The 144,179-nt window shown below is 37.4% G+C and overlaps 1 protein-coding gene and 1 pseudogene across 3 annotated transcripts; one reads left to right on the top strand and one right to left on the bottom strand.

Annotated features, from left to right (window-relative positions):
• Positions 1-35,883: 35,883 nt before the first annotated feature.
• Positions 35,884-131,583, top strand: Cdc42se2 (CDC42 small effector 2). 3 transcript variants are annotated; one of them, XM_047556580.1, is made up of 7 exons: positions 35,884-36,030; positions 66,890-67,061; positions 70,493-70,568; positions 97,435-97,754; positions 124,843-124,944; positions 128,201-128,315; positions 128,949-131,583. In XM_047556580.1, exons 4-6 carry the CDS (start codon positions 97,701-97,703, stop codon positions 128,297-128,299), a joined length of 255 nt encoding a protein of 84 aa, XP_047412536.1. In that variant the 5' UTR covers positions 35,884-36,030; positions 66,890-67,061; positions 70,493-70,568; positions 97,435-97,700; the 3' UTR covers positions 128,300-128,315; positions 128,949-131,583. The 3 variants fall into 3 exon arrangements, with proteins under 3 accessions (XP_047412536.1, XP_047412535.1, XP_047412537.1); XM_047556579.1 differs by lacking the exon at positions 70,493-70,568; XM_047556581.1 differs by lacking the exons at positions 66,890-67,061; positions 70,493-70,568 and having other exon boundaries at positions 35,890-36,030.
• Positions 75,185-82,020, bottom strand: LOC124986435 (tRNA methyltransferase 10 homolog B-like; annotated as a pseudogene).
• Positions 131,584-144,179: the final 12,596 nt, after the last annotated feature.

Genomic DNA, 144,179 nt, shown 5'->3' with positions numbered 1-144,179 from the left:
AGTGAAGGCTTCACAGTTGTGTTTGCTCTGTGAAAGTTTATTGAGTTTATATGCTAGTTATTTGTCTGGATTTTTGTATGCATGTATGTATATATGTCTGTATTTTATGCTATAATAAAACGTTTTATTTAAAAGGAGTATGATTTATGTTGTTATTATACCTTGTGATCTCAGCAGAGCAGCTCACATAATACATATTAGAAAAAATTTTGCTATTGACAATGGTATAGATTACATCAATAAATGGTAAACTATAATCCCATTGCATTTCAAGGTTTAAAAATTAATTACCATTTAACTAAGACTGCCACAGGAAACTTCCTGATGGCAGTTTAATACATTGACCCACACTCATTGCTTACTCTGAAAATATCTCAATATCCTTTTCAGATGAATAATAAGATATAACCCTTTAAACTAAAAATAGTCTGCCTTTTTTTCCCTCAGGAACTGTAGGACTTTATTACTTCCCTCCAGGATAGTGAGTATGTAAGACTGAAAAACACAATTCAATGAGATGGGTCATTAACCATTGTACTTAGAACTTGGTCTCCTATAATGTCACTTATAAAAGCATCATGTTGTGCCTTTGATACACAACAATACAGGAAAAGAAAAGTTGTGGGTTGCCACAGCAACTATAATGTATTTGATTATATCTGCTTATGATCATTCTAATTCCTCTATAATTTATGTCAATGTGACTGAGTAATGGTTTATACAGGAATTACTTAGAAGTATTGAATTTCTATAAATATAAGTTGTCAGTTCATCATGTTCTGGTTATATGCTTGCATTTAATTATGTCATTTGTTTTAAGAATAACTCTGCTTTAAAAATACTTTTGACTTTTTTTCTCAGGAAAAATTTCTAAGCAAGCAGCAAATAGCACTTACTTGCATCTGCAAAAACAAATTTAGCTAGTGTGACTTTATGGCACCTTGATGTGATGGAATAGGTGTTATAGGTGTAGGAAGAGTGATAGAATGACAGAAGATAATACATTATTTAAGATGACAAAGCAAATCAGGGCAGAACTATTATTGGAATCTTGCTCAGGATGAGGCACTGGCCAGGTGGTGTTTTTGTGAAATGTATGCTATGACCTCATTTCTTGAGCACAGTTCTGCCATCCGGGACCTGTGCACATTTGACTACACTCTCAAAGTCATACACGCTCATTTCTTTTTCTTTTTTTTTTTTTCTTTTTTGGTCCCAGGGCAGGGGGAGGATTGAACCCAGAGGTACTTAACCACTGAGCCACATCACCAACCCTTTTTTATTTTTTATTTTAATTTTTAATTTTTTTTAGTCATAGATAGACACAATATCTTTATTTTTTATTTATTCTTACATAGTGCTGAGGATCAAACCCAGTGCCTCACACTTGCAAGGCAAGAACTCTACCATTGAGCTACAAACCAAGACCCTATATTTTATTTTGAGACAGGGTCTAAGTTGCTTAGGGCCTCACTAAGTTACTGAGGCTGGCTTTGAACTCACAATCCTCCTGCCTGAGCCTCCCAAGCTGCTTTGATTACAGGTGTGCACCACTGTGCCCAGCTATATACACTTGTCTCTGCTACAAGACTGGAAAGTCTCCAGGAGTAGCTCATGAAGACTCTAAATGTTCTGCTCATCCATTCTGTTCTTTAATTTTTCAATGCTGAGGATCAAACCCAGAGTCTTACACATGCTAAGTATGTCTACCACTGAGTTACACTCTCTGCCTCTTTTGTCTCCTCTATACACAATTTCTAGAAGAAAGAGGAACATGTTTCTACTTACTTGAAAACTGAATGTTTCATTCTTATTTTCCCTCCACTTGCTTCACTCTTTTCTCATCATGCTTCTCCATTGCCCATCAGCTCTTTTCCATAGGTGAATTGCGTAAATTTAATATTTTGTTAATTGTCAAATATTGGTATTGAAAAGAATGTGGATGTTGATTCATTTGTACATATGGAGTCAGAAATCATTTAAGTGAGTAATATAGGAAGAATATTCACTGTAGACATTGTGTAAAGTTAAATTGTTACCATCATTAGACAGTAATATAAGATCTCACTTCCCAAACCTTTCTGACAGCTGATTCATCATTGCATAATGCTCACATGGATGAGTGTTCCAGAAATTGCTTGAATTCATAAGAAAAAGTGGCTATGGTTTTCTCTGTGATGATTAAAAAAAAATTCCAATAATTTGGAATTTAATAAATAATTTGGAATTTAATATAATTTGGAATGAAACTTCATAATGCAAAGATAAAGTGGGATTTTCACAAACATACACAAAGCCAGTAAGGGGTTCTTGGAAATACAGAGGTCTCTAAATCCTGAGATGGGTATAAAATCATAGAGATAGGACTGGGGATATTGCTCAGTTGGTAGAGTGCTTGCCTCACATGCACAAGGCCCTGGGTTCAATTCCTAGCAAAATAAATAAATAAATAAATAAATAAATAAATAAATAAATAAATAAATAAATAAATAAAAATCATAGAGACTAAAAGCATAGGCATTTGCCATTAGGCTTCCTGGTTACCTCCAGCTTCCCCACTATCTAGGTATGCAGAGATAAGTAACCTAACCTCTGTGCCTGTTTCCTTATCCGTAAGAAGAATAATCTGCCTACCTGAAATTAATTAATATATTTGAACTACTTAGAACAGTACTGGCACATTGTAAGTACTTAATATGTTAGCTTTTTTTTGCATTATTTGATAATGACATTGAATCAAAGAAACTAGAACTATTGCTATAGGAAATTTAAAACAAACATAAAATGAAGCCAGGTGCAATGGTACATGCCTATAATTCCAGTGGCTCTGGAGGCTGAGGCAGAAGAATCACAAATTCAAAACCAGCCTCAGCAACTCAGTAAGGCCCTAAGCAGCTCAGCTAAAAAAAAACATATAAAAAAGGGCTGAGGATGTAGCTCAGTGGTTAAGTACCTCCAAGTTGAATCCCTGGTACAAAACAAAACAAAATGAGGCTGGGAGTGTAGCCCAGTGGTGGAGTGTCTGCCTAGCATGTTGAAAACGCTGGCTTCCATCCCCAGCATTGCAAAAAAAATAAACAACAACAAAAACCATAAAATAGGGTGACGAAGACTCACACATGGCTGCACTTGCTTTTGCATTTCTACTGCATGTGTATTGTCAGAAGAGTACCCCACAGTGCTGCAGGGGCTGCAGATGGAGATGGCACCCTATCTGCTCCTTCTCCAGTTGTTCTATCTCAAGAGGCTTTTGTAATAGTGATGTGTGAGCTGGTAAGGACACAGAGGAGGACACCCGTGGGGACGTGGCACCTGCAACTCTGCAGTATCATTCCCAGGGGTTCCTTCAGATGAAAATGTGATTTTGTCCCTTCATCCTGCCACTTACTCTAGGCTTTGCTTCTCTTTCTTGCTGCTCAATCCTCCAGCTTTGTCCTAGATTCAAGTCTTTAGCCCTCTCGCCCTGAAAGGTATAATAAACGCTAACTGCTTTCTTAGCTAATGTAATTAAATCATTGTCACACTATCCATTTTTCTTAAAATAGATTATTTTTCTCTCCTTCCCAGCACTGTTTCTTAGCTAATTTATTTGACTCATCCTTATCCTATCCATTTACTTAAAATAGAAAATTATTTTCTACCCGCTCTTTCCTCTTCCTTTCTAGTTCTAAATGGAACCGCATTGATTAGAAAACATAATTGTTTCTTTCTTTCCTTTATTCCCATCTTTAATGTAATCTGGAGCATCTTTAGATCAGAATTGACTAACAGTGACCATCAGAAAGACCGCCTTCACTGGCCTTGCCCTGAGTGTGGCTGGGGACATATTTCCAGTCCTGCACCCCCTGACCTCCCCTCAGGGGGTAGGGCAGGTTTCTGCAGGATGAGTTCTGGGGAGACTGTCCTCAGGGACCACTTCCACTTTTGAAGCTGGCTTTCTATTGATCTGATGAACACTCTTACTTTCTTACGATCAATAATATAAATCAGATCAAAAATGTAATTTTCTACATAAAACCAAAACTTCTCCCTAATGACTTGGTACTGGAGATGAACTGTTTCTGTTCTGTTTTAAAGTCAGCCCCTCCCCTCCATACCAGACGTCATTCCCTCTCAAGAAAGGTTATCACTCTAGTAGTTTTTGCTTGCTGGCATACTATCAATTTTTCACTCAATTTTTTACTCTTGATGAAATTAGTTCCATTAACCTACAAGGATGCTATTATTTATATCATCTTTAATAAAATGAACAAAAAGTTCCTCTTGACCTACTTTCCCCTCCATCTACTGCCCAATTTCTTTACAGCTAAATTTCTTAACAGGCATCTGTAAATTGTCTCTAATCCCCACCCCCTCTTTCTTTTTTCTTCCAAATACTGGGGATTGAATCCAGGGCCTCACACGTGCTAGGCAAGCATGCTACTACTGAGCTACATCCCTAGTCCTTTTTAAAATTTTATTTTCAGACAGGACTTGAATTTGAGATCATTCCTTTAGCCTCCTGAGTAACTACAAGCCTGCCCCACCACACCCATCTCCGCACTCTCTTTCTTTTATCTTTCTTTCTTTCTTTTTTTTTTTTTTTTTTTTTTTGGTACCAGGGATTAAATCCAGGGGTGTTTAGTTACTGAGTCACATCCCAGCCCTTTTTGTATTTTATTTATTTATGGACAGGGCCTTGCTGAGTTCCTTAGGGCCTCACTAAGTTGCTGAGGCTGACTTTGAACTTGTGATCCTCCTGCCTCAGCCTCCAAAGCTGCTGAGATTACAGGTGTACACCAACACCCAGGCTTCCACTCTCTCTCTCTTTTTCTTTTTAATTTTTTTTTAGCTGTTGATGGACCTTTATTTATTTTTATTCTACATGTGGTGCTGAGAATTGAACCCAGTGCCTCACACAGGATAGGCAAGTGGTTTACAACTGAGCCACAACCCCAGCCTCCACTCTCTCTTGAACCTATTCCAATAAGTGCCCGGACCACACCACCAAAACTGTTTTGTCAAGGCCACCAAGTGACTTCCACATTGATCATTCCATTGGTCCATTCTCAGCCCTCATCTTACCTGACCAAGCAGCATTTTATGACATTGGCTACTCCCTCCTTGATGAACCCTCTACTTTTGAATTGCAGGATAACATACTCTTCTGCTTTTTCTCCTACCTCCCTGACTGATTGATTGAAATATATATGAAAAAAAATAAGAGTCATTTTTCTGTTAGAATGCTAAATGTGATCTCTAAAATCCTGTGGTGGCGGGACCATCCTCTGCCTTCTAGTGTAAAGGGAGGCCAGCACCCACAGCAGGATCTGTGTATGTTCACTGAGCCATGAGGTACGCCATCTTCTAGGAAAAGTATTCGATCTCTGGTCATGACAGGAATTTAAGCTGGAAGGAAGATTGGGGGAAAGAAAAATGCATTATGCAGCTCCTGGGAGAAATCGGGCATGATTTCAAGGAAAGAAGTCTGACTGATGAATAAACTCAGTAACAGGGCCTGAGATTTCCAGAGGAGTTCTAGGCACAGAGCGATGCCTCCGACCCAACCTTCCCACACCCTCTGTCACCATATGAATCACCAGCGTGGATGAACACGTACGGGGGAGGGTGTGGATAATCCTGAAGGACATCAGGTAACACCGGTAACACCGCTGGCCACAAGCAGCCCAGTGGGAATTCCACAACAGGACAGAGCACAAGGAAGAGGAAATATTTAGTTTCCTACCCATTCTAGAAAAGAAAGGGGGGCTCCAGCAGCACCCGTCAGAGGGTGGTGACAGTGACGTAAGCTGACTGGCTACAGAGGACAGGGTGAACGCAGTAGAAGCCAGAGCCAAGATAGACAGCTGGCAGGGGAGGGGACAGAGCCGCAGGCAACCTGGTAGGGTGACAGCCTTGGGTCATGTGGGACCCCTAAGGGCAGCACCAGCATAGGGTGGGAAAGGGATCCAGGTGAACCAACCATGTGGGCACAGAAGGAAGAGCAAAATCATGGCCACTGTGTGAACAGTGGCTTAGGCTGAGCACTGAGGACAGTGTTCAGAGGACAACTTCAAGCAGCAGCCTGGCTGGAATCACAATGGTGGCCCAGGGCCAAGGGGAGCTCAGAGCAAAGAAAAGGAATGTCACACTGGCATGGTGGTGCACGCCTAACATCCCAGCAGTTTGAGAGGCTGAGGCAGGAGGATCACAAGTTCAAAGCCAGCTTCAGCAAATTATCAAGACCCTAAGCAACTCAAGGAGACTCTGTCTCTAATAAAATATAAAAAAGGGCTGGGGATGTGGCTCAGTGGTTAAGTGCCCCTGGGTTCAATACCAAAAAAAAAAAAAAAAAAAAAAGAAAGAAAAGGATGTCATACAGAGCAGCTTCACTGATGTGTGACACTGGACACATCTCCATAGAAGAGAACCTCAGAAAAGGTCCAGGGTTTTACAGTTATGTGCATGAGAGTTTTCAAAGCAAAAGAATTTGGGACCTAAATAATAAGGTGATTTTATTTTTATTCACAAGCCAGGATGTTCTAGGGACATTTAGAATTACACGCTTGTTTCTGACTGTCCTAAAAGAAACTATCTTGTGTGTTAGTAAAGTTAAGTTTTCTGAAAAACAGAAGCTAATCCTGTAGTTGACTGAATTATAAGATCATTTGAATTTACAACCCCATTGGGTCTCTTTTGTTCAAATAAGGCTTGAAAAAAGTGGGATGTTGAAAATTGGTATGGAGACTCTGTGGGCAGAGTTGAGTGCAGCTGGTCCTTGACCCCTAGATTCTGCCAGGCCTTCTCTGCTAGCAGAAGCAGCCCCTTCTTCCCTGTTTGAGAGGTCCGTCTCCCCTTGCCTGAAGAACCTGAGAGAGTGGCTTTGCAGGAGAGAGATCCTCCTCAGAACCTGTGCAGACCATCTCTCAGCATTTCTAGACCTTTACCCAGACTTAAATCCTGGCAGGCCTCAGGAGGCCAGTTGTGACGTATGTCCTTTGAGAAGAAACCAGACACCAAAAGAATGAGATTTTACCAGTTTACTGATAAACATGTGTGGAATATGTCTGGAATCCTGAGAGTGTGGGATCGGGGTGGAAGGAATGGAAAGTACATCAGGCCGAATTGATAGAGGTACTTGAAGCAGAGATACTGGATCTGATGTGTTAGCTAAAGAAACCAAGTGGCTTTAATGGTTTGCTTAATTGTTCACTGAATCTGGAATCAAAGGACCAAAGGGCTGAAATCAAAGGTTCCTAGGTTGGTAAGGACCAAATGACAGTGTTTAATTGCTCAAGACAGAGTGGTTATCGTTAATGTGATGGGTGGCAAAGTCGAAGCAGTAATCAGAAAAGACTGACCTGCAGAGATAGTTGGTGATGGCTAATTGCCCACAGGGTCCCTATGTCTGATTCAGATAGGGATTCCAATGGTCCCAGCACTTTGGGAGGCTGAGACAGGAGGATGTTCAGCCTTGGCATTTTAGCAAGGCCCTAAGTAACTTACAGAGACCCTGTCTCAAAATAAAAAATAAAAAAAGGACTGGGGATGTCGCTCAGTGGTAAAGTGCCCCTGGGTTAAGTCCCCAGTACCAGAAAGAGAAAGAAGAAAAAAAAAAAAAAAAAACAGGAAAGGACGAAAGAGAGAAACACAGTGACTTTCGAATGTAGGATAATTCAGCAATTTCCAGAATTTTAGAATTGAAGATGGGATAAAAAAAAGTTTCAAGAAGGAAATTTTAGTATTAACAAAAGCAATCACTATTTTACTAATATAGTAAGTGTGTAGATGAGTGGGATATTTGTTAGGGGATATTATAAGCTTTATGGTTAATAAGCATATTGGACATGTCTTTCATTATCTGCCCAACTTACAGCACTGTAAGAAGAACCTGCTCCCAGATTATATGCATAGAACAACCTTGTCCCTGATGGCTATCTAGTTCCCATGAAGTCCACTGGAATTATGACTTCAGTCTGATTCCTGTGAGACTTATATTGCTTATTTGATTTATTCAAAGGCTCTGTTCCCTGCAATAAAAGATGTTTGACTCTAAAAGTAATTTATAACACATCAATTTTTTTCTAGAGTGCAAGCACCAGCAGCCTTAGCTCCTGGCCACCTTTTAAGATTTATATCCTTATTACAGACCACATTTTGTATCATCCCCCCCAAAAAATTCACATTGAACTTTTAATCCCCAGTATGACTGTATTTTGGGAGGGCTTTCTCAAGAAGTAGTTGAAATTAAATGAGCCTAAGGGTAGCCTTATAAGCGCAGATACCAGAGAGCTTGTCATCTGACTGTCTCTGAGCCTTCACACTAAGTAAAGGCCTTCTGTAAGCCAGTTAGAAACCTGATCAGCCAGAAACTTAATCTTTGATTTCTAGCTTCCAAAACTCTGAGAATATAAATATCTGCTGATAATCATCTGGCTATGGTATTTTTTTTTTAACCTGAGCAGACCCAAGCAACCTCAAAGTTCTTTCAGAAGTATATCCTGAAGTCTTTGATGCACCAGAATGCTAAAGTCCATGTTGAATGAAAGCAACTCAATCTCATGGAGAGAACCACTCTTCCACTCCTAGAATTAACAAAGATTGTATAGAATGACAACAACTTTTTCTAAATCAGACTATGAAACAAGCTTATTGAATAGTGGTATAAAGGAACCAGGTACAGTGGCTCAAGGCCTGTAATCCCAGCTGCTCAGGAGGCTGAGGCAGAAGGATCGAGACTTCGAGACTTCAAAGTCAGCCTCAGGAACGATGAGGTGCTAAACAACTCCGTGAGATTGTGTCTCTAAATAAAATATAAAATAGGACTGAGGATGTGGCTCAGAGGTTGAGTGCTCCTGAGTTCAATCCCTAGTACACCACAAAATAAAATAAAATAAAATAAAATAAAATAAAATAAAATAAAATAAAATAATGGTACAAAGGAAATAAGGACATGTAATGCTATCAAAGTGTTATGATTGGTCTCAAAAATATTTTTTCTTTCATTTAATATTTGTTACACTATGTGATTTCTCCCTGTACCCTTTAATTTAATACCTCTATTCTCCCCATCCCTGCCCCTCTTATTGTGAATTACCATCCGCATATCAGAGAAAACATTTGACCTTTGGTTCTTTGGGATTGGCTTATTTTGCTACATATAATATTCTCTAGTTCCATTCATTTATTGGAAAATACCATAATTTCATTCTTCTTTAAGGCTGAATAATATTCCATTGTGTATATACAACACAGTTTCTTTATCCATTCATCTGTTGCTAATTTTCTTTTTAGAAAAGAAAGAAAATTAGGTGCAGTGGTGTGTGTCTGTCATCCAGCTACTTGGGAGGCTGAGGTAGGGGGATCACAAATGTTAGGCCAGCCTGGGCAACTTAGCAAGACCCTGTCTCAAAACAAAATAAAAAGGGAGGAGGACGTAGCTCAGTGGTGGAATGGTTACCTAGTATGTTAATATTTGTAGGCCCTGGGTCCAATCCCCCAGTGGTAAAATTGTAACAGACATCTATGTTCACAGCACCAAGATCGAACACTATAATTTTACCACATTTCATTTTAATATTTTTTCTTCTTTTAAGAAAATCTTTCTAAGCATTCTATTTAAAAATATGCTGTTGATTTTTGTTTAATCATGTAATACCCAGAAGTACTAGAAATTGGCAACTAGACATTGCCAAATATCCTATTTGTTCTAATGACAATTCTGTTGCCTTTAAAAATTGGTTTTCCATATAATCTCTTATTTGTGTTAAAGATTTGGGTGCTGGGATAGAATTCAGGGACTCACACATGCTAGGCAAGTACTCTATCACTAAGTTACACTTCCAGCCCCTATCATGTCTCTTTAATCATAATGTGTTTATAAACCACACACATACACATTTAAATGCTAGATTTTGTTAGCATTTTAATTAGCAAAAATCACACCTTGGATAAACTTCATTGGCTATGATAACTGCCACTGTGAAAAGCTATTTGCTGGCATTTTATTTAGGCTATTTTAATATATTTATCAGCAGTACTGACTTTCAGTTTTCCTTTCTCCATTCTGTCCTTGTGTAATTTTGTATAGTTACACCAGGTTGTGCCTTATCCCTACTTTCTAATTCTCTGGAAGATTATTATTTGAAATTCAGTTTTTTTTTTAATCTCCTATAAATTTCTAAACCTAGTGTTTTAACTGAAGCATAGTTTAGTTAATAGTGTTATGTTCATTGATATTTTTATTTCTTTTTGAATTTGACTCTCCTTGTGTAATTAATGTTTTTCAAGAAAACTATCTTTAAATAATAAAATTATGGCATTTGCAGGCAAATGGATGAAATTGGAGAATATCATGCTAAGTGAGATAAGCCAATCTCAAAAAACCAAAAGGCGAATGATCTCACTGATAAGCGAATGATGACACATAATGGGGAGTGGGAGGGGGGCAAGAATGGAGGAAGGAGAGACTGTATAGAGGGAAAAGAGGGGTGGGAGGGGTGGGGGGGAAGGAAAAAATAACAGAATGAATCAAACACCACTACCCTATGTAAATGTACGATTACACAAATGATATGCTGTTACTCCATGTACAAACAGAAACATGTATCCCATTTGTTTACAATAAAAATAAATGAAAATTTAAAAAATAAATAAATATTAATTTTCATGATAAAAAAAGAAAACTGTCTTTAAAGGTTTTCAAATTTAATAGCATAAAACTGTTAAAATAATTTTATTATAATTTTTAAAATCCCAACTCTATCAATTAGCTTTTGTGATAAAGCAAACCATGCCAAAACATAGTGGCTTAAAACAGCAAGCATTTATTATTTATTATGATTCTGTGTTTTGGCCAAGGGTTTTTCCGGTCTGGGCCAGTTTGGCTGGGACCACGGGGTCTGATCTAAGGTGACCTTTCTCCTGTCTCTGGTGCTTGGCAGACTGTTGATCTAGAGAAGACTGTTTGAAATGATCTTGCTTTTTCACAATTCACGCTTGTTGTGATTTCTGACTTGTTGGCATCTATTACTGCCAATCCTGTCTTATGCTTTTTGTTCCTTCCCTTTTGCGATTCACTCCTCTTTACACTGCCTGTTTTAGGATCAGATATTCTACCTCTGTTCTTTCAGTGGTTTCCTCAAAGCTTCATCCTGTCTTAAAAATATCTCAAGTTTAAAATGTGTGTACCATTTCTGACAAATTTTCGTCACTACCTTTCTGCCTAACTTTCATGATCTTTCACAGTATTGTTCTCTGGTACTTGGTTTATTTTTAAGTATTTTATGTTATGACTAGGCCGTACCTATTTTGTGTGTGTGTGTGTGTGTGTGTGTGTCTAAATTACAAAAAGATATACAGTGAAAAGACTCCTTACCATCTCAGTCCCTTGCCTGTGAGGTCCTATGCCCAGATGTAACCATTAGTACCAGTGTTATGGTTTGGATGTGAGGTGTCCCCCAAAAGCTCACATGTGAGACAATGCAGGAAGGTTCAGAGGAGAAATGACTGGGTTGTAAGAGTCTTAATCCAATCAGTGAATTGATCCCTGATGGGATTAGTTGAAGTGGTAGGGTGTGGCTGAGGAGATTGGAATTGGGGTGTGGCTTTGAGGTATATATTTTGTGTCGGGAGAGTGGAGTCTCTTGCTCACTTTTTACTTCCTGATGATGTGAGCTGCTTCCCTCTGCCATGCTCTTCCGCCTTGATGTTCTGTCTCACCTCAAGCCCCAAGGAATGGAGCCGACCTTCTATGGACTAAGACCTCTGAAACCGCAGCCTTCAAATAAACCTTTTTCCTCCTCTATAATTGTGCTGATCAGATCATTTAGTCACAGCAGTGCAAAAGCTGACTAACACAACCAGTTTCTCAAATATCCAACCAGAGGTAGGTAGCCTATGCACATACAAACATTTAAGCATGTGCGCTTTTTTTTTTTATGTCAATGACAGCATATGACCCACACAATATTCTATGGTTGTTTTTACATCTAAAAATATTTCTTGGAGATTATTTCATATCCACATGTAGAACTTCAATTCCTTACAATTTATATAATTATTTATGATAATATAAATATGCATTTTATATTACAGATTTACATATATGCTAATTTATAATAATAACGATTTTATAATTCTTATAATGGCTATGTATGCGTGAATCACAATATATTTAACCAATCACCTACTAGGGAAAGTGAGATTGTTTAAAAACAATACTGTAGTGAATATATTTGTATAGACTTCATTCTGCACATATGTATGTATATCTGTAGTATAAATTCTTCAAAGAGCATGCATCAAAAATGTGTATGCTGTGGGGCTGGGGAGATAGCTCAGTTGGTAGAGTGTTTGCCTTGCAAGCACAAGGCCCTGGGTTCGATCCCCAGCCAAAAAAAAAAAAATGTGTATGCTTTAATTCAATAAGTTATTCTTCAAATTTATTGTATTGTTCTCCGGAATCCTACCCCATTATGAATTCCTGTGTCCTTCTCCCTGTTTTTTCTTCTTTTGTTGATGAATGTTGATATTCAGGGCAACCTTGAAAGCCCTATGTTGAAGAAGACAGAGTCACCATCAACCAATATCCCTGAATGACTTCATGGATCAGACCTCCATCCCTATACCTTCCTCCCGCTCACCCATTCCTGCTACTTGGAAATCCTGCACTGGAGTATTATATGTATATGTATACATATATACTTGCACATTTGATATATATGCAAAATATACATATATATACATACATATGTAATAGAGAGATAGGGTTAAGTAAATGAAATTTTAGAGTTTACTTGAAGCAGCCAGCACTTCCCTATATAAACCTTATAAACTCACCGAAAACATTTTTTCTAGTGATGTAAAAAAAAAGAAAGAAAAAAAATGATATCTCCATACCCTTGTGAGACACTCTTGTAGTTTTCCAGCTCTCTACCCCTGAGCTATATCCCCAACCCAAGAATCCATCCTATTGGACTTTTGATTTGTTTTTGTTTTTACAGTGCTGGAGATTGAACCCAGGGTCTTGCACATGTTAGGAAAGTGGTCTACCACTGAGCACAACCCCCAAAACCCATCTAATTGGATTTTAGTTGCATTTATCATATTGTATTAGTCAGGATTCTCCAGAAAAACAGAAGCAATCGAGGTATCAGAAGAGATTTATTACGGGAACTGGCCTAGACAATTATGGAAGCTGATAATCAAGTAAGTTGGTGGCCCAATATTCAATGGCTGCAGAAGATGGATGTCCCCTCCCAAGAAGACAATCTTTTGCCCTTTCTCTACATTTTGTTCCATGGGGGCCCTCAAGGGTTGGATGATCTGCCTGCATTGGTGAGGGCAGATCTTCTTTACTCAGTTAACTGTCAAATGTAACCTCTTCCTGAAATGCCCTACAGATATATTCAGAAATGTTCTACCAGCTATTTGGGCATCCTTTAAATTGCTCACATCAACATATAAAATCAGCCTTCACACTTACTGTAATTTAAGTCAAAAGCATTTTTATATATGTTCACATATTAAGAACCATTAGAACCCCAGCAGCTTGGAAGGTTGAGGCAGGAAGGGTTCCAAAGCCAGCCTCAGCAACTTAGTGAGACCCTAAGCAACTCAATAAGACCTCGTTTCTAAATAAAATACAAGAAAATGTTGGGGATGTTGCTCAGTGGTTAAGCACCCCTGGGCTTAATCCCTAATACCAAAAAAAAAAAAAAAAAAAAAAGAGCCACATTCTATGCCCATTTTCGTATAGACTAGTTGTTGACTCTTTTCTTATGTTTATTATATAAATTACAAGTATTTTTCTCAGATGGGCATTTGTCTTTTAATTTTTTTTAGATGTTGATAGACCTTTATTCATTTATTTATATGTGGTGCTGAGAATCGAACCCAGTGCTTCACACATGTGAAGCTCTACCACTGAGCCACAACTCCAGCCCCTTGTCTTTTAATTTTATTTATGTTTCTTTTTCTGTATATAGACTTTTAATTTTATATGTAGTAAGTTCATCAATATCTTCTTGGATAGTTTTTTGGAGTTTTTTTTTTTTTTTTTTTTTCTTTCTTTATTCATTTTGTTTTTCAATCAAACTTGGAAAGGTGTCCCCTTGTCAAGATTTTAAGTAAATATGCCTCCATATTTTTAGAGTGTGTTTGTAGTTGAATATTTTACATATAAGTCTTTGATTCATTTAGATTTTATTTGGGTGAGAGGTTTGAGGTTCGATAGAAATTGATTTTTTTTCTCCTGATAGCTACCAGTTGTCTTAACACAGTAATTGCTTAATCTGTTTTTTTTTCCCCCCACAAGATTTAAGGTTACCTTTTTCTAATACTAAATTTCAACATATTTTACAACAATTTCCGTGCTTTCTATTTTGGACCACTGATTGGTCACGTGCCAGCACCATAATTACTCTAATAAAATAATATCTTAGAGAGTTTCAATTCATTACTCCTCTATTTCATGACTTTCCTAAATATTCTGGCACTTTTTTTTTCCACATAAATTTTAAAATAAATGTATCTAGTTCTCAAAAAATAAAGCCTATTTACTTGGCGAGGGGAGAGCAGGAGTCACCTTATTTTAAAGCCACTTAGTCGTGTTTGTTGTTCCGTTCAGTTAATGTTTAACAACCCTTTGATCATCAGTGTTCCTGCATCTCACTCTTCTTTAGTTCATTTTTCTTTAAGCAAAGAAAGTTCTTTCTGTGAGAGTCGGTGAGAGGCACACTACCCCAAACAGTTGGTCTGAAATGTCTATTTCTTTTTCACTCTTGAACAATGGTTTCACTTGAAAACAGAATTCTATTCTGACAGTTCTTTCTTCAGCACTTTGGAAGAATTTTTCTTTTGTTTTCTGGATTCTGTAGTTGCTACTGATGTATCTGTTGTCAATGAAATTGTTCTTCCTGTTTGTCTTTTGGAATTTTCTCCTTATCTGAGGGATTTTGTAGTGTCCGATCTTTCCCAAGGTTAGGAGTGTCTTTTTATTTCAGGAATTTGTAGTATCAGTGTGATGTATTTAGCTCACACATTTAGATTTATTTGGTTTTCATTTATTATTCGATCTCAGTGTGCTTCTCTATTTGGAATTTATTTTATCATTTCTGGAAAACTCTTAGCCAGTATGTTTCCATAGGTAGTCTCTCTGGCCTGCTCTCTTCTGTCTGAAACCAGTTTTAGACATATATTTTGGGCTTTCAGTCTATCCTTTATGTCTTTAAACCTCTTTTCCATTCTTTTATCACTCCATGATGCATTCTGAATAATTTTCTCTGCACTATCTTCCACTTTGCTACTTTTTCTTCAGCTATATATGATTTTTACTTCAATAAAGCAACAAGTTTATTGAAGTGTTAGATTCAAATGACTGTTCTCCACTTCGGGAAATTTAACATTTTTAAACCTCAAAATTGCCTGTTCCCTTTCATATGTATTATCCTGTAATATTTGGTTCTTATTTTTTCTTTAATTTTAAATCTTTAAAAATTATTGTTATTACTATTTATCTTTAAATGAGTTTTTTCTTTAACCTTTTCAACAGTTGAAAGATTATTTTGCAGAAATATTTTTCTATCATTTGAGTTGCTCATCCTCCTGCTTATTGTGTATTTTTTGTTTTTGTTTTTGTTTGTACCAGAGATAGAACCCAGGGCTTAAACACTGAGTCACATCCCCAGCCCTTTTTATATTTTTATTTAGAGACGGTCTTGCTAAGTTATTTCACACCTCACTAAGTTGCTGAGGCTGTCTCTGAATTTTCAATCCTCCTGCCTCAGCCTTCCAAGCCGGTGGGGTTACAGGCATGTGCCACCACACGAGGCTGCTTTTTGTGGGCTAAATATAGTGTCATGTATTTTATCCTTTATTGTTGTGAATTTTGAGTGAGTTCATCCTTTTTTTTTTTTTTTTTTTTTTTTTTTATTGTGAACCCAGAGTGCAAAACCTCCATGGTCATTGTGGAAGGAAGATCCCAACAGGGCAGTTCTGCATTTGCTTGTGCCAGGTACGCTCAGTGTGTTCCACTGAGGTCCCGCACCAGTTTTAATATTAATGTCTCAGCTTGGACTTCCTCACCATAGGGGTAAAATAAATTCAGATGGCACATCCTGGAGAGGCTTAGCTTTAAGTTTTGATTTCTCATCTCAGGAGAAGGATAGCTATCCCCAAAAGAGTGCTGCTCAGAGCAAACTTCCTCAACTCTATTTTGATTTGACAGTTTTTCTGTTCCCTCACTCAGAGGAGAAATCATCTTTAGGTCATTGCTTTCTGAAAGACGTTATTAGTTCCATTTCCCTGCTACGTAAAGGCCAAGGCTGTATGTTAACTTCTCCTGTGGTTACTAAACCCCAGGCTCTGGTTACTGGGTCAACATTTGTGTCTAGTAGTCTACCTTCAATTAATGTACTTTCCACTCTAGTAATGAGTTACCTATCATTTCTGGCACCTGGGATTCTCTCTCTCTCTCTCTCTTTTTAATAAACTCTGTTACAGATTTTGAATACTTCTCTATGTTTTATGCAATACTTTTCTAAGTTTAAAAAAATCCACCTTATGAATTTTTATTATATTCTGTTTTAGTTCAGCATCTAAACTGCTTTTCCATTCCGTTCATTCATTCATAACTGTAACAGTATTGAGTTTCTCTACTCCTAATGTTCCTTGGTATGTTTATTTTTGCCTGGTTTTATGTCAAATTGTACATCTCATTTCTACTGCCCATTTATTTTAGGACCTTATAAAAGGTATCAGGAAAATGCATTTATAGATTAAGATACAACTACACATAACTCAGCCTTCTGCTATGAACTTTAGACAGATCTTATTCAGAACTTAAGTTTCTCAAAAGTAAACACCCAGTATTGTGAAATCATCATCAAACAGGTAACCTAGTCCCTTGTTTATTATGGTTTGATGATGTGTCCTTTGGTTTATAAAATTGTGAATAGCAATTCCTTACCTTTAATAACAAGGCAGTAAAAACATTATTTATTTATTACTCAATTCCCCTTAAACATAAAAGGGTTTATGGTAAATTTGTCTTAAACTTTAAGTCTGGAAAAACATTTGCCCATATCCATAATTTTGTAAACTCTTGTACCAGAAAATGAAATACTATGCTATAATTCATTTTTACTTTCCTTGCCAGAAATATGGGATCCGAATCAGTGTATATTTAAAATGGATCAATTTCTGGTGTATTGTGGATAATTTCTATTCCCTGAATTTTCTTTAGATATTTTGTTTTTCTCAAGATTATAAAATAATGGTCTTATTTTGTGTAGTGCTTCCTTTATAAGTTATCATATTAAGTCATTAGACCGTGAATCTACCTAAGTGTTAGTTTAAATAAACTTGTTTCCCTTGTGCTGTATCTCAGTTCTCAAGGTCATGCATTGTAACCTTTCTATCCCATGTACTTTTCTCTATTAATATTGCCAATGCTTCTCTAGATTTCATCTTATGCAGCATGAGATTTAAAGTTGTATAAAAGCCAACAATTTACAATGCCCTTTGACTCTGAACTCACTTTTAAGCAATTTTCTCTCGTCCTAAGTGAATTGTCTTTTACCTTCTTTCCCAACCCCTTTATCCTATGCCCCTGATCTCACCCCTTCTCATCTGCCAGTCCTTCTTCCATCATCTGTCTCTTCTTCCCCTTTGTCTTCCATCTGTTCATAACACCAACACGTACAAAAGACTCAGAATTCCTGCATTTTCCTTAAATGTCATGTTCTTAGTGAAGTTTATTTTGACCATCATCTTATTTAAAATTTCAACCCCTTTTCACTTCCTATTCTTTTTATCTACTTTTTTCTTTTTGCACTAATCTCTGATACATTTTATATATATATATGTATATATGTATGTATACATGATCACACATACATAAGGTTACATTATACAATCTTACTTTTTTAGTATCTCCTCTCTGGACATATAGTAGGTACTCTATAAACATTTGTTGAATGAGTGAATAATAGTATTACTTTTCATTTGTCTAAACTAATAAATGCTTGGTATCTTATTTGGTGTCTGAATTTTAATCAGGTTTGATACTCTTCCAGGCATACATTACACAATTTTTTGTTACTCATTAGTATACATTTGTTTCATTAAAGTAATTATTTCCACGGTGAAATCTAAAGGATGAATGGTAACTATGGAAAAATGCTCAGAAAATGGAAAGGAATTCTGGATTCTTCTTATCTTGTAAGATATCTTACAATCCGGTTAAGCTATCTTCTGAAATCAATAGCTGAGAATTTTAAGAATTCATATGTAGTCTCTCTATAAAAAGTTTATATATGTTTGCAAGACGATGGTTCACTTCTGTGAAGAGTTTTATGATTCATTTCTTGCAAACACTTTTCTTCTCCTCTGAATTGAATTGCAATCCTAATGGAAAAAACGGCTCCATTTGTGCAAGAAAGTACCAGGTCTGATCAACATGCAGCGTTTATCTCACACAGGCCACCTCCTAAGTGTGCGATCCCTGTAGTCAAACATGCTCACGAGGGCCCTGCCCTTGCTATCTCTGTCTTGATATTCTTAATAATCTCTTAACAAGAATTCCTTTATTTTCACTTTGCACAGGGTCCCACAAATTATGTAGCCAATTCTGATCTCAGAACTTGGTTGGTGCTAAAGCAATGATTCTTGGTGAGAAAGAAGTTCTGATGTCAATAAAAATTTAAAGTTCCTTATAATTTGAACTGTGTTTCTAGTGTTTTCCAGGAGGCTCATAATTTGTCCAGAAGAAAGTGGACTTTGATCTAGAAATAGGTGTTCTGAATTGTCTGAGCGGGAGTTTGTGATGCCCAGGTCATATCTGCAGTTTATACCTTTAAAGGAGCCATAGTTAGTTTGGGCTGGGGTTGTGCCTCAGTGGTAGAGTAGTTGCCTAGCATGTTCGATTCTCAGCACCACATAAAATAAACAAATAAAATAAAGATATTGTGTCTATCTACAGCTAAAAATATATTTTTTTTTAAAAAAAGGAGTCATAGTTAGCTCCCAACCAGCAACAACAATGGAGCCAATAGTCAACAGAATGACAGCTCCAATGTGCTCACAGAAAGTAGCTATCAATTATATTTCAATAAACTCCTATTGTTTTGAGTGAAGGTCCTGAAGTTGAAAGCAAAAGAATGGAAAAATTATACCACGCAAATATTAAACATAATAAATGCTGATACAGCTTTAATAATATCAAACTTTAACAGAAAGTATTACTAGAGATAAGCACTCCCTAATGATAAAATATCCAGGTCTAGTTCACAGGATGATATAACAACTCTAAATTTGTCCAGATTTACCATGGCCTCAACATTTAAAATGCAATAAATTATAAAACTAAGGTTTAAGGAGAAAAATATATAAAAAGCAAAAACTGGCATGACTACAAGTAGAATTAGACCAAATCATAAGTATAGCGGGTGATATTAATCTACCCCTTTCAATACTAATAGAATAAGCAGACTTAAAATCAGAAAAGATAGAGGAGATTTAAACATGTTTTGCTTTTTGTTTTGTTTTTGGGACAGGATCTGTCTGTGCTGCCTCACTGGTCTCAAACTCATGGGCTTATATGATCCTCCTGCCTCAGTCTCCTGAGTAGCTGGGACTGTAGACGTGCCATCCATCCCTGACTTTAAACAATACGATGACCAAACTTCACTTAATGGACACATGGAGACACTGTACCCACAACTGCAGGAAACACAATTATTTCAAGTCCCCAAAGAATATTTTCAAAAATAATTGATTCAAGTATATAAAGTCCCAGAAGGAGAAAAGGCAAAAGTGTACGCTAACTTAGGAGTGAGTGGGTTGACCAGAGATTTCCATGATCCCAGGAGCAAAAGAGGCTGCTGAGGAAATCTGTTCCAAATCTCAATGGGCTCAGTGGTAACAGCAAAGAGGTAGATTCAGTGCAAAAACAAACAAGGGTATGAATGCGTATTCTTCCTGGCTAAAGATGGTGACTCAGAATTACAAGGTAGATCAGTTAGAGCTGTTGCTAAGGTATGCAGAGAAAAATGTAAGGGCAAAACTAAGATAGGGGCCACCTGCGGCTGTTTAGAGTTACAGCCAGCCTGATGAATTGATTGATACAGGTTCTTGGAATGGATCACTGCTTCTGTAGGGGCAAAGTCACAGGCAAATAGGCTGATGGGAAAACCCAGAATGGAATTAGAAAATTATGAAAATGGAAAAGACAGGATAAAGATAAGGTCTGGATAAGGAGACCCTAAACATTTCTGAATTTGCTGGATACTACAGCTTACAGAACTGTTTTTTTGTTTGTTTGTTTGTTTTGCTTTTTGTTTTAGGTTTTTGATCTGTTTCCTACTTTACTTAATCATTTTAAAAAAGTTTTTTAGTTGTAGATGAACACAGTACTTTTATTTATTTATTTTTATGTGGTGCCTCACACGTGCTAGGCAAGCCCTGTACCAATGAGTTACAATCCTGGCCCCATAACTTATTTATTCCTGAGCTTTTACTTTCTTTTTCTTCTTGTCCCAACTTCTGTACTTAATGTTCTTTTGTCAGTTACCATAATGTAGATGTTCTGGGTACTAGGCATACTGATTGAATTTATTTAGTGTGACAATGGTGGGTGATTTCTGTAACAATTGTTCAGATTCATAGTCAAGGACAGCCTGTTCTTACCAAAATTGTACATTGAAACAATGTGTCACACCCAGAAGAAAGACAAAAAGTACCTTTCTCAGATAACATTTAATATATGCATTGTTACAAATTTCTATTTCCTCCTTTAACAGTCTGGTAGAAGTGAACAGTGTTTGGTGTGCTTACTGCTATCCATTGACGATTAAATAAGAAAGTAAATATTATTATTCCCATAGTCCAGGGAATCCTAAATTTTCCCACATATAAAAATCACCTGGAGAACTCCTTTAAAAATTCCAATGCCTTATGAATTTTCTTAAGTATCTAATTTGAGCCTTTACTTTCTTTTTCTTCTTGTCCCAACTTCTGTCAAAAGTAACATTCCTTTAACATCAGAATTTATTACACTTACATTTTTTCTTTAACCATAAAGCTGACCTTATTCTATTCGCACACCTAAAGAAATCCAATATAGCACATTTTGTTCTTTTACTATAGTTTCCCTATTCATCTCTTGGTTGGTTGACAGTAAATCCTCCAACAGTTTGTTCAGGAAGAACTTGTGAAAGGGCTGAGGGTGTAGCTCAGAGGCAGAGCATTTGCCCAATATGAGTAAGGACCTGGATTTAATCCCCAGCACTGTGAAATATTTATGGGAATTATTCCCTGAAATTTTTCACATTCAGAATTATACTTCTATTGTTTTTATGCCTAAAAAACAATTTAATTGAGCATAACTTTTTTTTTTTTTTTTTTTTTTTTTTTTTGTGCTGGGAATTGAACCCAGGGCCTTGTGTATGCTAGGCAAGCACTCTACCAACTGAGCCACATCCCCAGCCCTGAGTATAACATTCTTGGATCACATTTTCCTTCTCTGAAGATTGAATTCTTTTAGAATATTATTTTACAGATTTGTAATCAGGGCTATAGAGAAATCTCATACACAATTATTGTGAATTAAACTTGTGCCAGACCAACCAAAGTTTTCTTTAACTTTGACATTCAATAACTTTCTGCTAGGATATGGTCAGTTGGTTTATGGTAAAGTCAAGTTACCTTTTTCTTGGCTTATATCTTTAAATATTTAAGATAGTCCTTTTTGTGGATGTGAGAGGGTTCATATCTATCAGGATACCAATTGTGCATATGTTGGAACTGCTTTCTTATCTTCCATAGTTATATTTTCACTCCAATTATTTTTGAACTGTTGCTTTAGTTCCCTATCATTTTTCTGATTTTTCTCAATCTTTCAACCTATGTCTCTCACTAGGTTTTCAGTAGTATCTACTGTATTACATTTTTAGACTACTTTTAACTTCCTTTCCTTTTTTTTCTAAGCTCTGCAAATTCACTTTCATTTCCTTCTGTTGTCTGTCCATATATTTTATAATTTCTGCCTTGTCATCTTGTTTTATATACTTAATTTCTTCAGCAAGCTTTCTTTAAAATATTATTATTTTATGGTAGTATATATGCTTTTACTTTTACCTTGTTTGTCATGGCATTTTTCTGGTGTGTGTACTTAATTTACCATGTTTTTTTCCTGTTCTTTTACTGTCCCCACCCTCTTTTGGTAATATTTTTATATAGATGTTATGCTGGTTCCTTTTTCATTTTAATTCATCTTAGTATGAATTGATTTGTAGGAACCAATTGTTTTTGGAAGATTATTGTGAAGAATAAACCATTCTCATGTTCCAGGCTACTGGAAATTCTTAGGACACAGAAGTATATCCCTTCTGCAACTTTTATTAATGAAAAATGTCCCTTTTTACCATGCTAAGTGCTCTTCACCTTAAATTGTTTTTTCTAAAATTAATATGATTATAACTTTTTTATAGATTCAATGATTTTCTTGACTCTCTAGAATTTAATAAACACAAAAAGTATGCAAAACATAAATTTATAACTTAATGAACTATTTTAAAGTGAACATCCTCATAAGCAGCACTCAAGTCAAGAAATAGCACATTGTCAGACTCTGTATGCCGCTGTATGCCTCTTCTAAATAATTACACTCTCTACCCCTAGGACAGTTACCATTATCTTAATTTTCATGTTAGTAACTGACTTCTTCATACCTTTGCCCTCTGAACGTAGTATTATCACCCCAATTGAATATTCTATTCATTTAAAATATCACCCAACAGTTCCACTCCAAGGGATACATCAAGAGAATTCTTACACATGTACAATAGTTACCAAGTCCCAGACCAATCATATAGCCACTTTTCACAAAAGCAAAAACTTGGAAACAACCCATATGCTTATCTACAGAAGACTGGATGAATAATCTGTGCTATATTCCAACAAAAAAATATTGTACAATGGCCAAAATAGGTAAATGACAGTTCAGCAACAATCTGGATTTATCTTTTTTTAATATTTTTTATTTGGTAATGGACCTTTATTTTATTTATTTATATGCAGTGCTGAGAATCAAACCCAGTGCCTCACACATTGCAGGCAAGCACTCTGCCACTGAGCCACAATCCCCGGTCCTGGATTTGTCTTACCAACATAATTTTAGTTGAAAAGAATAAGTCCCATATTAGGGTATATAGCATGATAACATTTTTGAAAAGATGAAAACTTTAAAAATGAGCTACCTGGGCTAGGGATGTAGCTCAGTGGTAGAGTGCTTGCCTAGCATGTGTAAGGCCCTGGGTTCCATCCCTAGCACTACAAAAGATAAAAGAAAGAAGAATAAAAAAGAAAGAAAATGAAAAAGAGCTATTGAGGCATGAGAAGACTTACATCATACTAAGTCAGAAAAGCAAATCTGGAAATCATATATATGATTCCAACTATATGACATTCTGGAAAAGGCAAGACTGAGGAGACAGTAATAAGATCAGTGGCTGCCAAGTTGTTGGGGGAAGGGAAAAAAGAAAGGATGAACAGGTGGAGTACAGGAATTTTTAGGTCTGTGAAGCTGTTCTGGGTGATACTGTAATGGTATCATGATACTTACACATCTGTTAAGACCCAGAAATGTACAAAAAGAGAAGGAACCCTAAGGTAAACTATGAACTTTAGTCAATAATAACTCATCAATTACAACAAATAAGTCACACTAATGCAAGATATTTAAAAAGGGGGGGGGACCCTATTTTGATGGAGAAGGAAGTATGGCTATATGAGACCCCTCTATGCTTTACACTCTATAAACCTAGGACTACCTGAGAATGTTCCATTTATTTAAACATTTTAAAAATGCACTTTTAAAGAATATATAGATGCTGTAAAACAAAGCTAAAAAACGAGTTGCAATAATGTTATAGCCACTACTCAGAATCTTGTGTTTGTGTTGCGGGCAAGTACTAGGGATTGAACCCAGGTATGCTCTTACCTCTGAGCACTGAGCTATATCCCCAGTTCTTTTTCATTTTTCATTGAGACAGGGCCTCACCAAGTTGCTGAGGCTGACCTCAAACTTGTGATCTTCCTGCTTCAGCTTCCTGAGTCGCAGGGATTACAGATATGTGACATCATGTCTGGTCAGAATTCTTAAGAATTATCACTTCTTGTCTGTTTTGTTAATTTACATTTTATCAGTTAGTAGAATAGGAAAGTAGAACTGAAATTATTTCTTGGTGGGCAAAAGAATATGTTGGGCAGGTCTTGCCTAAAGTAGGAAGCTATATAATAAGCCCCTTTGAGCTTCTTCCTCTTTTCTAAACTAAGAAATCAATGTGGAGAGGATTCTTTTTTAGTAATGGTAACTAATTTTTCTTTTTCCATTTAAAAAATTCCAGAACCAGGCATGGTGGCATATGCTTGTAATCTCAGAGGCTCAGGAGGCTGAGATAGGAGAATCTCAAGATTGAAGCCAGCCTCAGGAAAAGCAAGGCACTTAGGTGAGACCCTGTTTCTAAATAAAATACAAAAAGGTTTGGGAATGTGGCTCAGTGGTTGAGTGCCCCTAAGTTCAATCTCTGGTACAAAAAAAAAAAAAAAAAATCCAAAGAACTTGTCAAACAGCAAATATGTTAACATAAAAGAAGTTAATTTCCTTTCTCTTTTAAGGCCTGAGACTCTTCTAAGAAGTTCTCATATTTTTACACTTGCATTTAACCTACTTTTTTAGTAGAGTGGAATATGCAATTCTATAGTCTGACAGAAAAGAAAAATGAAAAGAGAAAAAAAAAAGTTTGTCTAGGAGACAATACATGGATAGCAGAATGCCACATGGAAATGACATTGATTGCCCAGACTGAATCTCATGTGTGCAATTACTATTCATAAGGAGATAATCTTAGCTAGTGAAGTAATGTTGCGATTCATTCAAAATAATCCAGAGGCCTGAGGGTGTAGCTCAGTGGTAGAGTATCTACTCAGCATGCTCAGGGCCCGGGTATCATCCTCAGCACCACACAACCTCATAGACAAAAAACCAAAATGAACTTGGAAGAAATCAACCTCTCAAACACCCATCAAAAGCAAACATTTAAGTATAAAATAATCATGTGGATACTATTTTCTTGTTAAGGTTTCACATTCTGCCCTTTATGAATGAATGTCGCGTAGAGTTTATCAAGGAAGCAAGTGAAACAGAACATTTTAAAGTTCAAAGGTTATGTATAATAAATTAATCATTCTCCATAGAGATAAACTTTACTCTTAAAACAACATCATTAGCACATTTTGTCTCTCTGCCTGCCTCATTATCATCTTTTGAATAAAGTGAAACTCCTCAGCCTGGTCTAGTCTCTCTGCAGGTCCAGTATCATTTCCTGTCTGTGCCTGCACACACCCTTCCCACCCTGCATTCATTCTCTAGCTTCTAAGGCATCACACTCTCTCGCATTGATTTGATTTGTACACGTTGTTCTTCCATGCCTTGAAAGTTCCTCCCTTCCTTTCATTCCTGAAAGAATGAATCTGCTCTTCTAGGACTTCTTTGTGGACCCCCTCAGGCTTCACTAGAACTTTCTCTGTGATAACACTTAGCAAACCAACTTCCTCTCACACAGAGTGATGCTGGAGCCGGAAGCTGTGGTGGGAGCTTCTTGATTCAGCAGCTTCCTTGCTAGAGCTAGAACTACAGCAGGAGGAGGCAGCTCCTGCATGTGGGTAGGACAGGGGACAGAGAGTGACCCAACCACTCCTTCCACGCTAAGGCTGGCCTGAGCACAAGGTCCAGACTAAGAGCCATATCCTTAATAGAGGGTGGAGACACAAAGAGGCAAGGAGTTGTTTAATAGTACGAGAAGCAGGCATGGGATGACTTGAGAAGGATGTAAGGGGTGGTGTGGGGTGCAAAGAGCTGTTGGCAGCAGAAACTGCTACACCACTGCTTTTACTTGTGTTTCACCATTCTCCTCCCCAGCAGTCTTAGCACAGAGATTCCCATCACTAAAGCTCCACTGCCTAATGCCTAGCATTTTTTGGTGGTGCTGAGAATTGAACCCAGGGCCTTCTGCATGCTAGGCAAGCACTCTACCAAGTGAGCTATATCCCCAGCCCTTACAAAGGATACATTTCTAGGAAATATTTGTCCATCCCCACCAAAAAGGATTCTCTTTTCACACATATGGTATGTAAGCATCTCTCATAGTCTCTTTCAGTGTCATACCTTGTACTGTACATGTTTGAATATGGCCCATTTTTTTCTGAGTCCATTCCAGGAGAAAGATCACTGTCTGAGTCATCTTTGAAGATACCACAGGACTTTCTGCCCAGCAGAAATATCATGGATTTTTGTGTGCATGCGTGTAGATACAGTGAGTTTTGGATGGCTGCTGCGTGTGCATTGCTCCCATTTCCTACCATTTCTGATTTGTTTTAGTCTTTATTTTTGCATAATGGGATATTAGAAAAAAACAAGCTTATGGAGAATCCAAAAGTCTAGTCCATTAAAGGAAAGGCAAAGTTAATAAGTGTATAATCATCACTTAAGTTAGTATAAAAACCAATGTGTATTCTTCTGTGCAAGATAGGGTTTTGTTTTAACCTGGCAATCACGGTTGCCTTGTATTACTTTACTTTGGTTGCATAATTTGATTTGTCTTATGTTTTGCAACTTGAAATTAGAAATCATTGTACCACGTATACTCTGATTGAAGAATGACTTGATATAACTAAAACAAACAAAACAAACAAAAACTGTTTGATGTGTGCCAGAGTGTGACATAGGGGTATGTATGTTCTCATTTGTCTATAATTATCTATTTATCATCTATTTATATTAATTTTAGGATTATCAAAGAATAAAGGAAAACTTATTGAAATATGTATTTAAAGGTCTAGTATTGGACTGTCTAGGTCCATAGCCACTAGCTATGTGTTGCTATTAAATTCTTTAAAAATGGTTATTCCGAACTGAGATGTGTTTTAAATGTGAAAAATACACATTAAAACTGGGGGTTGAGTCACATGCCTGTAATCCCAGTGACTCAGGAAGTTGAGGAAGGAGGATTACAAATTTAAGGCCAGTCTGAGCAATGTAGCAAGACCCCATCTCAAAATAAAAAATAGAAAGGGATGAAAGTGTAACTCAGTAGTAAAACACCTCTGGGTTCAGTCCCCAGTACCACAAAAATGGTTAAAAAGAAAAAGAAAATACGTACTGAATTTTGGAGTCCTAGTTGAAGAATGTAAAATGTATCATTCATTATCTGGGTGTGGTGGCACATGCCTATAATCCCAGTAGCTCAGGAGGTTAAGGCAGGAGAATCGCAAGTTTGAGGCCAGTCTAGGCAATTTAGTAAGACTCTCAGCAACTCTGTGAATCCATCTCAAAAATAAAAGATTGGTGATGTAGCACAGTGGTAAAGCATCCCTGGATTCAATCCTCAGTACAAAAACATTTGTATGTTCACAATGTTTTTGATATGTTGGGTTAGATAAAAATATATTATTAAAAAATTTTTTGTGACTTGTGGAAAACTTTACATTATTATGCAATTTGCATTATATTTCTGTAGGCTAGCATTAGACTATCATAGACTATAATTTGGTTACTTTTAATATAAAAACATTGCAAGAAATCTACAATAATAATAGAAATGAATTATTGATGATCCACTGTGCCGCAGGCCTTGAGATTTTTTTTAAATATATATTTTTTAGTTGTTGATGGAGCTTTATTTAATTTATTTATTTATATATGGCACTGAGAATTGAACCCAGTGCTTCACACATGCTAGGCAAGCACTCTAATGCTGAGTCATAACTCCAACCCATGGCCTTAAGGTTTTGCATGAAGTATTTTTTTAATAGTCTCCAAAACTTATTAGGTATTATTCCTATTTTAAGATGAGTAGGCTAAAACTCAAAGAGGTTAAATAAAATAGCCCATAAATCCAAGATCTGATTATCTGCAGAACAAACTCACATCTACCTGGCCCTAGAGACCATTTTCTATTTACTTGGAAACTTGCCTTTCCACTGTCTTGTCTTTTCAGAAACTGGTATCATATGCTACCTGAATTTCTAATACCACCTACAATCGTGAGGACTCATGAACCTGTTACTTCAGAATAAAATCACATTTTCTTTTTTATTTTTAAGTTTTTACTGGTGCATTATAAGTATACATAATATTGGAATTTGTTGTTATGTATTTGTATATGCAAACAATATAACAATATAATTTGGTCAATTGCATTCCCCACTACCTCCTTTTTCCTCCCCTCCTACCTCTGCTTGGTCTCCTTCCTCTACTTATCTCCCTTCTATTTTCATGGGATCAGCCCCCCTCTTGCCTCCCCTACCACCTTTTTTTCCTCTCTAGCTTAAAAGGTGCTGGGCCAGAGCTAAGCAAGCACTCTACCACTAACCAACATCCTCACCCTACACATTTGATTTTTTACCCAAATGGAAATAAAACTCAAGTCCCTATATACCAGATTATCAGGAAAAAATTTCTTATAGTTCTCCTTCCTCATATAATCATAAACAGACAACTCAGGCTTGTTTATTAATGCCTGAGAATTGATGCATTTGTCTTTATAACTTGACAATAGTGTGGAAACTGAGATTCACTCTTAAAACTGGAGGGCTACCTCACAACTAGTCTAGAGAAAGGTCAATTCAATGACAGAGGCTGTGTTAGTTTTCTTTTGCCATGTAATAAATGAACAAAACTTAGTAGCCTGAAACAACACGCCCATTTATTAGCTTATATTCTCAGTAGGTCAGAAGTCCAGCACAGTGTGGCTAGGTTCTCTGCTCTTAGTATCACAGACTGAAATCAAGATGACTGCAGGTCTGACTTTCCATCTGGAGGCTCTGGGGGAAAGATCAGCTTCCAAGCTCTTTCTTATTGGCAGAATTGAGTTCCTTGTGGTTATAGGACTTAGGTCCCTATTTCCTTGTCAGCCAGGGGCCACTTTGTTAATAGAGACTGTCTGCATTCCTCGCCATGTGTCCCCCTCCTATCTTCAAGCAGCAAAGCTGAATCAAATACTTTGTTATGCTTCACACTTCTTTGATTTCACTTTTTGCCACTAACCTAAGAAACTCTCCACTTTGAAGGGTTCGTCATTAGATCAGACCCACCCACGCATGACATAATTGTGAGAATGATATCTGTCCCATTCACAGGCTCTGGGGATTGAGGTCTGGAATGTTGGTGGAAGTGGGAGGGGCTTTTTTAACAGTTGTGCCCAGCACAATCCAGGGTCTTATATATGGCATGTACACCATCAAAGTGGCAGTGGCAGAGGACAAATCCTCCCAGCTCCTTGGCTTAGCTAGTGGTGGGGGCAAAAGCAAGGACTGAGTCATTATGAGACAGTCAACCCTTGGCTGGGGAAGGAGCACCAGTGGGATATGAAGACTGGGTTTGCCATCTTCCTTATTTTCTAATTTTACCTGTGACTGTGGCTCATTAGGGAAGCAGCCAGTAGAGCTCTGTGCTGGGAGGAAATGACAACACTTCTGTCCCACCTGTGATAAGGGCACCGATCTCTAGGTACTTAAAGACTGTATGCCCTGTGTCTCTTGCTGGAGCCCTGGGGAAGGCTGGAGATGGAAGTCCTGTTGGTGCCTGCTGAATGATCTCCTAACAGGTCACTAGACATGAGTTCTGCTCTGGGTCAATCTGCCTCCTTAAGGTGCAGGCAGGAGCATCCTCTCCTTTGACTGTAGTCAGGTGCTGAGTGAACAGCCAGCTCAGATGCTACTGTTGGCCCTCTGACTTTTGGAGTTATCTTTCCCCATTCTTGTACCCCAGTCTGCTAATACCCAGCTCAAAATTCGTTATCCTTCTGGCTCTCCCTGGGAACATACCTTGAAGGTGCCAGTTTCTGAACCTTTGTGCACTAAACTTTGTGTTTCCTATAAGCCACCTTCTCTTTGTCTTTATTGCTGTTATTGCTTACTTGGTAGTTTTCTTTTAGGTGACTCATATTTTTAACTTAAATAAATATGTGAAGGAAATTTTCATTGCTATCATATGAAGAAAATCTGCATGACTTGTCATATATAGATGTTAAGTGTAAAAAAAAAAAAGATAAATTCATGGTCCTTGGTGGTCTCTAATTTGACATAGCAGAGAGATTCTCAGAAGATTCCCTTCTCACCAGCTGTGGTGGCACAGGCCTACAATCCCAGTTACTTGGAAGGTTGAAGCAGGAGAATTCCAAATTGGAGACAAGCCTGGGCTACTTAGTAAGACTGTTGCAAAAGTAAAAATACAAATAAAAAGGGTTGGGGATGTAGCTCAGTGGTAGATCACTTCCCTAGCATGTGTGAGCCCTGGGTTCAGTCTCCAGCACTGAGGGGATGGGGCAGGGGGAGACTCCCTTCCTCTTCTCTAATTCTCAGTCCCTGCAAGCCTCTCTTCCCTTCCCTTCCCTTCCCTTCCCTTTCCTTCCTTCCTTCCTTGTCTCTCCCTCCCTCCCTCCCTTCCTTCTTTCTTTCTTTGGCATTGGGAATTGAACCCAGGATCTATCTATTACTGAGCTATATTCTCAGCCCTATTTTTTAAAAATTTTTTATTTTGAGACAGGAAATCACTATATCACTGAGGCCGGCCTGGAACTTGTGATTCTCTTGCCTTAGGCCTCCCAAATTGCAGGATTACAGGTATGCTACACCTGGTCCCAGAGGCATATTTTATTTAACTTTTTTTTTTTTTCCAGAATTGTGGATGAAACCCAGGACCTCACACGTGTTAGGCAAACACTCCACCAGTGAGCAACACTCATAATCTTTCCAGAGGTATTATTATGATTCCAAACTTTTTTTTCCCTTTTTTTTTTTTTTTTTTTTTTTTTTTTAGGTGAGGGGCTACAATACAGTTAGACTACAGGCTATGTGTTAGAACTGGAGAAGCTGCATGTTCTCTAATCTCTCTCTCTCTCCCTCCTTGTCCCTACCTCCCTTCCAGCCCCTAATGAAGTGTGGTACCTGAAGTCCGCTCTCACACCACCAAATGTGTGTTATCCATAGTTTAGAAGACTTGACTTCTAAGTAGCTAACTACTGTGTTCCCAGAGACCTGCTTCAAAATTCCTCACCCTCTGAGGAGTCTTTTCTGACCAGTATAGACCTCAGTGATCCCTTGACTAAATTCATAAGGCTACTGTGTCTAGTTATTCAAATACTGTTGTGTGACATTTCATTAGGAAACAAAGACCTTGCTTTACAACTGAGCTTTCCCACAACTCTTAGTATGCTACCTGGCAAACAGTAGGCATTCAATGAATATTTGTGGTTTGATGAGCAGCAAGGGTCAGCTCTAGGTAGAAACATAAAGCCAAGTTAGACGTGGGTTCCTATCCCACCTTTGGTTGTTTCTGTCACAGAAAGGGCTGCTGACAATGGCTCTTTTCTGAGTTGAGCATTTTCTTTCTCAATAAGTTCTGTGTGTTTCCTGATATTTCTGTCTTCTTACATTATAATTCATGTGCTGTGTGTTTGTTTACTAATTAGCTAAAATATTTGGTGTTTGCCACTAGTTTTTTTTTTAATATTTTTAGTTGTAGATGGACACAATACCTCTAATTAATTAATTAATTTTGCTTCACATGTGTGAGGCAAGCGCTCGACCACTGAGCTACAACTTCAGCCCATGCCACTAGTTTCAGGCTACTTGGCTGTCCCGTAATTTTTTGTTACCTTCATTTACACCAGAGATTGACCATGTATACCTATTAGGTACTCAAAAGATATATGTTGTATAAATAAGAATATATGTGTCCTATCATTTATTTCTTGGAGTGTCCCTTTTATATCTTCATGAAAAAAACTAAATTGCAAAGTAATTCATCTAACATTGGTCAATATGATTTACCAAGGTTTTTATTAGTTAATATTCAAAGCATAAGTATAGAAGACCTATGACATCTTCCCTTTACCCTCTTCCCGCTTTTGTTTGGTTTACCTGGCCAATTCAGATGTACCTTTCAAGAAGGAATTTAAGGGCTTGGGAATATGGCTCAGTGGTAGAGGTTACCTAGCATGCATGAGGCCTTGAGTTTCATCCTCAATATCACACAAAAGGAAAAAAAGAGAAGCCATTTAAATCTGTATAGCTTTACACAGAACTGATGGCTTCCCTTCTCTGTCTCAAGCAATTTGCATATATTTTTCATTAAGAGTTATCACATATGGGGCTGGGGCCGTAGCTCAGTGGTAGGGCACTTGCCTGGGACATGTGAGGCACTAGGTTCAATCCTCAGCACCACATAAAAAAGAAAATTAAACACATAAAATAAAGCCATGCTGTCCATCTACAACTACGAATTTTTTTTTTTTTTAAAGTTACCATATAACTTAGTGTCAAAACTGGACACAACTGAGAATGACAGGGGGCACAAATAACTATTAAACCAGAAGAGATGGGACAAACATTCAACTGTAAAGCCTTCCTAGGTGTGGGCCTTATTTCTCTTAGCTTCTTATATTGCCTAGAACTGTGTCTGGCACATTGTGGTGATAAAAGAAATGTTAGTGCCCCTTAAAAATGAAGATTTAATTTATATTTTATTATCTTGATATATAACTCAAAGTTATCTTGATATACAACTGTCTCTTTTGGTACCTTTTATGAGCCATTTTCTCAGTATTATTATAAATATAGGGCAATGAACTTAATTACAAGTTTGTGCAATGATAATAGTTAGCATTTACTTACTAGCACTTAGCCTGTGCCAGGCCTAGGGCTAAGAACTTTTCTTGAATTCTCTCAGTGATTTCTTACAACAGTCCTCCAAGCAGGCCTACTAATAGTCCTATTAAATTAGGAGAATAAGCTAGATTGAAAAATAATTTTGCTTGGCATAACCTAGCTAATTAAGCAGCAGGTCTTGGATTTGAACTCCAGATTCTTACTCCATATACCATCTTCTCTAAACATGGAAAAAGTTCACATCAAGTTTTGGAAAGCAGTTAAAAAATATTAATAGCACACTTTCAGGAAAAATCTATTTGCTTTAAGATTTTTGAAGGAAAATTTATTTAAGTAAAAGATTGCAAAATCATGTCAGTGTGGCAGCTACTTGATTAGCAGTGGGTTGGACCAACATGTTGCTTCCTGTTGTCCTTGGTGATAACATTTCCACTTGTTAAGGATAAGTAATCGCCCCCGAACAGTTTCTTTTGTACTATAACAGTTGCACTTACTTATCAGTATTTTTTTATGTACAATATGTGAATAAATTACAAATAGTGTCTATTTTCTACTTTTGTTCTTTTGGAACAAGATTTTACTTGGCAACAATTTTAAGGACAGTGCAGATACATCATATTATTAATTCTAGAAAAAATATTATTTGGTATTTTGTAATTACAGACTACATTTTGACATTGATGAAATGTATTGTCAATGGTTTGGTAAATAAAAACAAAATTTAATTTTACTTAAAAATCTGAATCATAAAGCATAATCTGTAGCTTTACAGTGTTTCAAATCATAAAGGATCAATTAAATATGTCAAGAGACTATGCTATGAATATAGTACTGAGCAAATAATTATACACTGATATCCTCTTACAAATGGTATCATCTGAGTCAATCAACATTTTTCTACTGACAATAGAAATAGCAATTGAAATTGTCATACTGTTCAATCATGTTTTTCAATGAACAAAATATGAAAAATCTGAAAATATGTGCTCACATAATGAATTTTGCCTTTTATGAATAATGGTAGGAAACGTTACTTAAGGCATTCAAACTTCATTTGTAATTCAAAAGGAGGAAAACAAGAACATACATCAAGTTCAGGAATTTTCTGAATTTTTTTGCCCTAGGAAATTTTTAGAAACAATATGCTGTTAGGTATCACATCAGTAAGTTCCTCTACCTGATCTATCATGTTATTCCTCTTCAGTAAAATAGGATACCAGGATATCACGGGTTAAAAAATTGGATTAAATGTCAATAAATGGTATCACTGTACTCTGGGTAACTGAAAAATTAAAATGCTTATGGGATGATATAGATTAAGGTCTTATGGTTAACTGATAGAAATTGGAACCAAGAGAAAATTTAAAATGAAAAATTGGTCATTTTTGGTTGCTTTACCCTTTTTATTCTCAGGGAATTAAAAAAATTTTTTTTTTCCTAGGCACTTAGTTGAACAGAACAGACAAAAATCTCAGCTTTTACTTGATAAGACAGACACTAAAAGAAAAACGTGGAACAAATAAATTGTAAAGATAGTTGTGAGCTGGAGTTGTGACTCAGTAGTACTGTGCTAGCTTAGCATCCCTGAGGCCCCGTGTTCCATCCTCAGAACCACATAAAAATAAAATAAAGGTATTGTGTCCACCTACAACTAAAACAGAAAAAATTAAAAAAAAAAAAAAAAAAAGGTTCTTGTAAGGTGCAGAGTCATGGGAAGAAAGAAGACCAAGCAAGGTAGGATGGATTGAGAATTGGAGTGGGACTGTAGCTGTTTTAACAGCATCAGTAGGCTGACCTTTGTTAAGGTGAGATTTAAGCAAGAAGTTAAAAAGAGGCGAAAAATGGACATTAAGGGGAAAATGTTCCAGACCCTGAGATGTATTCTATCTGGAATACTCAAATAACAATGACTGGCTGGAGATGAAATCAGACCTAAAGGAAAAAGGCAAGTCCAAGAATTTTGCAGGCCTTTGTAAATATCTCCCCCTTTTCAATGAATGATTTTGATCCAATGGGACATGAGCCGACTTTACTTGTAAGAGAACATTCTGGCTATTTTGGCAATAAACTGAGTTGATGGTGGGCAGGGAGGTTATTTAGTAGGCTATGGAAGTATGAGGCCAGAGACAATGGAAGTAATGTAGGTGAGAAGTAGCCCGATTCTGATTTATTTTGAAGGCACATTCAACAAACTTTCTTGACAGATTGAAGGTGAAAATTGAGTTGCCAAAATGTACAAAGTTTTTGGACTTAGCAATCGAGCAATTAGGTCTTGCTATCATCCGAGACGTACATTACTAAATTATGGGCTGGGGATACAGCTTAATTGGTAGAGTGCTTGCCTCCCATGCGTAAGGCCCTGGGTTCCCCAGCACCACGCGCGCACACACACACACACACACACACACATAGGTCCACTACTAAATTATATTCAGAGTGGCTCAAGCTTAAAAATTAGGGTTACTTCAGTGGTGTTAGGTTCTTTTCCTTTCAACACGTGATAAAGTTTGGTAGGCGTTTTGGTGGAGTATGGGCTAGATCTCATGAGAGTGAAACGCATTCTCATGTGTTCTCAGTTTCTGAGATATATAAAATATACAGCCAAAGGAGTCACGGAGGTCCAGCAGACTAGTAATTTTCTCACATTTCAAGTGCCTTAAGCCAGTGGATGACTGATGCAACGATTCCCACGTCTATCTCGAAGAAAAAAATGACGGGAGGGCTTGGGGGCATCTATCTCTCAACTGCCACCGTCCGAGAGATGCCTTGTCCCACCGCCCACTCGACACAGACGCTCCCTCGCCCTCGCACGTCTGCTGCCCCAAATCGCGCGCAGGCACCGCCCCTCCGCGCTGCCTTCGAGGTGCGTGGGTCGCGGCCCAACTGGGTGGGCAGGGGTTCCCGTGAGCCCAGCTCTCGTCGCCATTTTCCGGGGCGTCCGTTCCCGTGCGGGTTCCAGCCGCGGCTCTCGGCCCACCGATATCCTCATAGGCAACTTCCAATCCCGCGCGGTTCAGATCCTCGGGGTCTCCAGGGCCACCAGCTAGTCCGTCCCCCAGGCGGGGTAAGGGGCGGGGCCGGGGGGGCGGCGCCTCGCGGCGGCGGCTGCAGCTGCGCGAAGGCGCCGGCCTCCTGCCTGCCGTTCCTGGGGCGCGCACCGCCTCTGGCTCCGCCCGCGCGCGATCCTGGGCGGGGAGGGCGGGGGCCAGGAAGCGGCGAGCGCGCCGGGGAGCGCAGCTGCGGGCGCGGGGACGGTAGGAGCCGCGGAACCGGCGCTGAGAGCGGCTGCAGCCGGAGCGGGCGGACGAAACAAAGGCGACGGTGAGTGGCGCGCCGGCCCCCACGCCGCACCTCGCCGCTCCTCGGGCGAGGACCCGAAGCCCTCAACCCCCGGCCCTAGGGCTCCGGGGCGAGCGCGGCCCGGCCCTGCCCGCCGCGCGTTGCGGGCTGTGGGCTGAGCCTGCGGCTCCATTTTCAGGTCTGGGCGAGGTCTTCACGCCCGAGGACCCTGCCTTTGATTTTCCTTCCATTTGCTCTAAGGAATGCTTACGTGCTCGGTTCAGAATTCGCGGCAGGCGGGCGGGCGGTTGAGGCAGCCAGCAGTCCGCCTGGATGTAAAATGGAAATGCGGGCCCCTCCCCCCAACTTTGCAGGTCTCGAAGTCTAGAAGGTGGCGAGAGCCGAGAGGGCCCGGGTCCTCCAGGTGCAGATTTGGAGGGCCGGGGACTCCGGGCATCCGAGCCCCGAGATTGGCCCGAGGCGCCGGGCGCATTCGGCCGGCGGTTCCTGCCCTGGGCCCCGGAGAGGAAGCCCTGGCCGCCTCGGAGGAGCCGGACTACTCTACAGGTTGTTTCACCCAGAGCTGGATGCTTTAGTTGTGGTTATTGGTAACGGGTGTGGTAGGTAGCGGCTAGCTGACGTCGCATTCATAGCTGAAAAGCAGCCCCGTCGGCTGACTTCATATGTATAGGCAGCAACGTTGGAATTCCTCTTTAGCTGCAGAAATGATAAGCTTTTGTAGAGGAATTTGGTGGTGATGTGCAGATTAAAAACTTTAAACGTTGTTAAGGGGCCTGGCATATAGTAGATGCTCAATAAAATATTGGTTGAATGAATGCATCTTTAAACGTCAAAGCTGATCTCACATCAGGTAAGATTTAGGCTCATGCCCTTTTAAGACCTAGAATCAGGAAGAAAAACATTGGAACCCGTAGTTTTATCTACTTGTTTTTGGTTTTTATCCAACATGTACCCAACATGATGAATAATCATTTTTACCCAACATGATGAATAATCAGTTATCATTTTCAGGATTACAAATAATTGAAATGGGGAGTTTTTCGTTTTGAGGGAAGTTGGCACACTTTTTCCTTTTCTTAAAAGCAGGACTTATTTCCTTTGAAGATACTGGAGAAGATAGAAGTGTTTGGGTTGTAGTTTGAGATGGAGCTTTCTGTTTCGTTACGAATAAAGTTTATGCCTTTTGAGGGACTGGCATGATCTTGAACTTTGTGATCATGGAAGAACACTAAAGGGGGTGGGGAAGGAGAAATAAGGTTGCCCTAATCTAATTAAACGGCACCATTTGCCCAACGGATGTACGTCATACATGTATTATGTGCTGAGACCTGTGCTGAATGTTGAATTTCTGGATGCCAGCAAAATCTATAATTATCCTATTTTAAAAGTTAAACATAAAGCTCTTCCATCATCATTGTTATTGTTATTTTATTTTTTAAATTTTGTTTCAGGGTCTCACTAAGTTGCTTAGGACCCTGTAAATCATTCAGGCTGGTCTTGAACTAGCAATCCTCTTGTCTCAGAGGAATCTCCAGAATCGCTGGAATTATAAGCATGTGCCACCACTTCTGACTCTTCCCTTATTATTGATGGAGCCATTGGGGGCTGTCTTAAACCCTTAGTGCTTACTAAGTTGGGAAAGGTGTCAGGTGAACTGTAGGAAGTGCCCATTCATAAGTCTATTTAAAGGTTAATAAGTAACTTTTTAGGGCTAAGATTATTGGGTTACACTTTCACATTGTCAGTTAATAAAATCTGTCAACATTTTAAAATGAAGGAAGGAATTGGACAAAGTAATATGTTTATTTTCTCCCTGATATTAAAGGTGATTTGGGAGCAGTATATTTGTTGAAGGGTTATTTACTCATGGGTATGTTTTCTTTAAAAAATCTTTGCAGTTACATCTTTCACTTTAAAAATTCCCAAAGATAAATGGTGGATTGCTTTTCTATAAGAAATGTTTTTATGGGACTGGGTGTGTGACTCAGTGGTAGAGTGCTTGCCTAGCATGGCTAGGCCATAGGTTGGTTCTCCAACACAGCAGGAAAAAAAAAAGTTTTTAAATAAAGTACCTTTTCATAAATTTTATTTTGACCTGTTTACCATTTACAAACAAATACAGTATTAACTTGATAGTGCTGAAAAGGAGAGGATTATGATAATTTGTGGCTCCATATTTGGATTTTCCCTGTACTATTACAGCTGTGATAAAACTTCTTACTAAAGAGAGGATGAGATTAGCATTACATTTATTCTGAACATAAAGTTGCCTTGCCTCTTTTTTCGTTCTGAGAATTGAACCCAGGAACTCTATCATGTACTTTTTTTTTTTTATTGTAAACAAATGGGATACATGTTGTTTCTCTATTTGTACATGGAGTAAAGTCATACCATTTGTGTAATCATAAATTTACATAGGGCAATGTTGTTTGATTCATTCTGTTATTTTTTTCCTTCCCCCCACCCCTCCCATCCCTCTTTTCTCTCTATACAGTCCTTCCTTCCTCCATTCTTGCCACCCTCCTGAACCCTAACCCTAAACCTAACCCTAACCCTAATGCTAACCCCTCCTACCCCCCTATCATGTACTCTTTTATCTCTGAGCTGTACCTCAAGCCTCAGCATTGCCTGTTTTTAAATCTTATTATATATGTTTGAAAAACACTACAGTCCTGTGTCACATAGTGACTTTCTAGTCAACCACAGACTGCATATATTACTAGGTACATAGTTGGCTATACCATCTAGGTTTGTGTAAGTGTACTCTGTGGTAGTCATACAAGAATGAAATTGCCTAATGACACATTTTGCTGATGGTCTCTCTATCATTAAATGATGCAGGATGATTTATTCATTATATTTGGCCACTTCAGAAATCCAAATTCATGTGCCACGAAGTCATTTTTGATCATTATAGGATAGTGTAGATTACTGATGTTTTTATAGTTAGCTTTCAAATTTAATGTACCCCTTTGATTTATCAATGCATATAATACTTTCAATACTTTCTTGAAGGGTCTGAATAATGAGTGAATAATGAGATGGTAAAGAACAATGTAAACAAATTGTGAGATGCTAAATGAAAAGTGCCAGGCATAAATATATATATTTTGGGATAAGCACTTCAGAATTCTTGACAATCAGCAGCATTGAGACATGATAAAATAATTTTTCCAAGAAATAAGAACTCATAACGATTATTTTTATATCTTTAAAAATACTCTTACGTGTTCCTTCCATGGAATAGTTCATGATATTTGAGATTAAAATCCAAGTTTTTTTTTTTTTTTAATAAAAGTAGGAATATTTGAAATGTTAGAAATATTGTTTTTTTAATTGAGATTTTTGTATCTGTTGAGGGAGGTAGTTAATTTTTTTTCTTATTAAATTTTTTTTTTTTACAGACTGCATTTTGATTCATTGTACACAAATGGGGTACAACTTTTCATTTCTATGGTTGTACACAATATAGATTCACACCATTCATATGATCATACACATATATATGGTAGTACTGTCTGTTTCATTCTATCTTTTCATCCCCTACCTCTCCCATGGTAGTTAATTTTTATAAAGATTTTTAGAAACAATTTGGAATGATTTTAGAGTTAGATAAATTTCTTTACTCACATATAAGTAATACAGTGATTAAGAATGATGCTGATATGGCATATTGCATCTGTACCCATAGTCACCTGTAAAATATTTAAAAAGTTTATCAGTGTTAATATAAAACATTTAAGTGCTTTATAACTAATTTCTCACATTTATATTCTAAGATAGTTGCTATTTAATTTTTAATTTTGTTGTCTATGAACCTATTTATTTATTTATATGTGGTGCTGAGAATTGAACCCAGTGCCTCACACATGCCAGGCAAGTGCTCTACCACTGAGCCACAACCCCAACCCACTATTATGTTTTTAGGTCTGAGTTGTCTTTTTAAGTTTGAAAGTGTTTAGTTTTCTTGCCTACTTGGGATGAGTCTAGAAGATTTTGTGTTTTGCACAACTGGAAATACATATTGATTTTGCTCTGTTGTAGTTTTTTTTTTTGTATTCTTTTTTTTTTTTTGACCTCTTTTTTTTTTTTTTTTTAAGAATTACAGCTTTTTTAAACTTCATTTATTTTTATTTATTTATTTATTTATTTTAATGTGGTGCTGAGGATTGAACCCAGTGCCTCATGTATGCTAGGCAAGTACTCTAACACTGAGCCATAATCCCAGCCCCTTTTATAGTGTTCTTAATCTCAGTTTTCATGAAGGGAATATTTTAAGATTTTATTCAATTTTAAATGTTAGTACTGGTTTAGACTATCTTGGAGACATTACAGGTTCCTTTTTTTTTTTTTTTTTGTGGTGGTGGTGGTGCTGGGTATTGAACTCAGGGCTTCATGTATGCTAAGGCAAGTGCTTTTCCACTGATGTACAAACTCAGCTCCTCATGCATTCTTAAGAATAACAGAGGGAAACATTGTTCTTAATATTAATGTTTAACTTGCTAATTAGGAGAGGGCCTTTTTTTTCATACAACCTAGAAAAACTTGGAATTTAACTTATTAACTTTATGCATCCTGATACCTCAGTTCAATACTTAAGTATACTTGAATCTTTTTGTAATGTCAACAAATAATGAATAGAGAGGATATAGCTGAAGCTGTTCTGGGACCTTGTCCAAAGGAAGTTTCTAAATTGAAATGCCAGAAAGATATGGTAAGAAGTCTTTATCCTGACAGTATAAAATACCTGTAAATGTATTTTAGTCACAATAGATCATAGTAAAACAAATTCCTTTTTCCTGGACAGCATACATGCATTCACATTAAATCTCAGTATGTTTGACAGTGACTAAATGATGAGCCCAGATAGTTGCCTTTTGTTGCTCACCTACTTAGAAATTCATGCTAAGATTTCTTATGGAATCTCCATGATAGAATTTTGTATGCAACTTGTACTAAACGATAAATTTATTTTTAATTTGGTTTAATAAGTAATCTACTTTGACGTTTTTGCTTAATAAAGCAAAAATGAATTTTTGCTACATCCAGCCTTGCATGTACTTTATACCTTATTTATAGTGGCAAATTATGATATCTGTGGATGGGTTGTTTAATGGTAGAACTTAATAAGGTTTAAGTAGAAAACAACTTATTCTCCACTATGCCTTCATACCCTGCCTATAGATTAGGCATCTTTCTCTACTTAGAAGATCAGATAGCTTTTCTAGTCACTTTTATTTATTTATTTTTATTTTTGTTTTGTGGTGCTGGGGATTGAACCCAGGGCCTTGTGCTTGCAAGGCAAGCACTCTACCAACTGAGCAATCTCCCCAGCCCTTCTAGTCCCTTTTGGATGATTAAATGTCTTCTGTCAATTATTTTTGTTTCTAGAAAGTACAGTTTCAGTAATCGGGGTTCAAGCTTGTACACAATTTAGAACTCTAGCTGCTACAGACCTAGAAGCCTGCTTTGGAAGAAGTATCCTAGTCAGTGTCCTGTTTTACTTTGCCAGCTCCTCTTCAATAAGGTATCCTTACCTGTTCAGAGTCCAGCTTGGTCGGGAAAGGTAAGGTTTTTAAGGTGGCTCATCTGATTGTGATCTGGTCTTTGTGCCAAGTTGAAGAAGTTGTTCAAAGATGACTGTGTCTCTTAAGTTGTGCTGGAAATGGTGTTCTTTGGGATTCTATGTCTGGAAACTGTCAGCTACAATTCCTATCATAAACTTCTTCCCTGGCTCCAGTTTAGTCTTCCATTTTCCCTCATCTGCAGGCTCACTTAACTCAGGGAAAATTTTGCTTTCGCCTTTAAGGTAGTTCAGTAACATATTAACCAGAACTACCCATACTTTTTTAAGATCATTTCATGCAGAGGAGTTTCAATTTCAAGCATTTCACTGGGGCCTTAGCATCCTAACCTTCCAACTTTTTCTGTCAGTTACCTCCTCTTCAGCAGTACTTCTTACTGCATGGGCCTTTGAATCCACTGCTGTTCCATCTTTTTACTGTCTAAAACCCCCCTTCCTCCATGTCTCTACTTAAATATTTACCTTGCTATGAAGCCATAGGCCACTATCATGATTTCTCTCTTTCATAACCCTCAGTTCCCTTGTACCTCTTTTTTCATTGTGCTCAACTGGCCACCCCTGTACCCCTAAACCCTTTATATATCCCGTTCTCCACCTAGTTCAAACTCCACCTGGGTAGTTGTGCATGTACACCTGTGCTGACCCAGCTCTCCCTTTAAATTCGTGACCACTGACTTCAAGAGGACTCGTCATGCTGCCCCAGTCCTATAATCCTAATACATTTCCCTGGTTGAACCACTGTCCCTCTCCCTTAAAAGAGCTATTTTACAACTCTGTCCTCAAATCACTAGTACTTTTATTCTGTCCTTCATTTTCAGCTGCAGCCTTGTTTCCTGTATGTTAAAATGAAAGCAGTCATGTTCCCTTGCATCTTCACCCATTCTCTCTGCATCTTCTACTGTTCTGTCACCTTTGCTTCTATTCTTGCCCTTGCTTTTATCCCCTTTCTTCTGTCAAGGACATTGCATTGCTTCAGTATTCATCTCATCCTCCTGCATGCCAATGAGCTGCATCATTTTCTCATTTCTACTGGATTTTTCCTGTCAGAAAATAGATGCAGATAATGCTGAAACATCTCCCATCTTTAAAAAAACAACAACAAATACTTCCTCAAAAGCATATCTTTCTTTAGTTATTGCTCTCCAAAAAAGTTATATATTTGCTTATCAGTTAGTTGCTCCCTGTTTTGGATCCATTACAGTCTTTAAAATTTTTTTTCCTCTAACCGCTTTTGTTGTTGTTTTGAAATTACTGGTGACCTCCTTGGTGTTAAATTCCCTAGTCAGTTGCCACAATAAGCTCAGTGGAGATAGCAGCATTGTTAATTACTCTCTCCTTTGAAACCTTTTTTCATTTGCTCTTGGGATATTATTACTTATTTTCAGTTTCTTTTGCTGATTCCTTTTCTTGCCTCAGCTTCTAAACAGGAGGCAGTGTTCCAGGACTCTATGTTTAGACCTTTTCTACATTTATATTTAGTTTCTTGTGATCTCATCCTATCTAGTTAGAATTATCATGTATTTCAAACTGAAAATTTTATCTTTAGTCTGGATCTTTTTCCTAACTTTCAGGCCTGTATATACATCTACCTACTCAACATTTCCAACTGGATGTCTAATAGGCATTTACTATTTAACATGTTGCAATTGAAGTCCTCATTAGTGCCCCCTGCTCCCAGTAATTATTCCCATTCTAGTCTTCCTCATCTTATTGAATATCAGCTCCGTCTTTCAATTTCTTTTACCAAAAACCTAGTAAATATTCTTTTTTTCTCATACTCCCACTTTGAATTCAAAGCTTGTGCTTTACCTACCTTAAAAGCTATGTTAAGTAAAAATGTAACCACAGTTTGCTGTCTTCAAGTGCTGGCACTTCTTAAGTAAGTGTCATCTCTTTCCTGTATAATTTTAGTAGTCTCTTTCTAGTTTTTCTGCAGCTTCTTCTCTTTTCTATTCTCAACACAGTAACTAGGGTGATCCTCTTAAAATGAAATTCCAATTCTTTTGCTCCTGTGTTAGGGCCCTTCAGTGGTTTTTCCATATCATTGAGAATAAAAACCAGAATCCCTACAATGCCTGCAAAACCCTTTTCATCCATGCCCCCTTGTCTCTGAATTCAGGTCCTATCTACTGGTTTCTCATTGGTGTACTTTACTCCAGCCACATGGGCCTCCTTGAAGTTTCTTAAACCTACCAAACACAGGTTTTTTTTTTTTTTTTTTTTAAAGTGTCCTTGTTGGGGCTTGAACTTTGTTTTATTCACTGCAGAATTCCTGGTATTGAGAACAGTAGATGGCACATGGTGGGCATTTATATTCTGCTGTGTTTGGTAACAGCTTGTGTTTGCAGTCTTATGACTGAAAGTATTTGAACTTATCCTAAAACAGAATAGTCCAGTAAGATCTAAGTACAAAGAGATTTAGTTACAAGAGGAAAAGGTAAGTTTTTGGTTAATTTTTGTGTATGGAATGGAAAAATACCCAGTAAAATGCTAAGAGATAGAGAAAAGAGGTAGGAATTAATAGAGGAGGCAAATGGAGTAAAGAAAAACCTGATTTGGAAGTTGGGTAACAACACTTAAAATTTTGGGGAACTTGCTCCATATTTCTCTTAAGCTATGTTTCTTGAATTCTGAGTGTTGTTGAACTTAAATACTTGAAGTTGCACTGTTAGACTTTTTGTTTTATCAGGGGTATAGGCTCAAATGAAATTAAAAGCCAAAACCTCATTATTTTTTTCTTTTTTTCATAAACTTTACTATTATAAAGAAGCCTCAGTGCTTTCTGTTTTTTTTATAGACAGCTCAAGTATATTTCTGAAAGTTTTAGGCAGTTGTGTTGAATAGAGTGAATAAATGAATGAATGAATGAATGAGTGGGCCAGCTGTGTAGCTCAGTGGTAGAGTGCATGCTTAGCATGAGCCAGGCCCTGGGTTAAATCCCCAGCACTGCAAATACAAACAGGAAGAAGAATGAATGTATGCTTAATGCACGGTTTTAATGACCCCCTGAGAGACAGAGTCAGATGTCACCTATTAATTGCATTGACTTTCTCAATATGACCATTTTAATTATTTCACAATCCATATGGAACATTACACAGTTGAAGTAGTCTAGTATGGCCGGCCTCAAACTATGAATATAGCCAAAATAAACTTACTTGGAGGGCACACCAGTTCAAAAACAAGAATCTTACTAATCCAAGCTAGGTATTTCATATGTGAAATGCTAACATATGAATTCAGGTTGGTCAGTGTTGAATTTTAATAAAGATGACTTAGTCTATGAAATAAAAAGATAATTTCAGAACTGCAAACATTTCTAGTTTGTCAAACAAAATTCTGTCATGTAAGTAGACTTTTTAAAAAATTATAATGTTCATTTTAATGTGAAAGAATATGACCAAAGCTGATTTTTAGGGATATTATTGCTTAGAAATTAAAAGATACCAAACTTATGTTAAATTTAAATTATAGCTACATATTACAGAAACTGTAAAGATATATACACACATATACACCTGTACCCCTCTGGCTATGAAAATCAAGTCTACATTATGGCCACATAAATGTCCCACAAGACAAATCAATAAGGATACACTTAGATATTACACAAAACTACAAACATATTTAGATGATTTATGAAGAATATACTTTCGCATGAAAGCTATTTGTTCAAGAGCTTCTCAGCCACTTTTGTCAACAGTTTACCTAAAATGTATTTTTTAATTGATCAATGGGAAATAAGAACAACAACTTTGAGAAAAAAAATCTGGTCTTAGCAGAATACTAGAAGTTTAATTTCCCTGACACTCCCAATTTCTTACCTATGTTAAACTGCAGTTTAAAAAAATTTTCATTTAAGAGCACAAATATGTATATCCACATAATAAATATTACTCAACAGAGTGATATACATTAGTGTAGCTAGATGCTAGTTTGCTGTGGAAACAATAAATAGATTTATGTACTTTTCCCTTTTGAGGGGAAAGTAATACACATACGTACAGTACTGACAGGACTAATACATTTTTGCACACTGAAAATTCCTCCTAAAACTTTAAGACCTATATTTGAGCTCTCTACAAAAAAGAAAACATGAAGTCCTGCCCGACTTTCTTGGTAATAGTTAACAGATTTTCTTTAACAAAAGGAGCTTACTGAAAATGCTATGGCAATTTCTTAGGATTTAACCTAGTAAAGTGACTTTAAAGATAATTTCTTCATTGGAGTGCTCAGGACTTTCTTCTTCTGAATTCATATTTGATGATTACTTCTAAATTCATTGAATATATGAAAACTGAAGGTCATTATGTTTGGGTACTAATTCCTTAACTATATACCTAATTGTTAATTCATCCCAAAGCAGGCACCAAAGATCTTGGTTTTGCTGTTGAACTTTAAATCAGCCTGTTGAAAGGTGTTTCTTTTCTGGTGAAGAAAGCAAATCTGATTCAGTTTGTTGTATATCATTATCAGCTTCTTTCTCCTTCCTTTTGTAAAGATTTACATAAAATATTCCTGAGTTCAGATTGTTTTTTGTCCCCCCCCATCCTGACTTTTTTCTTCTTTTGACCATTGTCACCCTCAACAATGTGCTTTCTTTTTTTCTTTGATCATTTACTTTTTGCTACTCCTATTTCTTTTACCAATCAGTGTCTTTAAATCAATGAAATGATTTTGTCTTGTTTCTCACATTTTAGTACTTTCTTTCCTGTGGTCACCTGGACATACCAACCCATTTCTCACCCTCATTTTCCTGGTGCTATAAAGATACAAAATTATAGGCTTTGTTTTTGAGTAAATATATTGTTTAACAGTTGAGCTTTGTTGGTTCAGGGGATTTTACTGGCATTGTTCAGCAATGTGTACTTTATTTCAACTCATTTCTTATCCTTTAACTCAAATTCTTCTCTCTCTTATTCTCAGGCTCCAGATAAAGTAACTATGTCATAAAGAGCATCAGCTTTTCTCTTTCAACCCTAGTGTCACTGGTAATGTTTTATGAATGTCCTTCCAGACAAATCAATGAAAATGTTTTTTCATAAAAGTAAGATTTTATTACACACAGTATCCTATAACATCTCACTTGAGCAAATTTTATGAAAGCATTGCTTTTTATTACTTCAGTGTAAAGGAGTCTTATTGGAAAGTGAAAATTTGTTTGACAAGGATAAATCTGTTAGTAAAGTTGTGATTAAAAACAATGGTGTTAGTGGAGAATGTGGCAAGTTACCTCAAGACAAGAATTACTTCAGCAGTAATTTTTTTCTTAAGGGCTCTCTTACCATTACACAATAGCCTGATTGTATTATACTAGCTAATGAAAACAGTGATTCTGTAAATAATAGAATTATTTTAATAATGGCTGTAGGGTAAAATATAGACCTGTAGATGAGTTTGTATATTTTGGTCTGCCCCAATCTTAGTAATGTCTTAATATTAAAATAATTTTTAAAAATGAATCTTATTTCTTTTTTTGGAGTGGGGAGTTACTGGGGATCCAACCCAGGGTTTTGCACTTGCTGTGCAAACTCTGTCTCACTGAGCTATACCCCAGCCTGAAAAGTGTGTTTTATTGAAGGCCTTCAGTCTGTAGTATGACAGTTTTGTTTGATATTACTATACTTTATGTGTCAGAATGAGGAGTTAGGAAGTTCTTAGAAAAAGAAAATTTTAGAAAATTCTTATATTAGTGATATTCATGATGTTTCATGAATATAAAAGTTTTGTAGGAGAATTGCTGGTACATAAATACACGTATTGGTGTCTTATACCTTCTGAAAATTTGGAAATGGCCAGCCTGTCTTGTCAAGTAGTTATTTGAGTCTTTTTTTGTTTTTGTTTTTTAGTGCTACTGGGGATTGTACCAAAGGGTTCTTTACCACTAAGTCCCTAGCCCTTTTTATTTTGAGACAGTCTTGCTATGTTGTTAAGGTGACCTTAAATTTGTGATCCTTCTTCCTTGGCCTCCCAAATTGCTGAGATTACAGGTGTTTGCCACCATGACCAGCTAGTTGTTTGAGTCTTGAGTTAGCAGTTGTTAAAATGAACCAAGAATTCTGTAAGAGTTGTGTAATTTAAGTGATTTTTCCTTTACCACAGTGATACCCATTACCTAGGGTAGAGGAGACAGCTAATATCTTGTTTTAATTCTTAATCTTGTCCTTTCTGCATTATATTACTGCTTGTTCACAAACTCTTATGGTCTTTCTCTTCCTCAGTAGCCATTTCTCTTACCCATCAGTACCACTTCCTGGATGGTGCATATGTTGCTCAAAACGTCTCTCATGTGGTAAAGAAGAATAAAAAGCAATGTAACTGATGTGGCCTTTTTGGCAGTCCCTTAAAAAAATGTTTTTCATCTACATTGTGTTTGTGAACAGAAGTACATTTGTGTCTCTGCTTGTTTGAAGATAAAGTGAATTTTGAGATAAATTCAAAAATAGTACTTAGAATTATTTCATATGTTTTGCTGTTTTAAAAAATGGTATGTTTTTAGTTTGACTTCATAGTGAATTTTTAGTCTCCCATTTTTACATTTATTTTGTGAATTCTGACCTTGTTTTTGTAAAATTGGCACATATATACTCTAAAGATGCTTAGTTCACACAGTAAGTAGCAGAACTCCTTTTCAAAGTTGTCTGATTTTCAGTCAGTGAGCTCGAGAAGCATTGTAAAGTGGTAGAAATGTGGATTTTGAGGGGCTGGGGAGATAGCTCGGTCGGTAGAGTGCAACCCTGGGTTCGATCCCCAGCACCCAAAAAAAAAAAAAAAGAGGTGGATTTTGAAATTAGATACACCTCAGTTTGATTCCTAGCTTTGCCATGTATTTTCTGCATGTCAAATTCTTATCCTCTGTGATTATTTTCATTTTCTTTTTCAGTAATAGGTTTGTTAGGATTAAATGAGGTGACACTCTTATAAAGTACTTGGCTTGTAGAAGATGTTAATAAATACTCCTTTCTCTTTTCTACTGTACCATATTTTTTAGAATGTCTTGGGAGCCACTTGGACATTTCACTTAAAACTTCACTGAAATTAGGAAACTGGAAATATAATCTAGGTGAACTCACATTGTAGTGACCTTTTAATTTACCCTAGGAAGAGAATGGTTCTTGCCAACTATTTTACAAAGTACTTGACTTCAAGAAAAATTTTATTGTAAAAGCTGAAATAAAACTGAGTTGAGATGAGATGAATTAATTATTGGTGACCACAGTGGCAAAAAAGTAAGTTGTTTCTGCATTTCCTTAGAAATTGAAGCAGTTAATCCCTATCACGGGATTAAATCACTGATTGGGTTAAGATTCTTAGAACCCAATCATTTTTCCTCCGAACCTTCTTGCAGTGTCTCACTTGAGCTTCAGTGTGTCACTTGGGCACCTCATATCCAAACCATAAGACATCTAATATAAATGGAATCATATGATATGATATGTGGCCTTTTGTGACTGGATTTTTAAAATTTAGTTTGTTTTCAGATTCTTCCATGTCATTGCATACATCAGAACCTCATTCTCTGCTATGGTATTTATTCCATGCTGTGGATCCATTCATCATTTAACGGGCATTTGGGTTGTTTCCACATTTCCGCTATTATAAATAATGCTGCTGTCATGATGAACATTCACGTACAGTTGTGCACTGCATTACTGTGGTGGTTCACATATATGATGGTGGCCCCATGAAATTATAATGGAGATGAAAAATTCCTATTGCCTAGTATCATTGTAGCTGTAGCTCTTGTGATTTCATAGTGTATGTCATTACCCACTTGTTTGTAGTGATGCTGGCATAGGCACACTGTGCTGCCAGTCATATAAAAGTACAGCACATAAAATTACAGTATGTAATCCTAGATAAAAAGCGATAGTACAGTTAGCAGTTTTCATCATTATTTTAAAGTGTACTCCTCCTTCGTTAACTCTAAAATAGCAGCAGGCAGGTCCTTCAGGGGTTATTCCAGAAGACATGTGAAGGCATTGTTATGAAAGGAGAAAATAGCTCCTTGTGTGTTGTTGCCACTGGAGACCTTCGAGGGACAATGCTTGGAGCTGGTAGACAGTGATTCGATCCTGAACCCTGTGTGGGCCTTGATGAATGTGTGTTTGTGTCTTTAAAAAGTCTAAAAGTTAAAAAAAATTGTTTAAGTTAATATTAAATACTAATATAAACATTTTAAAAATAGAGAAAGCTTATGTTGAATAAGGATATAAAAATATTTTTCTACATTTGTACAATTCATGTGTTTTAAGCTAAATGTTTCTACAAGAGTCAAAATTTTTAGAACTTCAGTTATATTTCATTGTATGGATTTATTTCATTTATCCTTAATTTTTTCTATGCAGAGACATTTAGTGAAACATTTATGATAAAAAGAAATTGAAAACTACCTTAATTTTCAGTAAAGAGGAATGATTAGGTTTATCTCCTTATGTACATTGCACTAATAATTATGGAGAATTTCAAGGGAAGGTGACTGTCAGAATACCAAAATCGTATACAAAATTGTGCATGTACGTCTGTTATTCAGTGTATGTAGTTTGGAAGGTGGTGATGATCAATTTTTAGAATATTTCTGTATTTAAAAAAATTTTTTTTTTGTAGTTATAGATGGACAGAATGCCTTTATTTTGTTTATTTTTAATGTGCTAAGGATTGAACCCAGTGCCTCACACATGCTAGGCAAGTGCTTTGCCACTGAGCTACAGCCCCAGCCCTATTTCTGTATTTCTTACACTTTTTGCAATAAGCATTTATTTTATAATCAGAGTATAGTAAACATTTTAAAAAGCAACCATAGGGGCTGGAGCTGTTGTTCAGTGGCAGAGTGCTTGCCTAGCGTGTGAGACACTGGGTTTGATCCTTAGCACCACATAAAAATAAAATAAAGGCATTCTGTCCTTCTACAGCTATATATATATATATTTTAAAAGGAACCTATTATTCAGCCATAAAGAAGAACAAAATTATGGCATTTTCTGGTAAATGGATGGAGTTGGAGAATATCATGCTAAGTGAAATAAACCAGTCCCCCAAAACCAAAGTCCAAATGATTTCTCTTAAGTGAATGATGATACATAATGGCAGGAGGTAAGGTAAGAATGAAGGAAAGATGGATTGTGTAGAGGAAAATGAGGTGTAGGTAGGGGGTAGGTGGAAGGAAAGATAATAGAATGAGACAAACATCATACCTTATGTGCATGTATGATTACACAAATGGTGTGACTCTACTTTGTGTACAACCAGAGAATGCAAGTTGTGTACAATGAATCAATAATAATAAAGCAACCATAGCTGTAGCTTTGTTATGTTGCTAACATAAATTTATACAACCAAAAAAAGCAAATTATTCACTATTAAGATTGTTAATGTTTTATGTTGATCTGAAATTAGCATATAATGCAAAATAATTTCAAACTACACCTAAGAGAACGTTTAATTTCTCATAATGACCTCAATTTCAGTTCATAATACTAGTATAGAATAAGACTGATTCTTGTGTATTTGACTTATAAAATTAGGATGGAAAAGATAAATATAGGCAGTGTATATTTTAAACTTAGTAATAACTAGGTCCTTCAGGGTTCATTGAAAGAAGTCCAGTTTCATTGTATTTGGATTTTCAGGCAGAAAAACATTTTTTGGTAGGATATTTGGCACTATGAAATCATTGGATTGTCTGGAGAGCTGAAATTAGAGGACCATTACTGAATTAATACATTTAAGAACATAAGACCACAGCCGTGGCCTAGAGGTCAGGAAGCTGAACCTAGTAAGTAGTTATAGGAATGCTGTGTTCAATCAAGGTCATGACTGCTGCTAGATAACCTTCACATCTGGTGACTAGAACTTGACTGCTGCAGCTGCTTCTAAATGTGCTTTATGTCATTGCTCACCACTTAAATCAGCAGCACTAAGATAGCTTGCACCTCACTTCTGATTTCCAGCTCTTCATAGAAGGACTAATTACTGTCAGAATTTGCATTCTGAATGCTAACAGTGGAAAAAAATCTGGAAAATGTAGTTTTCATCATTGTTTTGTTTTTAAGCTGTTCTGCCCCTAAGGTATAGGACGAGGTGTATAGGGGGATGGTAGGAAAGGATGAATGCTAAGCAGTACTAACATTCAACAGAAACTTTCCGTTTATTAGGTGATGAATAAGACTTTGAATGTACTATATTTTTTTTGGAGGTAGTAAGATTAGAAATATTTGACTTAAATATGATTTGTTAAAATTTTTTCCTTTACTGTGAATCATTGATTTTCTTTTATTTTCAGAAAGTATTGTATTTCCAGTTGGAAATAAACTAATGTCTTTAGATACTTCTTCAGTATATTTTTCTTCGAATTGAGTAGGTGAAATATTGCCAGTGGATGTTACTGTAAAATCTTCTTTTTCCCTTAATTGGTGGATTTTCATGGGATTGATTTAATACATACTTTAAATGTCTTTGTTTTTTATTCAATTTTGTTACCTCTGTTTATTATTTTGTCAAAATGGAAGAGGTCATGGAAATCTTTTAAGAAGAATGTGTGAACTAGTAAACGTAATAAATTTTTTTCCTAGAATGCAAAGTTGTATGCTTTTTCGATATTGAACTTTCCACATTTTTTCCCTCAAATTTTTGACACAAAGTTAGTGTGCATTCCATCAGAAGATATTTATATCTCCTACTTTTCATAGAATATCAAATGGTTAGGTAGTTTCAATATGGTGAACATCTCATTAGAAGTAATACATAATGGCCAAATACTCTTACTTAGACTTTTCACTATTTAGTGTCTTTAAAAAAATATCTTTATTAGATTTGTTTATTTTTATGTGGTGCTGAGGATTGAACCCAGGTGCCTCACATGTGGGAGGCAGGCGCTCTACCACTGAGCTACATCCCCAGCCCTTTAGTATCTTCTTAAAAAATGTTTTATTGTAGAAGGACCCAGTGCCTTTATTTTATTTACTTATTTTTATGTGGTGCTGAGAATCGAACCCAGTGCCTTACCCATGGAGGCAAGTGCTCTACCAGTGAGCTACAACCCCATCTCCAACTATTTAGTATTTGAAAGCAAGTTGGAGATGTTAGTTTATATTGGCATCTGTTTGCAACAGAAACTATTAGGATTGTTGTTGTGTGTCCACTTGAAAGTCAACAGATACTTGGAAGGTGAGAGTAGGTGGGCAGAAAATCAGTTTTAGTTAAGGGCCAGCATCTGAGGAGGAGGAGAGGTTTTTGTCCTCCAACCTCCATCTTGGGGAACTCAGGTACACAAAAGGGCTTTTATAGGAGGGAAAGGAGGTACAGCGGTTGATGGACAGAAGGCTACTTGTTGAGTGGAACTTTTTTTTTTTTTTTTTTTGCGGTGCTGGGGATTGAACCCAGGGCCTTGATGCTTGCTAGGCAAGCACTCTACCCACTGTGCTATATCCCCAGCCCCCGAATGGAACTTTTATTGAGAGGTAGTTGTCTCTTTTTCTCTGTCTCTGGTTGGAACATTGCAGTGGACCTTGACTTTCTAGGGCTAGTTCCTGTGGTTCTTGAGATGACATATTACTTTCCTGCAAGTTAGATCTCCCAGCAGTTTACATGTTTTGTGTGATTTGAGGCACAGAACTACAGAATAAGGAGGGGTATTACATATTCTGATGTGATTTAGATCATCAGATTTTATGAGTTTTATAAATATAAAGAAAGATTATTTAGCAGTTAACACCTTAATCATGTGGTGATTCTCTGTAACTTTTGAAAAGACAGCTTGCAAAGGAGTGACCACTGTTACAGTGTGACCTAAAAACTTAATTCTGGTTTAGAGATACCTGTTGACTACTTTCAAGGAGCAAGAGATTAGGTTTTAGTATGAAGATTTCAGGCACTGAAATTGAAGAGTTTGTCCCACCCTGCCTAGTCCCTTTCCAAACATGACTTTTAAAGAGTTTGTTATATTCTGTTATTGTACTTTGGTTCTTTGGACACTGTTATTTAGTATTCTGTGTCAGCAAAGTAAGGTAATCTTTAAACTTTTTTGTTCATGTACCCTGTAACATTTTTTTCTTAAAAACAAACAAGCAAACAAAAAACCTCCCCAAACTATGTACTTCTGCTGGGTGTCAGTATAGCAAGCCTGTAATCCTAGTTACTCAGGGAAGCTGAGGCAGGAATGGATTTAGGTTATTTTTCAATTCTAATAAACATTCCAGTACCTGCTCCCAGGAACTTTCACTTCCAGATTCTCATTTTAAGATTGATTGATAAAGCAAGGAGTGTTTTCTTGAGTTTGCAATTTAAGGCACCACCTCTTTCAGTATTTCTTGCTTTGCTCTTGTGAGACTCTTCCTTTCCCATTTGTCTCTTTAGTATATAGTATACTGGGCATTTCTTGAGTCAATGAACATATGAAGCTTTGAGTTGAATAAGGGGTATAACTTATTTTTATAATTGGAAAAGAGTTATTGTGAAAGGAAAGGTGGAAAAAGAGAAGGAATGATGCTTGAACCTATCAGTTTTAGAAAAGCACCAGAAAACTGAGAATTTATGTAGGTATAGAGTAAGAGATATAGACCCAGTTTTCTTTTTTTTAAACTTCTCAGTTTGGTAACTGGATGTGTATAACATAGAGTTCAGCATGTTCCTTTTTCTCATCAGAGAAGAATATTTCCAAGTTATTGTTGTGTGACCATAACTTTAATTTTTTTTTTAATTGTAGAAGGAAACAGCACCTTTATTTATTTATTTATTTTTATGTGGTGCTGAGTGGAACCCAGTTCCTCACACATGCAAGGCAAGCACTCTGTCACTGAGCTACAACCACAGCCCCATGGCCATAACTTTTTTTTTTTAATTTATTTTTATTGTAAACAAATGGGATACATGTTGTTTCTGTTTGTACATGAAGTAACGGCATACCATTTGTGTAATCATACATTTACATAGAGTAATGATGTTTGATTCATTCTGTTATTTTTTCCTTCCCCCCCACCCCTCCCACCCCTCTTTTCCCTCTATACCGTCCCTCCTGCCTCCATTTGTGCCCCCCTCCCAATCCCCATTACGTGTCATCATCCGCTTATCAGTGAGATCATTCATCTTTTGGATTTTTGAGATTGGCTTATTTCACTTAGCTTGATATTCTCCAATTTCATCCATTTGCCTGCAAATGCCATAATTTTATTATTCTTTACAGCTGAGTAATATTCCATTGTGTATATATATATATATATATATATATATATATATATATACACACATACCACAGTTTCTTTATCCATTCATCAATTGAAGGACATCTAGGTTGGTTCCACAGTCTGGCTATTGTGAATTGGGCAGCTATGAACATTGATGTGGCTGTATCTCTGTAGTATGCTGATTTTAAGTCCTTTGGGTATAGGCCGAGGAGTGGGATAGCTGGGTCAAATGGTGGTTCCAATCCAAGTTTTCTAAGGAATCTCCACACTGCTTTCCAGAGTGGCTGCACTAATTTGCAGCCCCACCAGCAATGTATGAGTGTACCTTTTTCCCCACATCCTCTCCAACACCTATTGTTGCTTGTATTCTTGATAATCGCCAATTCTAATTGGGGTGAGATGGAATCTTAGTGTAGTTTTGATTTGCATTTCTCTTATTACTAAAGATGGTGAACATTTTTTCATATGTTTGTTGATTGCTTGTAGATCTTCTTCTGTGAAGTGTCTGTTCATATCCTTAGCCCATTTGTTGACTGGGTTATTTGTATTCTTGGTGTAGAGTTTTTTGAGTTCTTTATACATTCTGGAAATTAGTGCTCTATCTGAAGTATGAGTGGCAATGATATTCTCCCACTCTGTAGGCTCTCTCTTCACATTGCTGATAGTTTCCTTTGCTGAGAGAAAGCTATTTAGTTTGAATCTATCCCAGTTATTGATTCTTGCTTTTATTTCTTGTGCTATGGGAGTCCTGTTAAGGGAGTCTGATCCTAAGCCAACAAGTTGAAGATTTGGACCTACTTTTTCTTTTATAAGATGCAGGGTCTCTGGTCTGCTTTCAAGGTCTTTGATCCACCTTTTTTGTGCAGGGTGAGAGATAGGGGTTTAGTTTCATTCTGTTGCATATGGATTTCCAGTTTTCCCAGCACCATTTGTTGAACAGGCTCTCTTTTCTCCATTGCATATTTTTGGCACCTTTGTCTAGTATGAGAAAATTGTATTTATTTTGGTTTGTGTCCATGTCCTCCATTCTGTACCATTGATCTACCTGTCTGTTTTGGTGCCAATACCATGCTGTTTTTGTTACTATTGCTTTGTAGTATAGTTGAAGTTCTGGTATTGTGATACCCCCTGTTTCATTCTTCCTGCTAAGGATTGCTTTAGCTATTCTGGGTTTCTTATTCTTCCAGATTTTCCTTATTTTCCTTATTTCTGTAAGGTACGTCATTGGGATTTTAATTGGAATTGCATTGAATCTGTATAGCACTTTTGGTAGTATGGCCATTTTGACAATATTAATTCTGCCTATCCAAGAACATGGGAGATCTTTCCATCTTCTAAGGTCTTCCTCAATTTCTTTCTTCAATGTTTTGTAGTTTTCATTGTAGAGATCTTTTACTTCTTTGGTTAGATTGATTCCCAAGTATTTTTTTTTTTTTGAGACTATTGCAAATGGAGTTGTTTTCCTCATTTCCCTTTCAGCTGTTTCGTCGCTTGCTATAAAAATGCTTTAGATTTATGCGTGTTGATTTTATAGCCTGCTATTTTGCTGAATTCATTGATGAGGTCTAGAAGTTTTCTGGAGTAGGTTTTTGGATCCTCTAAATACAGAATCATGTCATCAGCAAATAGTGACAGCTTAAGTTTCTCTTTTCTTATTCGTATCCCTTTAATTTCTTTGGTCTGCCTAATTGCTCTGGCTAGAGTTTCGAGGACAATGTTGAATAGAAGTGGTGAAAGAGGACATCCCTGTCTTGTTCCCATTTTTAAAGGGAATGGTTTCATGTTGGCCATGGCCATAACTTTTTAAAAAAATAAGAATCTGTTTCTTTTTCAGAGATACAGTTTTCAAAATAAATGTAAGATCTAGACTATCATTTACATATAAGTAATAGTGTAAATTTCATTTTACTCTTCAAACACAAAGAACCTTCAAAGGTACTAACATTGTAACAAACAGGACCCAGCCATGAACCTTCCTAATGAATTCCTTTGTTAAGTTATGGGGTTACTTGGTGCTTGGTGACAGACAAGGTTGTATATATGTAGAAGTGGGGGTGGGGGCTAAAGTTGTTAGGGAACCAGTGTGTTGTGTTCTGTTGAAACAAACTGTAGATTATTAAGCTACTTTAAATGTAGATCTTCAGTGTCTGGCATGGTGGTGCACGCCTGTAATCTCAGCAACTTGGGAGGCTGAGATAGGAGGCTGAGGCAAGAGGAGTGCACGTTTGAGGCCAGCCTGGGCAATTTAGTCTCAAAATTAAAAAGAACTGCTGGTAGAGTTTAGTGATAGAGTGCCTCCTGGGTTCAAGTCCCAATACAGGGAAAACAATAAATAAAACGAAGATCTTCTTACTAATAAAATAGTGTTAATTAGAATGGTTGAATGGTTGAACATATAGAAATATTTTGATAATATAACTTGAATACTTACGAGGTTTTAATGATCTTAAAATGAATTATCGTCTGAATAATTTGTGCCTGGGCTGAATATTTGTGCCTTCTCCATGTTTGTCACTTGAAATTCTAATCCCAACTCTTTGTATTAGGCGGTGGTACCTTCAGGGATGATTAGGTCATGAGGGATCCCTCTTGAGTGTAGCATTAGTTCCCTTATGAAATAGGATCTGGAGATCTAGACTGATCTTTCCACCATGTGAGGATAATGACACAGTTGAGAAGGTGCCATTTGTGAGAAAGTGGACTCCTCACCAGACTTGATCTTGTGGTGTCTTAATCCTGGGTTTCCAGTCTCCACAATTGTGAGGAATAAATTTGTTTATTTGCTAACAGATTTATGCCATTTTGCTATATCAGCTTGAATGGACTAAGAGAAATAAGAAGTTATCTTTCTTCTCTGTATTTTTTTATTATAAAGTATTGCTCCTTTCCTCTTCTAATGAGCAGTTTGTCAACAGTTACTTTACTTTTAGGCTCTAGTATTCAGGACTTGACTGAAACAAATCGTCTCTATAAAAAGAAAATGATGCAGTTTACCATGTTACTTACATCCTTATGAAGGCAACTGAGATTTACAATTGGGATCTCGTCCTGATAAACCTGTTGTAATAATGTAACCTATAGAACATTATAGATCAGCCTTGCCTACCCATGTGCTGACAGCTTCCTTCCTTCCTTTTTTTTTTTTAAATTCCCTTTTTGGTGTTGGGGATTGAACCCAGAGCCTTGTACGTGCTAAGTAAGCTCCCCTGCAATCCTCCCTTTTGGTATTTTGAGTATCTAGGATTATAGGCGTGTGCCACCATGCCCTGTGACACCTTATTTTATAATAAAATGTTGAGTATTTCATGTACTGATCCAAAAAACACTGGCAGAATATCAGTTGTTTGTCCTTGTGATAGTGTGTCTAAGAGCTGTGGCTCTCTGTCATTGTTCAGCATTTCAAGAGTATTCACTTCATATTGCCAACCCAGGAATAGGTCAAAATTTGAAGTGTGATTTGTACTGAACATATGATTGCCTTTATACCATAATATTGAAACATCTTTGGTTTAATGATTTTGTAAGTATATCTACAACAACCCTGTTTTCAAATAAGATCACAGGGGTACTAGGGATTAGATTTTCAACGTATCTTTTTTGGGGAGGCATGAACAAATTCAACCCATACTAGAAGCGTTACAGTTAATTGCCTCCCTTTTATAGCCGTCCATATATGCAAATGTGCTTTGGAAGAGATAAATGTTTTATAAGTTTAATTCCCACCCCCAAACCCCACTCATACTAGAAATTGAACCCAGGGTTTTGTGTGTGCTAGGCAAGCACTCTTGCCACTAAGGTACATCCCCAGCCCTTATAAATTTAATTCTTTTTAAAAAAGATTTTGCATAAAAATAAAGGTTTTATTGTGAGGAGAAAAGATCAACCTTTCCTTCTTTAATAAAATCAAATTTAAAAGTGTAGAATATTTACAAAAGAAGGGAAAAAAGAAGGTAAGGTGTTTGTGTAGCATATTAAAACTTATGTTGGAAGATAGATTTTTTTTTCTTCCTAGGAGTAAAATAAAGGTGTGGAGATTGTAAGTAGTAGTTATTTAAATATGTCAGTGAATTACTAATGTATGCAGTTTTTTGTCCTTTTAGAAAGGGTTATGGGATTGGGCAGTGACTGGTGCTTATAATCCTAGGTACTCACAGGACTGAGGCAGGAGGATAAGAAGTTCAAGATCAGTCTGGGCAATTTAGCAAGACCTATCTCAAAATAAAATGAGAAAAGGGCTGAAGATATAGCTCAGTGGTGGAACACTTGTCTGCCATGCGTAAGACCTTGTGTTCAATTCCCAGTGCCACAAGGAAAAAAAAAGGTTCACTTGGATGACTTAAGGGTAAATAACCTTATATTTTTTTTTGTTGCTTTGTTTTCATTGTTCATTTTGGTCTCAACTCCTGAAAAAAATAGCTTCTTTCTAGATCATTTTAAAAAATAGACATATAAGTTGTTTTCATTTTTTCATTTATTTATATGCAGTGCTGAGAATTGAACCCAGTGCCTCACACACATGAGGCAAGTTCTCTACCACTGAACAGCAACCCTAGCCCTTTTCTAGATCATTTTGACCTCAAGATATAATACATGGAATATTAGGAAACGTTTAAAAAAACTTTCTTTCCTTTCACTATTTTTAAAATTTTTATTTTATAATTATTTTTGTTTCCTTTCACTATTCCTGTGTGTGAGAAGTCAAATATGTGTTAGTGTGCAGTCTTTCTAAAATTTTAAAGTAAGCCTTTTTTTGTCATTTTACCCTTTGACAGATACAAGTATTTTCTCTGCATAGCTTGGCACATTGGTGTCTAGATTTCTTTAGGTTTTTGCATACAGAGTAAAATATAAACTAGGAGATTTTTTTCTACTTCAATCATATTTAAATTTTCTTTAAAAAACTGAATAATATAGGAAAATATAACGTATTTAGTGATTTTTTTGAGTAATTCCTCTGAGTTCTTTGTTAAATCTCATGTCTTATTAAATTATGCTTCTTATTAGGGTAGGTTAAGGTAATGTACTTGTTTAATTCAGCTGCTGTCTAGTCATATTTAAAATATTCTATGAATTTAGGTGTCATAGAATCTTAGAATTAATTTGGACTGCAGATAGTATGTGGTGTTACATTCTCCCATATGTAGGAATCCTGATCTTGAAAAACTCACATGACCATTAATTCTCTGTTTTTGTAGGCATTCCAGTATCTTTTGGGGGAGCAGTTAAGACTTTTAGATGGTTCTTCCATGTTTTTTAAGCCCCAAATTGCCTTGTTGGAACTTTGATATTGTGTTAGATTATACCCTCATTGGCAACCCCTACGTCTGCTTCCTTTTCACATGCTATGCTAAGTCCTGCAGATACTTGACAACTCTTCCATCTTTCCCTTGAGCTTTTTTGCTAGGCTAAATCTAGTTTCCTTAACTCTTGCTTATGTGACATAATTTTTAGACCCTTCATTGTCTGCTTTGTCTTCTCTGGAGACATTCAAATGTATTAATGTCTTTTAAACTGTGATACTCAGGACTGGGTATGTAGTTCAGTAATAGTGTGTTTGCCTTGCATGCACAAGGCCCTGGGCTTGATCCTCAGCACTGCAAAAGCTAAAAACAACCACTAGAACTGGATGTCATATTTCATAGCACTTCTGAATCTGAAATTCTGGGACCATGTTTATCCCCACAATTTGGAGATGCAGCTAGAATTGATAACCTCAATAATATGAGCGCCCTGATATAATATATTATAAGTTACATTTAGAGAGTGCCTTATGTAGATTTTGAGGATTGGAGATGGCTTCCTGAAGGAAGTGATAGTCAGATTGAGTTCTGAAGAGTAGGCCAGGCAGAGATTTGAATAAGCAATTGAATAGTCAAGGAATAATCTTTAGTCAATGATGTCCTATAAACAAGAGAAAGATCTTTATGTTTTTGAAGAATAGAAAGAAATTGAGACTGGTCGAATGGCACAATTATAGGACCTCTAGTAGAAAAGGCAGTAAATGAGGTTGAAAAGTGAAGACCAAGTGTAAAGTACTTTGGAAGTCATATGAAGGAACTAAACTTGCCTGAAGATAACAGTAGATTATTGTAAGGGGTTTTAGATCAAGAGTAATATGAAGAAACTTTTACTTTAGAAGTATTCTAGCCAAAATGGGAACAAAAGGGGCCAATATTGGTGACCAGCAGTTATGGTATTTTTAGAGCTGATAGTGGTGCCTAGACTTCCACTAGTGACTGTAGGATTGGAAGGAAACAGATTGGAAAAACAGTTAAGAGAGAACTTAGTTATTGTTTGGCAGTGGGGGATAAGATGGAAAGGTGGGAGTCAGGGATAACACCCTTATTTCTGGTTTTGGAAAACAGGTAGATGAGAGAGAATTTAATGAAAACAAATTGAATGGGGTTGGGATGGGAAAGTGGTGGGGAAGAAGTAGAGTTGAGGCAAAAGTTGCATATCTTGGTGGAAAGACTGTACAGTGATTAGTTATATAACTTTTGGATAAATTGCTTCATCTTTCTAATTCTTTAAAATTAGAAGATTGGAATAGATTTCTTACAGATCTGTATTTGTCCCTGACAGATGTATATTTCTTTGGGAAGAAAAAAGGAATTGGTGTTTGTCTGAAAGAGCAAGAAAATGGGACATGTATTTAAATACATATTTTTCATTCAACATCAGTAGAATCAAATCCTGCTAATGTAAGCCACTGTCCATTGCGGAGAAGTGGAAACTAAACAAAAATGTTTCTGTGTAAGAGTTAGGACTTTTATCTTCCTGTGGTTTGATCAACTTAAAATCTAAGGCTTTTGAATTGAAGTGTAGTAAGTACCCTTAAAGATATGTTTTGTTTTTTTATTTTGTATTTTTTTAAAAAAATTTAGTTGTAGATGGACAATACCCTTTATTTTATTTATTTATTTAATTAATTAATTTATTTTTCTGTGGTGCTTAGGATCAAACCTAGTGCCTCACACATGCTAGGCAAGCGCTCCACCACTGAGCCTCAACCTCGTCCCTTATTTTTAATCATAAGAGAAATCTCAGGATTGGAAGGAATCATAAAGTTGGTCTAAATTGACTACCAATGGGACTTTCAAATCACTGCCTAATATCCCCATGACCTCTTATGACAGGTATCCCAAGGGAGGACATTCTACTTTTAGGCAGCCGCGATGTAGAAAGCTGTTCTAATATGTTAACACACAGCTCCCACTCATTCATTTGAATTCTGCCATGTGGGATGATGTAGAACGAGCAAAATTTTTCTATATGACTACCCTTAAAGTATTCAAAAGTAGCACTACTGTTAACTCATTTCTTCAAAGGTGCAGTCTTTTTTTCATAGCAATATGATGGAACCAAGACTGATTACTTAGAGAATGGGAATCTCTGCATGGAGGTGGAGCTGCACACTTTTGATATTGTCTAAAATAAAATTTAATGGTTAAATTCAGCCAAGGATATAACCTAGTTTGTTCTTTTTTTTTTTTTTTCTGTATAAATAACAGGCAAAGTGGTGGCATTTAATATGGTGCAGAAAGCACCAATGCATGCCATAATTTGATAGTTAAATTGGATCTGGTTTCATGACTTTTTCACTAATTCTGAGCAAAATTTGAAGTACATGTTAGCAATGATACCCAGATGAATGCTCATTGAATGATTATATTAAAATGTCTTTTTAGTTGGTAGTGAAATGACTTAGTTTTAAAACTTTTATTCTGACCAAGTATAATGAAGGAATGAGGACCCGTAAGAACTACAATTATATTAATAATTGAAATCTACCAGATTTCCTTTTTGCTTGTGCCCAATTAGAGTTCTGTTTTTGTATATTCTTTGTGATCCCACAGTGCTTAGCAATAAGATATACTTTGGAAATTGATAAATTTTGACATATGTATATTATATATACCTGTGATCACCACACTCAAGATATTGAAAATTGGGGTTGGTGGCCGAGGATTTGCATAGCTTTAATGAGGCCCTGGATTTGATCCCCAGCACTGTGAGGAATGAAACCAAACCAACAATGACAAAAAGATTCTGAAAATGTCTTATCCTACTGGGGCTTGAATGCAGGGCCTTGCTTTTGCTAGGCAAGTACTTTACCATTGTCTTTCATCCTGAGCCCTTTTTATTTTTTATTTTGAGACAGAGTCTCCCTAAGTTGCCCCAGGCTGGCCTTGAATTTGTGGTCCTTCTACCTTAGCCTGGAAAGTAGCTGGGATTAGAGGCATTCATTATCATGGGGAGCACACCCCAGAGGTTCCTTTTTACCCCTTTGTAATCCCTCTTCTCGCTCACCCACTTCTATTCCCAGGCAGTCAATCAACTGATCAGCTTTCTAGTGCCCTAAATTATTCATTTTCCAGAATTTTATATAAATGGATATAGAGTATCCATTTTCTTTTTTCCTTTCTCTTCATTCTTTCTACTGGGGATAGAACTTGGAACCTTCTATGTGCTAGGCAAGAGCTCTGTCACTGAGCCACTTCCATTGTCATTGGGTACTTGCCCAGCCCTTTTTGAGTACTTTTTGACTGAACATAATTATTTTGAGATTCATCCTTGTTGATGAATGTGTATTAATTCTTTTTTTAAATCCAAGTGGTAATCCATTGGACGGCTGTACTACATGTTTATCCTTTTGTCTGTTGATGGGCAGTTGGAGTTTCCAGTTTTGGGTTATGTTAAATGAAAAACTTCAGACAATTTAAATTTAGCTGAGTTTATTTTAATAAAGCATAATTTTCATGAATCAGGGAGCATTCAGAACCATAAAAGGTTCAGGGAGTTCTGTCTACAACTGGGTTGAATTTATAGATAGAAAAGTAAGGTATGGAAATAGTTTGATTGGTTATAACTCCTTTACCTTTTTTGGGCACGAGCTGATCATTTGGTAGCCTGTGATTAGCTGAAGCTTGGTAGTGGTGTTTTGTTTGTTTGTTTGTTTTTGGTACTGGGAATTGAACTGAGGGGCGCTTGTTCACTGAGACGCATCCCCAGCTCTATTTAGTATTTTATTTAGAGACAGGGTAGTTTTTGATTGGGTGAGATTTCACCATCTGTTGAACTCCTAAGTCAGTTAGATTTCACTTTTATTTACATACTGAGTTACTGAGTGGCACTTCATTATATAGGAACTGAAAGTATGGAGACAGCCTTATACCAGTGACCTTATTTAATTTACCATCTATTTTAAATAAGTTGCTATAAACATTTTCTTGTGGATGTACACTTTCATTTCTCTTAGGTAAATACCTTGAGGTTGTATGGCAGGTATGTGGTTTTTGTTTTTGTTTTAGCTGTATTACCTTTATTTTATTTATTTTTATTGTGCTATTTTATGGTGGTGAGGATCAAATCCAGTGCCTCACACATGCCAGCCACAACCCCAGCCCAGGTATGTGTTTTTTAAAGAAACTACCAAATTGTCCTTTTTCTTTTTTATTCTTTAATTAAAAAAAAAAAAAAAAATTTTTAGCTATAGATGAGCACATTATCTTTATTTATTTTTTTATGTGGTGCCGAGAATCGAACCCAGTGCCTCACTTGAGGCATGCTAGGCAAGTGCTCTACCACTGAGCCACAACCTCAGCCCAAATTGTTCTTTTTAAATGGTTGTACACCTCACATTTGCCCCAGCAGCAATTGTAAGACTTAGTTGCTCCTGTCTTTGCTTACATTTGATGTTGTCAGCTGTTTCATTTTAGACATTCTAATGAATATTTAGTATTTCAATGTGAGCATATTTTCATGTGCTTATTTGTTATATGTATGTATCTTTAGTGAAAATATATATACGTGTGTGTATGTATATATCTAATGTTCAGATCATTTGTCCTTTTTTTCCACATTTTAAAAAATTGGTGCATTATAGTTGTACATTGGTTTATTGCTTTTTAAATTAAATTTTCTTATTATTGAGTTTGGGGTTCTATTCTAATACAACTCCTTTGTCAGATGATGTGATTTGCAGATATTTTCTTTGCGTGTATGACTCATCTTTCATTCTGTTAACAGTGACTTGCAAATAGCAGAAATGGGTAATTTTGATGAAATCTAATTGATTACTTTTGTCTTTTATGGATCATGCTTTTGTCCTGTGTCTAAGAAATCTTTGCCTGAGCCAAGGTCCTCAAAGCTATTGCCTTGGAAAAATGATAGTCCCCATTTTCCTCATGAAATTTTATGGTTTTAGGTTTTATTTTTAGATATATGATCCATTTTTTAAAAGATTTCTTTTTAGATGTTGATAGACCTTTATTTTATTCATTTATTTATATGTGGTGCTAAGACTCAAACCCAGTGCCTCACACATGCTAGGCAAGTGCTATACCACTGAGCTACATCCCCAGTCCTACTCCATATTTTTATGACCCTGTAAATGTAATTAAACACAAAATTTTAGTTTCTGATTGTTCTTTGAACAAATTTTCTGTAGAAATAGCATTGATTTTTGAGTATTGATCTTGTATCCTACAACCTTTCTAAACTTACTAGTTCTAGTAATTTTTGTTTTCTTTGTTTCATCATCAGATCAAGCATAGCCTTTTAGGTCACTGTCATATTAGATAGAAGAAATGTTTTTTTTTTTTTTTTTTTTTAGTTGTAGGTAGACACAATACCTTTATTTTATTTTTATGTGGTGCTGAGGATTGAACCCAGGGCCTCACGCATGCTAGGCAAGCGCTCTACCACTGAGCCACAACCCCAGCCCCAGATAGAAGAAATGTTTAATTTCAGAAAATTAATATCAATACTTTGGAAGGAGCTGTACATAGTGGTGCATGTCTGTAATCCTCAGGAGCCTGAGTTTGAGGCTGACTCTGGAGATGTAGGATGTAGGTCTGGGAATGTCACACAGTGATAAAAGTGCTCCTGGGTTCAATCCCCAGTACCAAAAACAAAATAAAACAAACCCTGGAAGGAGTGATGTGCAGCAGCCCAATGTTTTGTCCTCATTTTAATTTTAATGAAATAATCAATATTCTTCCTAACATGGAGCCTTGAAATTTAAGCTACCATTATTAAAATAGTTGAATTAGTAGGCAGTTTGAGCAAAGTATTTGATTCTGAGTAAGTAATTGCTCTTTTTATTGTTGGAATTCCAAGAATCTGTTCAACTTATTTTGGAGGAGAATCACTTGCCTTGGTGATGGTTTTGGTGAAGGAGAAAGAATATTTGGTATGGACTTTTATGTTTGTGACTTGAGCAATAATTACATGGATCACAATGTGATTCACTGAGCCGAGGAAGATTTGAATGGGTTAAGGATTATCAATTTAACTTGCATATGTTAGATTTTAGGCCTGTCATTTGGTTATATGTGTTAAGTGTTATATGTTTGTTTGGATGCTTGTAAATGAAGAAATAAATCTTAGGTTAAATAAGGCCCAGAGTCATAGCTAGTCAGTTGCAAAGTTAGATCGCAAACCTAGGGTCTTCTTATTCCAAAACCCACATTGTTATCCCTTATGCTATATTATATCCCCAAGGCAGGAAAATAATGCTTGGCTTTTACAATGATAAAATGTTCCCTGTGAGCTATTATAAATATATAGCAAAGTTTGCAAGCTCAGATGCTTATAGGGTTCAGACAGGTAACTGTGAACCAGGTTGTAACGTAAAAGTGGTGATATTTGTGGAGGACTGCAAAAATCCATCTAAAGAGTTAGATGCTAATCAGCTCAAACCATGTGGGAATGTGGACCCCCTATTGCCAGATCTACTTATTTTTCAAGAGAGGTCATAAATCTGGAAACACTTAAGATTTGTAAATGTAGGCAGTTATCCTTTATCACACTGTGTAGACCAAGCTTGGGTGGTTCCACTAAAGACGTGTGCTGGATTCTGCCCACTGAGCAACCTTTGGTAAAAGTATGTGGTATACTCTGGAAGCAACAGTAAATTTATATAATGGGAAAAGGGTGGTAACTCTGTATAATGAGCACATTACAGACATTAAGATGTAGGTTGTTTAGTTTAAACATGGTGCTTAGTCTAGGTTTGAGTTCAGTTTTCATATGTATCAGTTAATTACATATGGGCTAGGGAGGAATTGCTCCTTGCAGCTCTTGCCTCCTAATTGCATGCTTACATTTGCAGGTAGAGCTAATTTTGAGTGTGGATTTTTGAATGAAACCTGGAACCCAAATGAGAAGAAATCTTCAGGGAACAACTTCTACTGATAATGAGTCTACAGAATCATCTGTGTGCATATATATGGAGTGTTCTCAACTTAGAGATAGCTGAATGAGTGACTCATTTACACGGAGTGGTAAGTTTCAGTATTTCCCCAATAATTAAATAACCTTAATCTTTTCATATGAAGACTACTTTCCCTATTTTTAGCATTTACTGATGAATAGTGAGTTAATTTTTGTATTATAGAGAAGGATGATATAACATAGTCTGAGAGAGTTCGTTATCCCTAACAGCGTGTGTGATTTCAGAGTTTGACTTTCTTCTTTTGGTTGGGCACATACTTTCCTTTGCCTGTGTGTTTTTCTGTTGTTTCTTCTGCAGTCCAAGACCTGAAATATCATCCTTGAAATATTCAACCAACACTGAGGTAATGGTCATATTTACCAGTACCCATTCTCCTTTTAGATGTGATAGCTTTTAGTCCCTTTTGAAGTGGTTATTTTAGGAATGGACCTGAGTGCCACTTTTGTCTAATGGGAGATAAAAGGGAAATCTGTAAGAGGATTCTGAGAAGATTTTCTTGCTTTTGAGAAAAAGAAGAAAAAAAGAGATGGTTTCTTTTCTCCCTAGAACTTGTTTTATCTGAGTGTGACTTCAGGAGCTGCTGCAGCCATCTTGTTAGCCTGAGGGTGATGCCTTCTGTGAAGAGGGGCAGAACCAAGGGAACTGCAGAGGAGTAGAGTAGAACTAGGGCCCTGTTTCCCATGTCTGGAGCCACTTTACCTGGATCTGTTTAAGCAGTTCTGCCTTGACATTTTCTGTTATTTGCTGCAGAAATCATACACATTCATTTGATTTCTCCTTTTTTGATTACACGGTACCTTTTAGTGTCTCACACATTTTTATTTGATTTTGTTCTGTGCAGTTTAGTAATTTTGATTTGGTGTACATTGCTTTTGTAGCACATTGTAAACTTTGTGAAGTCCAGAACTTTGTTTATATCCCTGTTGTGTCTAACATGGGTAATCTCATCTTTTTGCTGCCATCAATACATATTTACTGAATTGAATTATTTGAACAATAGAGTGTGTGGAAAACCAATCTACATGATTGAGTAAATCCTTAGGTTTTCTTTTAATTTATATCCTTTTCTTTAACCACATCGCTTCTCTCTAGGATTACTAGTTAAGTTTGACTTTTTATTTAAAATGACCAATGTGTAACACATGTTCAGGTAGTTCTACTCTAAAAAAATGTTGCTTGGATTTTACCTTTTGTTTTTGTCCAACTTTACCATCAGAATCAGCTTCTTTTTTGTATGGTAAAGTATTGACTTTCAGTTTAATAAACTGAATTTTACTTTCTTCTCTGATATAAAAACATAATAGTTTACCTTCTGTTTTTCTGTGTTAATTATAGAAATGAGGGACAGAGATGGTAAGAAATGTAAATCAGAAATAATTTTGATTTGACTTTACAATGTGTGTTTGTTCACATAAGGATTCCCTAAAGTAAACATCCTGTTCTTAGAACCTAGATGTGTTTTCAGAAGGGTAGAAGTGAGAGATTTGACAGTGAGTCAGTCTAGTGAGACAGTCCTTGAGGTTGGAAGATGGATTACCTGGTTGCTTGTATTTTAAAGCTTTATGAAACAGATCACCTTTCCTTCTAACTCAAAATAGTCACGTATTCTTCTAATCTTTTTTTTTTTTTTAAATCCTGCTATTATATTGAGTGTGAGATAAGAACAACTTACTCAATTTGAAAATCTCTTTTGTTTTCAGTTACATTAAGAAAAATCATAAACCTATTCTTATAATTTTTGCACAGATAATTTAATAGTACATTTTAAATCTTCTAAAGTAATATACATTTAGGAAGAATTTTACTTTTATTTTTTTTCTACTTTTTTGGTACTGGTCATTGAACCCGTGACCTTGCACATGAGCCATGTGCGCTCTGCCACTGAGCTATACTCCTAACTACTTTTTTTTCTTCATGGATTGTGATGAAAAGTAGGAGAATAACCTTTTAAGAAAATAGGGAGGGGCTTGTAGTTCAGTGGTGGAGCATGTGTGAGGCACTAGGTTTGATCCTCAGCACCACATGAAAATAAATAATAGGAGGACCGTGACTTCAAAGCCAACCTCAGCAAGAGTGAGGCACTAAGCAACTCAATGAGACCCTGTCTCTAAATAAAATACAAAATAGGGCTGGGGATGTGGCTCAGTGGTCAAGTGTCCCTGAGTTCAATCTCCAGTATCCCCAAACAAACAAATAAACAAATAAATAAAGGTATATGAAAAGGGAAATCCAGATACCATGGTGCAAAGCCTGTTTGAGAGGCAGAGACAAGAAAAGCGTGAGTTCAAAAACTGGCCTCAGCAACTTAGGCTGAGCAACTTAGTGAGACCCCATCTGAAAATAAAACAAAAAGGACTGGGAATGTGGCTTAGTGGTTAGGTGCCCTGGATTTAATCCCTGGTGCAGAAAAAAAAAAAAAAAAAGAAGAAGAAGAAGAAGAAGAAGAAGATGGGGAAAGTTGTATGATGTGTTTTATATATTGATTTAAACACAGTAATACCATTATTTTGTCATATAACAAATTAAAGTCAAGTGTGGTGGCACATGCCTATAATCCCATCAATACAGGAAGGAAGATCATGAGTTCAAACCCGGACTTTTCAACTTAGCGAGATCTTGTTTCTGAATGAATGACTGAATGAACGAGTGAATAATGAATTGGGGATGTAGGCCAGTGGTAGAGCATCACTGGGTTCAGTCCCCTGTATCACCAAAAAAAAAAAAAAATTAAAAAGAAATTTAAATCACTAAGATTAACTTTAATATGCTTTATTTCATTTATATTTTGAAAAAATTTGTATGAATGGAGCATACGTCTTACCTGAAGCAATCGTGGAAGATATATGACCTAAGCCAGATCAAGCAGATAAATCTTAGGACGTTTGCTAGGAATACTGGTATAAAGGTACTCCTACCCTGAAATTCAACCTGAAAACAAAGGACTCTTGGCTATCATCTGACTGTGAAAGAAGCCAAACTGAAGTAGTAGAACAGAGGGGGAGAAAACCCAGAACACTTTAGTCACCTCAGTTGAGGTGCTAGATCAGACCTTTCCTCAAGGTGGTACACCTCTAGACTCTTGGTTATGTGAGCCAAGAGTGTTATGTGAATTTCTTGTTTAATCCAGGAGGTTTTGGATTTTCTCTTATGTTTATGTGAAAATATTCTTATCACTCATTTTCTATTTAGTGATAACTCAAGGAATTTATGAAGAATTGTGAATTAGGCATAGCCTCTGGTATGGGTTATGTATGGTGGCAGATAATACAATCCATTGTTTTATTCAAATACTCAAGTATTAAGTACAGCTGCTCTTGTGGTAATATATTTGCAATGTTTTCAATGTCCTTGCAAATGGAGATTGTTGTTAAATGAAAAAACTGGTATGAATAATCCTACTAACAAATATGTTCTAACCAACTGAGGTTAGAGTTCTGGAAGAAGTGTGTCTATCTCCAGTGATTGTGGTCTCCTTGGCAGGGAAACTTACTGAATCCTTGGCATTGCTGGAACTGTCATACAATTATGGGGAACTTGACTGATTGACTTTAAAAATGTATGTATAAGTCATTGTTAATCTTATTTTTTTTTCCCCTCTAAGGTTTTATAAAGGTATTGGACACCACTCCCTTGTTCAGAATAGTGGGACCAGATATTTTGGAATTTCAAAATTTTTTATATTTTAGAAAGGTTAATTTTATACACACACACAAACACAGTGTATTTAATATAACATCTCTTTTTATGAAAGGGACAATGACTTTTTATTATTAATAACATGTATTATAATGCATTAGTTGTTCTACCAAGTGCTGTGCTCTCTGTAAAGTACTTTTCAACATTATATTAGCTTACTTGCTTAGTAAATTGTATTTATTTGTACATTTGAGAAAATTTAGAGTGGTTAGATGATTTTTCAAGGTGTTTGCGGCTGGGGAGTAGTGGAGTTGATTCAGACCCATATTTGTTGTTACCCATGCTGTCACCCCTTCACTATACCTTACTGCTTAGGGTGAGGTAGAGTATTGTATCACTTACACATTGGATTACTAAACTCTTCTCAGAAGGGGCTATCTTGATATTTTATTGTGCAAGGAAATAAACTTTAAAAAAAATTGGTTTTGGGTCTCCCAGCTTTGAATCAAATTCAGACATACTTTCAATACTACATTTTCTTTCTTTCTTTCTTTTTTCTTTTGTACAGTGGGGCACTTGACCTCTGAGCTACATCCTCAACCCTTTTTATTTTTTATTTTGAGAGAAGGTGTTACTAAATTACCTAGAGTCTTGCCAAGCTGCTGAGGCTGATTTTTTTTTTTTTTTTTTTTTTTTAGTTAGTTAAACATGACTGCAGAATACTTTTCGATTCATTGTACATGAATGGAGCACAACTATGTATTTCTCTGGTTGTACATGATGTAGAGACTATGCCATTCATGCGATCATACAAGTACTTAGGTTAATGATGTCAATCTCATTCCACCATCTTTCCCACCCCCTTCCCCCTTCCTTCCCCTTACTCTCCTCTGCCCAATCCAGAGTTCCTGAGGCTGGCTTTGAATTTTTGATCCTCCTGTGGCAGCCTCCTGAGTTACTGAGATCACCACTGCACCCAACTGATACTGCATATTCTAAAATAAAATTCTATCAGTGCTGTCAATTAGGGACATGTGAAAGGGTCATAGCAGCCCCTGTGCCCATTCCTAAGTATGGTCTCATTGCATATAATGAGTATTTTCCAAAACCTGGTTCCTGGAAGTGAAATTTTAGGGATAAAGTTAAAGGCACATTATCAAGGTTTTTATTTTTAATTTTTAAATTATTGTGCTAGGGATCAATGCAGGTCTTGAACATGTTCATCAAGTGCTATACCACTGAGCCACATACATCTCCAGACTCATTAAGGCTTTTAAACTTTAATTATCAAGTTGTTGATATATAATTCTAGGATTACTCCCTGAATCCATGAAGTCCTTGCTATTTACTAATTTATTTTTTTCAAGAGAGATGGGATCTGTGTTGCACAAGGCTGGCCTCTAATTCTGAAGCTCACGTGGTCCTTCTGCCTCAGCCTCCTGAGTAGCTAGGAGTACAGGTGTGTGCCACTACTCCTGGCTTGTAATATGTCTAAAATCTACCAGTCTGAACAGAAAATCTTGTTTTCTTCTTCATTTTTTATTTCTTTAATTAGTATTGAGACTTAACATTTTTCACATTTTACTTATTTGCTCTCACTTTTCTTATAGGATATTAAAAATTTTAAGAATAAATTTTAAGTGGTCTTTACAAGTCTATTCTTTTGGAAGAGATATGTAGAAAATCAAAAGGGTGGGCTTGAGCTAGATTGTTTAGCTGCTTTGGTAAGAATTTCTAGAATGTGATTATAATGAGCATCTTGTCTTGCTCATTAATGTTTGTAGTGTTTCATTAAATGCTTACATTATTGGAATGTGTATAATGTTTCACCACCAAGCATTAAGACAGTCTTTTAATGTGTTTTGTATAAAATGTGTATGAGGGCTAGGGAGATAGCTCAGTTGGTAGCGTGGTTGCCTTGCAAGCACAAGGGCCCTGGGTTTGATCCCCAGCACCCAAAAAAAAAAAAAAAAAAAAAAAAAAATGTGTATGAGATCGGTTTTTTTGTGGTTTATTAAGACTTTTAAAATTCAGTTGGTTGCAGTGGTGAGTGACTGTAGTCTTAGCACTCAGGAGGCTGAGGTAGGAAGATCACTTGAGTCTAGAAGTTCCAGACCAGTATGGACAATATGATGAGAACACGGTCTCTCCAATGGAAAAAAAGGAATTTTAAAAATCAGAAGTAGATGTTGAATATCATCAATTCCATTTTGATATCAGTAAGGCCAGATATTAAAATAAGTCTAAATTTGTTTAAACTGGACTTAAAATGACTTTAATAGTGTTTGTCACTGTGTCACAGTTGTTACTAACTCAAAATTATTTCTAGTGGGGCTGGGGTTGTGGCTCAGTGGTGGAGCGCTTGCCTCTCATGTGTGAGGCACTGGATTCCATCCTCAGCACCACATAAGATAAATAAATAAAGTTATTTGTCCACCTACAACTAAAAAAAAAATTAAAAATAAAAAAATTATTTCTAGTTTTCTGTGCTTTAGCCAACCTCTTGAAGTCTGTGAACCTATTTCTTTTTGTAAAGTCAAGTATATAGTGCTTGATTTATGCTTTTAAACATATTTATTATAGTTTTATAATTTGCTGATAATATTTAATTTATTTTATATATATCTTGGAAAATATGTGGGGCTAATGTAGGAACTCAATTAATATTTGTTGAATTAATTAATTTTTTAAATTATCTGATTAGTGAAGCATCTCATCCTATTTTTTGACTGGTGTCAGGAAGAGTATCAATTTTAGAAATGGAAAAAAATCATGAAACACGTAGTAATGGTTCTGGTTTCCTGGTTTTATAGTCATATGGCTCATTTTGATCCCACCATTTTCTCCTTCTGATTTTATAGCATCTTACCCAGGGTAACCAATCTACTGGGAACTGTCTGTTGGATTCAGGTATTCAGCATGTATGTGTGCACAGACCAAAGGAATGATTTGTTTGCCAGCTGAAGAAATGTGCATGTAGGAAATCATTAAATGCAGATATAAAATGGGATATTTTTTCAGACATTACCCCTGGGTGGATCTGAGTTTCTTCTTTTCTGACTGTAAATAAATATCAATGAGAAGAACTTGGGAGATTTTTAAGGAATAGAATGAATAGCATTAACTCTTCAATTTTGGGTATTTGATCCCATATATATGTCTTCATGTGTAACTAGAAAACAGTTTAAAATTCAGTAACATTCATATAGTTTAAGGTAGTGGAAACTGGTATTAAATTCTCAATTTTTTTATTAATGGTCTAAGTTAGGAGTATCTGGAGATAATTGCCATCAGAGGGGCTATGCTATGCTTATGTAAATATGGCCTTAATGTTGGACCTAATCAGCAGCTAATCCTAGCATAGTAGTTTTTATACCGCAGCTAAAATGTATTGTTGCTGTATATCCTCACAGTAAAGGCCGTGATTGCAGTGAAGAAATTATGAAAGCACCCTTTTTTGGTTTAGAAAGGTTTTTTTTTTTTCAGTTGTAGATGGGCATGATACCTTTATTTTATTTATGCTGCTTTCTGTGCAGCATAAGAAAGTGCTCTACTTATTTTGTGCTCTGTGGACAGAAGACATGCTTTTGTAAATGTTTATAAAAGAAGTCAATTATTCTTTGAAAGGTAGTAGTCACATGCAAGATAACCTATTTTCATTATTTAGTAATTATGAATGCCTTTAATATGTATGTTCACTGAAAAATGTTTACATTGTAGGGAATGATACCAATTAAATGAAATGTGTTGAGCTTAGGGTGGATCTAGAAATTTTCCACCTTGAACTGTTACCATAATTCCTATATTATCTATTTCTCTTTTAAAATGATTGGCTCATAAAACTCACTAAAAGTGCAGTGTTACCTATGTTGTCATAGAATTTTTAATGCCAGATAAGGAAGAGTAAATGTTATTCCTTTATTTTATTTTATTTTTATTTTTTGGTACCAGTATTGAACATAGGGGGGCTTAATCACTGAGCCACATCCTCAGCCCTTTTTATTTTTATTTTGAGACAGGGTTTTGCTAAGTTGCTTTTGACTTTGCTAAATTGCTGGGGCTGACTTTGAACTTGCGATCCTCCTGCCTCAACCTCCCAAGCTGCTGGGATTACAGGTGTGTGCCACCGTACCCAGCCATTCCTTGAATATTAACCAACACCTTTCGTGTCTGTTTATATTTTTAGACATTAAAAAAAAAATTTCAGTTAGATTCATTAATACTTTGCTTTCAATTTGATCTATTTATTAAAAATATCTATGAAGTCTAGTTTGTACAAGGTTCAGAAAGGACACCGAGTGGAAGATAGAAGCCTTTCCTAGTTAGAAAAAGAACGGGATAAGAGCCACTAAGCACGATGGGCATTCAAAACAGTCCTTTCACAAATACAGATACAAAAGAAATCCACATGTCCACAACTATGTAATTTTAGGGCTACTTTCTTATTGCATGAACTTTAAAAAAAACACTTATCAGGTGCTTCTTGTGGTCCAGGCACCATGGGCAGTGCAAAAGCATAAAACGTGGTCCCTGTCCTTAGTAGTTTATGCTGTGAAGATCCACAGTGTCAAGTGAAGGTAAGTGTTTGTCACTGCCACTCTGCCCTTTCCTTTGGTCAAGACATCTCAGGTACTTTACCTCCTGCAGCTGCAGTCTTAGACTGCCTGTCATTCCATGGAATTCCAAAGAATCTAGATAGCTTTTTCCTGAAGAAACTCTTTTTCTGAAGTACTTCAGGCCAGTTTTGAATCTCAAAGAGAGTAGAGGGGATATTAAATACTTGATTGATGGCCAGTATCTCTGAATGATAGTTTTTCCCATTCCGGTGCCTGTCCATGTATTCCTGGGTTGGCAAGTAGTTTGTCTTGGCCCTTCTGAATGTTTTCATCCATAAGTCCACCAAGGACAAAAACTTTTTTTAGGTTAATATCTTGAAGAGTGTGTTCTGAGTTAGGAATCAGGTACATAAGAATTTCCAGAGGAAAAAAACTAAAGCAATATTTTTCTGTTATGCCTAGGAGGTAATTAGAAAATCCATCTTTTATCCTCAATATTCTTCCTACAGTGGCCTGTCAGTCATGAATCCACTGAGGTTGATCCAAAAGGACCTGCCAACTTTTTTGTTTGAGCCATACCATCTCCAGATCTGTCCATCTGGGCTACTCAACTCATTCTTTGACATATGGTGAATCATGCTGAAATCAATACACAATTTGTTCCTGAATATTTGGCCCCTTTCAGTTAAAACTCTCTGAAAACATTTGTGCTAGGAGCAGTGTGTGGATTTTCTGCACGTTTGACTTTTCTTTTTCTTGCTCTTCGTTGTTGCATCTGTCTTTTCCCAGTGTCTTGTTTTCTTTGAATATTTTTCTTATGTTCTCCTGAAAGAAAATCATTTGAGATGAGCACTATGTTGTGCTACTTGTTGGGAGGGGGACTCTCCTTGGCATAAGCATTACACATCAGCCTGCAGAAATGGGAAATTCTGAGTCCATCTTCACCTGTGTCCTCTAGGATGACTTCTTGCCTCTGCAATACTGGTTATTTTATTCTCTGAGCATTCCCTTCCAGTTTCCAGTCTGCCTGCTTAGACTTTATGTTGTGCAGCGGCGGTGCACATCTCTCATTCTTGGACATTCTGAGCCATTAATTTACATATTGAATATATCAAGCAGTTAACAAAGCCGATTTACCAGTATAGCAAACAAATCTTCCTAAACATTTAAATTAATTCTTAAGTCTAGTAAACATAAATTTGTCAGATCAGATTTTTTAACTTTCTAATATCGTACTAAACAGCATGAATTACCATAATGTTATTACAAAATATTATTAAGAGTATTCATAGTATAGGTTTTGACTTCTTCATTTCTGTATTGATTTCTGTATTTTCCCAGCCTTAGGGATTTGTCCACCCAAAGGAAACAATTTCTATTTTAAGCCAGCTGAGATAATTTGGATAAAAATCGAGACTGTGATGCTGATATGAGCACTACATTTAAACTACTTGGGTCAAAGCTGTAGAATAAGTATGAATTTCTGGGCAAAGAAACTTGAGACCCACAGAGGCTAGGACTTAGGTAAGCCAGCTAATACTGAGCTGGCCATTGTTAGGGTGTATGCTTTTCTTAAGCTAAAGTTCTGCTTCAGAGGTGCTTTTTTTTTTTTTTTTTTTTTTTTTTTTTTTTTTTTTTTTTTTTTTTAAGCTCATTTCTTTCAGCTGAAACTTAGTCATATAAGTGTTAATTTTATGCAATTCAGGTGTATTTAACTGAAATGCTGGTCTTTTATGTAAGTTAGTAGTGGAGGGTAGGAGAAAGATCTTTCTGAGCCCCTATGTTAATCCACACCACTACCAACATTCTGTGAATGTAGCAAATCACCAGTTTTTAAGTTCTTGTTTAAAATGGAATTCTGAACCACTTCAGTTGCAGTGTTTCTTTTTGCCTAGGGCCATAGGCACTGGTTTGGAGGGCAGGTTTCTCTGTGAAGGAACACCGCCCGCCCCCCCTCCCCCCTTCTTTTTTTAAAATTTGGTATCAGGGATTGAACCCAGGGGCACTTTACCTCTGAGCTACACCCCCAACCCATTTATTTATTTTTTATTTTGAGACACGGCCTCATTAAATTACTTAGTGCATTGCTAAGTGGCAGAGGCTAGCTTTGAACTTGGGATCTTCTGCCTCAGTCTCCTGAGCCACTGGAGTTAGAGGTGTGCATCACCGTGCCCAGCTGGTATTTTTACTTTTTTATTTTTTTGAGGACCTGTGATACTGTTTTAACCTATGATACTGTTTTCTTTAGCAGTTGCTCCATTTTATAATCTACCCATAGTATACGAGGGTTCTAATTTCCTCATATTTTCACTAACGTGTGTGTTTTCAATAGTAGCATTCTTTAAAAAAATCTTTTTTAAATTGTAAATGGATACAATACCTTTATTTGATCGATCTGTTTTTTTTGTGGTGCTGAGGATTAAACCCAGTGTGCCTCACACGTTAGGCAGGTGGTCTACCACTGAGCTACAACCCCAGCCCCTCGATAGTAGTCCTGTATTTCTTGTACACTTAAAAAGTTTATGAAATTATGAAGTATGTTTAGGTTAATGATTTCAGTTTGATTACCTAAAAATACAACTAATAGTTACTTGTTAGAACTAGATCTCCTGTGCTTCATTTCTGTAATTTGAAGTACATGTTGCATTAACCCATCTTCAAGGGAGAGTACCCCTTACCTGTCTCTCTGATTTTATTTTTCTTCTATTTAACTATGAATGAATCACCCAGGGAACAGACTAAGGTATACTTAACCCCCCAAAATGTTGCTAATTCTTTTCTCTAAAATAAAGTTCTAAAGTTCTTCATGTTAGAACCAACATTAAAAATAGTTGTTTATGACCATCGTTTTTGCTTTGTAATAGAATATTTGATCTGTTTGTCAATTAAAAATAATTTTATCTTTATGGTTTTGACAGCTGTGTTAACATTTCTCACAAGATAAATTCAGTAATTGTCATTCAAGAGCAAAGCCAAGCAGTTAAGAATTTTATCCAGAGAATGAGAGTACATGACATGCCAGTCAAAAATAGAGAAAGGCATGTAAATTATTCTTAAATGTTTTTTTCTTTTCTTTTTAAGAAGAGTTTAGGGGCATGAGTGTTCTACAGCAAAATGAATAGCTTATTAAGTGTTTTACATTTTGAGTAAATACTCTTTTTTTTTTTTTAAACTTAGAGTTTCTGAAATTCTTACTTTGAAAGTGTTATCATAGAGTGCCTGTTTTATCATGGAAGTGTTTTTTCTTATTCTTTATAAGTATTATTTCTAATATCAGAATATCAACTTGTGAGTATCTGGCTAATCTGTGACTGCATCATAAGTATTGTAAGTATTTTTTAAATAACCTCTGCTAGACTTTAGGATTCATTACTGTGCAATTTATTCTCATGACTTTTTATATAGTATTTAAGACTGAGCTGGTGTGTGAGTTGGTTGAGAGGGATGCAAGTGTTTGTGTGACTTGGGAAGGGTGGGAGTTTAATCCTCTCTGTGAGTTTTGAGAAAAGATAATGAAATCCTTTATGTCCTTTTCCATAGACCAGAATTTCAAAGACTCACATTTTAATAAGAATTGGTTGTGCAGCTGCAGCCCTGGCAACAAGGCCTGGGAGAGAAGAATTGGGGCAACATTCCAGAAATCAAGAAGGCAGGCAATGGTCTCATGTGGAGCTGAGCTAATGAAATATAAAAATATAAAGCATTTAGTAGAAATAAGACCAACACTTTCTTTGGCATAGAGAATGTTGAAATTTTCTACACACATTTATTATTTAAAAAGTCCAGGGCTGGGCTTGTAGCTCCGTGACAGAGTACTTGCCTACCATGTGTGAGGCACTAGGTTTGATCCTTAGCACCACATAAAAAGAAATAAAATAAAGGCATTCTGTCCATCTTCAACTACAAAATTTTTTTTAAATGTCCAAAAGCTGTCAAAAGCTGCTGTAGTATAAAAATACATAGTCTTAGAAGTTATTATTTCTGCAAAATATATGTAAAATGTAATTATTGTTGGTCCATTCTTGATAAAGTCTAGAAGTTTTCAAAACATAAAATACCAATTTGTCAGGTTTTTTTTTTTTTTTTTTTTTTTTTTTTAGTACCAGAGATTGAACTCAGGGGCACTTCACCACTGAGCCACGTAACAAGCTACTTGGATTATAGGCATGTGCCACTGTACCTGACCTTGTCAGATTTTTTGATATCAAGCTTTTAGGTTTTTTTTTTTTTTTTTTTAATAGTAATTTTACATGCTCATAATAGTTTTAATATAGATTTCTCATGGTTGTTTGACTCTTAGGATGCCTTTAAATAATAAAATTTGTTAAATATATTCTCGGAACACTATGACATGGCTATATAGTCTGTCGTTAAACCATAACTTAGTATCTACTTTTTAGGCTTTTGGGGTTGCATCTGGGTTCTATCATAAAAAGAAATATTTCAATAAAACATTTTTGTGCATATGGGTATTTTGCTTTTTTCTGGATTGCTCAGGATTACTTCTGTTTTATCCACATATGATACTAATACATTAAATGTAAAAATTAGTATATATGTGATCATGTTACTTTCTTTTTAGCATTGAATATTACATTTTAAAATTGAATATGAAATGATAGTGGTTTTAGTTTTAACTCCATTTTTTTTCTTCCTTTTTTTTTTTTTTTGGTACCTGGAATTGAAGCCAGGAGCACTTAACCACTGAGCCACATCCCCAGGGCCTCACACATGCTAGGCAAGCATGCTACCACTGAGTCACTTCCACAGTCGCTTAATTTCCATTTCTTTAATTAGAAACTTTGCACATTGGGGAAAAAAAAGACTTATCAGTTTCCCTTTTTGGATTTTTAAATTCATATCCTTTCCTAATTATCTCCTAAAAATGCATTAAGCTAATAGACTCAAAAATCTTTCACACTGTGAGAAAACTTCATGTTTGTTCCATACCTACATACCACATGGTTCAGTATGTTCCCAATTTTGTTAATAGCCTAAAAAAAACAAATCTGATGTAATCACAAACTCACAAACTTCTAGAGCTGGAGTGACTCTTAGATATTGTGTTCATTTTTCCTTTTTTTTTTTTTTTGCGGTGCTGGGGATTTGAACCCAGGGCCTTGTGCTTGTGAGGCAAGCACTCTACCAACTAAGCTATATCCCCAGCCCATCCTTTTCCTTTTTTTAAAAAAATATTTTTAGTTGTATATGGCTTTGTATATTGAGGCATTATTGTTGGTATGGATTTGTTTATGATGATGTTTTTGTTCTATTCTTAATAGCATATAATATCTTACTTTGTCCTTTGTGATTTTTTGTCTAATAAGATTGCTGTGTTGGCCGGGCTCAGTGGTGCATACCTGTAATCCCAGTGGCTCAGGACACTGAGACAGGATTTCAAGTTCAAAGCCAGCCTTTGGGGCTGGGGAGATAGCTCAGTCAGTAGAGTGCTTGCCTTGCAAGCACAAGGCCCTGGGTTCGATCCCCAGCACCCCCCAAAAAAAAAAAAAAAAAAAAAAAGCCAGCCTTAGCAGTGGCTAGGTGCTTAGCAACTCATTGAGATCATGTCTTTAAATGAAATATAAAATAGGGCTGGGGATGTGGCTCAGTGGTCGAGTGCCCCTGAGTTCAATCCCTGGTACACGCCCCCACCAAAAAAAAAAAAAAAGATTGCTATGTTAGGGCTGGGGTTGTGGCTCAGTGGTAGAACACTTGCCTCGCATGTGTGAGGCACTAGGGTCAATCCTCAGCACAACATAAAAATAAATAAAATAAAGGTATTGTGTGCCCGTATACAACTAAAAATATTTTTAAAAAAGGATTGCTATGCTAGCTTTCATTTGGTTCATATCTGTCAGATTTTTCTTGTCTCTTGTATCAGTATATTGCTTTATTTGTTTTTCTTTATTTTTTAACTGAACATAAAACAATTTTTATCTCAATGTGTATTTAATTTGGTATGTTCTCATTTACATGAGTGTAATTATTGTTCTGATAGGGCTGACTTTAACCCTTTCCTCCCTTTTTCCTGCTTTTTATTAGATAGGTTGACTTTTAAAATTTTGTTCTTGTGATGGTTACACTTTAGACTCATTCCCCTATTTAGTTCTGACACTTTTTAATAGCTCTTTCTTCCCCCAAATTGAGAAAATACTCTTAACACTCTTAAGTTCTTAGGTGTCCCGACTCTCCATTCCCAGTGAATGTATTGCTTATATTTTGGATCAGAACCTTTAATGGGTACTAAGACATTTGACTATTTTACTCTCTCTTTCTTGTACCTTCTATATTTCTTCTTTTGAGTATTTCTCCAAAAGTATTTGCTTACTAGGCTTTATGTGATGTTCTAAGGCTTTGTGTATTTGAGAATATTTTTGTCATAACAGGATATTTGAAAGGCATTTGGGATATTAAGCTAATGATTCTTTGGGGGACATTTGTCACTTAAGGTGAATTTAAGGAGGATGACTTGAGTCTTGGGTATGACAGCTATTTGGCATCACTGAAGCTATTAAATTCTCCTATTGAGCATTTCAGATTTTTGCATATGAGTGCTCAGCCACCAAAATCCACGCAAATGTTCTAAAATCTGAAATCCTTCAAAAACGGAAATACTTCTAGTCCCAAGCATTTGGACTGGAGAAAGCCTACACTGGAGAAAGGTAGTCTCCTTAGATTGTAACTCCTTACTGACCCTGTAGGTGTGCCCTGTGGCCTGGAGTAGGGCTGCAAGAGGTGGCTGGTGGGTGCTGTTTTTATGAGCTTTCGTCCCAGGGCTTTTGTGCTACCCTGGCTTTGTCCTGCTGACAAAGACATCTAGGCTGTTGGTTGTTGATGTCTGTGGTGAGGGGGGGAAAGCAAGGGCAGAATCTAAAAAATCTTTTAGCTAATTGGTCTTTTAGCCACTACCTCTGTTGTCCTTTGCTTCTGGCTCTAGGTCACCAGTTTCCTCTCAGATGAGTAGGCAAGCTTTTGTCGTCCTAGCAGTTTTTGTTTCTGTTTGTTATTACGGCTATTATTGCTCTTGGAGTCCAGATTTACCTCCCCCCACTCCCCAGGGTTTATTTTATTTGAGTAATCAGGCAGAAAGCTGTAATAGTTTATTGTCATCTTGGGCATTAGATGACCTCACTTGAGCCAATAAAGGTAGTCACACAAAGATTTCCTGGAAAACACGTTAGATACAAAATATATACAGAATTTATGAAAGTAATCATATAAGGACTTCAAATATCTATTGCTATTTAACAAACTACCTCAGAACTCACTGACTTAAACTATTTTGTTATATCTCTCAATATTGAGAGTCAGAAATTTGGTAGGTATTTGACAATTCTTGACGTAACTTCAATAAAGATCATTTGGTGGTATCAGGTAGCAGGTGAACTGGACTGAAAGATTCTAGGCTGCTTCATTCCCATGCCTGGTGCCTTGGCTAGGAATGCTGAATATAATGAGTGCATAGTAGTCATAGGTTTAAATGATGGTTTGTCCAGCATGGCATCTGGGGTAGTTGGACTTCTGAGCTGAAGTTGCAAGGCTTTTTATGACCTCATGAGTTCTAAGACATGACTTAATCCTCACTCTGTAATTAAACAAGTCAATAAGGTTTGCAGAATTCAATAGAAGTTTTTGACTTTCTCTCTCATTTGAAAGAATAAGAATTTGTAATCGTTTTGGGGGTGTGTGTGTGATACTTGAGATTAAATGTAGGGCCACTTATCTATATTCCCAACCTTTTTTTATTTTGAGATAGGGTCTCACTAATTTTCTGAGTCTGGCCTCAAACTTGGAGATCCTCCTGCCTTACCCTCCTGAGTTGCTGGGATTATAGGCATGCACCACCATATCTGGCAAGAATTCATGACCTTCTTAGCATACCACATAAGATTATTGGAATTTTGTGTTTCTAATTGTTGCTTTTAGGAGAATGTCATTAGAGGCATGGCTCAGGGAATCTTTTCTATTTCCCTCCTATCTAAGGGAGAGTCTTTAGATTAGAAAGGTATATAACTCTTTTTTGGTGCATTTTTATAATAATTTTCCCTATATCAGTGATTTTATTCTAGGGGAACCACTCCCCAAGGACTTTCGGCAGTATCTGGAGACATTTTGGATTGTTGCAACTAGTGGGGAGGGTGCTACTGGTGTCTAGTGGATAAAGACCTAAGATGTTGCAAAATAGTACAAGGCACAGGCCAACCCCCTGCAACAAATAATTATATATGCCAAAATATCAATGTCACTGAGGTTGAGAAACCCTGCCCTGAAGCATCCTGCAAAGTTGGTACACTTATTGACACTTAGAAAAGTTAAGTGGTAGTTTTAAATACAGATCCCCCCCCCCCAAATTTTGTAGATATTATATAGTATGATATATATTTTATGTTGAGGTTGACTCATTAAGTATTTATGTTGGGACAAGTTACTGGATTAAATGAGATAAAACAATAATTCAGATTCTGCCTTGGTGGAGCTTATAAGAACCAGTGTCATAAATAATTATAATTTAAGGTAGCACTGAACTATCCCTAACAAAAGATTTAGAGACTGGTCTGTCTTCAAGATTACTTAATGCATCTGAGCTTTGATTTTTCATTTCCAAAGTAAGAATACTTGCCTCTTAGGATTGTAAAGAATAAAATGAGATATTTGTCAGTATATAGTATAATTTATAATTAGCATTCAAATGTCAGTGTTTTCAGCTGGGCATGGTGGCACATGCCTGTAATCCCAGTGGCTCTGGAGGCTAAAGACAGGAGGATTGCAAGTTTGAGGCCGACTTCAGCAGCTAAGCAAGGCCCTATGCAATTTAGTGAGACCCTATCTCAAAATAAAAAAGGCTGGGGAATGTGAGGCAGTGGTTAAGTGTCCCTGGGTTCAATCGCTAGTACCAAAAACAAACAAACAAACAAACAAACAAAAAAAACTAGCGAGAAAAAAGTTGTTTTCCATGTCAGAGACTTAAAATACAGTTGGAGTTTTATTTTAATCTAGAGAAGTTTTCTATCATCATTGATTTTTTTTTAAATACAATCATTCAAAAAGAGAACAGAGAATCTAAGAATATTGACCCAATATGAATCAAGTTTGTACACCAAAATAATCCATGTTCTTTAATGATGGATTAGTATTTTCTGTTTCTGAAATCGTCTTCATCATTATAATGTCATTATCAATGCTTTTCATTATTATACGCTTTCTTTTGAATACAAGGATGAAGATGTATTGCATTAGTTTTTTAAAATTGTCCATTGCTATTAAATCATCCTCCAATGTTTTAATATCCCCAGTGCCCAGTATATAGTAGTGCTTCATATCGTCCAGCAAATACAAACGTGATTGCTGTCAACAAAACAAATATTGACAAGGAAGAAACATTTATTGTACACTGCAAGTTTACTTCTATTTTCATACTTCCTTCTTGAACTTCTGTACAATACAGTTGGCATTAGGAAATAATGTTTCTCTGCCACTGTTCTGATTTGTTACTTATAAATTGCTACTGGTATCTACAACACGTTTATTGAAATCCTACATTCAAAATAGGTGCTGAAGTTCACTTCTGGTTAGGTGGTATGAGAGGAGGATATTGATTATTTGGTTTAATTCAAGAAAAGATATACAGAAAAAGAATTCTAAATATGTATGTTAGCTAGAGCTGTGGAGTATGGGGGATATATTAGAGGCAGTGCTGACCTTAAAGAGGGTTTGCAAATACCAGAAAAATCTTAAAAAGATGAAGATAACATGTTTTTCCCTTTGTCATCTTGAAGTTTTGTGTTATTTTAGCATGTATAGATGTTAAATAAAGTTTTAGGAAAATTTACGAGTTCCAAGTGCCTATAATATGATTTACATAAAGAGTTTAATGATTTTTCTTTTGGAAAAATACAAACTCATTCCGTCTAATTGCAACATACTGCTTCTGTGTACCCCAAAAGAACACAGGTCATTATAGCATCTACTTATTTGTAATTGATAGCATTGATATAATTTTGTTTCTTTTCATTTCCTCTTTAAAATTTCAAAAGTATTTCAGTTTATTTTCTAGAATTTTTTTTTTAAATCAGTGGAAGCAATTTTGGATGATTTACTTTTTAAAAAAATTATTTTTGATAAGGATGAGAAGAGCTCTATTTTTGTCCAAAACTTAAAATGTAAAATTCATCTTCTGGTACTCAGATATTCCAGTGACACATTATTATACGGGTCCCCATTGTTTTTATTTATAACACATTCGATTTATTTTGATTATTTTTATTTGTATAAAACTAATAAATACATTTGTTGAAATCTTTCAGAAAGCTCCTTCCCCCTTCTCATTTTTCCTTTTAACTTTATATAGGGTTTGACTACAGCTTTCTTTTTTTTGTACTCATCACTTCTGTCTGGAACTTAAAAGTTTTTCTCTGGATGTCAATCTTTAGCAAGAAAACTGAACAACTTTAAACTTGGGTGGTAGACACTGATACTTGGGAGAAATCTTGGTATCCTAATAACATCTCTCTTACATGATTATCAGTTATCTGTGCTAATAACAAGGTTAAACATTGATACTATAATTTGATATAAACTTTTGTATATGAAATGTACAAGATCTGCACTGTGATGAGCGACTATAGTTAAATCTGTTCAGGAGGATCATTTGAGCCCAGTAAAGTTTGAGGCCACCCTGAGCAACATAGCCAGAGCTTATCTCAAAAAGGGGGGGCGGGAAGCAGGGATGGGGGACAGTGTCAAGGTGAAGAAGTGTCAAACATCTAAGAGCACTCTTTAAAGAAAATGACATTTGAGATGTCATAGCAAATTAATATTGTATAAAGGTTTTTCCCAGCCCCAAAATAGTGGCAGCTGAAACTGCCTCATTTATTTGGGAGAAAATATCAAGTTAACAAGACTTAAGGCATTTGATTTGGCACAGAGCAAGTAGGAGTCAAATGTAAATTACAGTGATCTTTTTCCTCTCTGGGGATGAGTCTGAAACACAGTATTACAGCCTGGTCTCCACCTTGCCTTGTTCCACCTCCAGATAAGTGAATTCAGTTTGTACTTAGCTGGCTTTCGCATCTCCAGGGGAGTGATATGGAATTCCTTGCCTGTCCAAAAAATGTGAATTGCACATACTTCTCATTCACTAAGCCTTTTTAATTACCTCCTCTCATCCTTTCTTACACAAAACACTTGGCAGGTGTTTCAGGAGTAACTAGATAATGAATAGGCATTCCCTTCTAAAACTTGATCCTCTGATATTCAAGATCTTCCATACTAAAAGGAGAAAACCTGATTAAAATCAATTTATTATATGAATATATTTCATTTGTAATTAATAACTGATAGAGCAACCAAGTTAGAACTCTTCAACTATCTACTGAAAACTTTCTGTGCTGTTAATCTTAGTGTATGCTGTAGACATAAAAATTATATATACATTTAAATTGCTTTTGAGGAAACTATGCCCTTGCCATCAAAAGGAAAAATTTAATTGGCTTAAGTATTTTTTAACTGCACATTGGTACTAATCATGCTTCATTTTCCCTTTTAACTATAAATTTTAATAAACAGACTCCTGTGTTTTTTATGTGTGCTGCTCCATCTAAGAGAAACAAACTTAACCAGAAAATAATCTTCATACACCTGCTAAGGTGAACATCAGAGATGCTTATTTCTGTTCAGGTCTCTGGGTGAAGAAGAAAAAAAGAATATAATAATAGTGATTGTAAAAGTAGCAACAGTAATTACAAATTAGTGGTTATTATACATTTGTGTATGTGTGTGTGTGTGTATGTGTGTGTGTATGTGTGCGCGCGCGCGTACATATGCAGATTTGGTGCTATTCTAAGCAATTAAATTTATATTTATTCATTTAATCCTCACATAAACCTTTGAGGTATATATTATAAACCTTTGAGGTATATATTCCTTTAGGTGCTGGGGTTGAACCCAAGGTTATATTACCATAGAGGTACATTCCCAGACCTTTTTATTTTTTTTTTGCAACAGGGTCTCACTAAGTTACTGAAGGTTTCACTAAGTTTCTGAAGCTGGTCTTGAACTTGTGATCCTCCTTCCTCTGCCTCCCCAGTAACTGGGGTTACAAGTATGTACCACTGTGCCTTGCTTATAAATTCCATTTTATAGAATAGCAAAATGGGACCTACAAAAGTTAAGTAACTTGCCTAAGGTCATACAACTAGGGAGTGGAGGAATTCAGAATTGAGACTTAGGCCTTCTAATTTCTGCATCTTAAGTTAAGCTTTCACCTACACACTGGTGTTCAGTATGAATGAATGTATACTATCCATGTGGTTCAAGAATCCTAAGCCAGAGGATTAATTTAAAATTTATACTTGAATTCTAACCATGTATTTATCTAATAGTTACTTGTAAAAAAAAAAAAAAATTGAACTTGTGAACTGTGCTTGTGGATATCTAAGCAGTAGCAAAAGCAAATTGTCTTTAGGGATGCATCTTCAAAGAGCACTGGATTTACCCAGGAAAAACAAAACCTCAATCAGGGTGAATCCATAATAAAATAACTACAAGGAAACAGTCCAGCTCAGCAGTGGAATTATAGTAATACAAACTTTGAATATTGCATCAACCAAAAATTATAATCATCTAGCAGTGATGGTCAAAAGGTATTGAGGATAGGTGGTCATGTTATAAAAGAGACATTCTAATCTATTTTAACAGGAAGATAGGAGGTCTAAAGTCTAAAATGATACTTTGTAAAATAGCAACAGGTATCTTACAATCATAAAAATAAAGAACTTGGTAAGCTAAAAATGGTTCCCACTAACAAATGTGGGTAGATAGGTCAGAGATCTCCTTCCGTTTATTTAGCAGCATACTGGAGATTGAACCCAGAGGTACTCTACCACTGAACCATACTATGCCAGTTCGTTCATTTTCTTCTTTTCTTTTCTCTCCCTCCCTCCCTCCCTCCATTCATTCATTCATTCATTCCTATCCAGATAGGACTTTCCTAAGTTGCCCAGATTATCCTGAAACTTGAGATCCTCCTGCCTCACCCTCTCAAGTAGCTGATATTACAGGCATGTACTACCATTCTGTACCCAGCTGAGATTTGCCTTTTTAATAGACTTTTTAAAATTAATTGATTACAAAATTATGTGCTTTACTGTATTCTTTTGAATAATGTAAAGTTTTGTTAAAATGTAAGAAGGCATTTTAATGAGTGGTTTTATTCAGAGAATTGGAAGGAGTAGGATAGAATTTGAATATGGATTGCTTGGTACATAGTGTGTGATGGTGCTACTCATCAAGAAAGGTAACATAAAATTAGATGGAGGAAAAAGACAATGAATTCAGTTTTGCACATGTATTTTTGTGGTGACTGTGAGACTACAAGTGATGTTCAGTAGCAGGTGGCTATAAATGTATAGACCTGGGAGAGAAGTTTAGAAAAGTAATAGATTTCAATTCATCAATCAATAAACTGAGATCATCTGTATCACATAATCTGTATTTCTAACTCTAGGTAGCTAAGCAGGGGCATAGGGAGAGTATATAAACAGATGGAAAAGGGATAGAGAGAAAATGGAAAAGAGAAGAAAGAGTAAATGAAAAGGAAGAGGGAAATGTTGTTAAAGAGACGGGAGTAGCCAGTTGTGTGGCTATTCTGTGGTCCAGCTGCTTGGGATGCCGAGGCAGGGGGATTGCAAGTTCAAGACCAGCCTGGGCAACTTAGACCCTGTCTGAAAATAAAAAATAAAGAAGTCTGGGGATGTAGTTCCAGGTTCAGTCCCCAGAAACACACACACACACACACACACACACACATACACACACACGAGAAAGAAAGGGAAAAATGACTTATTCCACAAAGTATGAGTAGTAGAGAATGTGCAAGCAGTTTTCATGAATATTAACTTTCCTCTCTGTTAGTTGGCTTTCCAGTACTAAAGCAAACTACCTGAGATATTCAGCTTATAAAAAGAAAAGGTTTAGTGGACTGGGGTTGTAGCTCAGTGGTAGAGTGCTTGCCTCACATGTGTAAGGCACTGGGTTTGATCCTTGGTGCCACATGTAAATAAATAAAAAATAAAGGTATTGTGTCCATCTATAACTAAAAATATTTTTTAAAGAAAAAGAAAAGGTTTATTTTGGCTTACAGTTTTAGAGATCAGTTCATGATCATTTGACCCCACTGCTTTGAACCTGTGGTGAGGCAGCACAGGCTCACTCACCTCATGGTCAGAAGCAAAAGAGAGAAAGAGGAAGGGTCAGGGTTTCCTAAATATCCTTCGGGGAAGTGCCCCCAATGACCTAATGACCTCCCACTAAGCCCCACCTCCCATTATCACTCTCCTGGGGACCAAACCTTTAACACCTAGACTTTGTGGGGCATTAAATGTCCAAATTATAGCAGTTTTTTTTTTTTTTTCCCCAAATTACTCTTTCAGGTTAGAGCTATATTCTCTTATGTTCCCTACTGTAATGTTAGGTTTATGTTTGGTATTAAATACTTTAGTTCTGAGTGGGAAAAGGAAGATGTCAAAAAGTAAAAGCCTAAGTAGATTGTGAAATGTTACCTCATTACAACTTCTACAATATTATGTATTATGTATGTTTTGAGGTTGTAGGGGATTAATCCTAAGGCTTTGCTAGGTAGATAGGCAGGTAGGTGCTGTACCCCTGAGCTATTCCAAGCCCCGCCCTAAAATACTAATGTACTAATTGATGTAAACCAAACCAAGACTATAATGGGATAATAGGCATATAGGCTGGGATGAGCACAGCCTTCTTAGGATAAAGCCCTTTAAGCTGTGATAAAAATTGAGATTTTGACTACATAAGATATTAAGGCTCTTACATTAGAGCTAAAGACAAAGGTAAAAACAAATATTGATGCAGCGTAATAGTCTGCAAAACCTGTATGTTGAAAACTATAAAACTTTGCTTATGTTACCTTCTTGAATTAGAACATTCAATAGTTAAAAATATAATTCTTCTCAAAATAATGGAATAAATGCAGTTCCACTCAGTCCCAAAGAGGTTTTTTATAGAAATTGACTGGTATAGTAATATATATATATATATATAGATCTGCAAAAGAGCTAGAAAATACAAAGCAATCTTGATTAATAAGAATAAAATTGGGAGACTTATTAGTACCTAACTTTAAGTCTTGCTGTAATGGTACTGGTGTAGGATGAACAAAAAGACCCTATAATACAATAGCCTAGAAATAGATCCAAATTTGCAGTCATTTGATTTTCAATAAAGGTGCACAATCAATCCAATAGGAAAAGGATATTTTTCAGTAAGTAAGCCAGAACAGCTGGATATTCATATCAAAATAATAATCATTAGCCTTTACCAACAATAATTTTTTAAAATTAAAAATAGATCATAGGACTGGGATTGTGGCTCAGTGGTAGAGCACTTGCCTAGCATGTGTGAGGCACTAGATTCGATTCTCAGCACTGCATACAAATAAATAAAGGTTCATTAACAACTAATAGAAATATTTTTAAAAAATAGATTATATGACTGAGGTTGTGACTCAGTGGTAGAATGCTTGCCTAACTGTGAGGTACTGGTTTGATTCTCAGCATCACATTTAAAATATAAAAAATAAATAAAGGTCCATGAACAACTTAAAAAATAGATTATAGATGTAGGATTAAACCTAATAATTCTAGAAGAAGGTACAAGAAATCTTTGTGATTTGGGGACTATGCAGAAATTTCTGAGAATACAAAAAGCACAGATCAGAAAAGATAGAATTGATACATTAGATTGTGTTAAAATTAACTTAAACATGTCAAGAACTGTTATTAGGAAAGAGACCAGGAAAAAATAATAAATAATAAATAATAAATGCATTGGACAAAGAACTTGTTCTAGAATATATAGAGTGCAATATATAGAGTGCAACAGCTCAATTAGAAAATGGGTAAAATATCTGAACACACATAACTAAAGAAGTTACAACAGTGTCCAACAAACAAATGAAAAAATACCATTAGTTATTAGGAAAGTGCAAATTAAAACCACAACAAAATACTGCTTTATACCCACCAGAATGACTAATGTTAAAAAGTCTGACAATACAAAGTATTAGTAGAATATGAAGCATCTGGAGGTCTCATACTTTGCTGGCAGGAAAGCAAAGTATGAAAACTGATTTAGAAAATTGGTGGACTTAAAAAAGTAAAACTTATACTGTACCTACAATATGACCTATTATTTCCATTCCTAGGTATTTTTCCCAGAAGAAATAAAAACATATGTGTATACAAACAGTACACATAATGTTCATAGTAGCTATAATTTAAATAGCCAGAAAGCTGGAAAAATTTAATACCCACCAACAAATGAATGGATGTATAAAGTGTACACTATCTGTATAATGGAAGTTTACCCAGCAGTAAAAAAGAATGGAGCCCTAATGATGGTGGGGCGGGGGTACATTTTGTGTGATCGCACTTAAATGAATCTAACCTATGGAAAAGACAAATCAGTCATTTCAAATACAAGAAAAACAATTATCTTTCATTTTTCCATAATTACATGCATTCCTGTGCCTTTTATAACTGAGTTCAGGGAACAATGGTTTGTTGAACTTTGATTAACCACAGAAAAGTAGATCTGTGGTAAGTACATCATTTGGAAAGATGATCTAAAAACGAGTTTGTTTCAGAAGGATCTTGTAACACCAATTTCTTTTCTTTCTTTTTTTTTGTGGGGGGGTACTGAGGATTGAACACAGGGGCACTTTACTATTGGCCACATCCCCAGCTCTTTTTATATTTTATTTTGAGGCAGTGTCTCACTTAAGTCGCTTAAGGCCTCACAAAGTTGTTGAGGCTGGCCTTAAACTTGTGATCCTCTTGCCTTAGCCTCCAGGTCACTGGGATTATAGGCATGTACCATGATGCCAGGCCTACAAATCAGTTTCAAAGAACCATTTCAAAATTTGAAACAGTTGGTGCTAGTGCAGCCATGAATAACTTTGTTGGTAATTCATGGTTATTGATAAATGATTTTTGTTTTTCTTGCAGAAATGTCTTTCACATTTGATAGAACTTTACCCCCCATAATAATTTTACTCTGTCCTTCAAAATCTGTAGAATGTTATTTTTTACTTGATTCCCTGATCTTTACCAATTCATTATAATCAACTATGAATGGTTAGTATTTACTTCTTACATCTTATTTGAAATTTTGATCATTTAAAAATAAATATATAGAAGATTGTACAATACATAAATATACTGTTTAATTCATAAATTATAAAACAAATAAATACCCTTATGGCTGCCACCCAAATCAAGAGGTGGAAGAGTGAGGTGTGACTGAGTGGTAGACACTTGCTTGCCTGGCATACCCAGCACTGCAAGAAACAAAAAGGAAAACGAAAATAGGACATTGTCGCATTCCAGGAGCTCTTACATATATCTCTTCCTGTTTGGAATCCCTGCCTAAGCCCTCTTCTGACTTCTATTATAATAATTCTACTTTTTTTTTTGTTCATTTTGAGGATTGAACCCAGGGGTGCTTAACCACTGAGCCACATCCCCAACCCTTTTAAAAAATATTTTATTTAGAGACAGGGCCTCTGCTGAGGCTGGTTTTGAACTCGAAATTCTCCTGCCTCAGCCCTCCCCCGCCTCCAGCCACTGGGATCACAGGTGCGTGCCCCTGTGCCCATCTCTGCTTTACTTTTATACCTGTCTCCATCTCCAAACAAAATACTTCAGTTCAACCTGTTTTTGAAATTCATGGAGATGTGTTCATTACATGTATATTGTTTTGTGTCATCTTTCTCTTGAGAACATGTGAGCATCATCTATATTGCATAAAGCTGTCCTTCATTTTCATTTGTATGAATATACCATAATTCACTTTTTAAAATTTTATTTTTCTTCTTGTTAGATTTTTAGGCTATTTCTGAAAACTTTTCGTTAAGCCAGGCACAGTAGCATGTGCCTTTAGTCCCAGCTATTCAGGAGACTGGGGACAGAGGATCACTTGAACCCAGAAATTCAAGACCAGCCTTAAACAAACAAACAAAAGATTTTCCATCAAATTATAATTTTTTGTTACATTGTTCTTCTAATTGCTATTTTAATTCTAATAACAAATATGACATCTTATATCAATAGCTCTTTATAACATATACAGTACCTTTATATGTATCATGTAAATGAAGCCCTCATTTCAGACTTGTGAAATTGTCAGGGTAGCATTCTATTTTGTAACTGAGAAAACTGCTAGAGCTCGTCCCTTGCAAACATTCTTTCTAAAAATTACCAAAGTACCCTATACTTTTAAAATTTTTTGGATAGCAAAAGGAGTATCATTCTACAATAACATTATCATCTACACTTGACTTTAAACACAGCTGAACACATGCCACAGATCTTTTATTTCAAACTCTGAATACTGAACTTTTCAGTCAGGTTCATGCAAACTAAGCATGCTCACTTCCTGAACTGAGTTAAAATATTTCAGAATTTTAAAAAACCCATAATTTAAGAAATTACCTGGTTAAAGATACGTCCCATTGTCCAGTTTTTCGGATCAACACTTTATTATTTTTTTCTTTGAAAATGGACTTTAAAAGTGCTTACATTAAATTGTAGCTAAAATGTAATTTCTTTAAATTTTTAGCAGCAAGACTATTTCATACACTAGTAGACTAATATCTTGTAGTTTTTGACTTGTAGGTGGGGAAAATGAGGAGGAGGGGCAGCTGATGTTGGTTAATATTTTGACCAGAGAATACTCACTCTTGTTATATACATTATTCTCATGTTGATCGCATTTGTAATCAAAAGACTGAGCTTTTAAGAAGCTCTGCTTGTCACTAGCTGACTGGCATTGACTAATTTACTTCAAACTTTATAATTTACTTCTAACTTCGCTATGTTTAAAGTTCCTTCCTTTTGTAAAAACTTGTCTTGAGTCTCTGAGTCAGTGAAATATCTCAGTACTGTAGACAGTCTGACCCTTTATTTCCGTGTGGAATGTGCTGAGCTATGTTTAAAGCCAAGTTTAGATGTTTATGTTATTAAAGAGTGATACTCCTTTTGCTATCTAGAGTTTTTTTGTTTATGTTTTTTAAATAGACACATTTTAAACCACTCAGTTCAAGAAATGGAAGTAACTGCCACTATAATTATTATTAGTTGGAATGTTGATTTGTGTGTATGTGTGTGTGTGTGTGTGTGTGTGTAATTTCAGTAGTCCCTGTAGGTGCCTATAAATGTTTTAGATTGTGCTTCCTTTTTCTTTTTTTTATTTCTTTTTTGGCACTGATAATTAAACACAGGGGCACTCTACCACTGAGCTACATCCCCAGTCTTTTTTATTTTGAGACAGGGTTTTGCTAAGTTGCTGAGTTTGGCCTTGAACTTGGGAATCCTCCTACCTCAGCCTCCAGAGTCACTGGGAATACAGGTGTGTACTACCTTGCCTGTCTAGATTTATACACTCTTGAAAAATAAATTAGAAAAGGAAATTTGTTGAGGAATTTAAGATAGAATGTAAAAATAACACATTCCAAGTCATGTTTGAAACATGATCCATATATTAACAAATAACCAGTGGAGTTGCAAACATCTCCTGGGTTTGAAAATACTATCACCCAAAAGATGAATCTACATCATGCACAGCCATAGAAACGAAAAGTTATATCCCATTTGCGTACAGTGAATCAAAATGCAGTCTGTAAAAATAAAAAACAAGAAAATAAATAAAAGAAATACATAGACACACAGATTATTGTACTTAAAGTTTTTTTTTTTTTCTTTTTTTAGTTATAAGTGGCCACAGTACCTTTACTTTATTTTTATGTGGTGCTGAGGATCTCGTACCCAGGTCCTCATGCGTGCTAAGTGAGAGCACTCTACTTCTGAGCCACAGTCCCAACCCAGATTATTGTATTTTAAATAGTCATTCTTTAAACTATACATTAAGAGGAAGTATTGTAAATATCATTCTTACATGAGAATGGGGAAGTGCTCATTTTAAAATTCACAAAATAAATAGCTTTAATGAGAAGGAAATTTGAACTTGGGAAAATGTGGGAGTGATAAAATATTTTGGATTGTAAAGTAGAAATCCATTAAGTTTAAGTTTTAAACAGAAAAATCATTTAGTTACAACAAGGGAAGAAAGTTATAATGTGTCCCAATGTAAAATTAATATTTAAAGGTAGTTTTTTCAGGGTAATTTATATGTAAACGAGAAAGTGATATTGATGGAATAAAATAAACAGATTTGCAAACTTCAGATTAACTCCATATTTGTTTGTGTAGAATAATAATGAGCAAAAAGAATTTTCAGTTTCCAGCAAAGGTGTATTTGTTTTCACAGAATCCTTAAAAAGAGATTTCATTTCACACAATTACTTTTTAATGGGGGCTGGTACTGGGAATTGAACTCAGGGGCATTAGACCACTGAGCCACACCCCCAGCCCTATTTTGTATTTTATTTAGAGACAGAGTCTCACTGAGTTTAGCGCCTTGCTTTTGTTGAGGCCGACTTTGAACTCGATATCCTCCTGCACCGCTGGGATTACAGGCGTGCACCACAGTGTCCAACTTATAATATGGTTTTTAATGGTTTGTAGTGGGCACACCTTATAAATGTATGAGGTTTCTTTAAAAATGAATATATGATTTGTGCTTCTCCATTTTTGACAAAAATGTTAACATCTTTGTATGATCAAATGAAGACCTCTTTGATCTTTTCAAGGATGGCTGCTTTTCTTTACTCTGCCTACCTTTTTAAACTTTATATCCATTCTTCTTGTAAACATTGCCTCTACTTGTTGGCTCTATTAATTAGCTTTCACTTACATATCAAGCCAATTTAATCTGATTTTTGCCCATGTTTCTTTACTTTGGTGGCCAGGGCCACCAAATATCTTTTTGCTAGGTAATCCAGGGAACAGTTCTATCACAATGGCAGTTAATCCTGTTACCTACTTCTTCCTGAAAAAAAGACTCCAGTGATACCACATTTAACTGCTTTTCCTTTTTTCCTCTCATTCTGATAATACCCAAACCTCTTCATAGACTTCTTTTTCTCTGCTTGCCACAATAATGCAGTTATTTCTCAGTTTTCTGTTAAGACCTCTTTGCTTCTCATGCTGCTGTTTCCCCTAGATTGTCGTCATTGCTTCAGTCATTCTGCTGAAGCAGATCCGCTGCCGATTCTGAAACTTCTCTTGGCTTCAGATCTGTATATCTAGTTGTCTGCTGGACATCTCAAGTTTAACTTCAGGTTAAAGAGGGAGAGATGTTGCCTCACAAAACCAAACTTCAGGTGCATAGGTGAAACTGGTCTTAGGGATAACTGGAACCACTTTGGACTTTCTCTAGTCCTTTGTCTTTGCTTATCAGTATTAATATCCCAGAAGTTTCTCTTTCTCTTTTTTTTTTTTTTTTTTTTTGTGGTGCTGGGAATTGAACTCAGGGTCTTGTGTATACTAGGCAAGTGCTCAACCACTAGCTACATTCACCATGTCTTCTACATGAGAGTGAATTAGGACTTACTGAAGTCATCCTTAAATTCAACAGTGGACAGTTGTAAATCCAAGGTAGGTCCACTTTGTCCAGTTCCAGATAGAAAATTGCCTGACAAGGATTCTGTTTGTTGTGACAGGGCGTGCAATGTTTTGACTGACATTCATTCTGGTGGTGATATTAGTGGGGTTGGAGATATACTGACTCATTTCACAGAAGGAAACTAACTTAACCCCTGTCTACCTTCTGTGTGTAATTCTAATTTCAGTGGATAAAGTGATAGATAATTGTAAGTTTTTGATGGACTATACCTGCTTGATTATTCTCTTAAAGTTGATTGCTGTCACTTACTGTGGTGGTTGTCTTTGAGAACTGAAGAAACATGAAAATGATGATGATCAGTGTTTCTCCTTGGAATCAGACTTATGTACAGTAATCATAATGTTCTAATTAGTGATTTGAAATAATTAAGGTAATACTTTTACATTTAAAATAGAATTCGCCATGAAGGCAAGGTTTCTGTAACCATATAGCATTTGACACTCTAGAGTTAATTAAAAGATAATTTGTTGAATGACTATGCATTTGTTAAAAATCTTGATTTTCAATGTTTACTCTTTTGGGTAATATTTACTCTTAATTTTATCACAAATTTAAGAAATAAGAACTTCCAAGGGTAAATAAAGTTAACTTACTTTCACTTTTTCTTTTTTTTTTCCCTAGATTACCTGTTATAGACCCTGGGTCAGGAGAGCAGTTTTGTATCTTCCTGCTGATTCAGAAACAAGCCTCTGTAGGACCCCAAGCAAAGAAAAGGAAACAATCTGACCTTTTCTTATACTGACTGTATATAATATACTTGACTTCTAAGAACAAAGACACAGTGAAATACAATTTTTGTTTTGATTGAATATTCATCACATTTTGGAGCTTCCTGAACTGAGATTTGGAACCTCCGTTGGTGCTTATTTATACCTTGGACTGTAAGCATGAGTGAATTCTGGTTGTGTTTCAACTGCTGTATTGCAGAACAGCCTCAGCCTGTAAGTATGAAGTCCTGTTTATATAAATTGGGTGGGCTGCTTATTAAACATACCACACGTCCTCACATTGAGACTTGGGACCCTCAGAGTGATTGCAAGGCAATTCTAGGGGTGTTGCCAAGAGTAGTTCAGTGGAACTCTGAACATCTGTTTGAAAAAAGAGATGTGAATGTGATTTGAGTAAATGTATCAAGAACTGTGCTAGATCATTGTACACAACTGCCTCTGCACAACTGTTTTCTACACATAGACAGCTTCTGGAGGAGCAGTAAGAGGAAAAGGAGATAATAGCCTGAGGCCAAATAGCCAAGTCAGCCTTTGAAATCAGTGGGTGGAAGATGGTGGCGGCCAAATTCCCTTCACATTCTTCTCAACATACCATCTCATTTTTCTCACAGCAACTTTCTGAGGAAGATGCCATTATCCTTATTTTTCAGTTGATACTGTATTTTTTTTAGTTGAAAGAGGTTTAGCATTTTTTGCCTGTAGTCTTAGGGATGATTAAGTGATTAAGTGGTCTTGGTTGATTTTATCCCACATGCCCCACTTTTGTGCCTTCTTAGTTGTGCACATGTTCTGCAAAACCCTACCTGACGATCCCCAAATTGTTGTCAGAAATTACCTCTGTAAAGTCTTTCCCAACTTTCCCCTAATTTAGATAATACCTCATCTGTATTCCTACAGCCCAGAACCTTTTACATAGTGAATAACTGTTGTGCAGTCCCACCACATTCTGAATTCCTTAGGAACTTGACCATATCACTTTGTCTTCAGGATCAAATGTTCTGCCTTGGAGAATGTAGGTGCACATGTTAGCTGGTTGGCTGACTGGCTGGCTGAATCAGTGTATTTGTTGTTGGTTTGTTGTTGTTTGTTTTTGGGTGCTGCATATCAAACCCAAGGCCTTGCATGCACTAATCAAGCACTCCACCACTGAGCCATATTCCCAGCCTTTTTTATTTATTTTTTTGAGATAGGGTCCAAGTTGCCAGGCTGACCTCAAACTTGTCATCCCCTTGTCTCAGCCTCCTGAGTAGCTAGGATGACAGCGTGTGCTACCACACTCTACTCAGTTTTGTAACAATACAAAAGGAAGATGAAGGTTAAATTAAAAAACATAATTGCACATATAATACAATTCTTAATATAAAAATTCACACAGTATAGCTGGATGTGGTGGTGCATACCTGTAATCCCAGGGACTTGGGAGACTGAGACAGGAGGATTGCAAGTTCGAGGCCAGCCTCAGCAACTTAGCGAGGCCCTAAGCAACTTAGTGTGACTGTTTCAAAATAAAAAGGCTGGGGATATGGTACAGTGCCCCTGGGTTTCAACCTTGACAACCCCCCCCAAATGTATACTGTGTAGACAAAAGAGAAAAATGAAAAATGAGAACAATCTTTTTTTGTCTGCTTCCCCATTCTCAGTGACTCACCTTCTAGAGATTGGTATTTATTTCTCTGGACAACTCTTAGTTAATATATATGTACTTATTTATATAGGTTTTATTAATTTCCATCATTGTTGTATTTTGACATAACCATATGGTAACACATTTAATTTTTCTATTGATGCTCATTATTTGTAACTTGTTGTTTTAATTTGTACATACCTGATTAGTAGAGAGGTTAAAAATCTTTTCATATATTTAGTGTAAATTTGTGTGTTTCTTCTTTCATCAAGTTGCCTGTTGATAGTCTTTATAATTTTTAGATGAATTTTTTATTTTTATAGCTTCAAACATGTGCTGTGGTTAATAAACCTATGTTATAGGTGTTTCAGTATATCAACTTTTTTTTTTTTTAGTTGTTGTTGTTTTTTTGTTTTGTTTTTTTTTTTTTTGAGATGCTGGGGATTGAACCCAGGACCTTGTGTTTGCAAGGCAAGCACTCTACCGACTGAGCTATCTCCCCAGCCCCAATCAGCTTGTTTTTATAGCATTATGGAGTCTTTTAGGATAGACAAGTTTTCCTTAAGAATACCATTACTATAATATTTTAAAGACCTGCTACCCTGTTTTCTTACTCTACTTGAATAATTTAAAGTTTTTTACATTTAACTCTTTGATCTATATGGAATGGAAGATGGATTTTAATTAGGTGTGAGGAGGTCTGACTTATCAGCTATCTAAAAACAATTTATTAATGGCACTACGGTACCATTTTGCATACTAGGGTTTGAACGCAGGTTTTTGCACATGCTAGCTAAGCCCCCAGCCACCCATATTGCTTTCTTTTCCCCTCACCATAATGCCCAGGTTGGTCTCACCCTATGGGCTGAAGAAATCCTTTCCTGGGCGGGGGGTATAGCTCAGTGATAGAGCACTTGCCTTTTATGTGTCAGACACTGGGTTCGATCCTCAGCACCACATAAAATTAAATAAATAAAATAAAGATCTTGTGTCCATCTACAACTAAAAAAAGTAAAAAGGAACAAAGAAATCCTTCCTCAGTCTCCTGAGTAGTCGGGACTACAGGCATGCAGCACCATACCCAGCTTCGCATACTATGTTTTTCTAAAAAAAATTTTTTTTGCAGTTGTAGATTGATTGATTGATTGATTGATTGTTTGATTATGTGATACTAAGGATTGAACCCAGTGCCTCACTCGTTTTAGGCAAGCACTCTGCCACTAAGTTACAGCCCCAGCCCCTCCCATAACTGTTTTAATGGTTGTAATTTCCTAGTACATTTTGCTTTTATAGGGAATTCTTTTCTTTTTCAACTGTATCGGTAAAGTCTCTCTCTCTCTCTCTCTTTTTTTAGATGGATTGTGGTTACATGTTTTATTATTTTTCGTATTTTTCTTCATATGAGATACTGCATAATCCATATTTTAAAATCCTGTTGCTATTTTACAGTTGCATTGAGTTGAGAGGAATTAGGTAGAAATTGACATCTTTTGAATTTTTAGTAATTCTGTTGAGATGCATGGCTTAGATCTTTTCATATTCTTTTGGTGAAGTTTTAAGATTTCATCATGTAAGTTCACATATTTCTTGTTAGATTTGTTGTAACTATTTTATGGATTTTTATTCCAAATTTCTGTTTTTCTCTTACTTTTCCTATTTTTTCTATTAGTTTGTAGGAAGCTCCCAATTTTTAGGTGCTAGTTTTTATCCAGACACATTACAACACTTAAATGAGTTTAGTGGTGCTTTAATTGATACAGTGTGTCTTATAAATATTTCCAGATAGTGAATGTTTTAGTTGTTTTCTGATACTTAAGACTTTTCTCTGTTTGGAATCAACTTCATTATCTAAGACCGCTATGATGTCAGCTAGTGTTGGCAATAACTGAATATCCTTGCTTAACTTGACTTTAATGGGAAAAGTCCTAATTTATTTAATCATGAAATGAATGAATGTGTTTGAGCATTTATATATATATATATATATATATATATATATATATATATATATTTTTTTTTTTTTTTTTTTTTTTTTTTTGGTGGTGCTGGGGATTGAACCCAGGGCCTTATGCAAGGCAAGCACACTACCAACTGAGCTATATCCCCAACCCTGTTTGGGCATTTTGAAAGACTGCATATACCTATCAGTTACTGTGTATAGTTTATAATACATGGTATTATCATAGATTATATTTTTAACACTGTTTTTAAAAAGGTTTGTGAAACACAAGGTAAAAGGAACCAAGGTAAATAATCCTTTAGTGTGAGGTTTTATACCTATCTGGCTATGGGTTAGGCCCTTGTACTGTTTGGTATTAACTGTAGTTGTCAGGATAAAATTTCCCTAGTGTTCTTATTTTGGCCTATTTTGTCTTCAGGTTTCCCTTGAGACCTCTTCTTAAATAAGGTCTGGGGTGTGCAGTTGTTTAAGTTGTAATCCCCTGTTGTTTAGCAGTCCTGTAGATGTGGTGGTAAGGTAGGTGTAGGGAGAGAAGCATTACATAGTGCTATGATTAGGGCTCAGTCTGAGCGAGCCTATACCCCTGGACTGTGACCTGCATGGATGGAGTGCTTCTCAATTTTTTCCCCCATATCTTTTAGGTGACACAAAAGAGACTAGACGGGACTAGAGTTGGGCATTTCCCTTCCCCCAAGGTAGGTAGTTTCTGGTAAAAACTTACCAGAGGCTCTGGGGTAAGATAGTTGCTCTTGAAGGCAGGCTTTGTTAAGAACAGATTACTGTGCCTTATTTCAACATGGCTGCCTTTTGCCCCCTCTGCTGAAACCCAGGGGATTTTTCTCCTACTTTCATTGTGGGAATCCGGCGACGTTCTTGTTGGTGAATCCCACATATGTGTAGGGGTCCCTGCCAGACTGCCTACCCCACTGGAATTGTTAATTCTCAAACTTGTGCACATTGAGTTGCCAGCAGTACATCCACTGGAGTTTAGTCTTTCCTGCTCCAATTACTAGAACCTGTGTCAGTTTCTGTTATGGTGGTTTGTGACTGTACCCACCACTGTCTCTTCAAGACTTCCCTTTGGAACAGCATGAAAGCATGTCACTGATGCATCTGAGAAGAGTTGTTGGTTTTCAGTTTGTTCAGCATTTTTCTTGTATGGATAGAAGTGATGATTTCCACGTATCTTATATGCTAGACCAGAAACCAAAGGTCATATTGCTATGGTTTTAAAGATTGATTTGTTTATTGCCAGTTACCCCAGGTGTATAGTAAAGTGAATTCTATTCAAGAATGTGATATAGGTATATTATACTCACTCATAGCTAAAGCAAAGACACTAGGAAGTAAGTAGCTGGAGCATAAGGCCTTGGGGTTATGAGATATCAGAAATACATTTTCTTCACAGAAAGGCTTTGCACCTTGAGTTTTTTGTATACCACATTTAACATGTTAGTTATTATTTAATAAATATATGTGTGAAATATTTCTCCAGATTCCATGGACATCTGATTTCTTCACCTTTTTGACTTCTGAGAAAAAGTACACAGAACTTAATGGGCTGTGTGGTCACTATAGTGGAAGAATAGCATGCTCTTGGTGTCAGCAAACAAATTTAAAGAATGCACTCATAATTTTATGTCTGTTTAAGCTTTATAAAACCATATGTTTGCTCTTCTGGTAGACAGCATCAAGACTGCTGTTTCTGAGAGCTGATTGTCATCTCTGAAGTTTTCTGAAGTATTTACTGAAGTAAAGTGCTGCATGCCAGCTCTCCCACTCATTTTTTGTTACCCCCTGCTCTTGCACATTCCATGTGTGAAAAAGGAACTGCCCAATATTGGAAAGAAAATAGAAAGCATTTTTCTGGGTAGTAGCATAAGTATCCTTTTTCTCTTCCTACTCCTTCATTTTGACATAGTACAGTACAGTACACAGTATAATGGAGTCCAATGTTTTGAGCCCTGGTAATGTAAAACTTTTTAATTGACTATAAATGCTGTAATCAGAGTTGCTAGATACAACTAAGGTAGATTTTAAATTAGATGGTTGCTGCCTTGCACCACCACCACCACCACTTTCTCCTCCTCCTCCTCCTCCTCCTCCTCCTCCTCCTCCTCCTCCTCCTCCTCCTCCTCCCTCCTCCCTCCTCCCTCCTCCTCCTCCCTCCTCCTCCTCCCTCCTCCTCCTCCCTCCTCCTCCTTCCTCCTCCTCCTTCTTCCTCTTCCTCTTCCTCTTCCTCTTCCTCTTCCTCTTCTTATTGTACTGGGAATTGAACCTGGGTTCACTTTACCCAGGTGAGCTACATCCCCAGCCCTTTTTATTTTTTAATTGGAGAGGGTCCTACTTAGTTGCTGAGGGCCTTGCTAAGTTGCTGAGGCTGACCTCGAATTTTCTATCCTCCTGCCTTAACCTCCCAAGTTCCTGGGATTACAGGTATGCACCACCATGTCTGGTGCAATTTAATTTTTTAAAAGAGGAATTGTCAGCTGTTTTCAGGATTGCACTGGTAATTTTCAGGGCTAGGAAATGAACCCAGAACCTCAAATGCTAAGCAAGCGCTCTACCACTGAGCTACATCTCTAGCCCAAGGCTTTTTAAATTTTTACTTAATGAAAACTTTTAAACATTTAAAAATAGGCAATAGTATAATGAACCCCATGTACCCATCTCTTAGCTTTGATAATTTCAAGTCTTGTGTAATCTTTATCTTATACCATCTACTTTTCCCTTTCCTGTATTATTTCAAAGTCAAACTCAAATTGTTGTATCATTTTACCCATGAACATTTCAGTACTTATCTCTAGAAGATAGCATAATTGCAATACCATTAAGATACCAGAAGAATGAATTTGGCAGGGGTGGGGACTGGAGATTGAACCCCGGGGCTCTTAACCACTGAGCTGTATACCCAGCCCTTTTTATTTAAGACAGGGTCTCGCTAAGTTGCTTAATTTAAAAGGGTTCATTTTACATGTAAAGGTACAGTGTAATAAATCTTCAGGACACAAATATATTATGAAGCAGATATTACTCAAGAAATAGGACATTGCCATTGCTCCAGTAGCCTCTGCTGTCCTTTCCAGTTACATCCTTGCTCCAACACCTGGAGGAACTGCTATTTTGATTTTTATGGTAATCACTTCCTTTTTATAACATATTTTAATGTTTATATATCTTCCTGATAATATGGTTTAATTTGTCTCTCTTTAAGTGGCATCAACATTGGGTGTAGTTTTTTTGTGTGTGGTTTTTTAACTTGAATATTATAAGATTAACCTAGTTGATGCTGAAAATTGAACTTCATTTTTATTCTCCTTTAACAGTTCATTGTATGGCTATACCCTAAGAGATTTATTCATTATAGTTCTGAAAATTTGGGTTATCAATATAGAACTGTGAACAATGCTGTTTTGTTCATTTGTTTATTTAATTTTCTTTTTCTTTCTCTTTGTTATTAGAGATTGAACCCAGGGGTACTCTACCATAGAGCTGTACTACCTTTGTCCTTTTTATTTTTTATTTTGAAACAGGGCCTTACTAAGTTGTTAAGTTTGGCCTTAAACTTGAAATCTTCCTGCCTCAGCCTCCAGAGTCACTAGGATTACAGGTTCACCCCATCAGGACCAGTTTATTTTGTGCATTTGTGTGTGGGTATCCTGGTGATTATGTTATATCTCTAGGGTATATATACCTACAAGTGAAATTACTTGCTCTAAAGTCTAAGAATGTTCACCTTTATCTTGAAGAACAGAGTGTTTAAAATTGGGTATTTCCATTTACATTTCCAACAGCAATTTGAATGTTTCATTTTTATATATTCTCATCAACATATGGTACTTTATACCACACTTTAATTTTAAATACTTCAAAATTTTTATAATTAGGAAAAGACTAGTAGCATCTCTTTGAAGTTTAGTTTTGTATTGTCTTGCATTTTAATGTGAAAGTGAACAGTAATACTCACATTTATTAGATTTTAAGCCTCAGGTTATAAACAAAGTTAGAGATTTCTTGAAATAAAATTCCCTAGTTCAGCCCTTCTATACTTTTGTTCATAATATTCCATTTATATTATAGTAAAGATCAGTCTTTCACATATTTCTAAAGACCTACTTAGATAAGTTGAACCAGATTAAGTGAAGATATTGTTATAACATCTTTTATTTCTTGGTTTCAAGTATGGTTAAGCATTAATTCACTTTCTACTTTCTCTGTTTCTGGTAACTCTTGTAGAAATAGTTAATAGCCACAGGTCAGTCTGTATCCGTAGACCTTAATTTGTTAAAATGATGAAAAGTAAAAACAATAGTTCAAGTATTTTCCTCCCACATTCTAGCAGAAAATTTTTAGCACAGATAAGCACATTCCGTGTTGTAGACCATTATGAAACATATAATCTGTGATGCTTACAGAACATGTCAGTGTGTAGCTAAGGAGTCTAGAAACCTGTTATATTGTCTTTATTATGACAAAAACGGTTATCTTGAAAAGGAAAAAAAACTTAAGGCAGCCCACTGGCTTTCAGAGCTTACCCTACAGTCGCCACTGAACTGGTCTTGTGCCCTGTGGGCCACCGGGAGCAAGGCGGCAGAGCAAACAGATTGGATGTTGGAGTTGCCCACAGTGAATACCCATGTAAGGAACAGCTGAGGGGATGTGCGTATTTTTGCAGGCAGTGAAACTCCTGACCAAGGTAAAGCAAGACTCCTAACTCATTGGGAACAACTTGACTGGAGTACAGTTTACATCTTCATGGAAGTTTTTCACAATTTCTCCAATAATTCTGTATTTTCTGGCAAGTTTCTATACGTAGTATGATCCAACTCACTTCACCCGAAACACACTTTCTCTTCCAAGTGTGCTTATTCCCAAAATGCCACAATTCCACAGTGTTCAGATCTTTGGAATTATTAATAAGTATTGAAATGTTTTGAAATTGAACAAAATTTTTACAGCTACTGAGTTTCCTATAAGGAAGGAGTAGTTAGTAAACTGCACTGTTTCTGTGATAATGTGAAATGAGAGGTATCTACATCAGAGGACCAATTGCTGTTTCTTCATATGTTGTCTTAAAGTGCAGAATTCTACTAAATGATGCCTCTTTTTAATACATCTGGTTTATTTTTGAAGAAGGGCTCTATAGGCAGGCTGGGCAGGCCCAGCTTATAAGTTAGTGCAGTACAGAGAGGGTGTAGTAGATACATCCAAGAAAGTAAGATACTTGCAAGAAACTAGGATCAGCTTAAATATAATGATGGGGGTGACGTGAGGAAAAGAAAATTTCCAAACATTCAGTGACAGTTTAGGCAGACTTAACATGTAAACTGGAATCATCTCTATAAGTTTTTTATACATTATTCTTATAACCATATATATTTCTCTTATATAAGAGGATATATATGCCTTTTGTACAAGCCAGTTTCTATCTTACGAGTGTGTGTGTGTGTGTGTGTGTGCGTGTGTGTGTTTTGTTTTGTTTTGTTTTTTTGCTGGCTCACTATTATATATTGATAGATGAAATTATGTTTGTATATATTGCATTACATAGTTCATAAAGGCTCACCTTCATGATTGATGCTGAAAGATAGCCAAGTATCTAACAGACAGCTTCCGAGTCAACACTCTTAATGTTGAGACAAAATAGATTTTTCTTGGTTTTCCAGTCACAAGGTTGCTAATAAACCAGTTAAGAAAATAATTTATTTCAAGCAGTTAAAGTACAGGGTAGTTTATAGGTATCTGCTTTTTTGGTTAAGCAACTTAATTGGTAAAGTCTGTCATTCCTTAGAAAAGGAAATATAAAATAGAAAGCTACATAGCTACCTGTGGTCTAGCAGTAACTGCTTCTCTAGCCCTATCACCAAAGTAAGTAATGTATATTTTGTTTTAGCAGGTCTATAGTAAAAGATAAGATTGTCTTTCCTTAGTCCTGCTTTCAGTACCCATAGTTTGCTTGTTAACATTTTGCCTTTAAACATGTGAGTCTTAGTGTAGGTAACCCCAAATGGTAACTGTTTAGAGTAGTGATTATACAGAATTCTTGTGACTTAGGGAAGCTACCTATAGTTGCTAACATTAATTGCTAGAAAACACTATATACTACTTGAGAAGTAATCACATTAAAAAAAAAAACAAAGTTCTGATAAAGGATGAAACTGAAAAACTGAGTACCATATATAAACAAAATTGAGTGAGTTGTAGACCAACTTAAAAATCAATTTCTGTCAACAAACTGATTTTTCAGGGTAGCGATCATTGTTTTGTATTTCAAAAGTATTGAGTTTAGGGATGGGATTGTGGCTTAGTAGAAGAGCACTTGCCTAGCATGTGTGAGGCACTGGGTTTGATTCTCAGCACCACATGTAAATTTAAAAAATAAAAAAGGTACATTGACAACTAAAAAATATTTTTAAAAAAGTATTGAATTTAGAAAATCAGTTGTATGGTACTGATGTTTGTATGTTTGTCTTTCCCGTATATTTTTAAATAACTGGTAACCTATACTTTAATAAATTTTTTTTCTTGGTGTAAGATTAAAAAAGAAGAAAAAGAAACAAAACTCAATAAAAAACTTTTTAACCTGTGTGGAGGCTCAGGCCTGTAGTCCCTGTGGTTTGGGAGCCTGAGGCAGGAGGATGCAGGTTCTAAGCTTGCCTCAGCGTCTTAGCAGACCCTGTCTCGAAATAAAAAATTAAAAATGAGCTGGGAATGTTACTCAGTGGTGAAGCGACCATGGGTTCAATCCCTGGTACCAAACAAAACAAAACAAACTTTTTGATGAACAGAAAGAAAAAAGCTATTGTCAAGTAAATTTTTAAAATATACTTATTAAATAAACCCTGAATTTAATTTTTTCCTATATGTTCATCATGGTGTATTTTTAGGTTCATTGACTTCATCATCTAACAGTGTTTAGTGGAGTCTCTGTGAGCTCCTGTTAACTGTAGAGTTTTTAAATACCAAAACATTTATTAAAAGATCTATTGTTTGCAAATCATCTAACCACATTTGGGAGATAGTGCTTATTTAGAAAGCACAACATTCATTTACAAGTTCTGTCTTGTGTTAATGTTTAGAAGACCTGCATCTTTTCATAAGGTCACAGAATTTTTAAAATGGCTAAAATAAAGTTGCTTCTATAACACCAACAACATGGAATTTTTTTTTATTCTCTTGAATCTTATAAATTTAGACACACCCAAAAAAATGAAGGAGAATTAAGTCTTTGTCTAGAGTTAAGTGTGAGCGGATCTCACATGACCTTGGTGTATTCAAATAGGAAAGAAGGGAATATGCTTAAGGAACTACAATTTTTTTCATTTTACATTAGTAGAAAGCAGGAAAACTCTAGGTAATGCATTGGTATAGAGGATAAAATGTTTATGGCACATGTATGATCTGTCACTAAAGACAAGTTTGACTTCAGTAATTATATGGGACTTAGTAATGTAGTGTTCTTTAATAATTACCTGGGGCTGATATTTTATGATTTCTGTAGCATACCAAACATTTTTGTTTTATTTTTTGCAGCGCTGGGATTGAACCCAGGGCCTCCCAAATGCTAGGCAAGCAAAATCCCACTGCGCTACAGTCCCAGCCTCATGTATTGAATATTTAAAAAAAAATTTTTTTAGATGTTGATGGACATTTATTTTATTCATTTACTTATGTGTGGTGCTGAGGATTGAACCCAGTGCCTCACACATGCTAGGCAAGTGCTCTACCACTGAGCCACAACCCCAGCCCCTGCATTGAACATTTTTAAAGCACCTTTTAAGAATCTATTTATTTGTAATGTAAACATATGGTAAAAACTATTCTGCTTTTCATTCTTCTCTGCCTTAAGCTTAATTTTAACAAGTAGGAATTATTATAGATAACTTTATTAGCAACTCTGATATGTAAGACAAATTCTAGCGGAGATCATAGCTCTTTTCAAGTACTGAGTACCCTAAAGCTTGGTCTGGTCAATTACTGCCTTTGTACTTAGTAAAAATTCTTATATATTTCTAGTATTTATGATCCAGCTGCTTTTGCAGATTTGACTTTCTTTTAGTTCCTTAGAAAGCTGCTTCTGTTTTTTTGTTCTTGTTTGTTTCTATGGTACTGGGAATTGAACCTAGCACCTTGCTCATGTTAAATAAGCACTCTACCACTAAGCTGTACCCACAGCAGTAACTGTTTTGTATGTTTATATTCTTTTAGTGTTTAGTAGGTTTAGTGTTTAGTAGGTTTAGTGTTTAGTAGGTTTAGTGTTTAGTAGGTTTAGTAGGTGGGATATCATTTTCTTTTAATCTATTTCCTGTTTTCATTTCAGTATTTTTTAAAAGGTCCTCTTTGCCACTAAAATGTAAATTATCATGTTATTTGCCATTTCTCTTGACCCTAAGTTCAAATACTTTCACATATAATAATGGTATTTATGCATGTGGTTCCCATTTCCTTTTTTATATCTTCTCTTCCTTGTCACTCTTTGATTTCGGTTTTGATTTTGATCTGCCTGGGTGGTAATTGAGTGATGTCTTCACTGGGATCTTTTTTATTTTTTAAAAATTTTTTAGTTGTAGATGGACTTAATACTTTTATTTATTTATTTTTATGTGGTACTGAGGATCCAACCCACTGCCTTATACCTGCTAGGCAAGCACTCTACCACTGAGCTACAACTCCAGCCCCTTCACTGGGATCGTTATGTGCAGAAGTACTTCAGCATGTCTCTTGTTTGTATGCATATGCATATTTTCAAAAACTATTAAGAAATATAATATATTTCTTAATATTATATTATAAAATATAATTATTATATTATAAAATATAATAATGGAAATCGTGTTAGCTATCTGTCAGTCCTGCCTGTAGGATACATAAGCAGAATCTCTGCCTTAGCAAAAAATATTATGAGATGCCATTTTCTTACCTACCTTAAGAGCAGATAAAATTAGTAAGAAACCTAAGGCAGATAAATGTACTTTCAGTAATATTTAACTATGGGAAATGACTTCATTTTTAGGAGTTTCAAAGTATAGTTATGGAAAACCAAACAAGTTTTTTTTTTCCTCCATATGAGATCCAGTTCTAGTATTCAGATATTGATTGGTATGATTTCCAATGTTGGTACTTATTTACTGTTTGACTGCAAATGGGAACAGTCTTGCTTTTCTTAGAGAATTCAATATATTAAAGTGGGTAATGAATTAAAATACAATAATTTATGTAAATGCTTATCATAGTACCTGGCGTGTATACTCTTTATGGATGTTGAATTGGTAATTATAATTTCTTCTCATTTTAAATACCGTTTTGTTGTTTTTAAGCACATTATATTAGAAATGAGCAGGATCATCAGATTTTCAAGAGTTGGTCTCTTACCAGAGTGTTTTGTTTTGGGATTGGGGGAAACACACACACACACACACACAAATTCTACCCTCTTGAAACCCCACTTTATATAACATTAGAGTTTTTTAAAAAGTTATAAAAAGATAAAACCCACAAAAAAGAGAATGGCAAAAAGAGGTTACCATGGATAACCATGGTAACCAGTTAGTAGAGTGGAAATTGACTTGGCTTAGTACAGCCATAATCTCATTGAGCAGAGGGGCATATAGATCAGAAGCAGGCCAGCACTTTATCTGCCTTTCTCTTAGAATACCTATATGTTTTCAACCCCTCACACTGGCCTGTAGCAGGTCTTTCTTTGGAGAACTTCCTGGCTCTGCAGAAAAGACCTGCTGATGTCTGCAGTTGTGGGTTCCTTTTTTTGTTTGTTTGTTTGTTTTTTGGTACTGGGGATTGAACCCAGGGGTTCTTAACCACTGACCCATATCCCTAGCCCTTTTTAAATATATTATTTAGAGGGAGGGTCCCACTGAGTTACTTAAGGCCTTGCTAAATTGCTGAGGCTGGCTTTGAACTCTCGATCCTCCTGCCTCAGCCTCCCAAGCTGCTGGGATTGCAGGCAGGCACCCCCACCCCTGACTGTGGGTTCCTTAAGGAGAAATCAGCTCATCATCTAGCTTGTCATTGAGTTCACAGTTCAGTGCACACTAAACCTCTTGGATAGTCTTTGATGTCAGACATGAAGAAAACTAAAAGAAGTTAACTGAATAAAATATCCTGGAGGAACTAGGTAACCTAGGGAATAGAAAATAACCAAGAACATTATAACTCAGCACCATGTATAGCCAGAGGAATTGGAATTTGTGCTCCATTTGTGTACAATGTGTCAAAATGCATTCTGTCATGTATAACCAATTAGAACAAATAAAAAATATTTAAGAAAGAACAGTAGAAAGCATAAATAGATCTCAGATGAGTATGATATTAGATCTACTAAACAAGAACAACATGGCTACAAAGGAAAGGAGTGAAAGAACAAATTAATAACAAGAATCAGTGCTCGGAGGGCTGGGGTTGTGGCTCAGTGGTAGAGCACTGCCTAGCATGTGTGAGGCACTGCTTCAATCCTCAGCACCACATAAAAATAAATAAATAAAGTAAAGCTATTGTGTCTGTCTAAAACTAAAACATATATTTAAAAAAAAAAAAAGAATCAGTGCCTGGAGATAATATGAGAGCTGAAATTAAGAAGTCTGTGATAAAAACAGGAAAATAGTTTTTCTTCCAAAAAATAAAATAGATAACAGGTGGAAAGTAGAAGGGGAAAATTTAGAAAATTAGAATGATCAACCCAAGAAGTTCAAAATCTATCTGATTAGCTCCATAAAAGAGAAGTGAAGCATTGAACAAGGAGAATAAATCATCAAATAATAATATAGCAACGTGTCCAGGCACTTGACTGAAGGGCCTGCTGAACCTGCTGATTTTTTTTTTTTAAAGCCATACTACCTAGTGTTATTTTTAGCTACCTAACCAGTTATGCCACAAGATATTTATGGACAATGTTGGAACAGTTAAGGATGGTTCCATAGAAAGTTAAGCAAATAAGAACAAAGAAGCAATTCCAACCCAAAACATAGTTTAAGAAATGGTTGTGGCTCAGTGGTAGAGTGCTTGCCTAGCATGTGTGAGGCACTGGGTTTGATCCTCAGCATCATATATAAACAAAATAAAGGTGTGTGTGTATGTGTGTGTGTGTGTGTTTATTAAAGATGAAGCTTGTCTTTAAAAAAAAGAAACCAATTATAATACACTGCCTGGCTCAATTGTGAATGATATTTACATAGTATTACATAAATACTTCATTTTTCTTTATTTTATGTTGTAAATGTTTAAGTGAATTCCATGACTTTCCTTGAAACACCCTGAAGTTCATTACAGAGGCATGTTCATTACAGTACAGTGGCGTGAAGGAAAGACTCAGATTTGCTTTTCATTGGCTGAGAGTCCCTGGCAATTATGTATCCCCAGGCACTTTGTTTCATGTGCCTACGTAACAAATGATCACAAGCTTAGTGATGTAGATCATCACCTTACATCAGATTTTCTTTGTGCAGTACAAATGGTGTTTTACCAACCACTGAAATTAGTTGTCCTGTGCATAAGACACATACGCATTCATGTATATGCAGTATATAGAAACAATTTCAGATGGATCCATGGTGGCAGAAATTTCTAGTGTAAAGACTTCTGACATTGAAAAATGTATTCTTGGTATTTGAAAAGCTATTTCAAATAGTTGGTTTTTTGTTTGTTTGTTTTACCTACTTTGGACTTCAGTTTTCATAGTTGGAATATGTGACTTAAACCAGATACTAACTTTAAGTGGAAGAGAAAAAAGAACTCTTTGTTTGTTTCAGGTTTCTCACTGAGAAATGAGAACAGATGGTTTCTTCAGTTTTGTTTTTAGTAATTTTGTCCCTGAAAAGGTCACTATAGATTTGCCTAGAGATTCCTTTTAAAAACAAATTTTGGAATCTCCTGCAAACTTTTCATCTGTTACAAGCTGCAAAATTTATATGAAGTGGGAAAAGGTCGATTATCTGCTAAACTCCAAAGGCAAAATAGAGTACTACACTTAGGATTGGATTTTAAACCTTTTACCACAATTACTTATAAATATTTCCAGCATGAAATATCTTCTCTTTCTGTACTTTGACTTAGATAAATCCCTTCTTATAAGTAGCTGATTGTTTTAATTTCTTTGTGGTGACCTGTGATGTGACTCATCTCTTAGAGAGGTGACCTTTTATATAAACTATCACCTGAGGGCTGCTGGTATTCCAGAGTAAGAAAGCTCTGTAGGCCAGAGAGGTAGAATTATTTATTTTTCACACACACACACACACACACAAATAGTAGAGGTTGATATAAATTTTATTATTATTAGCAAGTTTATTATTTTCTGAGATTTTGATGTAAATGAAAATTTAGCATTTCAAGTAAGCTTCTCAAGTTTTTGCTGAGCAGATTTTTTTTCAGTCTCTGCAGTATCTAACACCTGTTTCTCTTGCATTTGTCTGTTAACATTAATCAGGAATTTTTGGTTACAGTCTTTGAAACCAGACTTCCACATGCAGTTTATCAGGTCTCATTATCACCCAGGGAAAGGCAGGGTCTGACTTCTTTCACATTTGTGTCCAGGACACTGTTGACTTTCACTCTTGCTTCTTTGCTCATTGGCTTCTTTCCTTCTACAAGGAGATTTTTTTTTTCTCTCTCTCTTCTTAGTTGGAAACATGGTTCTCCTCAGCTCTGGGTTAACCATTCTAGTTTATAACCACAAAAAGAGAAGACTTCTTCCCATTTGATTCCTTCCCAAGGAAGAATTCTGGCCCCAGTTGTGTCATGTGTGATAATGATTGTGAGTGCTGTGGTTGGAGCATATCTGAGTCATATGGTTGGGGTTGGAAGAGCTTGGTTTCCCCAAAGGCAAAGAGGGAGGCTGCTCTTTCCAGAAGAAGCACAATATGCAAAAATAGTAGGTGCCCACTATAAAGATTTATGCCTATTTATACAGAACAAAAATGCAATCTCAATTGGTCATTCTGGTAAAAATACTATAACTGCCTCCAGGCTTTTAAGAAGTATAAGAATTCATTATTCATTGCAGGTCTGGAATTACCCTAAACTGTTTAGGGGTTAAAATTTTCGGTGCAAAAAAAAAGTTAGCTGGGCATGGTGGTGCATGCATATAATCCCAGCGACTCAGGAGGCTGAGGCAGGAGAATTGCAAGATCGAGGCCAGCCTCAGCAATATAGCAAGACCCTGTCTCAAACTAAAAAAAAAAAAAAAAAAAAAAAGAACTGGGAATATAGCTCAGGGGTAAAGTGTCCCTGGGTTCAAATCCCTAGTACCCTCCCTATTATTTAAAAAAAAAAAAAAAAGCTAAAGAATATATTATCACAAATCAAATTTAAAATCAAGGATATATTTTATAAACAACTCTTAGCAAACAATAATTTTTGAATGTCAAAGACTTGAAACTCTTTGCCAAATACATTATTAACTTTGAAGCTATTTCACACCCTATTGGTAGAATGAAGTGAAAAAGAGAGCTGGAGACTTGGGCTAGTTACACACCTTCAGCAGGGTTCCAGGGAAGCCGGACTGTGTAAACTCTTGGCCGTTTCTTTTTACATATGTGCCATATTAAGTGAATTTGGAATTTGATATGAAAGATGATGAGCAAAGGGTAGAAGCTTCCTGTAAATCTTAAGTAGTTAATTTATACCCCATCCCCTTATAGGTACTTAAAGAAGAAGGGCTGTATTTTACTTTGAGCACTGTATGGGAACTTCCTTTTTGCTACTATTTATGAAGTATGACACAGTATAATCTATGTATTATCTCCAGAGCTGGTCTGACTCAGCAGTAAGAGCACAGATGGGAGATAGTAGATTTAGCCTAGGCTACCACTGATGCCTGTAAATAGTGATGTATGCAGGAATCTCTATGTAATCATCGACTTTCAAATTGCATAGGAGTAAAACCATGAACTCTGACTCTAGGGCTAAAGGAAGGGAATGAAAATGGTAAGAAACAGGCTATAGGCAGGAACAAGAGAGTTGAAGTCAGTTTCCCTGTCTGCAGTCTTTGAAATACAAATAGGCACCCTGTTTGTGTGTGTGTGTGTGTGTGTGTTTTCCCCTCTTTGGCAAAGGCAATTTGATTTTCTAAAATTGAGAACCATATTGTTTAGTTCCTTGGTCACTATGAGTATTTTTAATGAAAAGAATCACGTAACTGGATGACTTTTTGAATAATTAAAACAGACACAAACATTTGAAAACTTTACTCAAGGCCTACAGTGGATGAACAGATGAGGACTTCAGTAATGGCCAGGAGATGTCAAGGGAAAGTTTGCCAGAGATCTCAGATTTGAAGGGAATATTAAAATATCACATAATGCAATTTGAGGTGCTATTGAATGAGTTCATGTATTTAAAATTCTTAGAACTGTTCCTAACATCTAGTCAGCACTCTTCTAAGTGTTAAGCGTTATTGTTTTAAAAAGTACTTAACTCTTATTCTTGGGGCCAGTGTTTCTAAGCCATTAAGCTATCAGTATCTTTTGAAATCTCATTAGACATGCAATTCCAGCCCCTCCCCACACCTAGATCTGAAACCTGAAGTGTTTTAAAAACCTTCCAGGGATTTTGATGTACCCTAAGGTTTGCAAATCACTACTTTAGAGGGTTCCACCCCGTATAAGAGTTAAAACAGTGGTGACAGTTGAGGCTTCTCTGTAGGGACAGCGGCATTTCTGTGAATCAGAGAAAAACCAGCAGGTAAATCATTTTTAAGCAGAAATAAACTCCATTAGAATTGGCATTACTTTTTTTTGGTACTAGGAATTTAATCCAGGGGCACTTTATCACTGAGTCAGGTGTGTTCTAATCCTGAAACAATGAATTATCCTGAGCTTGTAGTTAATGGTTTCATATATACTTTGACCATCACTGTGTTTCCCTCAAACTGGAAATATTCTCTGGCAGCTCTGGATGTTCCCTGGACACCTCGACACAGTTTGGAAGTCGTGGGCTTAGTTTGATGTAATTCAGATGGGAGAATGAGTTATACATTTGACTCTAGGTCAGAGTGGAGTCAGTAGCATATATACTTTTTGTCCACATCAGCATCAACAATTGCCATTTTTTTACCCTGACAGTCCCAGCTTCTTTCCACTGCCCTGGTGGCAGTATTTTTATTCTATCCCTGTGTCTTCTATGCCATCTTAGGCTGTACCTACTTGACTTCTCACCACAGACCTCAAGCTGGGCCTTCGCTTGCTCTCCAGTGGTGTGCGTTTTGTACATTAAGCTGCCCAGAGAGTAGTCTTGGAGGACGTTTTACCTTTTGAGTGTTTCCTAGAAGCTACAAGTGATGCACATTCTTGAAACATAAGGGAAGCACAGGGTATTAATATTACTTACCAAAAACTTGCGAGAAAAATTGACTTAAAAATTATGAATATAAGGTTTATGTATTTATGATTTTTTTCATTCGAATGCTTGCTGATGAGTTGCCGTGTGTTGGGGATGGAAGCCAGAGCCTCATACATACTAAGCACACACCTGCTACACACACTACCAATGAGCTATGCCCTCAGCCCAAACGCACATTTTTATGCTGTTTCTACATAGGAGCATATTACTGTTCACATTTTACTTTGGTAGGCAAACACAAAGCCCTCTGGGAGCACAGCGGAGGACTACTTGACTTTTTGAAGTAGTAAGGCCTTGTAGGAGCAGTGAAGATTCCTCCAGGTTCGGTGAGAGTTCACAGCATAGAAAACTACAAGGAGCAGATGAAAACTGATAATGCAAGGAAGGAAGTAGGAGGAGTGGAGACTGGAGACAAATGGGACTTCGTGTGCTGTGGAGTTCTGAATTTATTCTGAAAGTTTTGGAAAGCCCAAAGTATTGAAGTATTTTAAACTACTAAGTGACATGGTCATATTTGTACATTAGAAAGGTACATCTAGATGAAGGTTGAAGAATATTGAAAGGGGAAAGAAGTGTGTGCAAGGGGAAAGAGGGAAATCAAGAGACTGCTGCAGTGATGGCGGGCGGTTGAAATAAGTCAGTGCTAGCTCATTGGGGACGGAGGGAGCAAAAGGGTAAAGTCCACAGGATAAGATGCTGATTAGATGTGATAGAACCGAAGAGGAGTGAGGAATGGCCTGCAGACCTGGCTTGAGAGACAGGTAGCAGTGTTTACCAAAGCAGGGAATGAAGAGAAGGACAGGATTGTAGAACTAAGATGAAGCATTCCATTGCTTTTTGGAGTGGGGAGGGTACCAGGGATTGAACTCACAGGCACTTGACCACTGAACCACATCCCCAGCCCTTTCTTGTATTTTATTTAGAGACAGGGTCTCACTGAGTTGCTTAGCGCCATGCTTTTTTGCTGAGGCTGACTTTGAACTTGCAATCCTCCTGCCTCAGCCTCCCAAGCTGCTGGGATTACAGGTGTACACCACTCCGCCAGGATGCATTCAGTTTTGAACAGAAGTTTTGAGGTATCCAGTAGGCAGTTGAATGTATAGTGTACTAAAGCCCAGAAAATAGAGCTACTAGTCATCAGCATGGGGGTCAGTGAGGTAAGCACAAAGGAGGTGGAAGAAGAGCAACCCAGGATACCTTGGAGAATGCCCCCTTACACAGATGTAGAAAAGCAGAGGGTTAGTCCTCTCTCTGATATTCGCATCCTGAGTTTTTGAAATAAATATTTGCCTAGTAATTTTCAAGACTCGTTGGTTGCTGTGGTGGGCTTTGCAGCACCAGCCCTGACCTTCCTCTGCCACGCAGTTCGAGCTCCAGACGGCAGTGCTCATGGAGATCTTTGATTAGGCTCTGCATCCACCATGGGGGCCTCACCCTCTTTGGCACAGAGTGCAAGGGCTTTGCCCAAGTAAGACAGTGCTGGTGAGAGGGACTGGTTTGAGTGAGGAAATAGAATTTAGGGAGATGGCAGAGGAAGTTTTGTGGAGACTTCAGCGGGGAGTCTGCCTTGTTGAGTTCCTGTGAGTGCGTGGCACATAGATGGAAGGCTAGATTTGATGCAGTTCTGTTGCTGCTAGCCCAGGACCAAAACTGACAAGAGGAGGGCAGAGCCGAGAGAACTGTGCAGTGAAGCAGGGGTCCTGAGCTGCCCCGACTGCACAGGCATCGCCGGACCTTACTGTTTCAGCCATTTCTGTTGTTGTTCTGGATTGTTTTATTTTCAGAGAAGCATTCGAAGTGTGCACATGAACGATCATATAAATAGCCTTGTTACATTGAACTGATGTGAGGCTAGCCGTGTGTGGTAGCTCTGCGGTGTATTTCTTTAAAATATAGAAGATGTGAGCAGGATATCTTCTAATAGTTTTTTGGAGGTAGGAAGCAAGTAGGGGTTTACTTTAGAAGTGTAAAGCCTGAATAATAATGAGAACAAAATAAAGTTCTGGAAAAAAAATTTAATTTTTAAAGATTTTTTTTTTAATTAAGTCCTGATGGACATTAGACATGGAATAGTAAGTTTATCCATTCCTGTGTCATACTGCTTTTATGAGTACACAGTAAATAAGCTTTTATGTAAAGTTGTAAGAGTATCAGGAAACCACATGAATTGAATCCTTAACTTTTCTATTCGGAAAGACTTCTCTCAAACTTTTCTGTTATGAAAGTTATCAGACATATAGAAATAGGGAGAGTGCAGAGAAATAGAGAGAGGTATAGCACTCATCTAAAATCTAGTCAGTGTCTGTCATGGTAGTTCATGTCTGTAATCCCAGTGTCTGGGGAGGCTGAGGCAGGATGATTTCAAGTCCAGCCTTAGCAAAAGCGAGGCACTAAGCAACTCAGTGAGACCCTGTCTCTAAATAAAATACAAAAAAGGGCTGGGAATGTGGCTCAGTGGTTGAGTGCCCCCGAGTTCAATCCCCAGTACCAAAAAAAAAAAAAAAAAAAAAAAAAAAAAAATTAGTTACTGAATTTTCCCCATTGGTCCATAAATGTATTTTTATAATTCATTCTTTCAGGGTGCAAATGAGGTTCACATAGTAGCAGATCCTTTGAAAATAACCTTTTGATTTCCTCTCCTCATGTCTAGTCTAAATTGTTCATTAATTATCTTCAATAATGATCTCTGTAGCACCTAACTGCAGTAGTTGTGTTGTCAACGACGAGGGGTCTTGATTTTACCTCTGACTGCCCCATTGGAGAATTTTAAAGTAAATTCTAGGCATCATATTTCATTTAAAAATATTTTCCTATGAAGCTCTAAGATAAAAGGATTCTTTTTTAAAAAACAGCTTTAGTGAGGTATAATTGACATAAAATGAATGGCACATAGAGTATACAGTTTGATCAGTTTTGACATATACCCAAGAAACCTCCACCCTGGTCAAGACAAGCGAACACATTTATCCCCCAAAGTCTCTCAGGTGTCTCCGCCATCTCTCTTTTCCTCAACCCCCACTTCTTCCACAGAGCCGCTGATATGCTGTCATCATACATTGGTTTACATTTTCTAAAATTTATTTAAGTGGAATTATACATTGTGAGCCTTTTTTACATGGTTTCTTGCAGCTTATTTTTTTGACTTTATTTTCATTTACTTTTTTTTTTTTAATGTGGTGCTGAGGATTGAACCTAGTGCTTCACACGTGCAAGGTGAGCACTCTACAAGTGAGCCACAACCCCAGCCCATCTTGCAGCTTGTTTTGACCTTTATTCATGTTATAGCATTTAGCAATAGTTATTTTTTTTTATTGTAGAGCAGAACTCTTGAGGTAGTCATAGGTTATTACCACACCCCAAAATAAATCTGAAATAATTCCTTATTATTTAATATCTAAATTAGATATTGCTAAATTTCCCCCCTTGGTCTTAAATGTGTTTTTATAATTGGTTCTTTCAGATCAGGATGCAAACAAGTAACAGATCCTTTGAAAATAACATTTTCATTTCCTTTCCTTTCCTCCTTGTGTCTACTCTAAATTATTTGATCATTATCTTCATTAATGATTTTTTTCCCCTCGTATTGAGGATTGAACCCAGGGGTACTTTACCACTGAACCACATCCCCAGCCCTTTTTATTTTTTATTTTGAAACAGGGCCTTGCTAAGTTGCTGAGGTTGGTCTCAAACTTGGAGATCTTGTCTCAGCCTCCCAAGTTGCTGTGATCACAGGTGTATGCCACTGGACCTGGCAGTAATGCTCTTGTTGGGATATAATTATGCAGAAATATTATGGAAAGAGACATTTTGATTAATCCCCTCTATACTAATTCATGTTTGTGTACTTCTAGTCCTCCACTTGTTGTGGAATAAAAAGTATCGCAATTATTCTGGTGGCTGGCAGTCTTAATAAAGCTCCCTATAATGAGAGAAGTGTGTTTCCAGGAAATTTGGTGACTCTTTGCTACTGACAAGTTGACACAGCAGTATACAGAGCAGAGGGCCCTGTTTGCACGTTTCCTGTTTTTGCAGAGCCTGCCTCTGGAATTCCCCTGTTTGCCCATGTTTTACATCTTGTATGTCAAATTGTCAAGACTGTCCTTTCATTAAATGTCCACATTTTAGAGTCTTTGTTTTTGATTCAAGAGCTGTGCTGGGAGTCTGAAGAACACCTTGACCTTGGCTTCCTTTCCCCCTACTTCTCTGGAGCCTTACAGTGCTGAAAAATCTTTTCTTTTCTTCACCTTCAGATTTTCCTGTTCCTTTTTCTGATTTGGTTAAACATGGTCCCCACGGCACCTAGGTTCAAAGGTGGGGCTTTTTTTTTTTTTAATATATATTTTTAGTTTTAGGTGGATCAATACTTTTATTTTATTTTTATGTGGTACTGAGGATCGAACACAGGGCCTCATGCATGCTAGGCGAGTGCTCTACCACAGAGCCACAACCCCAGCCCCTGTTCCTTCCTCTTTTTGGTCTCTTTTATTGAATCTTTGACCTGAGCTGTTGTGGAGTAGCCTCTTTTTTTTTTTTTTTTTTTTAAATATATGTTTTTTTAGCTGTAGATGTACATAATACCTTTATTTTATTTTATTTATTTTTATGTGGTGCTGAGGATCCAACCCAGTGCCTCACGCGTGCTAGGGAAGTGCTCCACCACTGAGCCACAACCCCAGCACTGGAGTAGCCTTTTAAACCATCTTCTGATCATGTTGTTCCTCAGCTTTTACTGTCTTTCAGTTACTTCCATTATTGCGAAGATAAGAACCTCAGTCCTGTGTGCTGCATGTAGACCCCAAATGATCTAGGTTCCTGCATATTTCACCGCTTTTATTCCAGGCCTCTCCACCCTTCCTGTGCTCTCGTGATGTAGCCCTACTCTAGGACAGCCATGCTCCTTCCAGCCCGAGGGAAGGAGGAACTGAAATCATCTGCTTTCTTATCTCAAATATGGGGGGTTGCTCCCAACTCAGTGAAGTCAAGTTGAAAAATATTCACTATTTTCAGATTTATAAATTGGCTACTGAGTAACTATCATTTTGATACTAAAAGCTGAAGCCTTCCCATCCTTTGCTTTTCAGTGTGAGGGTAAATTTTTTGAAACCTGTTTACTAAGCTGCTTTTGAACACCCTCCCTCAGGAATCAGAGTGTGCTGGAGTGTGTGCTGGCTGACTGGCTGCCCCAGCATCATCCGCAGTAACTCAGCCGTGGGGGCGTGGCCAGCACAGCCTTCTGCCAGGTGCCAGGCACACCCGGGCAGAGTGCAGAGGAAATGCTGCAGACTCAGACCTGTCAGAAGTCCCTTCTCTGCAGGTTTACAGGCAGGGGTGAGCTGGACTCCAGTGTGCCATGAAATACAACATGCAAGAAAGATAGCAAAGAAATAGAAAGCTAAAAACATAGACAAAGGGTCTGGGCCTTCTCTTGGCCTTCTGATGACATTGTAACCTGAAAGTTTTCCATGACCCTGAGGAGCAGGGTCCCATAGAACAGATTGAATTTCTTACTAGCCCTTCTAAAGGTTTGAAGTAACTAAATTTAGAGAAATACAGAAATGAGAATATCTCGTTTCCTAGTGTCACAGTTCATGTAGTCAAGCATTTTTAAAAAGTCGGGAAAATGAAAACGTATATACAAATCCTCAAAGATTTTTAAAATATTGTAATAACATAACAAAGAGCTCTTGAAAAATAACCATAAAAAATAAGTTGTGCCAGGCACAGTGGTGCATGCCTGTAATCCCAGCAGCCGGGGAGGGTGACACAGGAGGATCACACGTTTTGAGGCCAGCCCTGTTTCAAATAAAAAGGACTGGAGATGTCACTCAGTGGTAGACAGCCCCTGGGTTCAATCCCCAGTACTGCAAATAACAAATAAATAAATAATTTGTTGCTACTACTGAAAAAATTACTGATTTAGAGCTGAAGTCGGCAAACTCATATTTGCAGGCCAGTCTAAGCTGCTGCTTATTGTTGCAAATGAATTTTAACTGGATCACAGTTGCATTCTCGTTTGTGTGTTATCTTAGCTGCTTTCATCCTGCAGTGGAAGAGTTGAGTCAGAGCTATGATGGAGTCTGTATTGACCTACAAGCTTAAAATGTTTACCCTCTGGTCTTCAAGAAAAAAATTTGTGGATTCCTGAAGGGGATCAAGTTATTTTCCAAAACAAATTATAAAGAAAAATTTTAAATAACGGATGAATATATAAGAAACTAGGGTGATTACACACACACACACACGACAAGACAGAACACATGGAACAAAAAAGAAAAAACAGAAGAAAACTTAAGATACAGAAAACTTGTGTCCAAATTCTGTGCCATGCAGAATTACTGGCAGGAAACCCAACAAACTTTTGACAATGTCCCAATATCATTGCTGAACTCTGAGGAGAAGAATAAATATTTCAGAGTAAAAGCATCAAACTTCTTTCGGACTTTTAATCTACAACCATAGAACCCAGAAGACAGTAAATCAGCATATACCAACTTCTACAGTTTACATGTGAACTCTCTTCACTTCCGTGGGTTTATAGAAAATCATGTTCTGACCCAGAGGAGCAATCACATGGGACTGTCTTGATGAAATTTTAGAATTGTTAGGATCATGCCAACATTTCAGTAGATGTGGACATGAAAATACTGCGTTCAAAGGCATCCTAATCCACTAAGTCAATAACTTGCCTTGGTGGTGAGGCAAGCTGCAGTCTCGCGGAGAGTATACTATTGGAAGTCAACTGGGATAAGTAGGTACGAGAACAGTGACTAGCTGCGCCAGCAGCCCCTCCCGGTTAGAGTGCAGTATCTGAGGCATCAAGGAAAACTTGGAACTGATCTAAAAACCATCTCTGGGAAAATCTTAGCTGGTCAGTGAAACGCAGCAACAGGATAAGGAAATGTCTCTAATGAGGGAGTGGATGGCAGCCTTGGTGGGAGCAAGGACAGCAACCAGTGGCTGTTTCCAGAGAAACAAGGTCGAGAACCTGTAAGAAGTGGTTGTCAAAATTAGGAACAGTCTTTAAACTCCAGCCTGGTTGACCCGAGTTTCCTTCTGAACCAGAAAGACCAAAAACTGAAGGACTGCTCCCCAGCCCCAAGGACAGCTGAATGACAGAATCATTTAGTGGAGAAAGGCAGTTGGGCATGACCTAATAGTGATCAAAGTTCTGTTTGTGGTGAAAGCTAGGAAATAAAGTTTAAAATCAGACTGTTGTGCTCAAATCACCCTGTGCTCCCTGTTTGTTCTTTTTGTTGGTAGTGCTGGGACTTGAACCCCCAGGGCTTATGCATGCCAGGCCAGCATTCTACCACTGAGCCACATGCCCAGCCCACACTGTCTTCTTTGCTAACAGTAATGGTGATTGATGAAAATTTACTTTTGTCTCATTTTTTAAAATGCATTTTAAACTGATACTAAAAATGTAAAAATCGAACATGTTAATGGGGTAACAGTTAATGTTGGGTACATGTCTACATTGCATAATGTTTAATAGGGTTAAACATTTATCTCCTTAAACGTTTATCATTTCTTTATGTTGAAAATCCTTTGTTCTAGCTGTGCTAGGAATGGAACCCAGGACTTCAGGCATGCTAGGCAGGCGTGAGCTCACCCCCAGCCCCCTTCAGGCTTTCTCATGTCTCATTTTTTAAAAGAATCAAATTCAAAGCCAGGCACAGTGGTACATGCCTGTAATCTCAGCAGTTTGGGAGGCTGAGAAAGGAGCATCATGAGTTCAAAGCCAGCCTCAGCAGTTTAGCAAGGCCCTAAGCAACTCCACGAGATCTTGTCTCTAAATAAAATACAAAAAAAGGGCTGGAGACGTGACTCTGGTTAAGCACTCCTGGGTTTAGTTCCCCATACAAAAAAAAATTAAAAGTGTTAGGATTGGGTTTTCAGGCTGTTGTGTGAGATATACTTCCTCCAATTCTTTTTTTTTTTTTAATACCTTTATTTGTTTATTTTTATGTGGTGCTGAGGATCAAACCCCACATGCTAGGCAAGCCACTCAGCCACAACCCCAGCCTCCTCCAATCCTTTTTTACAGCACTTGCACATTACCCATCTGTCATGAAAACAAGAAAACACATAATGTGGTTATTGCATAAATGGAATGGCCAAAGCTCGACCAAATAATTTTTAAAGTTCTAAATAATAAACCATTATTTTACTTGTCATTGTGTGTGTGTGTGTGTTGGGGATTTCATAAGAGGTAATTGTGGTCATCTAGGTTAGGCATTTCTGTGTTGTAGAAAAATTTATTAGTTACAAGCAAAGTCATTTATCCATAGTCTAAGAATCCATCATAATAAGTTTTTTGTTAATAATATCATTTTCTCAATATACTGTTTCCCATGTTCTTTTAGAAAAGGCGACGACGGATTGACCGAAGCATGATAGGAGAGCCAACCAACTTTGTACACACGGCTCATGTAGGATCAGGAGACCTGTTCAGTGGGATGAATTCAGTAAGTATGTTGATAGAATGTGCACACACAGGACCTTGGGACATAGTCATGTGACAGGTTCATACCTCCTCACCCCCTTTTTGGGGGGTAGGTGGATACTGAAAATAAAACACAGGGACACTGACCTTCATTGCCAAGACCTTTTTATTATTATTTTTGTTGAGATAGGGTCTCACTAAATTGTCTAATCTGATCTTGAGCTTGCCATCCATCTGCCTCAGCCCCTTGAGTCTCAGATTATGGGCATGTATCACCACCATGCCTGACCATATTCTTCAGTTTTTATCCAAGAGGAAACCAGAATGCATTACCAAATGAGGGTTGTTACTGGACTCAGCCTCCCCCTAGTCTAAGGGCCTCTTTTCCCTGGGCCTAAAGTATACAGTATCTAGGTGATCCCTGAAGTGTTCAAACTGAAAGTCAAAAAGACTTGTAAAATCAGAATTATGATTCATCATATTCTGACTGACTGGACAACATTAGCAAGAGTCTTAACCAGAGAACAGGGACTTTTACAATAGGTGGATGGGTATCCTGGATACAGCAGACCCGTTTGTGACTTCAGTTACTAGGTAAGCAAAGGAATGACATTTGTAGCTTCCTGAAAAGGAAGTAGCTTGTTTGTTTTAAATCTGTAGGAAAAGTACTTTGTTTCACTTGACTGCTTTTAGGGAATTATAAATGTATCAATGTTGCTGTCAAAAGTGTCTGTGGCTTTGTTTCCTGAATTGACAAGGAGTGAAAAAACCAATCACGGAGTGAAAACCCTATTAAGATATAATTACATGTCATTGTATGCAGAATGAGTGGCTTTAGATTTATTATATGATGAATCTTAATTTCTTATCAACAGTTGTCTTCTTAGTCACTTCAGACTTTAAAAAAAAATCTAACTATAAACGGGGGATGGTGGTGCACACCTGCGATCCCAGTGGCTGGGGAGGATGGGGATCCCAAGTTCAAAGCCAGCCTCAGCAACTTGTCAAGGCCCAAAAGCAACATAGTGAGACCCTGTCTCAAAATAGAAAATACAAAGACTGGGGATGTGGTTTAGTGGTTAAGCCCCCCCTGGGTATCGCCCCCGCCCCAACCTAACTATAGGAGGAATTAAATTTTAGTTCATGAGATTTGTTAACTTTTAAAATCTTGCCTATGCACATTTCAGAATTTTCCTTTAAGATTGTTGTCTCTTCTGTTTGACATAAACTTCAGTGGAATTTTAGGATTATACTCCGGGGCTAGATGTCCATCTTCTTAGCTTAGATGCTAGATGCAGGATCAGGGTGGACATCAGCTATTGCACAGGTTCTGATCTGTAGGGTCAGATTCTCTGGGATTTCTTTCTCTCTCTCTCTCTCTCTTTTTTTTTTTTTCTTAACATATATTAACTGACAAATTAATAGGTTTCACTGTGATATTTCCATATATGCACATAATCTTATGTTGACATGTCCACCCTTCTTTCTATACTTTTTCTCTAGGACTTTTTATGAAGTATTTCATCTCTTTAGAACCAAATTTTTCTTCCAAAGGCTTATTTTTAGTCATTTCACCTGTGAGTTTGTCATCTGCAGAGTGATTCCACCTCCTTGGAACATTGAGTTCTTGTGGTCAGGAAGATAAGTCAGTCAATCAGTTTCTTGATAGTATCAGTGATAGTTCTTAAGATAAAACATTTTTTAAAAGGACTGGGGCTGTGGTTCAGTGGCAGAGAACCCCAGGTTCAATCTCTGGTACCAAAAAATAATTTAAAACATATAGTAAAATAAATAAAATTACACAACGCATAACACAGAAAACATACAACACAAAATATAAAAAATAGGACCATTGGTCGTTTTTTATACTCTTACCTAAAGTTGTCGTTTGATTAATGTGAAAACAGATACTGCAGTAATACCTTTCTGTGTGATGTCATTAGAATAAAATATTCCAAATAAGTAAAAATGTCCAGATTAGTAAAATGTATCCATTTAAGAGAGTTTATCATTTTAACCCTCTGGATCTAAACAAACTGTGCCTTTTATATATTACTATTCTGTTAACACATCTAAATCTCTTATTCCAAAAACAGTTTAGGCAAGTCTTACTACTTTTTTAAACATAATAAACTCAGGAACACTTTACACATCATGCTTCATGTTACAGCAAGTGCTCAAGAAGCACTTGGTAAGTAGGTTAATGAAGGACAGTGGCCCTGTTCCATCCCCTCCCCCAGATCTTGGCAGTGGGAACAGCCCTTTGAGCTGATTCCATGATGCTTGACCAGACTCCATGTTCTGACCCTTGTATGGCCGTCGCCTTCAAAACCTTACTGCTATGTTTCTTCTTTCAGAGCCTGGCCTGATTTTCTAATTCTCTGCTTCCAAAATATTCCTGAGTTATACGAATGAACATGTTGGTAAACTAGCCAGGTGTGGTAGTGCACATGCTTGTAATCTTGGTAGACTGAGACAGGAGGACGTTAAGTTCAAGGCCAGCCTGGGTAACAGAAAAAAATGGGGGCAGGGATGGAGGATGTAGCTTGTGGTAAAATGCCCCTGGGTTTCATTTATCCCTGGTACCACCAAAAAAATAAATAAAAGTGCCTCACAGTTTACAAAGGACTGTGTATGTGCGTATGTGTGTGTGAGAGAGAGAGAGATTCAACAAAGTAAGATATTCAAGCATTTGTATATTTTGCAATCTATCAGAAAATAGCCCTGTAATGTGGTTAGGAGAGATTGTGATCTTAACCACTATATAGATACGAAGCTTGATATTCTAAGAGGATAAATAGTTCGTACAGTTACAAGCTTAATAAACAAAACTTGTCTCTGAATTCTTAGATTCTCTATCAGTATTAAGACTATCCATTTTTACCACATATGCTTTTAAGATTTGTCTCTGGCTGGTGTAGTTTCATTCATGCCTCAGAGTCTGTTTTAAGAAGTGGTCATGTATATGAGGAGTCTGCAAGTTAAGATACTACTTTTTAAATGTTACCAAGTGCCTTGTGCATTACCAGACTGACTTCTTTAAATAACTGGGAAGCAGAGAAAGTAAAGGGGAAGAAGTTATCACAAAAAAGTCTCTCAATTTTAAACCTTACCATTTGTCCTTATAATCAGAAAAGAATTTTAAGTCCATAAGAAACTAGTTTTTTCTATAAAAGTGCCCTTCTGATAAAAGCAGCCCAGCTAAAATTTTGGGAAAATAATGGTTTCATAGTTGCACTGGACCTGGTTCCTTACTTCTATCTTATTTTGTCTTGTAGGTTAGCTCCATTCAGAACCAGATGCAGTCCAAGGGAGGGTACGGAGGTGGTATGTCTGCTAACGTGCAGATGCAGCTTGTGGACACCAAGGCTGGATAGCCCTGGGTCTTCCCCGGTGAGTATTCATAGCTGGGGGCAGTGTGGTGACAGCAGCCTTACTTTAAGCCTTAGGGTTAAAAATATGTGTCTTTTCCTCTTATTATTTTTCTTTAACTGCAAACTTAGAAAAGCAAAAATAATTTCTTCAGCTCAAAGTTTAAAGGGATGGGCATAGGCAGTTACTGTATTTTTTATAAAGTTTTGGGTGTTTTTCTTATGAAGAATTTAAATGCTTTAAAACATTGGGGAGGAAGCTTTTGCCTGAGATTCTGGTGGCTGCTGCTTGTGTCCTTTACACAAGAGTGAAACTATCATTTCAAATATTGATACTGTAGGTATCATGATAATCTCATGAGTAGTGCAGCAATCTTATATTTAACAATTTATTATTTGTAAATCTTTCATAAGCCTTTTTTTTTTTTTTTTAATCTTTTAGTTGTAGATGGACGTAATACCTTTATTTTTTGTATTGATCTCTATGTGGTGCTGAGGATCAAACTCAGTGCATCACACATGCTAGGCAGGAGGTCTACCGCTTAGCCACAACCCCAGCCCCTTTCATAAGCTTTTCCGATTAAAAAGACTATGGCTAGGAAGGGTGAACCTTGAAAGTATAAAAGTAATTTGAATTTTTCTTTTGGTTTTATAGGTCATTGTGAATTCCATATTTTCTGTCTACTATAATTTTTTTGTCTTGTGATTGCATTTATTTTAATTACAAAAAGAAGTATGATGGCATCTTATCACCCTCTGTGATTACTCCAGTGAGATGTTGCTGTTCTGCTCCGAAGAAGATACTGTCAAGCGGGTCCTGCCTTTTCTCCGCTGGCGTGCATGCCTTTGGACTCATGGACAGAGTTCTTTGGATTGTAGCTGAATTTCAATGTTTAATCAAATGGATCTGATCTTAGCATGATTTTTTTTTTTTAATTGTGAATGCTAGCACTGTTTTGTAATTTTTTTCCATTGTAGACATTTTCTTTCCATCTCCAGCCCCCTCTGCCTTATGATTTACTAGTAAACAAGATCTGCTACTGCTAACTTGTCACCATTTGTGTATATTTTGGAAGATGTGAGACACACGAGCACAATGATCATTTTTATTTCTTTGAAATTTCAGCAGAATAGGTATCTGCATGCTTTATGGAGTTGCTTTGATGGGAGCCCACGGGATGCCAGAAATAAGCATTTATTTGCTGCCATGGGCTGATTGTACTGCTGCTATTAGACGGAGTTTGGCTGTGGCACCGAGTCACATCAGTTTCACAGAAGAAAAGATAACTTTGTAGCTTATTTTAAAAGTATGGCTTTTTGGCCTATTTGATTAGGATTGCAATAAGAGAAAAACTTGCATTCATAAGGCATTCTTTCTATTGTGAATGTTCGGTATATTTATTTTGAGAGCAAGGCCCTGCGGCCGGGAAGAGGCGTGGGTCTGTCTGGAGGCTGCGATCGAGCTCTCATCCAGTCTGAGGAGCTGTCGCCCCACTAGCTGTTCATTCTTTGTGCACTTGTTTCCTTTTTACTGGTTTTTATGTCATGTTTAATATTTTGGCATCCAGTTGTTTCCGCTAGCAGTGTGTTGAACTTCTGGCCTGTGCTATTAATCGCAGACTGCCAGAGACGTCAGACTTTCTGTGTTCTGTGTATTTCGGGGGCCTTGGGTGTTGCCAAGAGCAGCACACTGACCTGGTGGAGTCCCTGCTGATGCAGGCAGCCTACATGGTGGCTTTTTATGGTATTGGTAAGAAGCCTTTGCTCAGGTTCCAAAATGTGTTTATCTTTTATAAATTGTGTATTTCAAATATTTCTGTAAATGTTCCTCTTCCAAATTAGAGCAGTGGCAGTGGTTTGTGTTATTAAAATGTTTGAGTCCTATGTCCAATTTAGGCTGAACTACCTTGGTCGGATTAACCTTTCATGCAGCAGAAGGGGCTTAATGAAAAACTTAGCTGTAAGGAAATAAGCTACTGCACAGAGGAACAGTTAAACCATTTTCTCTTCTGTCTCCACTTACCTCTTTTCCCTCACCTTGGTCCCAGGTTTTTGTGAAAGAGGTAACTAAAGACATGTTAGGTTTATGTAGGCAAAACATGAAAGTATGTCTCCCCTAATTCTTCTGAATTTAATTTACCCAGTAGAGAGGGACCCCAGAGTACTTGATCCTTGTGTTTTGCGATTTTGAGCCTTCTCAGGTGTTGGTCCCAAGCGCGGCATCTGTCCAGGTTCCATTAGTGAAGATCGCATCTGGAACTTGCCTGGGTCCCATTGTCATTCTCCTCAGCCAGGGTCAGGTTCCTGTATTTTTTTGGCATTATCAGCCTGGATGCATTTTAGCTTTAAAATTAGCTTTTGTATCGCCAGATAACTTCCTGGAATGATACAGGAGCCCCTGTCCGTTTTACCCAACTCGTGATTGGATTTTATTCTCTCCTATTGCTCTTTTCTTGCTCCAGGACCAGTGAGCCTTGGAGTCTATCTCCATGGTAAGCCAAAGGCTGGGCTCTTCAGCCTCAACTGTCCTACAGCTGCCACTAACCTCACAGGCACAGTAATTACACTGTACACAAGAGCACACGCCAAGGTGCCTGGGAAGGTGCCAGTAAAATCAAGAAACAAAGTTACAAAGATATTAACCTTGGACATAAATATTTTAGGAGGCTTAGAATATTTGAGAGTTTGGAGTGAGGCAATTTTCCCACCTTCCTCAGTGGGATTTGAAGCCTCGGGAGTCATCTGTTCTCCTTAGCAACACGTCTCATTTTTAAATTGAAGTTAGTTAAATAGGATCTTTGTACTCCAGATTCATTATGCTGTTAATAGTTTGCTGAAATACATGCTAACAGCTATTAAGGGAAACCAAACAAAGATTTAATCACATGCATCTTGTTAGCAGTGATCTGCATTCTGTAGAAGAGGTACTTCCCACAACGTAGGCATAAAGCGGTGCCAAGAAGCAGAGTGGGAATGCTGGCTGCAGGGAGCTGGGGGCAGCGTTTCCGGGGCAGTGTCGCAGCGGGCCTCGGAAACACTTTGTGAGCGCGTGGGCCTTCGCTCGTTATTGAATCATAGCAGTTTCATCATAGAGAATAAGTTTGCCTTGATTTTGTTTAAGATAACTTCTGCTCAGCACCCAGAAGATAAAATTGACATATTTTTATAATATAAGCATACTTTTTTTGTACATTGTGTTCATTCTTGAATAAAGTGAGTTCAGTGTTGGCTTGTAGATATTAAAAAGAAAGTATTGATTTTGATTCAATAAATGTTTTCTTTCAATCCTGTTTTGGGTTTTCCATTTCATTCCAGGAATTGTTTAACAAGTCACTTAGAGCACCTTTCAAGTGTTCTTATGTTTTCAGTGATATAACCTTATGCAAAAACAGTTGATCTCTTTTTGCTTTAAAAGATTTATAAATACCTGTAATTGTAATTTTTAACTAAAATTTACTGTAATTAACCTGTGCCTACTCAGAATGAAACTGAAGACTTCATCTGTGATTTTTAAAATTTAAAAAATGTTTTTATGTAAGATAGAATGAAAGTTGTTCACCAGAGATGGGTAAAAAGCAGAAATAGCGTGGGCACGGTGGCCACCCTGCGTGCTCCTGAGGAGTGGGACTGAGGACCCCCAGGGTTTCATTGCCAGTAGCCACATCTGATTTTTAACAAAGGTATTAAAAATAAGTTTTTTTGTAGGGTTTAACTAATAAAATGAAATCAGGAATCTTATTCCTCATGCTGCCACCTTTTAAGCACTTAGTAGCATCGCGGGCTATCAGCTGCCATCACTGAGTTGTAGAGCACTGTCATCCCAGAATGTTTGGGAAGTTAGAGCTCCTTCCTAAAATAGCCTGAGACAGGGTTCCCATGGGGGTGACGGCTCCCCAGGGAACACTTGGCAATGTCAGGAGATCCTTTTTTGGTTGCCACAGCTTGAGGAAAGTGAGACAGTGAATCTGGTGGTGGAAACTAGTGAGGTGGCTGAATGTCCTGCGAGGCACAGGGCAGCACCTGCAGTGTCATGCCACAGCTGAGCCCCGCTTTAGGACCACTCAGGGCTGCACGCGGCTGGGTGCACAGGCTGGAGGTACTTCCACGACTGGACACCAAGGACAGACCACTCAGGTCACCTGTATTGTGAGAACTACCACTCACATTCTGAAAAAAGAGACTTCAGTAAGGAAAGTATCAGGAAAGAGTATTTTTTAAAGTTTGAGAAAATGAAGTTCTTCCTGGGCACAGAACCTAATTAGAAAAAAAAGTTAGGAAATGGTGGCTGGGGTTGTGGCTCAGTGATCAAGTGCTCGCCTAGCACATGCGAGGCACTGGGTTCGATCCTCAGCAACACATAAAAATAAATACATAAAGGTATTGTGTCCATCTACGACTAAAATAAATATTAAGCAAAAGTTATAAGACTTCTGTAAAAAAAATTCATAGGTAGAATGGAAGTTATTCACCAGAGATGGATAAAATGTAGAAATAAGGCAGGGAGCTGGGTGTGGGGGGCTCAGGCAGTGTCAGCAACTTCAGTTGCTGTTCCTGATCTCTGGATTATTTGTGTTTTGAAATGTTTTAAAACTTGTTTTTAGGGGCTGGGGAGATAGCTCAGTTGGTAAAGTGCTTGCCTTACAAGCACAGGGCCCTGGGTTCAATCCCCAGCACCACGAAAAACAAAACAAAACAAAACAAAAAAACACAACAACTTGCTTTTACATCTATACTTTCTCCTTCACTGCCCTAAATGGATCTTTTCTTCTGAAGACTTTTATTTCCAACTCTGGGAAATAACATTGTTGCTCTGGTTATTTCCACATCTTCTGAAGATTACATTTCTCAATAGCAGTGCTATACCCTAGAATATATGCCCCCAAAATTTCTGAGAGAAAATTATTTGAACTAGACTTCTGCCTTCAGCCGTTCTCAATGAAGTGAGATGGCAAAATAAAGCAGTCAGACCGCCAGAGTCTGACACTTTGCTTTCCACACACTCTTCCTGAATACACTTCAGGTATTCTCCACAAGAACCAGGAGCAAATAGAACAAGTAATCTAAAGAAAACTCGGGATCTCGCCCACCCTGGCCCCCATATTGGGGATTTAACTCAAGGGCACTCTACCATTGAGCTACATCCCCAACCCTTCTTATTTTTTGAGACAGTGTCTCCCTAAGTTGAGGAGGTTGACCTTGAACTTGTGATCCTCCTGTGTGCCACCAAGTGTGGTACCAATGCGCCCAGCTCAGATACCTTCTTAATGAAAGCATGAACAACAATTATAGAATAGAATGTAAATTTAAAGAGTTAAATTTCAGAAGATGGTGTGGGGGAAGAGAAATGGAGTGGAATATGTGTTAATCTTCTTAAGGTATATGCTCGGAACTTGTGACTTTTTTTTTTTAAGTTGTCGATGGACCTTTTATCTATTTTTATGTGGTGCTGAGAATCAAACCCAGTGCCTCACACATGCTAGGCAAAGCGCTCTACTCCTGAGCTACAACCCCAGCCCACGAATTCTTACTATACATGTGTTAAGGATGTCATTAAAGAAACAAATGAGAAGCTAAGAAATTCACGTGAAAAATATTTTCTAAAAAACAGGACAGAGCTGCGTGTGGTGGCTTATGCCTGTAATCCCAGTGACTCGGGAGGCTGAGGCAGGATGATTGCAAGTTTGAGGTCAGCCTTAGCAACTTAGTGAGACCCTAAGCAACTTGGACACCGTCTCAAAATAAAAAGGGGGCTGGGGTTGTGGCTCAGTGGTAGAGCACTTGCCTAGCATGTGTGAGGCACTGGGTTCCATCCTCAGCACCACATAAAAATAAATAAAGGTATCATGTCCATCTACAACTAGAAATATTTTTAAAAATAAAAAGGGCTGGGGGTGTAGCTTACAGGTTAAGTGCTCTGGGTTCAATCGTTAGTACCTGCCTCCCACTCCCCCCCAAAAAAAAGCAGATGGACAAGTGAGTCTATAACAAATCTTCAGTGCTTAAATCATTTGGACAACTCAAAGAATCAGGTATGGAAGTATGCCTACGTTATTTAGAATTGAAGAGGTAACCCTAAAGTCGCAACACACTGGCCGTTAAGAGGCTCATCTTTAGGAAGCGAGAACGGCACTTGGGGAGTGAATAAAAAGACATTTTCCAATTCATGCCATTCTTTGCTTGGCTTGCTTGTAACTAGGGCTGGTCTGGGGCCACTTGAGGGACTGGTTTCTGTCTTGCTGATTCAACAGTGGGAACTCTGGCACCGTTGGGTATGAGGTGGGTGTGGTGACGGCCTGGAGCGCAGGTCGGCTGCAGGGCTCCAGGCAGAGAAAACAGGACACCTAACAGCACAGCACAAGAAAGTAACGAGAGGACGCGCACACAGTCCCAGGGCAAGTGCCTCACCAGAAGAGCTTCGAGGGGACCCTAAGCGTTGACTAAGCCGGCTGATCAGTGAAGTTCTTCCCTGCTGTAAGCCAGTGGTGGAAGATGGAGGTGGCTGTGTTTGCAAATGCCCGAATCTCAGCCAGAGGTCACAAGGCATAAAACAACAAAAGAAAAGAAGAAAGGAACAGAGTTACTCTCCTGAAGTCAAACCTAGAGACGCAGACCTCTGACAGGCTTGACAGGGAATTCAGACAACGGTCTTAAATGTGCTCAGGGAGGTGAAATAGAACATGGACAGGCAGCTGAATGAAATCAGGAAAATGATCTGTTTAACAAAAGAATATTAAGAGAAATAGAAATTATAAAGAACCAAACAAACTCTGGAGCTGAAAAATACAGTGACTGAATTGAAAAGTTCTTTAGAGGAATTCAGCAACAGATGATCACACGGACTCACCAGTGAACATGAAGCCAGATCACTTGAAATTAGAGTCAGAGCAGCAAAAAACGGGAGGAAAGTGAGCAGCCCGTGGACCCCACCAAGCTGACCAATGCGCACATTATGGGGACAGCACAGAAGGGGAAGAGATGGGAACCACATGGCTATAAACTTCCCAGATTTGAGCAAAGAAATGAAAATGTAAATACTTGAGGCTCAGTGAATTCAAGTAGGATACATCAAAGACCCACAAACTGCCAACAGTCCAAGAGCCTTCCTACTTATCAAGTCTCTTGGTAGCAACAGGGGAAAAATCACTTTAATACTGTGATAGAGGAGTTCAGCGATGGGTTAAAGGATCATACACTGACACACAGGAATACTGCAGGAGGGGTGGCAAACATCTAATCTCAGCAACCTGGGAGGCTGAGGCCCTTGGCAACTTAATGAAACCAGCCTTAAAATTCCAAAAAAATGCTGAGGGCGTAGCTCAGTGGTAAAGCACTCCTGGGCTAAATCCCTAGTATGAGGCAGGGGCAGCGATTATATACCACTGCCAAGTGGGATTAACTGGAATTTAATTTTGGAATGCAAGGATGGTTGGACAAACATGAAAATCATCATGAACAACCAGAAGATTGAAAAAATTATACTCCAAATGTACATAATGTCAAAATACATTCCACTATCATGTATAACTAGTAGAACAAATAATTTAAAAAGACATGATAATCATAATACAAACACACAAAATGACCAAAAAAACCCATGTGATCATTTCAACTGGTGCGGAAAAACTTTGGCAAAACTCAGCACCGTCTCACAATGAAAGCACTCGCTAAACGAGGACTAGAAGGAAATCGCCTCATGGAGTGAAGGCTGCGCGGAAGGGCGCACAGCCAGCATGGTACTCGGTGATGATGGGTGGGAGCTTTTCCTCTGAGATCAGGGACAAGACATGACTGCCTGCTTTCACAAATTCTCTTTGACCAACAACTGGAAGTCCTAACCAAAAGCAATTTAGGGGAGAAAAGGGCATAGGAACTGGAAGGGAATGACCTCTGGTTCAAAAGATGTGGTGGTTAAAGAGTTTATAGCCACTGAAGAGATGCCAAGTGATTTGCACAAGATGATGTGGCTTGAGGTTGTCTCAGAAATTGGCGAGATCACACTTGTTGAGGGTCTAAAAATCCCTTTGAGAAGAGACCATGGGACCACCCTGCTTACAGGGGGTGGGCAGGGGCAGGAGGTTGTTTCCCTGTTCCTCAGCTGCCCAGGCACTCAGAGGCTGCTGCAGCCATGGTTACAGAGATGTGCTACTGCCCAGGAGGGTGGCAGACATGTTGTGCTGGCTCTGCAGGAATGCCAGAGTAGGGGACAGAGGCCTCCACTGAGATTTCAAAGGAAGGCCTGGAAGTGGTCCAGGGTTGGGGTCCTTATGGGCTGGGTCTGGGAGCGGGGTGGAGAGGAAGCTGGAGTGCAAGAGAGTATCCACGCCGACCTGAGGAAGCTGTAGGAATTAAGCAGATCAAGCCAGGAAGCCACTTGGGCTGGAACTAGCAAGGCCATGGGGCAGAGCCACACAAACCTTTCAGGGAGGACAGCATGATGCTGTGCTTCCAGATGCTGAATGTGGAACTATATTTTTGCCCACTGAATTTTGGTCTTGCTTTGTTTGGTCCTGTTCCTTCTATATATTCCCTATTTCTCCTTGTGGAATGGAAATGTTTACTGTGCCTTTGTATGTTGGAAATATGTAACTTGCTTTTGATGTTTTTAGAAAAAAATCTGCAAGGGTTTGCCTTGATTCTCTTTTTTTGGTACCAGGGACTGAACTCAGGGGAACTTGACCACTGAGCCACATCCCCAGCCCTTTTTTGCATTTTATTCTGAGACAGGGTCTCACTGAGTTGCTTAGGGCCTCCTAAGTTGCTGAGGCTGGCTTTGAACTCAGGATCCTCCTGCCTCAGCCTCCTGAACTGATGGGATTACAAGCATGAGCCACCATGCCCAGCTTGCCTTGATTCTTAGATGAGATTTTGGACTTGTATTTTGGGCAAAGATGGAACTGTTAAGACTATGGGGACTCCTAGAAATGGACTATATATATTTTACATTGTGAGATGGGCATGAGCTTTTAGGATTAGGGGCAAGAATGTTATGGTTTAGATATCTGTGAGATGTCCCCAAAAAACTCACATGCAAGACAATTCAAGAATTTCAGAGGTGAAATGATTATATTAGAGTTGTAATCTAATTGAATTAATCCTCTGATACGAGTTAACTGGGTAGTAACTGTAGGCATGTAGACTGTGGCTGGAGGAAGTAGTCCCTGGGCGCATGACTTGGGTTTATGTTTAGTCCTTGGTGAGCAGAGCTGTCCCTTCTTCCTGGTTGCTGTGTACTGAGCTGCTTTCTTCTACCCTGATGTTCTGCCTCATCTCAGGCCCAGAGCTATGGAGTTGGTCAACTATGAACTGAACCTCTGAATCCATGAGCCAAAATAAATGTTCCCTCCTTAAAAAAAAAAAAAAAAAAAAAACTAGTGGTGTCAGGCTCTGGGTGTGGTGGTGTGATCCTAGCTCCTCAGGAAACTGAGGCAGGGAATCATTTTTTCTTCTTGTGGGACTGGTGATTGACTCAGGGCCTCGTGCATGCTAAGCAAGTGCTGTACCGCTAAGCTATACTGCCAGCCCTGGGAGGGTCACAAATTGAAGGCCAGCCTGGGAAACTTAGTGAGACTGTCCTCAAAATGAAATTTAAAAGGGGCTGGGGCTGTAGTGCAGTGGTAGAGCACTTGCCTGGCATGTGTGAGGCCCCAGGTTTCTTCTCCAGCGTGTATTCAGAGTTTTGCTGCACATGCTTAGAAATGCAGAGTGTACTGTTGAACATAGGCTTTAGAAGTACATTCTGGGCTGGGGATATAGCTCAGTTGGTAGAGTGCTTGCCTTGCATGCACAAGGCCTGGGTTCTAATCCCAGCACCGCAAAAAAAGTACATTCTCTATCATTGAACCTATCCAGGAAACACAGTACCCAGGGTGTTCTGCTGTGGCGGAGTCGACTGACGTGAGCATGTGCTAGGCCAAGGCTCCAGCATGGAGCTGTGACCCCAAACCGATAATGTTGTCTTTTTTTTTTTTGCCGAAATGAAAAAGTTACTCTAAAATTCACATGGCATCTCAAAAGAGTCAAAAGAATCTTGATGAATGAATAACAAAGTTGGAGGTCTCCCATGTCTGATTTCAAAACTTACTACAAATCAAAAGTAATTAAAACTATAGTTTTAATATAGATATATAGACCAATGATAGCCCCCAGACAATCCTAGTGTGTTCAATGAGTTTTTTGGGGGGTGCTGTATCTGGCTTGTCTCCAGGGCCTCATGCATTCTAGGCCAGCGCTCTACCACTGAACCACGTCCCCATCCTCTGGTCAATGATTTTTGACAAGGGTACCAAGAACTGCTCAATGAGGAAAGGAAAATTTTTTAAAAACAAATTGTGTTGAGAAAACTGGATATCTTTAGGAAAAAGATGAAGTCAAGTCATATCTTTACCTTAAACCATTTAAGAAATTTAAAATGGGGCTGGGTTGTGGCTCCATGGTAGAGCACTTGCCTAGCATGTGTGAGGCACTGGGTTCGATCCTCAGCACCACATACAAATAATAAAGGTCCATTGACAACTAAATATTCTAAAAAATTTAAATGGATCAAAGACCTAGATATATGACCTAAAAGTGTAAAACTTCTAAAAGGAAAAAAAAGTGTGAAACTTCATAAGGGAAACTGTATTGACAATGAGTTCTTGGATATGATACCAGAAATAAAGCAATAAAAGTAAAATAAATTACATAAAAATTTAAAATTCTGCACACCAAAGATAATCATCAAGAGTGAAAGGAACCCTATGGAATGGAGAATATATTTCCTAATCATCTTTCTGATGAGGGGTTAATATCCAGAATACAGAAAGAACTTCTACAGCCTGGTGCGTGGCGCACTCCTACAAACCCAGCGGCTCTGGAGGCTGAGGCAGGAGGATCGCAAGTTCGAAGCCAGCCTCAGCAATAGTGAGGCGCTAAGCACTCAGTGAAACCCTGTCTCTAAATAAAATACAAAATAGGGCTGGGGATGTAGCTCAGTGGTCCAGTGCCCCAAGTTCAGTCCCTAGTACCCCACACACACCGAAAACACTTTCTGGCCTCCTACGTCTCCAGGGTAGACTGTCACGCCGGGTCCGGGGTGGCGATGAGTGGAGGCCTCAGCACCAGGCGTTCCGCCCGCCAGCGGGAGACAGGAGAGAACCCTCAAGTCTGCAGAGCGGCTTGGTGCCGGCCTCTCCCCTGCCCTGCGGCCTTTCCTCCCTCCTCACAACAGAGAGAACCGGCAAGCAGCTGCCAAGGCGGACTCCGCCTGTTCTGCATCTGTCCTGCGGGCTTTCCCGAGAACAGCTCCCCAGCTTCTCTTCTCTGGGCAACGTCCTTCCTCGACGCGCCGCGGCCTCTGCTGGGACTACCGGCGGCCGGCGCATGCGCGCTGCAGGTGGTCGGTCCAGCACGGAGTCTTCCATGGGTCCAAAGCCCAGTTGGGCCTGGGCAGTGGAGCAGTTGCCCAGAGACAAAAGCAGCTCCCTGGAGGCAGCACAGGAAGCCGAAGGGTTTGCTGTGGAATGCTTCTGGGGACTTCCGGTGGCCATAGGCCAGACAGCACCTCTGCCCCTCACGGCTTTGCCAAGCAGCGCTTCGTCTCCCGCAGCGTGTTGTCCAGTGGCAGCCGGCTGGGCGAGCCCACGGTGCTCTCGGTGCTGAACCCGTAGCCACCGGAAGAGGAGTCCTGTGCGGGAGGCCACAAAGCTGTGACCCCGCCGTGAGTTGCCTCGTGTGACCAGCACCCAGGAGCCGCGGTCGTGCGGTAGGTACGCAAAGCCGCCCGCTACCGCGGCCGTCAGCGCCGGCCCGTGTGCGCGAGAGCCCGCCAGTGCCCCTCGGGTGACGAACCTGGCCCCGTCACCCCATCGTTCCTGAACGGCTGGGTTTGAGGACCAGAGGACGGGTAGTCAGGGACGGACACAGGATTTTACTGTTCCCCTTTGAGGACAACATGCCTCCCCTCAAGTTCCAGCTGGTAGGTTAACACCGATCCCAGCAGGACCCCAGGATGTCCCTGTTAACCACAGCCCACCACCATCAGAAGACCTGGGTGGGGGAAGAACGGGGTCAACACACCTGAAAGGACAAAGGGAGGCATCCGAGAGCCCAGAGGCCTTGAATCCCGGTCCGCGGGAATGCCCGGAACTAGCCGGTGACTAGCTGTTTGACTTAAGCAAGTTTTTGCCCTCTCTACCCATCTGCGGAATTGGGGAAATAAAATTTCAGGTATTCACACCAGGAAGTGGGTGAGAATGGGATCACCTATGCCAGGCCCGTGTCTGTCACAAGACTGGTGTTTACTGGTCCCTGTCCAACCCCCAGTAACCCCACTGGCAGGAGCTTCCACTGAGCTCCCCTTTTCCTTCCATCATCAGACGGGCTGTAAAGTGCTTCTGGCAACCTGGAATTAATAAAAGTCTAATGAGTAAAGCAATAACTGAACCTACCCTGGAAGAGGTCCTCCCGTGTTTGTTCTTAGGAAGGGCAGAGGTCATGATGACCTCAGCATTCTTACCACTCATTTCCCCAGAAGCCCATGCTGCTGAGCTCTCTTTCACTAGATTTTGTAAAACTAAATCAAGGGTTTGAGGAACTTACTCAAGAGCAGCCTGGAGCTAGAATGACCTGCCTGTCAGCTTGCTGATTATTTGTTACATCTGAGAGCTTGCAAAAAATGGCTCTGAGGGACCAGAGAGAGAACTCTCTATTAAATTCACACAGAAAATGAAGGGAGCCCAACAATGAGTCCAAAATGCTAGTCAAGCTGGAGATGGGTACCAGAGGGTTTGTTTAATTCTAGAACACACTGAGTTTGCCTCTTGGTGACTTCCTGGCTGGGCTGTACTAGGCTTCCCCACTTCTTAGGGACTGGTATACCAGGAAAGTCCCAGGTCCACATCAGAGGGTTGGGCACATGGTGTTTTTCACATGGAATGCTATGAGCATGTCTGCGGTTTCAACTGAAAACATCAAACAGACATTCATGATTTCATTTCCATTCATGATTCATGTGCCACATAAGTCCCTGCTGTGTGCCAGGCATGGCGAGGATGCTCTGTATACGGCATTAGGCATCATGTTCTCGGAACCCCCAGCAAACACAGGCTCTGTGTGCTAAGGTTTTGGAGTCTGTGCTGAATGCCTGCTGCTCAAGGAATGGAAAGTATAGACCCGAGGTACTGGGCAGGTGCTGGAAAATCTGAGCTGGGTATCTGGGCCTGGCCACAACCAGACTCCAGTGCAAGATCTTACTCTTCCGGGCATCAATTTCTGGTAGAGTGTTCAGCATGTGTGGTTTCAATTTGAGTTTATCCAAGTAGATGTGAAAGAGAAAAGGATATATGATTGAGTCTGATTATCATTTTTCAGCTCCAGTGCCAGACCACACCGAGGCAATTCTTAATGTACATTTGATTAGACTGTGAGCATCACTTAATATTTCCTTCCCTGTATTTTTCCATCCTGCTGTTACCTTTGAATGACTTCACTGGAATTGAGAAATTCTTCTTTGATAAGAAGCTTCTAAAATGTGTTTCTGGGTCAAAGTTTGCAAAGGACAGAACTGATATTTCTCTCTACATTTACATGGTTAAATTGATGGAGAAGAAAAACGACTTGCACGGCAATGCACATGCAATAAAATAGATGAGGCTACGGTGATCACAAAGAATACAGGACCAGCATTAATTTTACAGGTATCCAAAGCCTTTTCAAGCACCAGATTTTATTTTTAATTACAATAAAATAACATAAAATGAATCATTCTAACCATTTTTAAGTGTACAGCTATGTTTGCTTTGTGCAATCTCCAGAATATTTTCATCATACAAAAAAAACCATATCAATAAACAATGCATATCTGCTACCTCCAGCCCCTCTAAGTCACTGTTCTGCTTTCCGTGTCCATGATTTTGATGACTCTGGATGCCTCATAGAAGTAGAGTCACACTTGTCTTTTTGTGATTGGCTTATTTCATTTGGAATAATGTCCATTCTTGAGATTTATCCATTTTGTAGCAGAATTTCCTTCTAAGTTTGAATATTCCTCTATTCGCGGATCCCACGTTTATCCACTCATCTGCTGATGGACAGTTGGGTTGCTTCCACCTTGGCTTGTAGATAATGCCACTGTTAACAAGGGTGTACACGATCTCTTCAAGACGCTATGCCAAGTCTTGTGGTTGTTTACACACCAGTGATACCAGTGGATCACATGGTAATGGTTTGAGTTTTTGAGGAATGGCCATGCTGTTTTCTTATCACCATTTTACGTTCTCAACAACACTGCACGGTGTTCTGATTTCTCCACATTCTCAACACATTTTTTTTTTTTTGCAGTACTGGGGACTGAACGTGGGGCCTCCTGCATGTCATGCAAGTGCTTTTTCACTAAGCCATTATCTGCAGCCCATTTTAAAATTTTGAGATTACAGATGTATGACAACTTAACTGGCTTTTTTTTGGCTAGGAACCTTCTAATGGGCATATTATCTTCTTGTGGCTTTGTTTTGCATTTCCCTAATGACTAATGATGTTAAGCATTCTTATATATATTTATTAGTCAATTATGTATTTTCTTTGGAGAACTGTCTATTCCAGCTCTTTGCCCATTTTTAAATTGGGTTATTTTTCTGTTGTTATTGATTTGGGGGGGGGGCAGTGCATGGGTGGGAGGGTATTTGGGGATTTAACCCAGGGACAATTTCCCAGTCCTTATTTTTATTTTGAGATAGCATCTAAGTTGCTTAGGGCCTCACTAAATTGCTGAGATTGGTCTTGAACTTGCCATCTTCCTGTCTCAGCCTCTGGAGCTGCTGGGATTACAAGTTTGTGCCATTGTGCCCGACTACTATTGATATCTTTAGTGCTATTAATCTTTTAGAAACATTATTTTTAATACTATACAAAATGTTACAAGCATGCAAATATAAACATTCAGCTCTCCTAATCAGCAGAATGGACTTCATCTGAGCCCCTCTTGATAAATCAATGTGGAAATTGAAATTTAGAAAGGCTAAGTGCCTTGTCCAGCAAGGCAGGGCACTGTCCAGTGGTACCTTCAAGAGATCCCAGAAGTGCAGCTGTCTGTGCATCAGACTGCTTTGAGGTCTTTTGTAGTTTTCAGGTTCTTTTCCTCTTGGGTCATTTGAATCAAATTCTTGGTATGAATATGCTTCTTTGTAGTTTTCCACTTATCATTTTCTTTTTATCTATATTATTTTTCGAGACAAAGTCTTGCTGTATTGCCCAGACTGGCCTTGAACTTGAACTCCTGGACTCAAGTGGTCCTGCCTCAGTCTTAGCAATCATCATGCTTGGCTCCACCTATCATTTTATTTAAAAACAATTTTAGTTGTCAATGGATCTTTTATTCATTTTTATTCATTTGTATGCAGGGCTGAGTATTGAACCCTGGCATGCCAGGCAAGTGCTCTACCACCGAGTCACAGTCCCAGCCCCTCCACTTACCATCTTTTTTTTTTTTTTTTTTTTGTGGTGCTGGGGATTGAACCCAGGGCCTTGTGCTTGCGAGGCAAGCACTCTACCAACTGAGCTATCTCCCCAGCCCCTCCACTTACTATCTTAAATTTTGACTTCTACGGAGTGTGCTTTGGTATTTGAAGTACGACGGCTCTTAGGAGTAGCTTATAAGTCTCATCAGCAAGTCAAAAATGAAATGTCAGTGTATTTTCTATACATTGGAAAATATGTATTTTAATTTTGGGAGTATCTTAATTTTATTTTGAAGAGTTGAGGCTGTCGGAAAAATGAGCACTAAAGGAGGTGTTGGTCAACGAAGACTATCCTGGGGAGAGAAACAGAATTCTAGGGAGATGAGATGAATACAGATAGAAAACCACAGGGGCGTGAATGGTGGAAGACGTGCCGGAGAGAGAGAGAAGCAGCA

The sequence above is a fragment of the Sciurus carolinensis genome, chromosome 6 (genome assembly GCF_902686445.1).
Source record: "Sciurus carolinensis chromosome 6, mSciCar1.2, whole genome shotgun sequence".
NCBI lineage: Eukaryota > Metazoa > Chordata > Mammalia > Rodentia > Sciuridae > Sciurus > Sciurus carolinensis.
This window is presented reverse-complemented; position numbering and strand designations above follow the sequence as displayed.

Bases quoted from the DNA above. Each gene is read 5' to 3' on its own strand.
- Cdc42se2 (XM_047556579.1), top strand. From the start codon at position 97,701: ATGAGTGAATTCTGGTTGTGTTTCAACTGCTGTATTGCAGAACAGCCT. The intron at 97,755-124,842 runs GTAAGTATGAAG...ATGTTCTTTTAG, and splicing joins TTGCAGAACAGCCTCAGCCT to AAAAGGCGACGACGGATTGA. The intron at 124,945-128,200 runs GTAAGTATGTTG...TTTGTCTTGTAG, and splicing joins TGTTCAGTGGGATGAATTCA to GTTAGCTCCATTCAGAACCA.